The sequence below is a fragment of the Schistocerca piceifrons genome, chromosome 5 (assembly GCF_021461385.2).
Source record: "Schistocerca piceifrons isolate TAMUIC-IGC-003096 chromosome 5, iqSchPice1.1, whole genome shotgun sequence".
In the NCBI taxonomy this organism is placed as follows: Eukaryota; Metazoa; Arthropoda; class Insecta; order Orthoptera; family Acrididae; genus Schistocerca; species Schistocerca piceifrons.
Window position 1 is genome coordinate 52,695,283 of NC_060142.1, and position 144,179 is coordinate 52,839,461.

The window sequence follows — 144,179 nt, forward strand, 5'->3', positions numbered from 1 at the left end:
CTGCGGTTGTTATTGAAGGTTGCTCAAAGCAAATCTTTCACTTGCCAAGCGACATGCGGTGTCGATCGATCGTGCATGAAAGTAGTCATGTGGACACAGTTGTATTCTTACAAAGTTGGAATCTTATGTTGCACAAAGCGTCCTTATAACATGCATATGTCACTGTAAGCTAACAGGCCCGCAGTAAGTCATCTACCCAAAGAAAATGAAGGAGCTTGTGAAACCACACCACAAAGTCACTTAAGCTGAGTACAGTGCATGCTCCTGCACAACATGTGGCGTAGTAGAACTCCGTATGCAGAACTTCGTATGCGACAGTTCTGCGGCACCGCGCAGAGCTAAATGTGTGTCGACCATCCAAAGAATTTTCCCCGGCCGCATGTCATCCTTTACCATGAGTGCCAAAAAACGATGGGTAAAGTCATGGTGCTGTAGCATATCTTGGGGCTTCATTTGGTGCACAATAATCTTCTAGGAGTGCCAGTGCAAAATGCGCCCCGAAATATTTTTAACAGGGCAGAGACAATTCCTGTGACACATTTGGAGCACTGGCTACAGAATCTGAGATGTGTGCCGTACTGTCAGGTATAGCTACAGCACTTCACCAACAGCTGTCATGGGAGTGGGCCTTCATGCTGCATCACCTAATTCACATCGTTCTTCAAATTTCTTGGTCGTATTCTTCAGCCCATTTATTGACATGGGCCCTCTTCGCAGTGCAGTGCTGCTATTGCTGCTGTTCTGATAGACAAAGTTTACCAGCAGTGTACTATCTTTCTTTTCAATACCCATTGCGCTTCGCCAAGAAAACTTCAACCTTCTTAATCATCTACACCAACAGTCACTTCACAAAAGAAATCAACAAACTTCGCCAAGCTATAAACAGCATACTGAGGTCGAAACAGGGGACATTTCGCATTATGACTGCTCACAGTGCCATATTTTCACCTGGTGGCAGAGAGTGGAACTATTTTTCATCACACTCCAAGAGCGAACCGATTAATGAACATACCTATGGTGTTTCAGTGTCCTGCGATGTAGACAGCCCGCACTGTAGCACTTCGAACACCGTAATATGAGAACCAGGTGTTTAGAATAGCTGAAGGCCACTGGTGGTTGCCTCTGAAACGGAAAGTTTACAATCGATGTGTACTACTAATTCTGACTTGCAAGTTTGCAGTTCCTCTGGACTCTTCATACACTTATTAACAGCCATCAAATCATCCTATGTTGCATATCAAAAATCTGAATTTACATGCATGCAAATTAAAGTTATTTTGATACTGTATTACACTGTCATGGAAAGTACACAATCGGATGCTGTGTACCAGCACGTGCATGGCTGGGGGTAGGATGCATGCATATCGTAATTCCGTTCATTTGACGCAGGAGATGAGCGGGAACTTTCGGGCTGTGAGGACGCTAACCGCTCACAATAGCAGGAGGAGAGGGGGACACTGAGAACTGTAGACAGACTCCCGACCCATGGCTGGCGGGTTTCTCTCTTGATGTCGGGTATCAGAGGAGAGAGCGACAGATGCTCGCTATTTTTACAATGGCTGGTGGCAGTTTTCTCGTGAAAGCTTCATGCTTTGGTCAGGAATGCGGCAGCTCAGTACCACGGCTGTGCTATTGTTTGGTTCGTTTCGGAGAAATGGTCGCCGAGCTTCACGGGATAGCCGACAGAGCGGCGCCACATTTAACACCCCAGTTATCATATTCCGTGGGCGCCCGTCGCCACAATGCTTCCCCTGCGAAGTCTCGGCAGAGGCTATTATAGGCTGCTCGACTGTTTCTTCAGCACACGTTTGCTGTCACTATCGGTATTTGGCGGGAAGGAATGGTATTGGCGCCAAGGTTGACAGAGTGCGTTACTGGGAGTCTAGACGAATTTATTGTAAGGTAAACTTTTGTTTATCAGCGGCGACTGGCCGCGCTGTGGCACAAGGGCGGAGGTCTCTCTCTGGGTGTGGCGTGGAAGATAGTTTGTGGAGATGGTTCCTGCCCTCCCCCTGAGTCGATTGCGTACTTTGCCTCCCTTGCTGCAGAGTAATTTCATTCACAGTTTCACTTGTCCAGTCACGGGGAAAAACACTTAGTTTTTTTTTTTTTTTTTCACGCTCGCGGTTCGATCGGTCTCCAAGGCAGTGCAGCCGACCACGAGTAGCAGCCGTCGTCAGCACGTCGCTTTGCGCCTTACTGTCCTTTATATACGCAGCTTCGGCCTGTAGTTGATTTTTCAGCTGTCCAAAATTCGAACTGAGCTTTCTCAGTGGTGGCATCCATAGAACCACTTTGCGTCCTTAGGTGATATCGTGGCACTGTACTCGATTACCCACTTGTTCGTCGATAGTTTACATTTCACCTCTTCTCTTTGCTCCACCTTCTCGTAGTTAAGGACAATAGATCCCATGCTGTGTCGTTTGTACTTGGTTCTTGCCCAGACCTCCGTCAAGTGAGGATTATTTACATGTTTGGTTCACGTTAATATACATGATTTGTGAAAATGCATAATCAATTTTGTATTCCATTTAAAGAAAATAAATGTGATTTTAAATTATTTGAACTGCATTTATGTGTTAGTCACGCTCACCAGAGTCCTTTCCCATCATTATTTTTGAAGGGTAACTTTGATTCATTTATTTAGTGAATAAATTATTTAAGAGTCTAGCCACCCGATGTAGGATTTATATCAGGGCCATTATAAGATATCGTTACACTTCTTGTCCAGATTCAATATAAACCCACTATTGTGTGATTTGCATAACATTCTGCATCCCAGTTTCCATATCAGTTAAGGATCCCACGACAGCAAAGACGTGGCTAGTTTCCAACTTATGGCAGTGAGACAGGGAATTAGAAAGGGGAAAAAATCAGATATCTTCGGTGGTTTAGGATTTTAGATATATTAAATATTAAACCTTTGACCAGTCTAGGATTTATTTTAGCCACTATGTATTAGGTTCACACCAAATCCCCATAAATATCTTTGTAAGGTAAGAGGCCCAAATTCCATCCCTGCACCTAATTTCGACCCCTTCAGAGTTTCCGATTTCCACAGTTGGTAACAAATGTTTTGCTGAGCATACATGCGTGACCTCAGTCCATTGTTTTATTGAGATAGTCACTTGCGTGCAGCACGCTTAGCTTCAGTGTACGAGAGAAAATGGTTCAAATGGCTTTGAGCACTATGGGACTTAACAACTGAGGTCATCAGTCCCCTAGAACTACTTAAACCTAACTAACCTAAGGACATCACACACATCCATGCCCGAGGCAGTATTCGAACCAGCGACCGTAGCGGTCGCGCGGTTTCCAGACTGAAGCGCCTAGAACCGCTCGGCCACTCCTGCCGGCTGTACGAGAGAATTCAGTTTTTTATGCTCAGGTAAGTTAATGCAGCAGTTACATTAACAATCTCTTCCTAACGTCAGCACTGATTTGTGTTCCAAATATTGGGCTGCATTTCAGTCGTGTGTTGTGGTTTGTAGACTGTAATCGTTATAGTCAAAGATATGGCCTGTTTCCAGAATGAGATTTTCACTCTGCAGCGTAGTATGGCCTGTGTTGCAGTAACGGTCATTATAATAAAACTGGGGATTACAAGTTTGTTTGCGTGACCATCCTCTGCAGCTAGCACAGAAATGCTTGCTTTGAAAATAAAAACGCCTTTTCTTGCTGCAAGTTAATTTATTTTTCCTGGACGTGTTTCGCCTTTTTCTTATTCTAAGGCATCTTTAGTGGGTTCTATTGCGATGCAGTTTTGTTATTTTTGGATTATAAAACACTTCGCGTTTTTTTATGTAAATAAGTATTACTTACATTTTGCTGGGATCTGAGTTTCCTCTCATCTGGTCTGGCGGCCACACTATCACATTATTTCCCAAACATAAGCATAATTTTGTATCCCAAACTTTTTCACACTGTTCACCATGTTTCTCCTTTTTTTGTGGTGTACCATTCTTCTTTTGCCACTAGTTATAGTTATTTGTTCGAACACTGTGCTTTTAACAACGTAAATATTGTAACTTCAATATGTGTTTCCTCCTCTTTGGTTTGTTTACCTACATGTTGTCAACCTAATGAAATGTATGTTCAGAACTAACTTCTGTTCATGATGTTTATATCTGTGTGTGTGTGTGTGTGTGTGTGTGTGTGTGTGTCTGTGTGTGTGTCTGTGTGTGACAAAGAGAGATAGAGAGAGAGAGAGAGAAAGCTGAAGAGTTTGTATATGTTTTTTCTTATTCTTTAACAGTGTGTGTGCGGGGGGGGGGGGGGGGGGGGAGGGTGGTTCGAGCTTTTTTTTGTGTGTTTGGGGTTGCTGGTTTGAGTTGTAGAGTGTTGAATGTGAATATAATAGCTATTAGAAAGTGCTTGAAAGTTTTGGTGATCATCTGATTTCACTTTTGATATTATGGACAAGTGAGTGAAAGGGTGTGGGCTAACATTATTATTATGATTATGTTAATCTTCTTTGGGATTGTTATTCCATTATTTTATCTATTAGTGTACTCAATGAATTGTTTGGTATGTGTACGTGATCATTCAACAGGGTTTTCCTTTCTGCTTTGTTTTTCTGTATGTGGTAATTTTCTTGCAGAATTAGTAGATGTTTTTTATTGTTTATTCCAATTATTTTCATGTCTTCTTCTCTAGTGGTTGGTTTGTGGTTATGTTCTCTTAGATGTTCAGCAAATGTGGAGTGGTTTGTCCAATACATTCAGGCTCTCATACGTTCCTCGTATCTGACATCAAATGTTCTACCTGTTTGTCCTATGTGTCTGCCATCACAAGTTTTACAGTGTAGTTGATATATACCTGCTTTGCGGCAATTGTCTCTTTTTCTTTGTCAGTTTTGGGGTGTATTTTTGTATAGAATTGTCTGCTGCATATGCTATTTTTATTGCGGAACCATAACCCCCCCCCCCCCCACACACACACACACATTATTAAAAAGAATAAAAAAATAGAAAAATAAAAAATCGAATTTCGCCGCACTACACTCGTCCCCTCAGACAAAAATAATACCGTCGCAGCGGTATGAGAGCTCGACGGCAGAGAAAATACTGAAATTGTAAGTTTTTTTTTCTATCCATTTCTTTTGTCTCTCGAGAGTGGAAGCTTAATGAAGACGTAAAAAGCTATTTAAAGTGTAGTCATATTGTGGAAGTTGTTATGAAATTCATAGGATGGAAGTAGCAGCGTAAAATAAATCGCATTCAGTGTCAAGATGATTTTTATTTGTATAAATTAGTGATTCCTGGACGATTGCAAGATTTCGGAGCAGACTTTCCACGCAGAAATGAAGTAGGAGATTTTTGAATACCTGGACGCCGCACGAAAGAAGACATGATAATATGGTAAAGGATGAACTCTTATCTACGCCATTTCCCCCTGTCAGTTACATTTTGTTATTCTCTGTTCTCTTTCAATAATTTTTGTAGTGGAAATTGGTATTACTTTTGCTAAGAAACGCCACAAGGACCACCCCAACAACAGCTTTTCCGAATCACGAAGTCCGATAACTTTTCTGTAATACGAAGTCCTATTTCCATTTCATTCTTTCCCTTTTTTCACGGTCATTTACGATTTTAAAACCCCCTTTTTATTCACCATTTCTTCCCACATTTTCTTTTCTTCTCTTTTTCTTTTTTATTAACCACTACACGCGCATGACGGCCTGGATGGTCACCCATCCAAGTGCCGACCACGCCAGACAGCGCTTAACGTCGGTGATCTCACGGGAGCCGACGTATACCTTTCTTTTGGATACTCTCAATTTTCGAACTCAGGCCACTATGAAGACTAGAGGCTCTGTCATGGACTATTAGAGCGATGTCTCCTGCGGGTGACAATTTTTTTTCGTTCAGTGTGCTCCTGGTGATCTGCTGGGCGTGCCGCTTCGCTGGGTACAGCCTTGCTGCGGTGGAGGCGTCCTACCAGGCCGCTAAGTGTGTCACTCGGCTGGGCCTGCGGCGGCTGTCTGCAGCGGCACACAGTAGCTGCCTCGCCGCCCGTATTGATTCCAAGAAGCGTGGGCGGCGGCGGCGGCGGAACCGGCAGCCGCTGCCCAGTCTGCACAGACGTCGCCCTCCTCGGCTTCGCCGCTCGTCGCCTGCCCCACCCCTCACTTTACGGCTTTATTGAGGTCTACTCTCGACCAGGCAGATGTACGTAGCAGTAAACTCGAGGAGCTATCCCATTGTCGAGGACATCCAACCGGTGTGGAATTCGGAACTGGCGTCAGAGGAAACTTTGGTATCAGCGTGGATTTTAGAGCCGTGCATCACGCAGTGGACTGTCTTCCCTCGCGTTTTTAAGAAGCGCCATTATTAGACTTTGCAGCTAATACATGAAATTCCTCCGGAAACGGAATGAGAAACTAAAGGATAAAGCTTGAATATATGGTCCGATTTGCGACTGAATTTAGCAGTTGAATTTTGTGTTACTCAAGACGTATAGACGATGATGAATAATTTTTGGCATTGTCAAAGTAATGCCATCGCTCGCTAGGGATAAGACTCATACTGTTTATATTAACAATTACCACACAGGGGTAAGGGTACTTCAGTTATCGCTGCCGCATTCGTTGACGCTAGTGTATAAAGTTCATCGCTAGCACAGAGACATGACAAGATGAATGGTAAAGAAATACGACATTAAACTTCCTGGCAGATTATAACTGTGTGCCGGACCGAGACTCGAACTCGCGACCTTTGCCTTTAGCGGGCAAGTGGCAGAGCATTGGCCCGCGAAAGGCAAAGGTCCCGAGTTCGAGTCTCGGTCCGGCACACACTTTCAATCTGCTAGGAAGTTTCATATCAGCGCACACTCCGCTGCAGAGTGAGAATCTGGTTCTAAATACAATATTGTTTACAGATACCTGGTTCCAATGGAATGTAACAATCTAGATGAACAAATTGCAATCTGCTTGTGTGTACTTCGAGACTTCTCAATTTCTGCGCTGTACGTAAACGTTTGAATTCCCTACAAGCTTCGTTCTAATTGTAGATTTCTTTGTTACACGAGAGGTAGCAAGGGAAGACATAAGAATGAATAATAGTTTTTTGTTCAGTTTTTCTCATGTGTTCGCAATTTATCCATGTATCAAGGAACTTTCCACTGTGGAACGAATCAAACTCTGAATACGTCTAAATTGTCGAATTTTGACATGGAAGACCTTGAATATTTAGCTCAGAGCCGTAAACCAAGCAACATTTACTCACAGCTGACGAGCATTTTTGCAAAATAAACCAAACATATGGTAACAGTTCACGAAAATAACTGCAAAAGTAAGTAAACTCATTAAAATTTCCACTGTATTTAGGCCTTGCAGCCACAATAAATAACCTCTTTTATTGTGGGTGGTTAGAGTCAGAAGTACAGTGGCGGACACCGCCGATCACGCACATTTTACCAAATAAGTTACAAATTTAAACGTGTAAAATTCTCTGACTACATTCCTTAATATATACTGTCGGAACGAAAATTAGTACACGCTTTTACAGATTTCCAATTCACTTGTTGCAGCAGTTCATATGGAATACCTGAAATGATTGCATTTACAATAATACAAGCGGTTCTGATGTACCAGGTATCGACCCATGCTGAAACACCCATATTAGTACGAGGTGTAGCCACCACGGGTGGCAATGCAGGCGCTGACTCTGGCATGAAATCGATCGTACAGATGGCGAATATTGCCCTGAGATACGTTATTCCACGCCTGCTCGATCTGTTCAAGTGGTTCTGTAAGTTATGTTGACTGACGAAACGCACGAGTCACCTCTCGTCCCCATCACATCCCACAAGTGCCCGAATGAAGACAAGCGTGGAGATCATGCCAGCCAGGGAATCTTCTGCACGTCCTGCAGAGCACGTTGAGTTTCATGGTCAGTGTGTCGGCGAGCATTATACCATTCGAACAACACATCATGTTCCTGTTGCAAGAACAACATTCGGCAAGTACCAAGCACTGGTTATTGTGGTGTCACCGCCAGACACCACACTTGCTAGGTGGTAGCCTTTAAATCGGCCTCGGTCCGTTAGTATACGTCGGACCCGCGTGTCGCCACTGTCAGTGATTGCAGACCGAGCGCCGCCACACGGCAGGTCTAGAGAGACTCCCTAGCACTCGCCCCAGTTGTACAGGCGACTTTGCTAGGAAAGGTTCACTGACAAATATACCTTCAGCTACGTCATTTGCTACGACCTAGCAAGGCGCCATTACCAGTTTATATTGAGATTGTTATTAATGTATCAACAAGGGCGATGTTCCTCAATTACGGATTAAAGTTAAGTATTACATCAACTACGTACTTTATGTGCTACTATAAATTCCCTTAACTGTTCCAGACCTCACGCCAGTCTGCGTGAGCTTAACGCGTGCCTTTCGGCATCCTCGCATAGTGACTTGGCTGTCTTGCCAAGTCACAACAGTTATCTTCCCCTCCATAAACATCAAAGGTGAACGAGAGTTGTAGCTTATCGCACCTATGGCAATAATGCCTGAATGGGATCAGTGTGTCTTCCACGAATGTACTCCACTAGAAAGCGCCCACCAGGTCTGCGTCATACGCACAAACGACCATCACTTCCATGCAGACAGAATCTGCTTTCAAAATGGCTCTGAACACTATGGGACTTAACTTCTGTTGTCATCAGTCCCCTCATCCGCTTTCATCGCTGAAGACTATGGTGCGCCTTTCCATCTTCCAAGTGATCTTCTAACGGCACCAGTCGAACCGTGGACGTCGATGCTTTGGAGTGAGTGGAAGTTGGGATAGAAGTTTGTGTGTCGTAGTCCCCCTGCTTATAACAGGTTCGCAACAGTTCGCGTTGACACGTCTGGTCTCACAAGATCTCTTATCTGTGCTGTGGTAGCTGTACGATCTGCCACTGCTGCCCTTACAATAAGAAGGTCTTTGTGGACGTCTGCGCTGCGTAGATGTCTTGAGAACGTCGTCTACGGGTGTGAGGACGTTCACCTGACTACTGATGGTTCAAATGGCTCTGAGCACTATGGGACTTAACATCTGAGGTCATCAGTCCCCTAGAACTTAGAACTACTTAAACCTAACTAAACTAAGGACATCACACACATCCATGCCCGAGGAAGGATTCGAACCTGCGACCGTAGCGTTCGCGCGGTTCCAGACTGTAGCGTCTAGAACCGCTCGGCCACCCCGACCGGTCCTGACTACTCATATCAGCATCGTTGCACAACTGACCCAGTACGTCCAACTTGTGACCGCCACTCGGAAGGTCACAATTTGCTCTCTTTCAAACTCGCTCAGTTGGCTGTAGGAAGCACGAGTGCGTCTCCGCGGCATGTTGGCCTGCTTGCTTCACACGTTCGCGCACACTGAGCCTTCTGGCTGTGAGCATTCCCTATTAAAGGACAGACACAGATGGTGCACTGGTAACTATGCAACTACGCTATCTGTTGACTGACGACGTTGAAACCATTATCAGTAGTCTACTATTCCCCAGGTGGCACATGTCGTCATCGGATCAAAATCTACGTCTTCCTTCCAGTGTAGGTCTACTAATTCTTTTTCCGGCAGTGTACGTATGCCGAAGCACATCGTACAAACGTATCTAAAGATAGATGTCGTAAAGCTGACAGATAGTAGTGGTAGAGAAATAATATGGCGAACAATGATAACATGAATTTTTTTATCTAGCCACTATAGAACTAAATCTAATCAAGGATACACGTGTTTGACAAATTCAATAAAAATAACTTTAGAAATTATGTGTATTACTTCCGCAGCCTATACAGAGGGTGTGCTTTATGGTGTTGCTAAATTATGAAATTGCTTTTCTTTGCGTTATGTATGACGTCGGGAAACGTCGTTAGGATCTAGGCACATTAGAGAATATCAACAAAGGGATGAACAGCTGGTCGAAATCATAAAGAAAACAGCGAGGGGGAAAGTGTGCAGCCTCATTCTATTAAGAATAATGTGGTCTGTTGTCAAGTACAGTATGATAAAAAATTGAAGGTGGACGTTCTGCAGCAACCGGTGCCCTTTCTTTTCAAATCCTTTCAAGTATCACCGAAAGAGAGGAATTTAGGCATTTATAAAATGATGGTCAAAATTAGGGAACATTTTATTGAAGGACGGGGAGAGGGGGGGGGGGGGGGGGGCAGAGGTATACATGAAGATATAAAGTCAAGATTAAACAACTGCAAGGTGTGTTTGATGTGCAAACCAGTCCAAAACACAGCTGCGAGCTTGTTATCATCCACACCAGTTGTCGCCCTTTTCAGAAGATGTTCATTGATTTTGTGTGCCACTTACCTGGGTCAAAGGTGGGGAACCACTCTATCTGTGTGTTCATCGCCGCCTCTGCAAGTATCACCTGACTTTCCCCTACCAGTGTCTCTGTCCCTCACGTGCAGTGTTTAATATGCAAAATATATTTAATGTTTTTGGCCCAACACAAGAGGCAATTCCGCCTGCTTTTGTCTCAGGATTTCGAAAATTTCTGTATTGTATGGAAATCCAGCACCCCCTATTATTCCAATCCCTCCCACACGGAGTGTACCTTAACAGAAAATTAGGAGGTGTCGTGATCTCCTACCACAGTAAGGATCAGAAGGGATGGGATCGCTCACTTCCTAGGCTAATGATAGCTTTCAATACTCTGAAACACGAAAGTCACATCCACCGGATTCCTCTTGTGGTATATTAATGACATGCTGCTGGAGAAGATCAGATTACTCCGACGCAACTAATTGTACAATGGAGGAAGACAGGGAGGAACATCCAGAGTGCTCATCAGCTGGTTGTTATTGTGTTCTTTTTGTGATTTAGGGGCTCTTAAAGCAGACAGACGAGTGGAAAAACTAGTAGAAGCCGACTTCGGGGAAGATCAGTTTGTATTCCGTACAAATATTGCAACACATGAACACGTGAGGCAATAATGACCCTACGACTTATCTTAGAAAATAGATTTAAAAAAGGCAAACCTACGTTTTTAGCATTTGTAGACTTAGAGAAAGCTTTTGACAATGTTGACTGGAATACTCTCTTTCACATTCTGAAAGTGGCAGGAGTAAAATACAGGGAGCGAAATGCCATTTACAATTTGTACAGAGACTAGATGGCAGTTATAAGTGTCGAGGGGCATCAAAGGGAAGCACTGGTTGGGAAGGGAGTGAGACAGGTTTGTAGCCTATCCCAGATGTTATTCAATCTGTATATTGAGCAAGCAGTAAAGGAAACAAAAGAAAAATTCGAAGTAGGTATTAAAATACATGGAGAAGAAATAAAAACTTTGAGGTTCGCCGATGACATTGTAATTCTGACAGAGACTTGGAAGAGCAGTTGAACGGAATGGACAGTGTCTTGAAAGGAGGGTATAAGATGAATATCAAAAAAGCAAAACGAGGCTAATGGAATGCAGTCAAATTAAATCGGGTGATGCTGAGGGAGTTAGATTAGGAAATGAGACACTTAAAGTAGTAAAGGAGTTTTGCTATTTGGGGAGTAAAATAACTAATGATGGTCGAAGTAGAGAGGATATAAAATGTAGACTGGCAATGGCAACGAAAGCGTTTCTGGAGAACAGAAACTTGTTAACATCGAATATAGATTTAAGTGTCAGGAAGTCGTTTCTCAAAGTATTTGTATCTAGTATAGCCATGTATGGAAGTGAAACATGGACGATAAATGGTTTGGACAAGAAGAGAATAGAAGCTTTGGAAATGTGGTGCTACAGAAGAATGCTGAAGATTAGCTGGGTAGATCACGTAACTAATGAGGAGGTGTTGAATAGAATAGGGGAGAAGAGGAGTTTGTGGCACAACTTGACTAGAAGAAGGGACCGGTTGGTAGGACACGTTCTGAGGCATCAAGGGATCACAAATTTAGCATTGGAGGGCAGCGTGGAGGGTAAAAATCGTAGAGGGAGACCAAGAGATGAATACACTAAGCAGATTCAGAAGGATGTAGGGTGCAGTAGGTACTGGCAGATGAAGGAGCTTGCACAGGATAGATTAGCATGGAGAGCTGCATCAAACCAGTCTCAGGACTGAAGACCACAACAACAACAACAGCGCGCGTTATCAACAACAAACATCATCTCTGAAGTAACTGCATCTCAGGAAAATTGCAAATTTATTTGGTGTACCTCGTCTCTGTACGTCTTGGAGTTAGCGGTATTCCTCCATCCAATAACATTGATTAGAAGCACACTATAAACCCACTCTTCAACAATATCTTTGAAATTTTATTAGCTATCACTTTCGCTTCCACAAGGAAGTATGTAATAACACAGTGAATTCGAGGCACTGAAACACAATTAATTTTTCTTTCTTCTATTTCTCAATTTCTTATGTAATTTACTTATAAATATCTCATTATATACTACAACTTCCTACAAAAGTAACTACCAGAGCCACCTGTTAGTGGTGTGCAGAAATATTTAATTTTTTTTCTATTGTCTCTAAAAGTTGTAATTTTTACTTTATTTATTAATGAGACATTTTCAGTTGTTTTATTAAAGATTTAAATAATATGTAAGTAGTAGCACGTTCAGCTTGAGGTGAGGTGGGTTGCGTCCCTCAGTGACACAAATAACCGTAAAGTAGGTGCAACCACAATGAAGGGGCATCTGTGGAGAGACCACGCAAACATGTGGTTCCTGAAGAGAAGCGGTAGTCTCTCCAGCAGTTGTATGGGCAACAACCGAGATGTATAAACGTCGGCTTCCGCGGCCATTGTCACATTCAATAACCTTTTCCTGGGCTTGTGACCGCATTGTCAATATATAAAACTACCAACGTGTCTGTTGCAAGTGACCTACTTCATTAATATGACTTTCTAACATTAGCCAACGTGTTCTTACTGTCTGGTACTTCGAACAGCTGAAAACAAGAGGTAATTACGGCCGTCATTTTTTCCTGAGGATATGCTACTCTACTCCATAAGCTCAATGAAAATGATATCACGTTTGGTAAATAATTCCACATTTGGACTTCCTTAAGCAGTCTACTCAGGGGAATGTCGTTATCAGATGAAACAAAACTGACATTCTATGGATTGGGGTATGCACTGTAGTATCCATTAACTTCGTAGGTAGCTCAGAGATCATAAAAAGATAAATGGTTAGGTTGAAGGTAGGTACGGTGGTAATTCGTGAAGTGTGTAGGCAGAAAGAACATGGACTGTAGAAAAGGAAGGAAAAAGGAAGCAACTTAGTTTAAGAATCATGGAAGAAGGTCATGTACGTAGAAGAGACCTAAACACATGGGAGCCGCGTGTCACGGATTGCCCGGCCCCTCCCGCCGGAGGTTCGAATCCTCCCTCAGGCATGGGTTTGTGTGTGTTGTTCTAGTATAAGTTAGATTAAATAGTGCGGAAGTCTAGGGACCGATGAACTCAGCAGTTTGTTCCCTTAGGAATTCACACACATTCAAACATTGGAAGGTCTCACATTGGTTATATAATGGTAAGACAGAGATTTTAAAATAAGACTTGTAAAGACATTCACATGGGCAAATGTCGTCTTTGACCGTGATTCATTGATTACGAACACTATTTGAAACTGAAAAAAATAGAAAACAGTAGGAAATTAAGGAGATTGGAGTTAGATAAACTGAAAGAACCAGAAGTTGTAGAGAGATTCAGAGGGAGCATTGGGCTATGTTGGACTGAAACAGGGGAAAGAATACAATATAAAATGAATGAATAAGTTTGAGAGGTGAAATGGTGAAGGCAGCGTACGATCACAAGAGTAAAACCACGAGAATCAGTACAAAAAATTAGATAACACAGGAGACATTAAATTTAAAGATGAAATGAGAAAATGACGCAAACTATAGGTATTATAGACATCTCAAAAAGTAGTATATCTACAGCTACTCGGAGCTACTTTGCTCTTAAATGTGGTACTAAACCTTGTGAAACCGCTAACACCAAGTTCAAGAGCTACTGCGGGTTGCTTGCATGCAGGAAATGTATATGTCACAATCCAAAACGACGATAAGCAACGCCTCCCCTTATCTATCATATGACAAGACGTGCATCCTTTGACTGATGTCATGATTCTCTCTCTCTCCTCTCCGTCCCCCTCGATTTGCCGTTTCCCAATCCAGCCAATCAAAACGTACTATTTTAGTGGCTACTAAAATCAGGCACTATAATTGTGTAAAAATGGCACCATGCTCAAAGATAATACATCCTATCCTGATCTGAATTTATTGGTGCCATCATACACACAAACACGTATATATAAAACACACACACACACAGACATACATATATATTTCGATTGCTGCACTGCACTTTATGTGAAACGCAATGGACCCTGGACCGTCAAATTAAATATTAGTTATAAAGCACAGGTGACTGAAAATAAGTTGCTTAATATACTGGACAGGCAGTTGACATTTCACGTCATACCTAAATGAGACGATGTAGCAAAACTAACTTGACCAAGCTCATTACTGCACAAAACACATGTTGGCTAAAATACTGTGCTAAGCAATCAAGCCCGCAAACAAACTGGCAATTTGAATTTCTGCAAGCTATTTGAACAATGCAGTTACTTCCATTTCTAGGCCTGCACTTGCTGTAAGGCACAGTGGACTCTCATGTAATAAAAAATTTAATAAACATTCCCAAATCTAAATTCTTCTATGATGCTTTTCAAGTGTCACAATGTAAATTCAGTGACTAAACTATCTGCAAAAATCCATCAACAGCACAAAGTTTATGTCATCTTATAAAATTAGCCATCAGCAGCATACAAGATATTTATATAAAGTGTTACAACGGTGTCTCCACATCTAAAATATGTGAAGGCTATAGCATTTCGATCTAAGAATATGTTATTGGTGGTTCGTAAAACTACCTGACATCATCAGACGTTTCTACAAGTTTTTCAGTAATGCTTCACATTAGCGACCACAGTTTTAAGAGGAACTAGATAACGCTTGCTGTTCTACAATAGCAAAATGTAATCTATGTTATTAACTATTCCTTTTTATTTGCATCTGAACTAGGTCTGCTTGAGGTTATGAACAAAACCAACTTTCGAGCAAGGCTACAACTTTTAACAACCAGAATTATGATGCCAAGGTTCTCTAAAGCGTTTGCAGACTGTCTTTCTACGTTTACATCTACATAAATAATCCGCAAGCCACGGTAGGGTGCGTGGCGAAAAGTATCTTTCACGACTACTAGCCATTCAGTCGCAAACACAGCAAGGGAAAAATGACTGGTTATATGCCTCCATATAAACCCTAATTTCTCTTACTGCTGTGCCATAGGTGACATGCACGTTGGCGACAGCAGAATTGTCTGCAGTCAGCTTCAAATGCGGTTCTCTAAATTATCTCAAATGTTTTTCTCGAAAAGAACGTCGTCCTCCCTCCACGGATTCCCATTTGAGTTCCGAAGCATCTTCGTAATCTCGCATGTTGTTCGAACCTACTTGTAACAACTCTAGCAGCAGCCCGTCTCCGATATTTTCCGTTAATCTCAAACACTCGAACAGTACTCAAGAATGGATCACAAAACTGTACTAAACGCTGTCTCCTTTACAGATGACCTACATCTCTAAAATTCTCCCAATAAACCGAAGTAGACCATTCACCTCCCTACTACAATCCTCACGTATTATTTCCATTTCATATTGCTTTGCAATGTTATGCCTAGATATTTAATCGACATGACTGTGTCAAGTAACGTGTTACCGTTGCTGTATTCACATTTTTTTTTTTTATTTAGTTTTTGCCCTCTACAGCTCCCTCTAGTACCATGGAAGTCATTCCCTCATGTCTTAGCAGATGTATGTCCTATCATCCTGTCCCTTCTCCTTATCAGTGTTTTCCACATATTCCTTTCCTCTCCAATTCTGCGTAGAGCCTCCTCATTCCTTACCTTATCAGTCCACCTAATTTTCAACATTCGTCTATAGCACCACATCTCTAATGCTCCGATTCTTTTCTGTTCCGGTTTTCCCACAGTCCATGTTTCACTACCATACAATGCTGTACTCCAGACGTACATCCTCAGAAATTTCTTCCTCAAATTAAGGCCGGTATTTGATATTAGTAGACTTCTCTTGGCCAGAAATGCCTTTTTTGCCATAGCGAGTCTGCTTTTGATGTCCTCCTTGCTCCGTCCGTCATTGGTTATTTTACTGCCTAGGTAGCAGAATTCCTTAACTTTATTGATTTCGTGACCATCAATCCTGATGTTAAGTTTCTCGCTGTTCTTATTTCCACTACTTCTCATTACCTTCGTCTTTCTCCGATTTACTCTCAAACCATACTGTGTACTCATTAGACAGTTCATTCCGTTCAGCAGATCATTTAATTCTTCTTCACTTTCACTCAGGATAGCAATGTCATCAGCGAATCGTATCATTGATATCCTTTCACCTTGTATTTTAATTCCACTCCTGAACCTTTCTTTTATTTCCATCATTGCTTCCTCGATGTACAGATTGAAGAGTAGGGGCGAAAGGCTACAGCCTTGTCTTACATCCTTCTTAATTCACATATTACCGGATTGTTTTTTCTACTCATGTGCATTAACTTACATTTTTCTGCATCTGGAGTTAGTTGCCACTCATCCAGCAACTAGAAATTTGGTCTCAGTCATCTTTGATCCTGCTACAGTCACTCAACGATGACGCATACTCATACATCACAGCATCATCATCATCAAACAGCCGCTTATTGTTCATAATCAGCTACTAAATTATCCCAAATATCTAACCGTAATGCTCCAAATGTAAAAATAAGCAAAAACACAAAACGTAACTACAGACAAACGGACTGACCAAACACCATTAGAGGTGGAAGCAGGTGTTGCGACGAGAAATTTATTCCAAATAACACTTAAACTGCGTATTTTCGGAGTACAGATGGAGAACCTCGTAGTACGAGATTTTTATGTTTCACACAACATGGCCGAGGGCAGGGATGTAACATAGGCAAAGAAAATGGTGTAACGAGACAGAGGTGGAAGATCTGTACCTATAAAATAGAATCTTTGCAACTGAAATAAAACTTTTTACCGTAGAAAGTAACGATTTACAGCACAAACACACACACACACACACACATACGCACTCTCTCTCTCTCTCTCTCTCTCTCTCTCTCTCTCACACACACACACACACACACACACACACACACACACACACACACCGTTTGCTTATCATAGTACACAAATATAATTACACATCTCCGACCAGAAACGAACATTCAAACTTTGCAACAGGTTATATATATATATATATATATATATATATATATATATAGGTATGTAAGATTTCGTGTATAAAACACACAATGCACTATCGTTGTAACTTAGCTGTGTAAAATTTAAAACAGTACACTTGGCTGGCATATTATTGGTGTTACTGATTTAATTTATAGATTAAGCATCACTTGGGAGTGTTCATAGCTCGATTTTTGTACCACACTATGAAAGCACAGTGACCCATCAAAATAAATATTTACACACCTTAATTAGCTCTATTACTTATTAAGACATACATGGCTACTTACTGACACTGCTGATATAAATTACAGGTTCGTTGAAGAGCATAGTTCGATCTTTGTACCACACATTGAGTTAATGTAAATCTATGAAATTGGTTCTATAACACTGCAAAACGCACTTGGGTCCTACTGCTGAAATAACATATAGCTTAAAATGTACCTTTCAGTGAGAATTACCGAAGTAAACAATGCTGTTCCCACATCAAAATTCGTCAAACAGTCGTCTCTAAAACCGACATCAAAGTCACGAACATTATTGTGAGATCATATTAGAGTATTAAGTTCATCTTTCAGGATAAAACGTGTCTCATCTTCCTTGGTAACGCTAAATCATGCTGTCACTCAGTGGAAACTACATTTAACTTGGATGAAACCGCATACTGAATAGTAGATGACAACTGCCATTACCCTAAACATTCTGACTACCATTAGTCCAAATACATTGAAGGTACTACATCTACATCTACATCTACATCTATACTCCGCGAGCCACCTTACGGTGTGTGGCGGAGGGTACTTATTGTACCACTATCTGATCCCCCCTTGCCTGTTCCATTCACGAATTGTGCGTGGGAAGAACGACTGCTTGTAAGTCTCCGTATTTGCTCTAATTTCTCGGATCTTTTCGTTGTGATCATTACGCGAGATATATGTGGGCAGTAGTAATATGTTGCCCATCTCTTCCCGGAATGTGCTCTCTCGTAATTTCGATAATAGACCTCTCCGTATTGCGTAACGCCTTTCTTGAAGTGTCCGCCACTGGAGCTTGTTCAGCATCTCCGTAACGCTCTCGCGCTGACTAAATGTCCCCATGACGAATCGCGCTGCTTTTCGCTGGATCATGTCTATCTCTTCTATTAATCCAACCTAGTAAGGGTCCCATACTGATGAGCAATACTCAAGAATCGGACGAACAAGCGTTTTGTAAGCTACTTCTTTCGTCGATGAGTCACATTTTCTTAGAATTCTTCCTATGAATCTCAACCTGGCGCCTGCTTTTCCCACTATTTGTTTTATGTGATCATTCCACTTCAGATCGCTCCGGATAGTAACTCCTAAGTATTTTACGGTCGTTACCGCTTCCAATGATTTACCACCTATGGCATAATCGTACTGGAATGGATTTCTGCCCCTATGTATGCGCATTATATTACATTTATCTACGTTTAGGGAAAGCTGCCAGCTATCGCACCATGCATTAATCCTCTGCAGGTCCTCCTGGAGTACGTACGAGTCTTCTGATGTTGCTACTTTCTTGTAGACAACCGTGTCATCTGCAAATAGCCTCACGGAGCTACCGATGTTGTCAACTAAGTCATTTATGTATATTGTAAACAATAAAGGTCCTATCACGCTTCCTTGCGGTACTCCCGAAATTACCTCTACATCTGCAGATTTTGAACCGTTAAGAATGACATGTTGTGTTCTTTCTTCTAGGAAATCCTGAATCCAATCACAAACCTGGTCCGATATTCCGTAAGCTCGTATTTTTTTCACTAAACGTAAGTGCGGAACCGTATCAAATGCCTTCCTGAAGTCCAGGAATACGGCATCAATCTGCTCGCCAGTGTCTACGGCACTGTGAATTTCTTGGGCAAATAGGGCGAGCTGAGTTTCACATGATCTCTGTTTGCGGAATCCATGTTGGTTATGATGAAGGAGATTTGTATTATCTAAGAACGTCATAATACGAGAACACAAAACATGTTCCATTATTCTACAACAGATTGACGTAAGCGAAATAGGCCTATAATTATTCGCATCTGATTTATGACCCTTCTTGAAAATGGGAACGACCTGCGCTTTCTTCCAGTCGCTAGGTACTTTACGTTCTTCCAGCGATCTACGATAAATTGCTGATAGAAAGGGGGCAAGTTCTTTAGCATAATCACTGTAGAATCTTAAGGGTATCTCGTCTGGTCCGGATGCTTTTCCGCTACTAAGTGATAGCAGTTGTTTTTCAATTCCGATATCGTTTATTTCAATATTTTCCATTTTGGCGTCCGTGCGACGGCTGAAGTCAGGGACCGTGTTACGATTTTCCGCAGTGAAACAGTTTCGGAACACTGAATTCAGTATTTCTGCCTTTCTTCGGTCGTCCTCTGTTTCGGTGCCATCGTGGTCAACGAGTGACTGAATAGGGGATTTAGATCCGCTTACCGATTTTACATATGACCAAAACTTTTTAGGGTTCTTGTTTAGATTGTTTGCCAATGTTTTATGTTCGAATTCGTTGAATGCTTCTCTCATTGCTCTCTTTACGCTCTTTTTCGCTTCGTTCAGCTTTTCCTTATCAGCTATGATCCGACTACTCTTAAACCTATGATGAAGCTTTCTTTGTTTCCGTAGTACCTTTCGTACATGATTGTTATACCACGGTGGATCTTTCCCCTCGCTTTGGACCTTAGTCGGTACGAACTTATCTAAGGCGTACTGGACGATGTTTCTGAATTTTTTCCATTTTTGTTCCACATCCTCTTCCTCAGAAATGAACGTTTGATGGTGGTCACTCAGATATTCTGCGATTTGTGCCCTATCACTCTTGTTAAGCAAATATATTTTCCTTCCTTTCTTGGCATTTCTTATTACACTTGTAATCATTGATGCAACCACTGACTTATGATCACTGATACCCTCTTCTACATTCACGGAGTCGAAAAGTTCCGGTCTATTTTTTGCTATGAGGTCTAAAACGTTAGCTTCACGAGTTAGTTCTCTAACTATCTGCTCGAAGTAATTCTCGGACAAGGCAGTCAGGATAATGTCACAAGAGTCTCTGTCCCTGGCTCCAGTTCTGATTGTGTGACTATCCCATTCTATACCTGGTAGATTGAAGTCTCCCCCTATTACAATAGTATGATCACGAAACTTCTTCACGACGTTCTGCAGGTTCTCTCTGAGGCGCTCAACTACTACGGTTGCTGATGCAGGTGGTCTATAGAAGCATCCGACTATCATATCTGACCCACCTTTGATACTTAACTTAACCCAGATTATTTCACATTCGCATTCGCTAATAACTTCACTGGATATTATTGAATTCTTTACTGCTATAAATACTCCTCCACCATTGGCGTTTATCCTATCCTTGCGGTATATATTCCATTCTGTGTCTAGGATTTCGTTACTGTTCACTTCCGGTTTTAACCAACTTTCCGTTCCTAATACTATATGCGCACTATTTCCTTCAATAAGAGATACTAATTCAGGAACCTTACCCTGGATACTCCTGCAGTTTACCAATATTACATTAACTTTTCCTGTTTTTGGTCTCTGAGGACGGACGTTCTTTATCAACGATGATAATGTCCTCTCTGGTAAGCCGTCAGGTATTTTATCGTTTCGCCCAAGGGGGGGTCCCTCTAACCTAAAAAACCCCCGTGTGCACGCCACACGTACTCTGCTACCCTAGTAGCTGCTTCCGGTGTGTAGTGCACGCCTGACCTGTCTAGGGGGGCCCTACAGTTCTCCACCCAACCACCCAATAACTATTAGGGGTAATGAGGGTCAGTTGACAAGGTGACTGCCCACATCTCGGTCATGGTGACTACCATTACCGTGAATGCATAATGAAAGTGTATGTGCAATAATGTGACTACTCGACTAGTTCTGAGCAGTATTGATCAGTTTTGATAAGTCACATCATAGTGTTGCAGAAATATGTAACAAATTGTCGTCGAGTGCTACCATTTTCCAGTGTAACTTTTTCTCTTGGTATCTGCTTTCCGATGTAATCGTTTCCCAGTATAATCGTAAACTGCGGCCCAGGTGGGGGATGTTGGTCAGTTGACATGGTAGCTGTCATTATCCTCTATGTGCATTTCAGTCAGCATGAGGAAATATGACTTGCTTCGAGGCTGCATTATCAAACTTACACAGATGTCAGTAAGTTCGATGACTTCATGAACTTAGCGAGTTAAGACATGTTACAGAAAGCCGCTACTTGTTCTTAGAAGCAAAGCGAATAGACAGCAAACTGAGATTTATTGATGCCACAAGTCAAGATTTGTCCCTACAAGCAAAACGGGGTGTCAGTTACCGGGGATATCAGTTATCTGGGGTGTCAGCAACTAGGGGTGGCAGCTATCTGGGGTGGCAGCTTCTGGATATGTCAGTTACTGGAGGTAGCAGCTATTGGCAGTGTCAGCTACTAGGGGTGGCAGCTATTGGGAGAGTCAGATACTAGGAGTTTCAGCTACTGCTAGTTTCAGCTTCTGGTTTCTAAAACTGCATTGTCTCGCAAGAAGCTGACACCGCAAAGACCAGACACCACCAGTATTTGACACCTCCAATAGCTGACCCTACCAGTAACTGTGACCCCTATTAGCTAACACCACAAGAAGTTGACACCCACAGTAGCTGACACCTCTGGTAACTGATACCCCTACTAGCTTCAAATGTGACTGTTTATTCAGAACTTTCATTTTATTCACATTGTAACTTGTTTTCTGTGGATCATGATTATTGTATTTGCTATATTCAAAGCGATTATGCTCTAACCAGTTTCGATCAATCGATACAATCTCCAGTGGGGTTTCACGATTGAGTAGCTGTCTTTCTCTCTCCTCGTCCTTCTCACTGGACGAAAAACGCAGAGAAACGGGTATTCCATTTTTGGTAGGAGTGGTGCAGGTGTTTACCGCGTGTACATCGCTTTTCGGCTGGTGATGTATTTACTCTTTCAGAATTGCGAAGGGTGTCATCTCTCAAAAATATAATACATTGAACCGCCCAAAAAAAACTGATACAGGCATGCGTATTAAAATACAGAGATATGTAAACAGTGTAAAGAGGCAGAATAGGACGCTGCGGTCGGAAAATCTGTATAAGACAAGTGTCTAGCGCAGTTGTTAGATCGGTTACTGCCACTATAAGGCGCGTTATCAGGATTTAAGTAAGTTTGAACGTGGTGTTACAGTTGATGCACGAGCGATGAGATACAGAATCTCCGAGGTAGCGATGAGGTGCTGGTTTTTCCGTATGACCATTTCCAAGTGTAGCGTGAATATCAGGAATCCGGTAAAACATCAAATATCTCCAGCATCGCTGCGGCCGGAAAAAGATCCTGGAAGAACGGCACCAACGACGAATGAAGAGAATCGTTCAACTTGACAGAAGTGCAACCCTTCCGGAAACTGATGCAAATTTCAATGTTGGGCCATCAATAAGTGTCAGCGTGCGAACAATTTAACGAAACATCATCGATATGGGCCTTCAGGGCCGAAGGCCCATTCGTGTCCCTTGACGTCTGCACGACACAAAGCTTTACACCTCACCTAGGTCCGTCAACACCGACATTGTTACCTGGAAACATGTTTGCCTAGTCGGGCGAGCCTTGTTTCAAATTATATTGAATGGATGGACGTTTACGGGTATGGAGACAACATCATGAATCCATGGATCCTGCATGTCAGCAGGGGACTATTCAAGCTGGTGGAGGCTCTGTAATGGTGTGAGGAGTATGAAGTTGGCGTGAAATGGGAATCCTGATATGTCTAGATACGACTGTGACAGGTAACACCTACGTGAGCATCCTGTCTGATCACCTGCATTCATTCACGTCCATTGTGCAGACCACCTTGGGCAATTCCAGCAGGACAATGCGACACCTCACACATCCAAAATTGCTACAGAGTGGCTCCACGAACACTCTTCTGAGTTTAATCACTTCCGATGGCCACCAAACCCCGCGGACTTGAACATTATTGAGCATATCTGGGATACCTTGCAACGTGCTGTTCAGAAGAGATCTCCACCCCCTCGTACTTTTACGGATTTATGCACAGCCCTGCGGCATTCATGGTGTCAGTTCCCTCCAGCTCTACTTCAGACATTAGTTGAGTCCATGCCACGTCGTGCTGCGGCACTTCTGCGTGCTCGCGGGGACTCAACACGATATTAGTCATGTGTACCAGTTTCTTTGTCTCTTCAGTGTATGATGACTGTGTTGTTTTTGACTCAAAATCATTACTTATTTTTATAATAATTTTATTTAAGTTGTAAATATTGAATTTTAGAGATATCGGGGCCAACGGCCTTGCCGCAGTGGTAACACCAGTTCCCGTCAGATCACCGAAGTTAAGCGCTGTCGGGCTGGGTTAGCACTTGGATGGGTGACCATCCGGTCTGCCGAGCGCTGTTGGCAAGCAGGGTGCACTCAGCCCTTGTGAGGCAAACTGAGGAGCTACTTGATTGAGAAGTGCGGCTCCGGTCTCGGAAACTGACATACGCCCGAGAGAGCGGTGTGCTGACCACATGCTCCTCCAGTGACGCCTGTGGGCTGAGGATGACACGGCGACCAGTCGGTACCTTTGGGCCTTCGTGGCCTGTGTGGGAGGAGTTAAGTTTTAGTTCTAGAGATATCGACTTTGCACCACTGTTTTGTTGCACCACTGACTTTGGCTATGTTTCCCCTGTGCCTTTGGCCGTGTTGTGTTCTAGGCAAAGACTTCATACTATGAAGTTTACCTAACGTATTCTGAAAATATGCAATTTAAGTAGGCATCGCAATAAAGATATCATTGAAACACCTTCTTCGCACCATATGATGGTGCGTGGTCAATTCGTTTGTCTGTGGCTGTGTTGTGTGTTCTTACATGTTTTATTGTGGAGCACAATATTAGATATTTGATTTATCTAGTAGCTGATTATTGGAAATGTAGCCTGTAAACGTTGTAGAGCACCCTGACACAATAATTCCAGTTGGTAAATATTGCAGCTTACCTCGGAATTTCATTATGTAAATAACCTTCAGCAGGTCTCGTTCAGATCAAATAAAAATCAGTATTAGCCTATCAATATCAAATATTATATTTTTATATTGTAGAGCACGATGCATTATGTTCTTCTCCCCTAAAACAGTGCTTAGTAAGGTGAATCATTTGTGAAAAACTTGTAAAAACCTCAGGTGATGTCAGATCGCGCTGTGAATCATCAATAACATATTCCCAGATAGAAATACGCATTTAAGATGTGGAGTTACTATTGTAACACTTGACATTTCGTTATGAGATGAGGAAATAACATTGACATAAATATTGTGTTTATGGCTTATTTTTACGCATATTTTAGTCATTGTATTAACATTGTGACAATCAGCAACTGTCTGTTTAGCATGTAATTTTTTAGCCACATTTTTTTTTTTTTAAACTATTTGGCATGAAAATAGCACTGGGGCACTTGACTTGGGAGTTCACAATCATGTTTTATACAGAAATTTTGATGGATGTGTGTATGTGTGTGAGCATCTGCGTGATGGTGCCCATTTATGCAATTCAGTTGAAGATATTTACGAAATTTTTTACGCAGTTCAAGTGACAGTTTCATAATCTTTTGAACAGTACGTCATTTTATGTAATTCAGGTGAAGGTCCTGTAATTTTCCTACGTGGAAATACAGTGTATCATTGAACATGGTGCCACTTTCACATAGTTCAAGTGACTGGCTGCCGCATTTTAATGCCCGCTAAAAAATTACTCTATGATTGGCTGGAGAGAGGGACGTTCTCTAAAGGAGGCATGGCTTGCCATGTGATACGTAAGGGAGTGTGGCTTACTGCGATTTTGAACTGAGACATCATTGTCGCTGTATGTGGGCAACCTGCATTAGCTTCTGCTCTTGCCATCAGTGGTATCACAGGGTTCAGTAACGCACTTAAGTGTTAAGTGGCCACGAACTGTTATAGGTATATTACTAACATGTGCGTGAATGATTAGGGGAAAGATAAATGCCGCTTATAGTAAAATTGGATCAAAGAGAAGCAACTATACAAACATCAAGAAATAATGCAAGCTAGTACTAAGCAATGAACGGAAAGCTGAAAAGTGGAAACTATATACAGAGGTTTGGTACAAGGGAATAAAACTTAAGGACAACATTAGAGAAAGAGAATAGGAAGTTGCTGAAAATGTGGTGAGAGATGCCATACTTCGAGAAGAATTTGATAGAGCACTGAATGACCTAAGAGGAAAAATAGACACTGGAGTAGACGACCTACCCTTTGGATTACTGCGATCCTTAGGAGAGCTGTCCATGACAAAACTACTCAACCTCTTGAGCAATATGTGTGAGACAGGGGAAATACCCCCAGACTTCAAGAAGAATATAACCGTAATAATTCATTTCCAAATATGGCAGATTGTGGCAGATGTGAATACTACCAAAGCATCAGTTTAATTCGTCATGTTTGTACAATTCTCATATGAATTATTTATAGAAGAATGGAAAACCTATTAGAAGCTGACATAGGAGAGGATCGAGTCGGTGAGCAATTTTCCTGTTGCTGATCTTAGAAGATATGTTGCTGAAAGGCAAACTTAGGTTTAGCATTTGTAGATTTAGAGAAAGCTTTTGACAGACTACATTCTTTGTAATTTTGAAAGTAACAGGGATAAAATATAGGAAGCAAAAGGTTGTTTCCGATTTGTACAAAACTTCGATTGCAGATATAAGGGACGAAGGACATGACAGGGAATCAGAAGTTGCGAAAGAAGTGGGAGAGGGCTGTAGCCCATCCCCGGTGTAACAATCTGTATAACGAGCAAGTAGTTAAGAAAAGCAAGGAGAAATTTGGAAAGGGAATTAAAATTCAGGGTGAAGAAATAAAAACTTTGACGTTTGCCAGTGCCATTGTAATTCTGTCAAAGAACGTGGAAGAGCAGTTGAATGGAATGGATGTTCTCTTTAAAAACCTTCATAAGACGTGCGCCAACAGAATTCTAACAAGAGTAATGCAGTGCAATCGAATTAAATCAGGCGCTGTTGAGGGACGTATATTGGAAAATAAGGCACTAAAAGTACTAGATAAGTTTACCTATTTGGGCAACACTACAACTAGAGAGGATATAAAATGAGCCCTACTAATAGCTAAAAAAGCGTTTCTCAGAAAGGGCAATATTTCAATATCGAACATAAACTTAAAATATTAAGTAGTCTTTTGAGAATGTATTTGGCTGGAGTGTAGTACACAAGTGATACTTGGATGATAAACATTTCGGGGAAGAAGAAAACAGAGGGTTTTTGAAATTGGTGCTACTGAGGATCTTGAAGAGTAGAATGTTAGTCTTGTAGAAAAGTGAAGCTTGGATGATAAACATTTCAGGGAGAAGAAAATAGAGGCTTTTGGCAATTGGTGCTACTGAGGATCTTGAAGATTAGAATGGTAGTTCGAATAACTAATGAGGAAGTATTCAATCGAAAGGAAAAAAAGAAAGAAATTTCTGACTTAACTGGTTGATAGGACACATCGAGATGCCTCAAGGAATCTTCGGTTTGGTAGTTCCGCTCTCCGGCCGTGACAGACAATTTATTAACCTCAGCTTTCAGACGTTCAAAGTGCTACTTCTAAGTCAAACAGCTCCTCAATTGCCATTACGAGACTGAGTGCATACAGTCCCAGACCTCCAACAAAGGTATCATCTCTAATAACAACGGGAGTTAATCCCTCCCTCCCATTACTAGTCAAAGACCATACTCCTGAAACACTTTTTTTCGGTTTCTTCGTTTGTGGTGCCTTCTCCATGCGTTTCCAAGAACTTTTTTTCCTCGTTTTTAAAATTTTCTTCTGTCTCTTCTTCCTCTTATTTAAAGGTCTTTTCTTAACCTCAATTCTCGAAATTAATGTTCTTCACCCTTAAAAAGGTAAAAATAAAGAAGTCTCTCCTTCAAGATTAGAAAATACTTCTGTTCCAGAAAAAGACCGCTAGCATTCCAACAGCGTGTTCAGTCCTCCTTCAATTCCAAACAGCATTTCTCGTTAATGCAAACCTAGGAAGACAGTTAAAAACTTCTGGAACCGTTCGACGTACTTTGTGCTGCACCTTCATCGCATAATCCAGTGATGCCGTTGCAGGTAAGACTGATAACCCAGTACATCCGGAGTGGCTGCTGGTATCGAGCAGTGAGTGAAATGTGCCACGTACCAAGCTGCGGCCGAAGTTGAGTTCCGTGCTCGTTCTGGTATTAAAGCGAATTTCTTCCCCGTTCACGGCCATAGTGCATTTTGTTCAGAACCAATGTATCTATGTGAGAGGGTATCCTGCAGATGAGATCAGGTGTTAGATGATGTTGTATTATTTCTTACTGGAACATTCCCATAGGAAATTTTTATGAACATTCCAGCAAACCTTGCTCCAGTCTGTAGCTGAGTAACTCCAGTAAAGTGCTGAAATGTTTATTGGTACGAAAAAGCTGTGGGACGGTGCAGGGGTTTCCCTCCATGTACTCGTATCTTAAAAATGGTTCAAATGGCTCTGAGCACTATGGGACTTAATTTCTGAGGTCATCAGTCCCCTAGAACTTAGAACTACTTAAACCTAACTAACCTAAGTACATCACACACATCCATGCCCGAGGCAGGATTCGAACCTGCGACCGTAGCGGTCGCGTGGTTCCAGACTGAAGCACCTACAACCGCTCGGCCACACCGGCCGGCTCTATGTCTTGCCATAGTGGAATACGACTGCGCATAACGCGGCGAAAGTTCCGTTTCAGGTATGAATATTGGTGGAGACAACTCGTACATCTTACAGGCAGTGAATAAAGTTTCTGGCACAAAATTTCTGGTTCCTGATGACAAAGTGAAAATAATCCTGGGTAAAAAACACTGAATTGCACTAGAGTACTGCACAAACCAAACCACTTTGGAAGCTGGTTGTGGGTGCCGATATAAACCGTAACTTTGTAACGCCGGAAATGCATATCCTCGTATTTCCATCTATTGTACTATAATTTTTTTTCCTTATTTTGTTACCTGAATATATGACGTTTCTGTGTCTTTGTATATTGTAAGTGTTTTACTATTTGTATATATATATATATATATATATATATATATATATATATATATATATATATGTCGATGTATAATTGGTTTGTTGTGTAAAGATTATTTGTATTTTTACGCTGGGTCTGGCCTAGGGAAACTATGCTATCGAACCATTACATCGATAGGTCGTGAGGAGAACCAAAGTGTTTAGGATCTTTGGTAGTGTTAACTCTGCCGCGTGGAGCGCGGACAGAGCAGAGAGAGTCTGGAGGGGGTGGTGCAGTGGAGCAGGTGTGTTGTGTGACGCTCCTGCGAGTTGCCGCGCTTTCGGGGTCGGGCAGCATGTAATTGCGCTCGTCTTGCTATGATCGTTTCTGACACGGTGTCGCGGACGGGAAGCATTAGCTGGCGCACATCAAGAGCCCGTTTCGCTTGGTGACCGTGTCGAGAAGAACGTGCGCCAACATCCAGCTTCTGCAACAGCGACGGCCGACAATGAGTGACTGTCGCCACCTCCTCGATCGACGGCTTCAAACTTTCAATCAGCCAACAAGGAAGACTGGAAGCACGTAAAGTTTTAGAACTGTATGGCAGACCTCAGCTTTTCAAACTTTTAAAATTGTTGCATCACAAAATTACAGCAACTCAGCATGAACCTTTGTTGCTCATTGTCCCAATTGCATTGCCAAGCTGGGTCCCTTCCTTTTCCGAAATGAGCCCAAGTGTCGTTGAAATTCAAATGCCAGCATCATTCGATTTCACTGCTTTAATTTCAAAATTCAGTTAAGGTATTCATAGCTGGCTATAATATTTAGATTGCACAAGCACAAATTAAGAGTGCGAGTTTTGTTACCGTATTTTAGTTACCTGTGACTGCAGCTCAGCTTGGTACGTACTAAATTTTACTATTGTTAATTGTTCAGAATCATTTAATTCAAGTTCAAAGTTAAATCTCTTATTTCTAAATTGCGTAGATTCAAGTAGCTTTTGAAATGATTGTTGAGGTAGTCCAAGACTAGCCGTATTTTACTGAATTTCGATGTGCTTCAGAAAGAAAGCTCACTATTAACTTCAGTCACTAAATTATCTTTCGATTTTCCGGTTTTATTAATTCTTTTGCTAAATTAAGTCAGAGTGTAGCGAAATTTATTACTTCTGACAAACTTTCAGTTTTCACACTACACGTGTCAACCTTCAGTTGCCACGCTTCTAGTGCTAACTATATGTGTAATAACCTTTCTTTTTCAGTTACTATAGTAATTGTCCTTATGACTGGCGACCGTAATTTCCCCCAAATCTCAAATATCTAATTACTGCTAGTTAATTGTTAACGTAACGGCCGCACATTTACTTTCTTTATTATCTTTACCCCTTTTCAAAATTAGTTTCCACCAGTTTCATTAGAATTTTTCCTTTCATTTAGATGTAACCCTTTCCTCCCTCTTTACCGACAGATTAACTTCGGTGACGATTGCTTTTCCCAAATTTCCATTAGGTACACGCAGTTTAATTTTTCACTGTCATTAAGGTCGATAAGTGAGGGGGAGGTTACATGTGGCGACCTGGTGACAGGACAATTTTCAGATTTGAGGTTGTTCTGGACACGAATTTTGCATTGTGCAAATCTCATAACAAAGTACTGGTTACGAAATGGTCGATACGTCAGCTAGAATATTAGTGTGAAGAATCCTAATTAGATTTGAGATTTGGCATTTATATTGAAAATTATTAAAATGAGTGAAGGCAACAATTGCCAAAATTTGTTAGACTTGGATACGGAACAATCGGTCGAACAGTGGGGAACGCGCACCGCGGTACCCATTGTTCAGGGGCAGGCGGCTAGCATGAAAGACGCGACCGCCGAAACGCAACAAAGAGCAGAAATGGAATTCCAAACGTTAGAAAATGTTTCGGAATCGGAAGTGAAAATCAAATCTGAATCCCTTGATGACGAATACGGGGGAACAATTAAAGAGGAAGCCGCTACGGAAGTAAAACCGGTAGTTTCCGGGAATTTAACTGATGTATTGAATGTTTTGATTAACGAAATCAAGAGTCAATCGGCATAAATTAAAGCTCTGTCTGCCAAGCAAGAAGATCAGGCTGCCAAGCAAGAAGCTCAGGCTGCCAAGCAAGAAGCTCAGTCTGAAAAAATTGAACGAAAGCTAGACAATCAGAACAAAGCTATTAATGTTGTTAACAACAATGTTGGAGTTGTTAACACAAAAGTTGATAAAATCAAAGAAGATATTGTTGTGATTAATACCGAAATCGGTAACCTTAAACAGGAAATGATAGGCGTTCAGGCGGAAATTGCGAGCATAAATACTCGTTTTTGTTCCGAAATTAGCAGAATCGAGAAAAGTGTAGGAGAAGCAGTTGCTCCGATCATCGAGAATAAGGTGATGGAACAAATTCAATTAGTGAAAAAAGAGGATCAAAAGAAGGTGGAAACTTTAAAGGCTTTAGTATCCGAAGTAGATACCAAAGTGACTAAGCAGGCTAATACCTGTGAAGAGAAAAAAAAGGGAAGTAGAAACGCTTGCGACAACCACTTGCCAAGTAATTACGAGAGTGTCGGAATTAGAAAAGAAATTTGACGAAAAGCAGAGCTATGTGCCAATCTGTGCACATAGTTCGGAATTGTTGACGAAAGAAGAGCGGTTCGACCCCTTGAAAAAAGGCGGTATACACGCGACGGATTTCATTAAAAATTGTGAAAGATTTTTACCCAGATCATGGACTAATGAGAGAAAAATTAATGCGGTTATTGATGTGTTGGCTGGTGATGCCAAGCGTTGGGGCTTAAACCTCAACATTACCAACCTGACTTTTGACGAGTTTAAAAATTTGTTTCTGGCTGAATACTGGTCAGAGCAAAAACAGCAAAGTGTCTGGCGCGAATTTGTCGTATCGAGGCTTTTCGATGCGAATTCGCGCAGCTCGATGAAGGAGTTTTGTGTAGGCTGGATCCGCAAGTTGGAATATTTGCGTGATCGCCGCACGGAATCCGAAATAGTCTGGGAACTCTACAAGAAGCTTCCAGATGATACAAAACGCTACGTAGGAAGCAATTACAGGACAATCAATGATTTCCTGGAAAGAGTTGAGGACGAGGACTATTGGCGCAATAATCGCGACAGTGGTAGAGGCCGTGGTAACAACAACGGGTACCACAGCAACCACAACAACGATAACTATGGGAATAATGCATACCGCAATCTTGGTAGCAATAACAATAGTGGTTCGGGCCGCAATGACAATCGGTACAATGCAAATAATAACAGGAATGACGGAAACAAGTATCATACTAGCGTGATACGGGCTTCGCAGAATAGTAATAACGCCAGAGGGTGTGATCAGCCGCCTCAGCAGCATCCGGAGAGCGTATCTGCTGGGACGAGACAGGGAAACCATTAGCCGCGCCGGTGAGGGGCCGACCGGGCGTGGAGAAATTTTGGAGGTCCAATAACAGGAGAAAACCCAGGTGTCGTCGTTACGAAAATTCCGTATGGAATATTCAACGGTGGGAGAGTGTGCCAGTGTTAAGAGGAAGGAGTGCGCCCACAAGTAGTAGATCAGCTGTAGACACGGCAGTAGAAAATACATTCACTGTCAGTGAGAACAATTTAAGTAGTGTTCCGGAAAACGATTATAAAGTGGCAGCTGTAACACCCACAGCGGAAATGGAGATTGAGTTTAAGAATGATTCGCAATTGTTGAGAGAAGATAACACGTCCGTCATTGAGCGAGGGGATGCAGAGAGGGATGAGGTGTGGTTAAGGCAGTTCGGTCGCTTATACGACGAACTAAGAGATTATAGGGGCGTGTATGGGAGAAGTGTTTATGGGGAGCCCGTGTAGGATTTTCCGCGTCTCGTCCCGCAGGAAGATAGTGTTTGTGAAATGATAGAAAGTTCTGGCCCTAACCGGCAGACTTTACCAGAAACAGTTGATGTTAATGGGGAGCACGAGCAAGATTCGTCGTGTTTCGTCCCGCAGGAGTTAGATGTTGAAGTAGTAACGGAAAGTTCTGGCCCTAACCGGCAGACCTTACCGAAAGTTGTAGTGGTAGAAGTAGCCGACCCATCCGACGCAAACCTCCAGTTTAAACATTGCGAGAGTATTAAGGAGAAAGAGTACGAAAATTTTAGTGATAGCCGGACACGATTGGTAGAAAAGCACGTAGATTACAGCGTGTATGAGGTTAGAGCTGACGTTATACGGTCAGATGGTAGCAGTGTGGGTTGCGCAGATCCAGAGGAAGTAATTGCAGATACTACTGGGCACATTCCTCCAGGTAGATTGGCAGATGAGGTCAATCTGACCAAAGTGGAATCAACGAAGGTGACAATTAGTGAATTGATAGCAAAGCAACACTCACTAGTTGACGAGTTACAGGTAAAGGTTTTGGTATTGGAGGCAAAGCTACAGACTAAGCCTCAGGACAAACGTGTTGAAATTAAAACTGTATGTGAACAGAAGCTGAAAAGGCCGCCAGATAAGCCGGATTTAGGATCAAAGCCGGATGGTTTTTTCTGGAGTGACCTGGATATAGACGAGGATTTACTGTGGGAAAATAAAGAAACAGACGAGGACAAGTGTAGACAGATAGTAGTGTCTGTTAATATGCACGGCCTACAACTAAACGTCTTGATTGACACCGGTGCAGAATTGAGTGCTGTATCTGGGAAAATATTTGAGTTACTGAAAGACAGACCTGGTATCGTAGTTATGCCAGTAACAGGAGTGAAAATTATCGGTGCTACTGGGAAGGCCAGTAAACCGGTCACAAAACACATTTTTGTCAACTTCGAGATATGTGGGGCACGATTTGAACAAGAGTTTGTCGTCGTGCCAGACTTAACTACGGAAGTAATTGTCGGGTTAGATTGGCTATTAAAGTCCCGTGCAGTGATTAATTGCGAAAGCAAAACTTTGACATGTACGTCACAAGATAAAACAATAGTAGTTCGTTTTGACGAGGCAGGAGATGGTGTGCATAGGCAATACCAGCCTATACACATTTTTAACTGGCCGGATTCCACTGACGTAGGTACGAATTTGAACCGCTGTAACGTGAGGAATCTCGGCATTGAAGGTGAATTGAAAGAGATAATCAAATTCCCTCCACGGATTGACATTAGTATTGGTGTGAAAAGAGATCGTTTGCGAGAAATATTGAAGCTAAAAGCCGATGCTCGCATACGTTGTCATGACGCTAAAGCGCGTTTTGCTAAGTTTGCAATCGGAGACTTAGTACTTGTAAAAGCTCATGAGAAATCGAGCGAGATAGACAATGAAATCTCGAAATTTAAGTTTGTTTATAATGGACCGTATAAAGTCATTGGTATACCTCACACAAATGCTTATTGCTTAGAGTATCCAAGCTCTGGAAAACTATTAGGTATACGGAACATTGTAGACTTGAAATTGTACCAACCTAGGATTGATTAATACCACAGAATGGGTAATTTGTACAGTATGTAAATATAGAGTGTAAGATTTAAGGTTTGCTAGATTGCCATGCTTTTGCCTGACCAAGAGGACATTAAAGAAGTTGTAATTAACAAGTAATTAAATTTTACTAAATGATTTAAGAGAGAGTGATTATCAATCAATCGAAAAATCCAAGCTGGTAGTTTGAGTTTTCAGCTGAGTCACAGTAGATTAAGGAATGTAAATATGATTTTGTAACTAGCTGTAAGATTTCATGAATTGTGTGTTTTACTAGTCATTGCCGATGTACTTAGACGCTGTTTTAAGTTTCAGGCTAGTACATGCGTGTGATGATGGACAGTGTTGAGTTATCCACTGTGGTAGTGTTAATGGACTCCTTGAGATTACTCGGGAGTGAGTTTTTCCGAAAGAATTCAGTGAAACGGACGTTCTGGAGATGCCGTTACACAGGGCGAGTGAGATCAAGCGTGCCGCACAGGCGGGCGCAACAATACTGGCGAGGCGGAGCCGCTGTCGGCTCTTGTGCCGCTGTCGGCATTCTTTGTACTTGCGGGTACGGAAGGCGGAGTTGTTTTTCTTCCCGGACAGCTGATGTGAAAGAATTCTGCTGTCAATGTTTTTTCGATCTGCTGTATATTATTTTCTTGTTTAGCGTTAAGTGGACTCTCATGACGAGAATATTAATTATGAAAAGGTTATATAAAATGTGTATCCTATGTAATTAATTATTAATTTGCGTATTTTGATATACCCGTTTTTTATGACCATGTACTCTGATTAATTTTGTAAATAGTATTCCATTTCTTGATACTGTTAGGAATTTTGACGATTTTAGAATAGCTAAACCATTTTCTATGTTTTCTATGAATTTTAATATGTTGTCAACCTGTTTTCTTTTGTGTAAGATGGCAGAGTGGAATAAGATTAGGAGCGTCTCCACTCAATTATTATGGTCTAAAAATTGATTTATGGTTAATCATCCTATTGCTAAAATTTCTTGGTGTTTTGAGTATATGCATTTCCGCTGTTTTTTTTTTTTGGGACATTTTCTGAGTCTGTTTAGGTTACACGAACATCCTCAGACAATGTGGGGCATGTGTAACGCCGGAAATGCATATCCTCGTATTTCCATCTATTGTACTATAATTTTTTTTCCTTATTTTGTTACATGAATATATGACGTTTCTGTGTCTTTGTATATTGTAATTGTTTTACTGTTTGTATATAAATGCATTTATGTCGATGTATAATTGGTTTGTTGTATAAAGATTATTTGTATTTTTACGCTGGGTCTGGCCTAGGGAAACCATGCTATCGAACCATTACATCGATAGCTCGTGTGGAGAACCAAAGTGTTTAGGATCTTTGATAGTGTTAACTCTGCCGCGTGGAGCGCGGGCAGAGCAGAGAGAGTCTGGCGGGGGTGGTGCAGTGGAGCTGGTGTGTTGTGTGACGCTCCCGCAAGTTGTCACGCTTTCGGGGTTGGGCTGCATGTAATTGCGCTCGACTTGCTACGATAGTTTCTGACACGGTGTCGTGGACGGGAAGCATTAGCTTGCGCACATCAAGGAGCCGTTTCGCCTGGTGACCGTGTCGAGAAGAAGGCGCGCCAACATCCAGCTTCTGCAACAGCGACGGCCGACAATGAGTGACTGTCGCCACCTCCTCGATCGACGGCTTCAAACCTTCAATCAGCCAACAAGGAAGACTGGAAGCACGTAAAGTTTTAGAACTGTATGGCAGACCTTAGCTTTTCAAACTTTTAAAATTGTTGTATCACAAAATTATAGCAACTTAGCATGAACCTTTGTTGCTCATTGTCCCAATTACATTGCCAAGCAGGGTCCCTTCTTTTTCCGAAATGAGCCCGAGTGTCGTTGAAATTCAAACGCCAGCATCATTCGATTTCACTGCTTTAATTTCAAACTTCAGTTAAGGTATTCATAGCTGGCTACAATATTTAGATTGCACAAGCACAAATTAAGAGTGCGAGTTTTGTTACCGTATTTTAGTTACCTGTGACTGCAGCTCAGCTTGGTACGTACTAAATTTTACTATTGTTAATTGTTCAGAATCATTTAATTCAAGTTCAAAGTTAAATCTCTTATTTCTAAATTGCGTAGATTCAAGTAGCTTTTGAAATGATTGTTGAGGTAGTCCAAGACTAACCGTATTTTACTGAATTTCGATGTGCTTCAGAAAGAAAGCTCACTATTAACTTCAGTCACTAAATTAACTTTCGATTTTCCGGTTTTATTAATTCTTTTGCTAAATTAAGTCAGAGTGTAGCGAAATTTATTACTTCTGACAAACTTTCAGTTTTCGCACTACACGTGTCAACCTTCAGTTGCCACGCTTCTAGTGCTAATTATATTTGTAATAACCTTTCTTTTTTCAGTTATTGTAGTAATTGTCCTTAGGACTGGCGACCGTAATTTCCCCCAAATCTCAAATATCTAATTACCGCTAGTTAATTGTTAACGTAACGGCCGCACATTTACTTTCTTTATTAACTTTAACTTTACCCCTTTTCAAAATTAATTTCCACCAGTTTCATTGGCATTTTTCCTTTCATTAAGATGTAACCCTTTCCTCCCTCTTTACCGACAGATTAACTTCGGTGACGATTGCTTTTCCCAAATTTCCATTAGGTACACGCAGTTTAATTTTTCACTGTCATTAAGGTCGATAAGTGAGGGGGAGGTTACAAGTTGAAGGTGTTAGATGACCAGATATCCCAAGCAGGGGCTGCCAGAATTTGTTCCTAACTGAGACGAACTTAGGTAAATCGTAGGTGTTTAAAGAATTAGCCCACCATCCGCAGTGTACCAAAATGCCTCGGACGGTACTCTCATAAGATTAGCCGAATGGGTTGCAGTTTGTTCGTTCAGTTATCGTATAACATATCCTTCTGGTTGGCAGACAAGTATATCCACTGTTGCATATGAAGCGTGACGATTGGGTACCCATGCGATTGCTGCATGACTTTTCCACGGTGGAGGTTCGAGTCCTCCCTCGGGCATGGGTGTGCGTGTTTGTCTTTAGGATAATTTAGGTTAAGTAGTGTGTAAGCTTAGGGACTGATGACCTTAGCAGTTAAGTCCTATAAGATTTCACACACATTTCAACATTTTTTTTTCCACGAGCCTCTCGTGTCATCTGCATACGCCTGCACGCCATATTTATGTGAAGCACTCGAGGGTAGAATGGACGCGTCGCTTATACATCTACATCCACACCATACTGCGCAAGTCACCCAACTGCGTGTACCGATGGCTACGTCTGGTACCACTATCTGATCCCCTTCTACCCAGTTCCACTCACCAATGGCTCGCGGGTTGGATGGTTGGTTGGTCTGGAGAGAAGGGACTGAACTACAGTGTCATCAGTCCCTGACGCGTGGGAGGGAAGGATGATTGTCAGTAAGTCTCTGCATTGGCTGTAGTATCTTGAATTTTCTCGTCGTGGTCATTACGCGAGATGTATGTGGGAGAAATTAATACTGACTCTTCCTGGAAAATGCTCTCTGGAAATTCCGATCGTAAATCTCACCTGACGCCTCTCTTGTAACGTCTGCCATCGGACGTTGTTGAGCATCTTGGTAGCACTCTCGCGTCGCGCCGATTAAACGATCCCGTGACGAAACGCGCAGCTCTTCGTTAGATATTCTCTATCTCTTCTATCAGTCCTGCCTGGTAAGAATCCCATACTGATGAACAATGCCCAAGATGTGGTCGATCAAGCGCCTTATAAATCACTTCTTTCGTGGCTGAGTGACATTTCCTTAAAGTTCTTCCTAAGAATCTCAGTTCAGCATCTGCTTTTCCTACAGTTTGTTTCATGTGGTCATCCCACTTAAGGTCGCTCTAGATAGTTACTTCCAGATATTTTACGGTAGATATTGTTTCCAGCAATTTCTCATGAACAGCGTAGTTGTACAATAGCGGATTTCTTTTCCTACGTATGCGCAATATGTTACATTTATTTACGTTCTGGGTCAACTGTCAGAGCCTGTGCCATTCGTCAGTCTTCTGCAGTTCGTTATGCACAACGATACTGTCTTCTGGCGTTGCTAGTTTCTTATACACAACCGCGATGGCTACGAGCAATCTTAAAGGACATCCGACGATTTCTACTACATCGTTTATATACATTGTAAACAGTAATGGTACTTGGGGCACTCCGTTAAGAACGGCGTGTTGAGTTCTATCTGCAAGGGAGTCATGAATCCAGTCAAAAATCTGGTCCAATACTCGATAAGCTCGTATTTTTTCACTAAACGGCTGTGCGGCACGGTGGTAAATGCGTCCCTGAAGTCAAAGAACGTAACATGAAGTTCATCGTTGTCTACAGCGTTATGAATGTCTGGAAGGAACAGAGCGAGATGGGTTTCGCAAGGTCTCTTTTTGCGGAATCAGTAATGGCTTTTATAAAGGAGATTTTCGTTCCCCAAAAGCGTCTTCAGTATCAAATATGTTCCATATTTCTACAACAGATTAACATCAACAATATAGATTTATAAGTATGTTGCGCCTGTCCTACGACGCTTCTTGAAAACGGAAGTGGTCTTTGTTTATTCCCAGTCGCTAGGTAGCCTTCGTTTCTCCAGCGATCTTCGATGAACTGCTGCTAGAATCGGAACAACTTCTTTCGCATAGTCTTTGTGAAATATTATAGCTACCTCATCTGGCGTGAAGCAGAAGTAATTCAATGGCTAATGCATATAGTGTGCCCGATAGTGGGCATGCCTGCATCAGATGTCGATGAAAGGTTATGACTGATGTGTAGGACGGATTGATCCTAATTCTGGAATTGGTCACAGAGAAGTGGACCTCAGATCTGTAAAAAGCACTGGAATCATTCACAATACAAGTGTGCGACTGGTCACGGTCGTGACCGAAACTTTTTGTGAGCTCTAGACGTGCGAAATATCCATAGAGAAAGCGCGGATCACGCGCGAATCAGGCACACAGCAGGTAGTAGCTCTACGTAATGCTCTGCCAGATAGCTCGCCAATTACTTCTGACGGGACGGCCGGTCTTCTTGTATTCGTATAAAATTACTCACGGCTTACCTAGTTGGATACTGCTACTAATATTAAAAATTTTGCGTGATACTTCAAATGTGAAAAAAAGAATTCGAAAAACCCTTTTTGCAAACCACCACTGAGTCCGAAAACATTGATAATGCGAAACCCAGTGTAAGGTTTTCTCACATGGCGTTCTGAAAGCTATGGATAAAGGCAATCACATCGACACAAATCTTTCGAATTCCGAACAGCATTTGACTCGGCACTACTTATTGACAAAAGTACGAATAGATGAGATATCTAACAACATTTGTGACTGGACTGAGGATTTCTTAGTACGCAAGACGTTGCATGTTAGTTCGCACAGGGCTCATCGACAGATATAGAAGTACCTTCGGGCGTGCGCCAAGGAGGTGTGTTTTTCACGTTGAATATTAATTGCTTAGCAGACAACATTAAAAGAAACCTCAACTTACACAGCAATTTCAATCGTGTGTGTTTTTTCTGTGTGTGGATAAACCACTGTGACACTGGACGAGGATCACAGAACAATGTACATGTGGAAAATATTTAATCTGAGGGGCCGTTGTGCTTTACACCAAGTGTGGTACAATAATCGAACTATGAACATTTGCTAGTGCTGTCTAACCTGGAACTTCATGGCATCAAAATTTTGTGTGTGTGTGTGTGTGTGTGTGTGTGTGTGTGTGTGTGTGTGTGTGTTTCTGTGTATGTGTGTGAATGTGATGATGCCAATTTACAAAATTCACCTGAAAATATTTACGTAATTTTTTACGCAGAAGTGACGCTTACATAAGCTTTTGAATATGACGCCATTTCAAGCAATTCAAATCAAGGTTATGCAATTTTTGGAAATGGAAATACCGTATATCATTGAACATGTTGCCATTTTTACAAAGTCCAAGTGTTTGGCAGCCCCATTTTAATACCCTCTAAAATACTACAATGCTATTGTCTGGAGAGAGGGAGGAGATGAGAGGAGGGGAAGGGAAGGAGGCATGAGGACGTCATTCAAAGGAAGCGTGGCTTATCACGTGACAGATTAGGGGCGCGTGGCTTGCTGTCACCTTGAAGTGAGACGCCACCGCCCCTGCATTAGTTGCTGCTCCGGCATCAGTGACATCGCATGGTTCAGTATCACATTTAAGTGTTGAGTGGCCCAGAGTACTGGCTGTAGATGATGCTGTTATCTATATAGAAGAGGTATATCAAAAAAACCTGCAAAAATATTTATTCATATCTTGTTAAGAATTCTAAGTGACGCAGGGACTGTCATCTTGTTCTGAAAGTTTGAAAATGTAAAACTGTGCACTTAAAAAAAGAAAAGAGTGGTATCCTGTGTCTACAGCATCAATCAATCACAGTTATAGTCGGTAGACTCGTCGATATAACTTTTTTTATGGATGTTGTTGTTGTTGTTGTTGTTGTCTTCAGTCCTGAGATTAGTTTGATGCAGCTCTCCATGCTACTCCTTCCCGTGCAAGCTTCTTCATCTCCCAGTACCTACTGCAACCTACGTCCTTGTGAATCTGTTTAGAGTATTCATCTCTTGGTCTCCCTCTACGATTTTTACACTCCACGCTGCCCTCCAATACTAAATTGGTGATCCCTTGATGCCTCAGAACATGTCCTACCAACCGATCCCTTCTTCTAGTCAAGTTGTGCCACAAACTTCTCTTTTCCCCAATCTTATTCAATACCTCCTCATTAGTTATATGACCTACCCATCTAATCTTCAGCATTCTTCTGTAGCAACACATTTCGAAAGCTTCTATTCTATTCTTGTCCAAACTAGTTATCGTTCATGTTTCACTTCCATACATGGCTACACTCCATACAAATACTTTCAGAAACGACTTACCGACACTTAAATCTATATTCGATATTAACAAATTTCTCTTCTTCAGAAACGCTTTCCTTGCCATTGCCAGTCTACATTTTATATCCTCTCTACTTCGACCATCATTAGTTATTTTGCTCCCCAAATAGCAAAACTCCTTTACTACTTTAAGTGTCTCATTTCCTAATCTAACTCCCTCAGCATCACCCGATTTAATTTGACTGCATTCCATTATCCTCGTTTTGCTTTTTTGATATTCATCTTATACTCTCCATTCAAGACACTGTCCATTCCGTTCAACTGCTCATCCAAGTCCTTTGCTGTCTCTGACAGAATTACAATGTAATCGGCGAACCTCAAAGTTTTTATTTCTTCTCCATGGATTTTAATACCTACTCCGAATTTTTGTTTTGTTTCCTTCACTGCTTGCTCAATATACAGATTGAATAACATCGGGGAGAGGCTACAACCCTGTCTCACTCCCTTCCCAACCACTGCTTCCCTTTCATGTCCCTCGACTCTTATAACTGCCATCTGGTTTCTGTACAAATTGTAAATAGCCTTTCGCTCCCTGTATTTTACCCCTGCCACCTTCAGAACTTGAAAGAGAGTATTCCAGTCAACATTGTCAAAAGCTTTCTCTAAGTCTACATATGCTGGAAAGGTAGGTTTGCCTTTCCTTAATCTAGCTTCTAATATAAGTTGTAGGGTCAGTATTGCCTCACGTGTTCCAATATTTCTACGGAATCCAAACTGATCTTCCCCGAGGTCGGCTTCTACCAGTTTTTCCATTCGTCTGTAAAGAATTCGCGTTAGAATTTTGCATCCGTGACTTATCAAACTGATTGTTCGGTAATTTTCACATCTGTCAGCACCTGCTTTCTTTGGGATTGGAATTATTATATTCTTCTTGAAGTCTGAGGGTATTTCGCCTGTCTCGTACATCTTGCTCACCAGATGGTAGAGTTTTGTCAAGACTGGCTCTCCCAAGGCCGTCAGTAGTTCTAATGGAATGTGGTCAACTCCCGGGGCCTTGTTTCGACTCAGGTCTTTCAGTGCTCTGTCAAACTCTTCACGCAGTATCATATCTCCCATTTCATCTTCATCTACATCCTCTTCCACTTCCATAATATTGTCCTCAAGTATATCGCCCTTGTATAGACCCTCTACATACTCCTTCCATCTTTCTGCTTTCCCTTCTTTGCTTAGAACTGGGTTTCCATCTGAGTTCTCGATATTCATACAAGTGGTTCTCTTTTCTCCAAAGTTCTCTTTAATTTTCCTGTAGGCAGTATCTATCTTACCCCTAGTGAGATAAGCCTCTACAACCTTACATTTGTCCTCTAGCCATCCCTGCTTAGCCATTTTGCACTTCCTATCGATCTCATTTTTGAGACGTTTGTATTTCTTTTTTAGGGATATGATATAGTATAATCATGTAGACTCAAGCGTAGGGAAGGCACATGGCAGACTTCTTTTCATTGGAAGTTTAGGAGAGCCTGCTTACAAATCACTTGTTCCTTCCACTCTAGAATACTGCTCCAAGTATTTGGGCTCATACCAAACAGGACTAACAATGAATGTTAAATGTGCGCATAGAAGGAACGGCACGACTGTTCGCAGCTTTGTTTGACCACGGGAGAGTTACACGGAAATTGAGAAAAATTGCATTTTCTGACGCGTGAAGATGAACACAAATTATCCCGCGAAAGCGTACTTACAACGTTCGAAAACCACTATTAAGCGAAGAATCTGGGGATCCCCTTCATCCCCCTACGTTCGCTGCCGTAGCAAGCGCGATGACATTAGTCGTCTGAAGCATGCACAGAACCATTTTAGCTGCCATTCTTCCCGTGTTTCATAAGCGGTAGGAACAGGAATAGACCCTAACATGAGAAACTGTGCTACGTGCCCTCTGCTACGCACTCCGTATGGGTTTGCAGAGAATGTAGATAACAGATAGCCAATTGACAATTGACAATATTGAAACCAGGAGTGACTTACGTATTCTCAGCATTTCTTGACTACACGTATTACACAATAGTGACTACTGCTGTAGCTGTACATCTTAAAACCAAGACGAAAAAATAAAAACAGAGATCGAAGAAGAGATTGTTGTCTAACAAGGAAAATGTGGGGATTCAGAGCTGACTACTTGATACCGAATGGTTAGGCTGCTCGAATGTCGGGAGTGTATTGGAGAGCTGCAATTCGGTTGCAGCTGTGTGTGTGTGTGTGTGTGTGTGTGTGTGTGTGTGCGTGTCGGCAACTCTAGTGTTACTGGCGGCACCCGAGCCGCCGTAATCTCCACCGTCACCCGAGCTGCCCAGTCCCGGTGCCAATAACGTTGCTTCCCCCAGGAGCCTCGCTCTAAAGTGTTCACAGTTAATAAAACTCTACACTCGTCGCTCTGCGCTCCGCCTTCTGCCTGTCGCAGCGAGACTTTTCTTCTCCGACGTATCACGTGACAACGGACGATTCGAGCGACGTAGTGGACTCTGCTCTACCGTTGAAATATATTGCTCTCGTAGACTGCCTTTCACAGATATATTTATTGCTGTGTTCAGACGTGAGATACAGAAACATCGCGAGACATGCACGGTTGAACATAAACGCAAATCTAGCCAAGCCTGCAGGCTGCGTTGTTGTGTTAGACCATGAACGCCGCCTGTGCAGTGTTCTCCATACGTTGCAAGTGCCCATTGTTGTCAGAGCAGTGTTCAGTGTAGTTATGTCGGTGCCAAGAGAAATACAACGTGGGCAAATTGCGGAGCTCGTTTAGTGGATGCTCCCGTAACCAAAGCAGCTGAACTGTTTAGTGTTTCAAGAGGCACCGCATTGACGATTTATGTCGCCTAAAACGAACATCAACATCAACAAAAGCAAAACGGGGATAATGGAATGTAGTCGAATTATGTTGGGTGATCCTGCGGGAATTAGATTAGGAAATGAGACACTTAAAGTAGTAAAGGAGTTTTGCTATTTGGGGAGCAAAATAACTGATGATGGTCGAAGTAGAGAGGATATAAAATGTAGACTGGCAATGGCAAGGAAAGCGTTTCTTAAGAAGAGAAACTGGTTAATATCGAATATAGATTTAAGTGTCAGGAAGTCGTTTCTGAAAGTATTTGTATGGAATGTAGCCATGTATGGAAGTGAAACATGAACGATAAATAGTTTGGACAAGAAGAGAATAGAAGCTTTCGAAATGTGGTGCTACAGAAGAATGCTGTAGATGGGTAGAGCACATAACTAATGCGGAGGTATTGAACAGAATTGGGGAGAAGAGGAGTTTGTGGCACAACTTAACAAGAAGAAGGGACCGGTTGGTAGGACATGTTCTGAAGCATCAAGGGATCACAAATTTAGCATTGGAGGGCAGCGTGGAGGGTAAAAATCGTAGAGGGAGACCAAGAGATGAATACACTAAGCAGATTCAGAAGGATGTAGGTTGCAGTAAGTACTGGGAGATGAAGAAGCTTGCACAGGATAGAGTTGCATGGAGAGCTGCATCAAACCAGTCTGAGGACTGAAGACCACAACAACAACAACGAAACGAAACGGGAAAAGCATCATCCACTAAGTCACAATGCTAAGGGAAGTGTGTGTCGAGTGATCCGGAAAGGTCATTGAATAGGACTGTGAATAAAATTTGAGGACGACGGCGGCAAAAGTCACTGCAGAACTGAATGTCGCACTCGCAAACTGTGTCAGCACCAAAACTACACGAAGGGTCATCCAGAAGCAGGGAATTACTGGAGGAGCTGAAATTTCACGACTCATCAGTGACGCGAATGCCCGTAACAGGAAAACGTGGTGCCGAAGAGATAAAGTCTGTACAATGGAATATGTCGTTTGGTTGGAAGATTTTGGTTTCATGGTATTTCTAACTTCTAGCCTAGTTTATGCTCCAAGAGTGAAATATGGTAGGGGTTCGGTGATGATTTTAGTAGCTGTATCGTGGTATTCCATGAGGCCTACGGTTACTCTGCAAGGTCACATTACTGCCAAAGATTGTGTGACCATTTCGTCTCAACAAGTCTACCACATGGTAGAATATTCCCCAATGTTGATGCTGTCTTCCAAGATGACAGAGCCTGTGCTGACGCAGCTCATATCGTCCAGGACTGATCTTGTGAGAACGAAGATGAATTCTAACATCTCCCCTGCCACGACAGCCACCAGATCTCAATGTTACTGAGCCTTTGCGGCCTCCTTTGAGGAACCTATCACTACTTTACCGACAGATTGTATAAGATTCGCTTGAAAACCACATAGCACGTGTATTTATCCGTTTCGAGGCAACTGGAAGCTGTTTTGAATGCCAACGGGTTTGCTACACCGTATTAAGCATGTTAATTAGCTTTGTTTTTGATGTTCCACATTTTTCTCCACCTCCGTACCTGAAGCACCAGTATAATGGGCGACGTCATAACTGCATCACTTCTTGTAAGTCAGTATTTTGTTTTAATTTAACGTCTCTCAGCAATGTAACTAACGCGGCAGTAGATTTTACATCAATTTATGAAACTTGAACCACCATGCGGGAATCATCAGGAGTGATAGTTTTTTTATGGTCCATAACCAAATAAAAATAGTTGAAGGTTGTTTCGCTCATCTCCGTAAAGTTGATATCAGTTTCCTTGTTTACTGTTGCGTGTATTTTGAAAGTTTTCGGGCTAAAATTAGATATACGAGCACATCTGTTTAATATTACGTGTTTTATCCTAACTGATTAGCATTTAATGTACGAGCATTTCTCATTAATAATTTATATTGCATGTACATGTTAATGAGTAAGACTCACTAAAGATGTTCAAATCACAAAATCGTAACTCTCAAAAGGATTATTCTTTCACCAAAAGCGCACACCCGGTAACGAATCTGACTGCATAAAGAAATCTTATACTATCTGTTACACTATTTTATACCTAATCACTTCTGAAACTTCCTAGCAGCCCTGTGATATTAGAAGACAATTTGCCACCTGCACGTAATCTTGTGCGTAGTGTGCTTCATCCTGGAACAGAAAGATGAAAGACAACGAGAGGCGGTGGAATACCTTGCAAGTGCAATGAACCAGCTGGTGCTGACCACGTGGTTCCTAAGATATGGCATCTCTTAATCTGAATACTCTCTTTCTGGTCTCTTGCTGAAATAATTTTATCTTCAGACTGAACGGCAGTTTTAACAAAAACGATCGAAGTGGCTGGCATATAAAGAACAAGAGCGTAACGTATCGATTTCGACACAAATTAACAAGTTCAAAGAAAGGGAAAGTATGAACCCATTATTTATACGTATTAGAATTAAACTCGAATTACGTTTAGCAAAATGCACCCATGTTCATCACATCCCGGAACCTCATTAACCACAACTTGGTAAGATATGGTTAGATAGCATGTGGTACGCAAAATCACAAGTTTATACGAAAAAAATTTACTCTTTAAAATGTTATTCTTTCAACGTAACAGATTCCTGTTTATTTGCCAACAGCAGTTCAATTACAAGAGAACATGGCAAGAAACTCCAACAACGTCCTGACGCGCCAATAGACGAAACATTAAACAAACTGAAATAATTACAATAAAATAATGCAGGGCATATTATTTATATGATGAATCAATAATATAACGTGATAACTAATTTGCCATCTGAGGGCCATGTGGGCTTCAAGGAACCACTACACTAATAGAGTCTAGTTTCATGAATCAATTTACACAATGTGACTCTAACAGTTAATCTGACAGTAGATCTAGCGTTGCATGACAAATATAACCGTGCATTGCAGACTGCAGTGGTGGCGTGAGAAGTCCAAGTGGCGTCCTCTACATAAGTGTGTGAGCCAGTGGCTCCTTGCCGTTTCCGTAGGCCAAGATAAATCAATTTTCTTGTGGTCACAGATTCTGCTCAATTCGACCGTCACTTGTCTTAATGACCAGTTATTAAAATCATAACTTTGACTAACACGATAGTCAGAGTACGTGCCAAAAATGAAAAACTTTTTACGATGAATGGAGAGTTCTCCCCCCCCACTCTCTCTCTCTCTCTTTCTCTCTACCCCTCCCTCCCTTCCTCTTTCTCTCTCCCTCCCTCTCTCTCTCTCTCACACACACTCTGTCTCTCTATCTGCGTGTGCCTAATGCACATGCGACATGGTAATGATAATAGATACGAATACCAACATCTATCATAGAAACCCGATTATTCGCTGTTGATGAGCCAGCCTTTCATATCAGTAACCTTTCACATTCCTGCTGGTTGACAGCTATACTCGTCATTTGAGTGTAACTGGTACGTGCTATATTATGAAGGATCTGGCTCATATACTCGTATCTGTGCCTCCCCTTTCTACATCTACTTCTACATCTATACTCCGCAAGCCGAAGGGTATTTTGTGTATCACTGGCAGTGCCTCCCTTTCGTGTTGCAGTAGCGCGTAGTTTTCGGGAAGATCGATTGTTAGTAAGCCTTCGTGTGACCTCCAATCTCATTAATTTTACTTTCATTGTCTTCTCACGTATTGTATGTGTGAGAGGAAGCAATATATTGGTTGAATCTTCGAGTAATGCACACTCTCGGAAGTTTAACAGTAAGCCAAATCGTATTTCAGAACGCGTCTGTTGCAGTTTCTCCCACTGGGGTTGCCTGAGCATCTCTGCACTTTCTAAATGAAACTGTTATAAAAAATGCTGCTATTCTTTGAATTTTTACTATTTCCCGTCGGTTCTCTTTTCCGTTATCCCTTCAGCTACTGTTTTCATGAATTAATATGTGCTCAGTCACTCTACACTTCGATTCTTTAGTTCATTATTAGCTTTTAGCTTGGACTCCTGTTTCATATATTTGGTCAATAGTAGCTGTTTCTTATTATAAAATAAAATTTGCTTTGTGCAAACTACGTAAGTGTGCCTTTCTTGCGCCTCCCTTATTTATTTATCCTACTTCCATGATACCAAAATTAATTCTTCTCTTCAAGAACCTCTTGTCCAAGTTTAACATTTATGTATCTAGCGTATCTACCTTATACGGACGCCATTAGTTTACACTTCGCTTAGATGCATATTAGGTACTCCAATTATTATCCCTGATTCGTCAGTGGTTACCAAAACGACAGGGCATATCTCCGCTATCTCCCGCGCATTCTTTCTTGTTATCTGGATATAGCGCTGCTAAAAACCGTAATGCTTATGTGGTACCAATACGATGGATGTCCGGTTGTCCTGTACATTATGCTTTGCATGCATATCGTGTTCCAAATTTAAGATATTTTACCCAATGAATTGGTCCCAGAGGCACAACGGATTAGTGTGCTCCCTTTGCTGATTTAATTTCTGTGGACCATTTTCTTTCGGGATGCGTACATAAATTCCAACAGTTTCAGAGAGCATGAAGGGACATAAACATCTGTGACAAAAATCTTGGGATACCTCCTAATATCGTGTCGGACCTCCTTTCGCTCGGATAGTACAGCCGCTCGACGTAGCATGGACTCAAGAAGTCGCTGGAAGTCCGCTAATGAAATATTGAGGCATGCTGCCTCTACAGCCGTTCATAATTGCGACAGTGTTGCCGGTCCAGGATTTTGTGCACGAACTGACCTCTCGATTACGTCCCGTAAATGTTCGATGGCATTCATGTCGGCCGATCAGGGTGGCCAAATCATTCGCTCGAATTGTCACAGATGTTCTTCAAACCAATCGCTGACAACTGGGTGGCGCAGTGGTACAACACATTGCGAACCACGAAAATATCATTGTTGCTTAGGAACATTACGTCCATGTTTGGCTGCAGATGGTCTTCAAGTAGTCGAACCAATCATTTCCAGTCAACGATCGGTTCAGTTGGAGCACAGGACCCAGTCCATCCACGTAAACGCAGCCCACGCCGTTTGGAGCCATGAGCAGCTTGTACGATACCTTGCTGACAACTTGGGTCCTGCGCCGTACCCGAACCCTGCCATCAGCTCTTATCAACTGAAATTGGGGCTCATCTGAGCAGATCGCGGTTTACCAGTCGTCTAGGGTCCAAACGATATGGTCTCGAGCCAAGGAGAGCCGCTGTAGGCGGTGTCGTGCTGTTCGCAAAGGCATTCGCATCTGTCGTCTGCTGCCATGGCCTATTAGTCTAGCCGCACTGACCTAACGGATACGTTCGCCGTACGTCCCACACTGATTTCTGGTGTTATTTCACGCAGTGTTGCTTGTCTGTTAGCACTGACCACTCTACGCGAACGCATCTGCTCTCGGTTGTTAAGTGAATGCCGTTGGCCACTGCACTGTGAGAGGTAATGCCTGACATTCGGTATCCTCGGCACACTCTTGACACTGTGGCTTTCGGAATACTGAATTCATTAAACGATTTCCGAAATGGAATGTGCCTAGCTCCAGTTACCATTCCGTGTTCAAAGTCTGTAAATTCCTGTCGTGCAGCCAAAATCACGTCGGAAACCTTTTCACACGAATCACCTGAGTATAAATGAGAGCTCTGCCAATGTACTGCCCTTTTATACGTTTTGTACGCGATCCCATCGCCATCTGTATATGTGCATATCGCCATCTTATGAGTTCCGCCATCTCAGTGTATGCAATACGTACACGATCGATGTGCAGTGCGTTACGCCTTGCTTGCACGTCGTATTCTTAACTGGAGGTATTTCGCCGGATGGACTGGTCGTAGAGGAACCGTTGATTGGCCTTGTCGGTCTGCTGTCTTATCTTTTGTCGACCTTTTTCTTTGGGGATGTATAAAATAAGTTATCTATAGCGATATTCCAGCATCTTCAGAGAAAATGAGATACATATTTTGCGCCGGCCGGCGTGCCCGTGCCGTTCTAGGCGCTTCAGTCTGGAACCGCGTGACCGCTACGGTCGCAGGTTCGAATCCTGCCTCGGGCATGGATGTGTGTGATGTCCTTAGGTTAGTTGGGTTTAAGTAGTTCTAAGTTCTAGGGGACTGATGACCATAGATGTTAAGTCCCATAGCCCTCAGAGCCATTTGAACCATTTGAACATATTTTGCTTGCTTGTGATTCACATCAGCAAGCAGCACTGGGAACACCGATGGATCCTTTCATTCAGCACTATGACTAGTATATCAAGGTACATGGCCACTTACTGTCATCACCATTGAACGTTCCACTTCTTTTGCGCCCACAGTGGATCACAGTACAACAAAATGTGTTTCCGTTTCTTATTAAGCTGGATGGTGTGTTTACTTGGATACGTAATACTGTTTGAAAGTGGTCTGCTGTTGACGACTTGTATGTCATGTATTCGTACGCGAGTAGCTAAGCACCTGCATGACTCAAATACACTCCTGGAAATTGAAATAAGAACACCGTGAATTCATTGTCCCAGGAAGGGGAAACTTTATTGACACATTCCTGGGGTCAGATACATCACATGATCACACTGACAGAACCACAGGCACATAGACACAGGCAACAGAGCATGCACAATGTCGGCACTAGTACAGTGTATATCCACCTTTCGCAGCAATGCAGGCTGCTGTTCTCCCATGGAGACGATCGTAGAGATGCTGGATGTAGTCCTGTGGAACGGCTCGCCATGCCATTTCCACCTGGCGCCTCAGTTGGACCAGCGTTCGTGCTGGACGTGCAGACCGCGTGAGACGACGCTTCATCCAGTCCCAAACATGCTCAATGGGGGACAGATCCGGAGATCTTGCTGGCCAGGATAGTTGACTTACACCTTCTAGAGCACGTTGGGTGGCACGGGATACATGCGGACGTGCTTTGTCCTGTTGGAACAGCAAGTTCCCTTGCCGGTCTAGGAATGGTAGAACGATGGGTTCGATGACGGTTTGGATGTACCGTGCACTATTCAGTGTCCCCTCGACGATCACCAGTGGTGTATGGCCAGTGTAGGAGATCGCTCCCCACACCATGATGCCGGGTGTTGGCCCTGTGTGCCTCGGTCGTATGCAGTCCTGATTGTGGCGCTCACCTGCACGGCGCCAAACACGCATACGACCATCATTGGCACCAAGGCAGAAGCGACTCTCATCGCTGAAGACGACACGTCTCCATTCGTCCCTCCATTCACGCCTGTCGCGACACCACTGGAGGCGGGCTGCACGATGTTGGGGCGTGAGCGGAAGACGGCCTAACGGTGTGCGGGACCGTAGCCCAGCTTCATGGAGACGGTTGCGAATGGTCCTCGCCGATACCCCAGGAGCAACAGTGTCCCTAATTTGCTGGGAAGTGGCGGTGCGGTCCCCTACGGCACTGCGTAGGATCCTACGGCCTTGGCGTGCATCCGTGCGTCGCTGCGGTCCGGTCCCAGGTCGACGGGCACGTGCACCTTCCGCCGACCACTGGCGACAACATCGATGTACTGTGGAGACCTCACGCCCCACGTGTTGAGCAATTCGGCGGTAGGTCCACCCGGCCTCCCGCATGCGCACTATACGCCCTCGCTCAAAGTCCGTCAACTGCACATACGGTTCACGTCCACGCTGTCGCGGCATGCTACCAGTGTTAAAGACTGCGATGGAGCTCCGTATGCCACGGCAAACTGGCTGACACTGACGGCGGCGGTGCACAAATGCTGCGCAGCTAACGCCATTCGACGGCCAACACCGCTGTTCCTGGTGTGTCCGCTGTGCCGTACGTGTGATCATTGCTTGTACAGCCCTCTCGCAGTGTCCGGAGCAAGTATGGTGGGTCTGACACACCGGTGTCAATGTGTTCTTTTTTCCATTTCCAGGAGTGTACATTACAGTCAATATGTCCTTCTGCTAGAATAGCTTTGTCTTTGGATGGGAACTGCAAGGGACATCTCTAGCCAGTTTTTTGAACGCTGAGTCTAGCCATTGCTTTAAACGCTGAGTCTGACCAGCCAATAACATTGCTTGGCGGTAAGATTTGAGTTCACTACGGCAGCATGGACTGCCAGACAAAGACTCTTTGTCATCTTCCGGTGGCTGCCGTGAATGTACTGACTTGTAAAGAATAGAAGCTTTTTCTTGTGATACTGAGATAGGCACATTGAAGCTACGTAGTCCAGGAGCTTGGTGAGATGGTTGCTGGCTCACATTTATTTGCATAATGTCAATGATTTTTAAGGTGTACGTACGTGAGGTATTTTGTAGCTGTATTTCGTGTGAGCAAGCGACTAGAATTCGCGTAGGAATTGATATCTAAGCTCTCTTCCGTCCTCGGAGCGTAGATGTCGCTTATCTCACTACTTTCCCCCCACTCATTAAATAAGTTTACAGAGTTTTATATGAATAACGTGTTGTTTTTCCGTCCTTTGTAATGGCTTGGGTCTGTAACGGCACGTGATTCGTTGAAGGACGTTTGTATGCAATGTTCATGTGATTTTGAAACCACGGAATTGAGGAGTCTAAGGTAACAGTAATGAGTGTGGGCTATAACGAAGTGATTAAATGTGCAGATAGCAACAAGGGTGTTTTAAGTGCAGTAGTATCTGCCCCATTTGGTAATAAAAGGTGTTGCATTGAGGCCGGAGAGCCTGGGATTTTTGTATCGTGCAGAGTGGAGCCAGTTACTACAGGGAATTCACAAGAAGTTGTTAACAGTTGTGTTGCAGATGTTGTGACATAAACGCTGCAGGGACATATATTTCCTCAGAAGCAGAGTGAATGGTGGAAAAGGAAAAGGAGATGAGTTCGTAAAATAGATGATCGAGTTTACAGGGTGAACCCTGTTGAAGAGTATGTGCCAGAGGTTCAGGATCTAGAACGAGCGAAGATAGTGCGTCACAGCCTTGCAGGACAAGCAGGTTATGTGCGCAGCCAGATGTTTACAGTGCAGTCGCAGTCTGATGCAAGCGATGGGTATGAAGTGGGCGAACGGTGCAGCGGGAGCCTGCAGATAAACGTTCTGACTGAGCATCGTGTCAAAGTTAGCCTTCAGCTATAGAGATTTGTTACCAGTGTAGGGCCGTTATGAGGTGTGTCTGTTGTACAAGACAAATCAGTTAAACTGTATTCACATAACATAGTGCCACTAGACACCAGGAAATTCTTTTTGGTGAACAAGAGTACTGGAAAATCAAGCATTTCACAGGAAATTCAGTGTGTAATGAGCACCAACAGTGGGACGAGTAAGGAAGGCCACCTGTCGAAGTATTCTGAACGGTAGTGGGGTATGTGGTTTTTCCGAGATGATAGTTCTGGGCGTATGTTTGCTGGAAAAGCAAAGAGGGACCAGTTGTCGCAAGGAAAAATTTCCGAAAGTTGTTGCAAAACCTAGTATAAAAAAACCACCGGATAGAGAGATGAGATGGGAAACGTAAGAGTTTGATAGAACCAGACAATGTTTTTATGAAGTTGATATGTCAAGAAAATTTATTAAGAAGGAAAGAGTGTCATTTATAGTCTGTGAGTGAGGAATGGAGAGTAAGATGATGATGATGATGATGATGATGATGTTTGGTTTGTGGGGCGCTCAACTGTGCAGTCATCAGCACCCGTACAAAGTCCCAATATTTTCACAGGCCAGTGTTTTTTACCCAGTCAAATCTAGCCACTATCACGAATGATGATGATGATGATGAGACTATGAGGACAACGCAAACAACCAGTCCCCGGCAGAGAAAACCCCCAACCCGGTCAGGAATCGAACTCCGGTCCCCGTGATCTTGAGGTAGAGTAAGAGTTGTGTATGTACAAGCATGACAAGAGGCCTAGCAGGGAAATATGTTTTGTAGTATTTGAGATAATGAGCAGGTAACGAAATCCTTGAGACACTAAGGAGTAAACGGAGGATTGCAAAGTGAAGACAGCCATAGCAAGTGTACGAGCAATAATGTAGTATAAATATCATGGAAAAAATGCAATTGTAGAGTTTAAAGAAGAAGGAAACACTCGTAAAATTTAATGTAGTAAATGAAGAAGGTTTTAAAATTGTCAATCTACACTACTGACCATTAAAATTGCTACACCACGAAGATGGCGTGCTACAGACGCGAAGTGTAGAAGATGCTGTGATATGGAAATGATTAGCTTTTCAGAGCATTCACACAAGGTCGGCACCGGTGGCGACACCTACAACGTGCTGACATGAGGAAAGTTTCCAACCGATTTCTCATACACAAACAGCAGTTGACCGGCGTTGCCTGGTGAAACGTTGTTGTGATGCCTCGTGTAAGGAGGAGAAATGCGTACCATCACGTTTCCCACTTTGATAAATGTCGGATTGTAGCCTATCGCGATTACGGTTTATCGTATCGCGACATTGCTGCTCGCGTTGGTCGAGATCCAATGACTGTTCGCAGAATATGGAACCGGTGGGTTCAGGTGGATAATACGGAACGACGTGCTGGATCCCAATGGCCTCGTATCACTAGCAGTCGAGATGACAGGCATCTTATCCGCATGGCTGTAACGGATCGTGCAGCCACATCTCGATCCCTGAGTTAACAGATGGGGACGTTTGCAAGACAACAACCATCTGCACGAACAGTTCGATGACGTTTGCAGCAGCACGGACTATCAGCTCGGAGACCATGGCTTCGTTTACCCTTGACGCTGCATCACAGACTGGAGCGCCTGCGATGGTGTACTCAACGACGAACCTGGGTGCACGAATGGCAAAACGTCATTCTTTCGGATGAATCCAGGTTCTGTTTACAGCATCATGATGGTCGCATCCGTGTTTGGCGACATCGCGGTGAACGCACATTGAAAGCGTGTATTCGTCATCGCCATACTGGCGTATCACCCGGCGTAATGGTATGGGGTGCCATTGGTTATACGTCTCGGTCACCTCTTCTTCGCATTGACGACACTTTGAACAGTGGACGTTACATTTCAGATGTGTTACGACCCGTGGCTCTACCCTTCATTCGATCCCTGCGAAACCCTACATTTCATCAGGATAATGCACGACCGCATGTTGCAGGTCCTGTACGGGCCTTTCTGGATACAGAAAATGTTCGACTGTTGCCCTGGCCAGAACATTCTCCAGATCTCTCACCAATCGAAAACGTCTGGTCAATGGTGGCCGAGCAACTGGCTCGTTACAATACGCCAGTCACTACTTGTGGTGAACTGTGGTATCGTGTTGAAGCTGCATGGGCAGCTGTACCTGTACAAGCCATCCAAGCTCTGTTTGACTCAATGCTCAGGCGTATCAAGGCCGTTATTACGGCCACAGGTGGTTGTTCTGGGTACTGATTTCTCAGGATCTACGCACACAAATTGCGTGAAAATATAATCATGTGTCAGTTCTAGTATAATATATTTGTGCAATGGATACCCGTTTATCATCTGCATTTCTTCTTGGTGTATCAATTTTAATGGCCCAGAGTGTAGTATAATCTTGGAAGAATTACTTATTTTATAGATTGGTGTTGGAAGTAATGACGATGAAGAACCAGTCCTGAGTAAGATGCGAGAGGCTGGGTCTTCGCCATGAAGGATGACAATGCAGTGCCACTATCTAGTTTTAAGAGGCCCTTGTAGGGATTTGTAAGAAAGCTGTCATGAAGCATTGCGTTAGTTACTGAGTGCTGGTAAGTGCAATGTGGTGACATGCTGGTCATGATATTATATACGCAAAAGATTGCAAGATGGGCTAGCTGTGTTCGGCAAAACCTGCACCACTCAGTGGTAATAGGCAGAGAAGGCAACACGATGTGACCACCGCCACGGCAACACCCATGTTGTGAGCTATGTGATGGAGGGGGCGGTGGGGGACTGCGCAACAGTGCATCAAATGTGCCTCGGTACCGTATAAATATTTGTAAATTTTGAAGCATATTCATTTGGAGTCAAGCAGCAGCACCATAACACCTGGGCCACGTTAGCCAACGAGACGACTGGAGACCACCACTGTGGGCCGTAGGTTCGAGAGAGGGTCTGTCCAGCCGCCTCCTCCACAAGGTCTCTTGGTGCCACAGCCCTGCCGTCGCCAGGGGCAGCGGGCTGTGTCTCAAGCATGGCAGTCCTTCGCTCGCCTCCACAGTGGGACTCGATACACGCCTGAGTCACCAGGTGTGGATACTCTGCAGCAGAAGGCAGTCACAGCAGAAAGGAGAACGCCGTTCAAGTAGGGGCCTTGGCCCGTTGTCAGACAGCTGGCCACTGCTCTGCCTGATATCTGCAACGCAGGGCGACTACGTGTGCAACTCTCCGCCACGTCGTAAGACAGCCACCTGTTAACCATCGCCGGTCTGGGCCGTACTGCCTCACGTTACTAATGACGTAGTGTGCATTTGAAGTCTAATAAAATAGTTATCTCGACCACCAGTGTGTCACAGGGCCCCACCAACCTGTCACTGCACACGCATCCCCGGACTCGACAACTTTAAAGAGTAATGCGTCAACACCGGAAAGATGCATTCAATCAGTTGAAGTTTTTACTGCAATTTATATTGACTTAACTTACGTTAGATATTCTTTTATTATTCTGTTGCGCTATGAGAGAGTTGGTTCACAGCAATATATTCATTCTTAGTAGTCAGATCACACAATCTTTCATTTTTGTATTAATTTTCTACAAAACGGGATTTCTTCTGGGTATTAAACTTGGAGTCATAACTTGCTGTGGGCTGAGAGTTTAAAGTTTAAATGTAGTGAACACTTTCAACTTTTGGGGAAGAGGAAGTGGATCACCGACTAAAAAATATAGTGTTCTATTCAAAAAAGACGCACTGAGGTTTATACCTACAAAGTAACAAGAAAACCAGTCATTCTGATGTTGTTTAATGTTCTCCGTAGTAGACGAACAACATTTTCTTGATAGATTCTTCGTTTTTCAAAATGGTTCAAATGGCTCTGAGCACTATGCGACTTAACTTCTGAGGTCATCAGTCGCCTAGAACTTAGAACTCATTAAACCTAACCAACCTAAGGACATCACACACATCCATGCCCGAGGCAGGATTCGAACCTGCGACCGTAGCGGTCGCTCGGGTCCAGACTGTAGCGCCTAGAACCGCACGGCCACTCCGGCCGGCCTTCATTTTTCTTCTGGACAAAAATTTACTTGGGTTGCTCAAGATAAACGTAACTCTACCTGGTTATATTACATGTTTCAATTTCTGTGTGCTATAATGAACTGTCACAAATCGATTGTTTATTTTATTATCTGTAAGAATAAATTTCCCGTGTGGTGTTGGCTGAAGGCCAAAAATCTCAAGAAAGAGTGGTGGTATAATCTGTTGTCCTAATTCATATGCTTCATGTCAATGTTTATTAGATGATAGAAAAAGTACTGTAAATTGCTCTCCACACCTACTCACTCCTCCTCGCCAAAGCGGACCCCCTGCTCCCTTCGCTCTGCATCACCTATGGTGGGACGAACTGTTAACAGTAGTTCAGGCTTTTGCAGCTGTGTAGACAAATTAGTGTGCTTCATTAGTGCTTCTTAGTTCACTAATACATGGTTTGACAATGGATATTGGCAGGTAAAGCTTTTAACGTACGTGTTTTCTTGATGAGTAAAATGTAAGATTAATGTTTATGATAAAACCATTTCAGCTAGATGTGTGGTTAAAAACTTACTCCGCGAGTAAAATATATTCTCTAGTTGTGTAAACTGGGGTCCCTTCAGTTCCTTGGATCGGATCCCTTACTTTTTCATGTTTAAAGTCTGCCTGTATTAGTACACACCGTTATTCTCTTAAAATTCCCTTGCACATTCTAAAGTAATAATGTAGGAACTTGATCAAAGAAAGTGGACGTCTAAAATGACTAAAGCTATTTATGCAGTTGAGAAAAAGGAGACGGATTGGAATAAGCCCAGTAAACAGATTAATGTTCCACAAACAACGTTTATGAGGTGGTCCAACGTGAAGTAGAGTACGCCTGAGCAAGCGGCAAAAAGATCTTTAGGAAGAGCTGGTTTAGTATTGTCTTGTTAACGAAGCTTCTTTCTTTTGGCTTGCTGGTAATGGCTTGTGAAAAATGAACTTACAGTTGGTAGAGATAAATATTATCCCATTTCAAGCTCGAAGTTGCTGGGGAAAATTGAGTTAGTCTTTTTCTTAAAAGCTATGAAACGAAACTGTAAGAAATGTAGCCTACAGGAACACCAAAGTTCTTGGGTTCAACAAGGAAAACTCAGAGAAATTCTATAAACTTCCCAAAGCTGTTGCATTATACCTACTTTGAAAGTAGGTTATGTTTTCTGTGATCTAATACCTTTTTGTAATTTTGTTCAGTGTTATTTTGATTCTTTTTACAAGGGGTCCGATTTTGGCAGCTATTTTTCAAACTCGCTAATTGTACATGTTTTCAAAATATTACCTTTTTCACAATAAATTTACATTACATTTTCTAAGAGTGAAATGTTAAAGGTGCCTAAATGATTAAGAAAACTCACACTCTTTTAAAACATAATATCTTGGTATTTTCCATTTTTTAAAATAAAGGACGAAATGGGGTCCGGTTTTGGGCACTTTTCTTCATTAATGTTTTACTAATCCATTATGTACAAGGGCTATTCGTAAAGTAAGGTCGGATAGGTCGTGATATGGAGACCATAGTGAAAATCAGAAATGTTTTATTTGCAACAGTTAGGTACAGCTTACAGCTACTTCTCTACATAGCTGATGCTCAGACTGAGACATTTCTCATAGCACTGTACCAACTTTCCAGTACTCTCGTCATAGGAGGGAGCCGCCTGCCCTTTCTGCCAATTCTCTACGGTGATCTGCGGCTTGTTGTCTGTGTCAAAATTTTGTCTTCGTAGCCAGTGGTTCATGTTAGCACAGATGAAAGTCAGAGGGACCCAAGTCCGGGCAGTACCATGGTCGGTCAAACATTTTCCATCGAAAACACTGCAGTAGCGTCGTCATTTCCCCTGCAAACATTTTCCATCGAAAACACTGCAGTAGCATCCTCATTGCCCCTGCAGGGTGGAGCCTAGAACTGTCATGAAGGAGGAAATGCATGACAGTTATGTTGTGTGGGCTGTATGATTTCAGGCGAAATCTCTCACCGGAATTCGTGCCTGACGGGAGACCCTATTTCATAAGCACGCTTACGTGCTAACTGTGCGCTCAGAACTAAAGATAGCGATGCGACGTGATCGACACGCATACTACAGACATTGCCCAACATATCTATGCAAAGCTTTGTAAGGCGTCAGGCAAATCCAACACCTTCCATGAAAACCCTGACATGATAGCAAATCCGGCAGTATGTCACATAGCTCCGAATAAATCCTGACATTAAATTAACCAAAGTAATACAATCAACGAGTGAGCAAATGGAATACCACAGACTAACACAAGAACGCCTATATGAATGTCATACCTTCCAACCGTGAAACAGATGCAGTTCCGAGGGGAGAAACGAGAACAGAAGCCGACAGCAGAGCTGTGTCGGCTAGAAGACCCTACGATAAGGGACGGACACCCACATCGCCAGCCGATCGCCAAGAGCAGCCCCCAGCCCATGTTAAAAAACTGAGCCCTCCAGAAGAACAGTATAGATCTTACAGTAACTCTGAAAGGGCCACACCAGCTGCAAGTTTTAGCGTGAGACTATACGCGTCTCTGTTATGTAGCAAACATTAAAAACATTGGCCCACCACGAAAAATATAACGTTTCTCATTGGATAGACAGAATTTCTGTAGGTGGAACTTAAGGTTAACATTGAGACCCTGATTGGTCAGTTGTAAACACAGCCAGATACCTTTTTCTTAAACCAACTTCGGTAAATTGTAGCAAAGAGAAGTTCGAGGAGTTGCTACCCAGTCGATGAGGTGTGTGGAGCTGCGCCGCCCGCCGCCCCCTGACGCTGACTAACTACCGACAAGGTAATGAACGCACGCGATGCCGCATAAGAGCGCATAAGGCTTCACTCAGAACTGCTGAAATCTCATCTGTTACATCCCCTTTTTACGTAATATTCGTGTCGATCGTCAATTAAACTTCGTGGTATTCACATTTGCTACTGGAAGTTAAAATCTGAAACGCGATGATTTTTCTGTTATATAATTATTGAGAAGCCACATCAGCCACTGTGATTTACGACAAGTTAAATAAGTAATTAAAGATAATTCAGGGTCACTGTAGACCATTTTAATAGTTTTCTCTTTTATGAAACTTAACTTAAACCTAGATTATAGATGTGATATGGCATAGGTCATCCTTCGATCCATTATAGGACTTGGAAACCCATTCAGGAAATATTCGTTCATATTTTTGTTGAATGCAGTTGGTTTTTATCATCCTGTATTAAAATATTTCCTTTTATCAATAGTGCAATTTATAAACAATGTTTTGTGAGTAGAATAAAAATTCCAATGGTAAACTTAACTGCTTTTTCGACGTTATTTTGCCAGCTAACTAAAAACAGGAAAGCCTTGAACCCCTTCCACTAAATTAAGTTAGTATTAAGATTCTTTTACAGGGAGTGCAGTGGAGCTAACGCTGAAATCATGAAGTATTTGATTATATCATCGCTAGTCTCACTGAACTCTTCTGAACTCTACATGTTGTGTGGTCTGGCGTCTCCTTACCAGCAACAGGTCACAGGTTCAAACTAGTCAATTCCCTAACAAACACGCTCAGAGCGTCGTTGCGCGTAAGTAGTAGGGAGACACGACTTAGAACAAACAGACACCACGCAGAATGTTAGAGCTTCACCGGATTTTTCACTATGGTTTTCATTTTGCGACCAATCGGACCTTACTTTCCGATAAGCCCTTGTAGGCTGGCAAAGTGACCTGCTGTCGCTGACGACCTAATGACTCACCCCTTCTTCCGAGAGTTAATAGATTGTTTGCAAGTGATGCAGCACGTCAAGTGCAAAGCAAGCGGCGCCGCCGATAGCGCATCGAGAGGCTCGGGTGCTTTATCTGCGCGCTGATCGCGGAGCAGTTGAGCGGGCTTCACTCTCCCAAGTGAGTCAGCTGGGAAAGACTGCGAACCCTCCGCCACTGTGCGCTGGTGCTGGCTGGCTGGTGGCGGCGCTGGGGCACGCACAAAGGGCTCCGGTGGAGCGAGGGCGGGGAACGGGAAAGAGGGAAGGGTCAAACGCCACAACACCCGCCTCTGCTATATCATACGCATTTTATTCTCTATAGACAACATTCATTATAATAATATACTCGCTATACTCTTACTAGTACACAGCTAATATACAATATCCATATATTTATACAGCACATTCACTTTTTACAACGCTCAAATTTTCGAATACAGAGCAGTTACTGCTTGCATTCATATTCTTTAATTATACACAATACTTTTATGATACATTTATAATAATATTTTAACATATTTCTTTGATATTTATATACTTGTATCGTTAACACTCTTTTTTTTTGCGCCTGCTGTTTCGTGTGCAGGAGTCCACTACTTGACAGTATACATGTAGATGTGTTCAAAACGTGCGATTTATCTGTCCACAAACTGTCCTCAGCGGCTTTCTTCAGTCTCGGCACTATGTCCCAAGCACCGAAAAAGTTGCGGTATTGAATATACCGTCCTGTGATTTTACGGTCTTCTAAGTTAGGATAAATACTTTTTCCCTAAGAAATTTTGTTGTAAAATTGATTGGAAGATATAAACCCCGTTCAGTGCATGTGGCGAGAAAAATGTCACTGCATATAATTCACGTAGCTAGATGTAACAACCAAATTAGTGCATTCTTGTCGTTAGAGAGAAACAGTTACAGGATATCAAATATTCATTTTTTCCCTTACAAGTCGACAATGATCCAGAATCCAGTCACATCATTAGAAAAATGTCATTTAGATTATGCATCTATGCAGGAAATGTCTGTGAAACATTTACGCTCTTTCTAAAAGTTTTCAGTCAGCAATTGTAGTAGAATCCTTTCTGTAACTGCTAAACTTCCAACAGAACGTTGCCATGTAGCTACTTTTCATTTAGTCCACGCAAAGCGAATTTCATACATAAGGCAGTACTGCACAGGTTTTTTTTTTTTTTTTTTTTTTTTGTCAGAGGGCATTCACATGTACTACAACTCTGCCCACAACGTCTTTCTGTTAACATTAGCAATGTCAACATGTTTTCCATAACGCGTAACACCAAGGAGGGGATACTTTATGCGCACCACAAAAAAGTTAAGAAAGAAACATATTTCATTAATTGTTAACTTTTATTAACAGCATTCTTCTAAATCGGTAAGGATGTATAAGTAGGGTGCAGAAACTGAACACATCCTTTAGTGCAACTTGGCAGTCCCACAAAGCATTTTCCGTAACGTGTACACAGAGAGGAGGCGTACTTTATGATCACCACAAAAAAAATTAAAAAGTACAGAATTCGTTAATTTACACTGAGTTTTATTCACGACATACTTTTTTAAAAATATATAGATGCGTAAGAAGGCCCCTGTGTTAGAAAATAAGAGTATGATATTTGTTGCGAAAAGTCTCATTTACTATTAAGATTTAAAGCTTTTGATTACATTTTACTGAAAAAATCAAAACAATTACATAATCTGGTATAAGTAATCATTAAAAAGGCTAAATATTTTTTCAAAAATTTAAAATATAAATTAAATGACTAGATTACAATGTTCTCAAATGTGGGCATAATGGCATAAGCCCCCCCCTCCCCCTTTGATACCAAGTGGGTTAAGTGGTTATCGTGGTAAAAAGAGGGTTTTTTTGGGTAAGATTCAGTTTTTCAGTGTTTATTCATTTCTCTTGAGCGCAGAAATGTTTCAGGACCACTGGTAGAGTCCTGGTTTCACAGAGCGGGCAGGGCCATTAATTTTTTTCATACAGTTATCTTAAGAAAGAACATGTCGTATAAGTTACGTTAAGAGTTTTACTGGTCGACCAATAGAGACTGAAATCTTGTCTTTCAGAAGTCAATCACTAAACACTGACTGTACGCCAGCGACGAGAGTATCTGACATTGTTGCACCGTAATTTTAATATCAAACTGCAAAACAGTGTCTACAGAGTTTTCCAAGGATATACGTCTTCTGTAATTGCAAGAAAAAACTTTATCTGGTTTTGGTCTTTTTTCCTTTACCATGACACTTCCGTTATCCGTCAGGAATTGCTGCCGAAATGCATTTCGTCATCGTTGATGATATTTTACTAGTATGGGGAGGGACATTATAAGGGAAAAACATTTAATTTCATAAATTCACAGCTAAATTATTTTCCTTCAATGCAAATAAAGGATGAAGGAAACCCATATAACAAAACCAAATTTTAAACATTGTGGATTATAATAAAAGCTGATTTCTGATTTTACTATGTAGATTTCTTTGAGGGGGTCTGATGTTTCCCATTTTCACAGCTCAGCATCCTCCCTTGACTAGCGCTAACACCGGATCTGAAAACTTTCGTTGATTTCTTATATTAGGTGCGTCTGTGGAATGAATTATTGTCTCATACATTCGCATTTAGCCGATATTGTGTTCTTACTCGCCTTAGGAGAGACCACTGAAACTTAAAACCAGGCTGTTTAATGGACAACAGTGACAAACATAACGAAGGAAACGGCCTCGAGGTGTCACACGACCTCTTTCGAAAGATGAGCTGAAATGCAGTCGTTCTACAAAACCTACGGTGCAGTGGTGCTACTAGCGCGTGAGATTTCCTCCAATGATACATCTTGCATTTGTTGAAAGAGGACAGACGTTGTTTCGTCCTGTGTCTTCCCTATCTTCAGAGTTCTCTCGAAGGTATCGGTATAACCTCGGTCCCCTAAACAGAATATTTGCACTGAGATAATGCAATATGCCTAAGAATCTCCGTTGCTGCAAATGAGACTCTCCCGAAAATTCAATTGGATTGATACTACTTGATTTTCTGAGTTTTTTAGAGTAGTTAATTGGTGTTATAGATACTCTTTAACTGGCGTTCCCTCCAGTGGTTCTACAAGCTGCCCCAGAGAGAATGGCCGATATTCAGGGGTATGAGAGGAACGGTAATTCGAAGCACAAAAGTCTAGTAAACATGGACACTGAAATGCATGCCTTAAGGCCTACGAGTAGTTCTTCAACTTCGATACTGAGAAATAAACCTATTATGTTGCAAGCTCTTCGCTTTCAATATTTTCGGAGTAGGTAGTTAGGACCAAAACAAGAAGAATATAGGTAGTTAACATGGGCTCTAGAATGCGTAGCTTGAGAACTATGAGCACTTGTTCGGTAGAAGAAATACGTTGCATAGTAGCGAAGATGAAGACGTTCTCATAGGTCTGAAGGCACACACGTACCTATAAAAAGGTTTTACCACTCATTAATTTTTGTGGATTTTCACACAGGAATGGATAAAAGGCAGGTATAACTGGTAAACTTAACAATAAAATAAAAGAAACAGTGCACACCTCCTAAATCAGATTCACAAGAAAAATAGACACATTTGCTCGCATCCCCTTGTAAGTAGGCTGTTTATGCTTTCTTATTGGCAACGATACGTAGCGCTCTGTATGAAAATCACTGGCTGTGCTGTGTGCAGTCTGTGGCTAGTTTGCATTGTTGTCTGCCATTGTAGTGTTGGGCAGCTGGATGTGAACAGCGCGTAGCGTTGCGCAGTTGGATGTGAGCCGCCAGCAGTGGTGGACGTGGGGAGAAAGATGGCCGAGTTTTGAAATTTGTAAGACTGGATGTCGTGAACTGCTATATATATTATTACTATTAAGGTAAATACATTGTTTGTTCTCTATTAAAATCTTTCATTTGCTAACTATGCCTATCAGTAGTTAGTGCCTTCCGTAGTTTGAATCTTTTATTTAGCTGGCAGTAGTGGCGCTTGCTGTATTGCAGTAGTTCGAGTAACGAAGATTTTTGGTGAGGTAAGTGATTTGTGAAACGTATAGGTTAATGTTAGTCAGGGTCATTCTTTTGTAGGGATTTTTGAAAGTCAGATTGCGTTGCGCTAAAAAATATTGTATGTCAGTTTAAGCACAGTCTTGTACAATTTTTCTAAGGGGACGTTTTACCCTTTATAGGAAAATTTGGTACAAATTGCTAACTTTTTTCGTAACAGTGGTATTTAAATATCCTTCGGCACTAACGATGAGCTACAACAGCACCTCATTCACTGCATGAGGGCAAATAGCCAATGTCACAGCAAATCGGGTATTTACAAACTCTAACGTAGCTTGTATGGAACTTCCTGGCAGATTAAAACTGTGTGCCCGACCGAGACTCGAACTCGGGACGTTTGCTCTACCATCTGAGCTACCGATGCACGACTCACGCCCGGTCTCACAGCTTTACTTCTGCCAGTATCTGTAACGTAGCTTTTAAGGTATGAGCTGTGCAGCCCGTGTTTACTGGACTTTTTTCCTTGTTTTGATCCATACGACCACGTCTTAAAATATGGAAAATAAAGATCTCATTAGAGAAGGGATTAGTTGAACAATGTCGAAGATGCAGAAGTGTTCGTAGCTCTTAAGGCGTGCAATTTAAAGCCCATGTTTACTAGATATTTTGCTTCGAATTATCGTTCCTGTTATATCCCAGCATTTGGTCATGCCTCCTTGGGGTACCCTGTATAGCCCCTTCCCGCGCTGGAGCTGGTGTCTGTCCAATAGGTCAACATCTTTTCCAGTCGAGATGGTTCAGGAGGTCGAAATGGTCGACTTGGCGATAGTACTACCGAAACATACACTTGGGTCATCATAGTTTATAAAAATTTGACCTAGCTCTTGCAGTACTGATTCCTCTGAGACAACAGTATAGCACTTAGTATTAAGTAAATTTGAACCCAAATGACATAGAGCCAGAAGCCAAGGAGCGGAACTGAAGGCGTACTAGTGTACAAATTTCTCGTTACTGAAGAAACACTGAGAATGTTTTACCAGATTTGTCGTTTCTTTTTTCTCTGCTTGATCACAACATAAAACGGACTTCGTTTCACAGACCTCTCACTAACGTATGTTGAGGTACCTGGAGGATGTTCGTAACCTCGAAGACTGGGACTGTATCGAAAACAACCTGCAGATGATGTCAGTGAAGTTTAGCATCGAAACGTCACCGGAGAGAAACGTGACTCGGGAGACACTGCTCGCCCCTTTCTGGCAGCCTCATCTGCGGTTCCAGCTCGACTCCGTGCGACGACAGAGCGCTGATCAGTGGTCAAGGTGCGACCAGTGTGGGCTCACTCCGAGTAGGACGTCTTGTCGGAGCCGGAGGCGGAGTTGGGCGACCCGGCGGCGGCCTTGTCGGCGGCGGCGGCGGCGGCTGCGGCGGCGGCAGCTGCAGCCGCCCCCGGGAGCCCGGCGTACATGTCGTGGGGCGGCGCCAGCAGCGGCAGGGGGTAGTCGGGCGGGGGCCGGATGACGGTGGGCAGGTAGCCCGTGCCGGCGTACGGCGCCGCCAGAAAGCGCCGCTGGGGCGTCTGCTGCTGCTGCTGCTGCGGCGGCGGCGGCTGCAGCTGCTGGTGCGGCGGCTGCGGCTGGGGGCTGTAGCGCGGCTGCGGGGGCGGCGCCAGCGGCGAGAAGGCCGACTTGGCCAGCGGCTCGTCCAGCTGGTGCGCCTGCTGCTGCTGGTGCTGCGGCGGCGGCTGCTGGTGGCCGAAGCTGCCGCACGCCAGCACCTCGATGGCCGTGAGCACGTCGCCCTGGCAACACAAACCGGCCACCTGCTCAGTGCTTCAGCTCTGCAGCTGAGCTCTGGTTGCGAGGAGGAACACCTTCAAACCACACCAGACAAACAGTTACAACAAAGTTTCACAGATATCGCTACTACACTACTGGCCATTAAAATTGCTACACCACGAAGATCACGTGCTACACACGCGAAATTTAACCGACAGGAATAATATGCTGTGATATGCAAATGACTATCTTTTCAGAGCATTCACAAAAGGTTGGCACCGATAATGACACCTACAACGTGCTAATATGAAGAAAGTTTCCAACCGATTTCTCGTACACAAACAGCAGTTGACCGGCGTTGCCTGGTGAAACGCTGTTGTGATGCCTTGTGTAAGGAGGAGAAACGCGTACCATCACGTTTCCGACTGTGATCGAGGTCAGATTGTAGCCTATTGCGATTGCGGTTTACCGTATCGCGTCATTGCTGCTCGCGTTGGTCGAGATTCAATTACTGTTAGCAGAATATGGAATCGGTGGGTTCAGGAGGGTAATACGGAACGCCGTGCTGGATCCCAACGGCCTCTTATCACTAGCAGTCGAGATGACAGCCATCTTACCCGCATTGCTGTAACGGATCGTGCAGCCACGTTTCAATCCCTGAGTCAACAGATGGGTACGTTTGCAAGACAACAGCCATCTGCACGAACAGTTCGACGACGTTTGCAGCAGCATGCACTATCAGCTCGGAGACCATGGCTGTGGTTACTCTTGACGCTGCATCACAGACAGACAGGTGCGCCTGCGGTGGTGTACTCAACGACAAACCTAAGTGCACCAATGGCAAAACGTCATTTTTTCGGTGAATCCAGGTTCTGTTTACAGCATCATGATGGTGCCATCCGTGTTTGGCGACATCGCGGTGAACGCACGTTGGAAGCGTGTATTCGTCATCGCCGTACCTCTTGTTCGCATTGACGGCATTTTGAACAGTCGACGTTACATTTCGGACATGTTACGACCCGTGGCTCTACCCATCATTCGATCCCTGCGAAACCCTACATTTCAGCAGGATAATGCACGACCGCAAGTTGTAGGTCCTATACGGACCTTTCTGGATACAGAAAATGTTCCACTGCTGCCCTGGCCAGCACATTCTCCAGATCTCTCAGCAATTGAAAACGTCTGGTGTTTGGTTGCCGAGCAACTTTAACTGGCTCGTCACGGTACGCCAGTCACTACTCTTGATGAACTGTGGTATCGTGTTGAAGCTGCATGGGCAGCTGTACCTGTACACGCCATCCAAGCTCTGTTTGACTCAAAGCCCAGGCGTATCAAGGCCGTTATTACGGCCAGAGGTGGTTGTTCTGGGTACTGATTTCTCAGGATCTATGCACCCACATTGCGTGAAAATGTAATCACATGTCAGTTCTAGTATAATATATTTGTCCAATGAATACCCGTTTATCATTTGCATTTCTTCTTGCTGTTGCAATTTTAATCGCCAGTAGTGTAGTTAATAATTTTGGTGGATGAACAGAACCGAGATATAATTGGTAAACCTAACAAGAAAATCAAAGAAAAACAAGCCACACCACCTAAATCAGATTCAAAACAACAAATATACACATTTGCTCGCATTCTCATCATGGGGAAAATTTTTACAACGAGTTGCTAACTTTTTTCATAACAGTGGTACTCAAATATCCTTCAGCACTAGTAGTAGACTAAAACAGCAGCCGCGCGGTGTAACCTACAACAGCACATCATTCGCTGCAACTAGACAAACAGCCAGGGTCACAGCAAATGAGGTATTTGCAAACATCCACGTGGCAACAAACAGACCTGGAATACCCGTGATTTTTTACACACCTTTAATGAAATTTTAAGAAACCGAAACTGCTGCTCAATTCTCACTCACAACTAGTTAGAATGCCAATGATTACAACGTTATATAATTTGCCAGCAACATTAATTGATCATATGGCACTGATGGCTGGACTCCCCTCCTGAGGAAGTTCCTTAACCGAGTTGCAAGTCTTTTCAGTTGATGCCACACTGAGTGACTTGCGTGCCCGTGATGATGAAATGATGATGAGCTCACCACAACGAATCTCCGATCCGGCCAGGAATCGAACCGACGTCCACTGCATTCGCAGTCAGACGCGCTGACCACTCAACGAAGGAGGCGACATCATTCTATATATTATAAATGATACTGTGGTTCTATAATCATGTAACAATTTCATTTTCATAATCTCTAATATCTGTTATATTTCTGTCTGTGTAACATCTTTAGCCGACCGATGTGGTCGAGGCGCTTCAGTCCGGAACCACGCGGCTGCTACGGTCGCAGGTTCGAATCCTGCCTCGGGCATGGATGTGTGTGATGTCCTTAGGTTAGTTGGGTTTAAGTAGTTCTAAGTCTAGGGGATTGATGACCCCAGATGTTAAGTTCCATAGTGCTTGAAGCCATTTGAACAATTTTTGTAACGTCTTTGAGCTCTTAAATCTAACAATTGAGAGAAAATCAGCCCTCGGTCACTATTTTTAACAAATTAACCTGGTTTCGACACTGCTAGGAGTGTCTTCCTCGGAATTTAAAACAAAGAATGGTCTATATTCTATAACATGGTCACAGAAGTATGACTAAAAGTGTATGATAGAGTATAAGTACGGAAACACTGGCAGTACTTATATGTCATTTATAAAATAATAAATACGCCAAAAGGGCATTAAATCTAAGGTATTTTTCCACAAACACTGTTTTCCCATACAAGCACGTTAGATGTTGTGAGTGAATATGCTCCTAAAGTTATTAACATCTATTGTAACAAAGGCTTAACATGGAAGTATCAATATTTACCATGCTGTATAACAAACAGATAATGTGTAAAAAACTGAGATATTTTTTGTGAAAAATGTGTTGAATGTGTTGTGGAAAAGACGTGGACTCTCCAACTGTATGTAAGCACTGTAATACTTAGCAACACATACCATGTACCAACTTCCAATTGCTTCAGTTGGATCTATTTACTCATCATGACTTATTTGTTTTTTTATTGAAACAGTGATGTCGAACCCTGAGCAATGAAACATGTAATTGAATGCAAACCGCCTGAAGATGGGCACAAGATCGAAACCGGTAGTGGATGAAACAACATTATCTTCTATTGTAATTGGGATATTATTCTGCTCACTAACTTTTATTGATTTACTTATACCTATTTTATGTTAAAAAAATGATTCAAATGGCTCTGAGCACTATGGGACTTAACTGCTGAGGTCATCAATCCCCTAGACTTAGAACTACTTAAATCTAACTAACATAAGGACATCACACACATCCATGCCCGAGGCAGGATTCGAACCTGCGACCGTAGCGGTCGCGCGGTTCCAGACTGAAGCGCCTAGAACCGCTAAGACACACCGGCCGGCCCTATTTTATGTGTTCTGTCTACAAATATATAATGTAAAGTCGCCCGGTGCGGTTTCAGTCTGTATGTTCATTCTTATCTCATGATCTTCTGATGCAGTTTTCAGTAACAGGCAGAGTGATTCACGAGGAAGGGTTGTGAATGTAATTTATAAATGTTTCGTACAAACTGGCTAATCCATGATCAGTTCAAGTCACCTGCTGCTGTGAAAATGACGTCATAGCCTCTAGCTGTGAATGGCAGAACTCTTTGGAATCCTCTATACATCGCTAACGCGTCCCGACTGCGGTGCCAAGCCTGTGCGAGCCACTGCTACCGGAAGGATTGCACGAAAAACCGCCAACATCCTAAGCGGCTTGCGATGCAGGACGTGTCACATATTAAGCTGCTTAGAATGGATTTATCTGTACAGTGTTAATATTTAGGTCGTGTGAAGGGGATGCATTTTCCTCTCAATGATGTGAAATTCGCCAGAAATGACACTTGATGCGAATTAAACGTTAAACTGCAGGTTCTCTTCCCCAGAATGGATAACTGGTGTAGATTAGGGACACACAACTCACTGAAGTAGCGTCCAGTTGATAGGTTAATGAGCCACGCAAAATTACTATTATTGGAATTATACATCTATACATATCTTCCTCTGTATGTGAAGCCACGTTTTCTCTATGTATGTGAAGGCTAATCTTAGGTACTACTGCAGGATATTTCATACAGTTTTCCCTAACAGACTGATTCATTAGGCAGTTTTGTGTGTGTAATTTACTACCACTGCATCAGTCAACTCGCTCAGCCATAGGTTACGTGGTGCTGCTACCTGTGCGAAGCCTGGGCAGGCCGCTAATTATTTACTAAAAAGCATGTTTCGAAGTATAAAACTCACCTTCAGGAAGTATGGCAACACAAAAAAACCTTTACCGAAAATACGCCATGTCTGACGATGCTCCATAGTCGCCTCTCCCGGCTGATCGGAAGAGACGGCCATACCACGACCGAGATTAGAAGGCCATCTCATAAACGTGTTATACATTAAATTTTGATGACATCGTTACTTTTTTACAGATACCAAATCTGTACATTCGAAAGGTCATCTCTTCTAGGGGATCATGGAAAGATGAAGACCTGGAAGATGCTATTAATAAAGTAAACAACAGATTAGGCTTGGTTCTAGATTCAACTAACTGGATAACTAAGACGATTTCTCATTACTTTCCGTATAAAACTAGTTGTGTTCCAACAAATTAATAAAAGTGTTAAAAATTTCAAGAATTGTAAAATGATTTTTATAAATGAGGTTCTGTGTAAGTTGTACTTTACCTGTACTTCCTATCTTTATAAAATATTTTTTACCTCAAGAGATTCAATAAAACGTGTTTAAAGTATTAAAAGTTTTTTTACAATTTTCTCTCTGATTGTAAAGTGTTTAGTCCGAAGGCCATCTATCCCTTACGTGTCTGACCGTCTATCCCTAATATTCCGGTAAGATGGCCAAGCGTTACATATTTCTTAAGAATTTGAACAAGTATGTAATTTTTCATATCTTTGTAAACGAAGTCGACTACTGTTTTTTATGAATTGAAAAGGCAATTTATTGAAAGTTTCAGGCTGAGCTTGTGAATTAGGCTGTGAAACTGGCTTTGAGAATATTATAGCCATCCATACCGTGTTTACCCTATTTCATTTTCAAAAATTACCTAGTTTTTTTTCTTTTTTTTTTTACTGGTCAGATGTTACTTTATGAATATTTCTCGTATTTGACGCCACAGTAAGAACGTTGCCGTACAGGCTGTAGTGGAAAATAATTTTATGATCCCTTAAGATGATCACAGGAGATCTTGCTGCCAAAACTTGAAGCAAAATGTATGTTTCTTGTACATATAGAAAGTTCAAAGATGAGCAGAACGTTTTTTGATATCTAGAGACAAAGGAGAAAGTGTCACGGGCATGATGCAAGATTTGGGGGTGGACATTATTAAAACAAAGGTGTTTCTCGATGCGGCGGGATCTTCTCACGAAATTTCAATCACTAACTTTTTCCTCCGAATACGAGAATATTTTGTTGACACCGGCGTACACAGGGAGAAACTGTCATCATAATAAAATGAATTAAGAGCTCGCACAGAAATACACTCCTGGAAATTGAAATAAGAACACCGTGAATTCATTGTCCCAGGAAGGGGAAACTTTATTGACACATTCCTGGGGTCAGATACATCACATGATCACACTGACAGAACCACAGGCACATAGACACAGGCAACAGAGCATGCACAATGTCGGCACTAGTACAGTGTATATCCACCTTTCGCAGCAATGCAGGCTGCTATTCTCCCATGGAGACGATCGTAGAGATGCTGGATGTAGTCCTGTGGAACGGCTTGCCATGCCATTTCCACCTGGCGCCTCAGTTGGACCAGCGTTCGTGCTGGACGTGCAGACCGCGTGAGACGACGCTTCATCCAGTCCCAAACATGCTCAATGGGGGACAGATCCGGAGATCTTGCTGGCCAGGGTAGTTGACTTACACCTTCTAGAGCACGTTGGGTGGCACGGGATACATGCGGACGTGCATTGTCCTGTTGGAACAGCAAGTTCCCTTGCCGGTCTAGGAATGGTAGAACGATGGGTTCGATGACGGTTTGGATGTACCGTGCACTATTCAGTGTCCCTTCGACGATCACCAGTGGTGTACGGCCAGTGTAGGAGATCGCTCCCCACAACATGATGCCGGGTGTTGGCCCTGTGTGCCTCGGTCGTATGCAGTCCTGATTGTGGCGCTCACCTGCACGGCGCCAAACACGCATACGACCATCATTGGCACCAAGACAGAAGCGACTCTCATCGCTGAAGACGACACGTCTCCATTCGTCCCTCCATTCACGCCTGTCGCGACACCACTGGAGGCGGGCTGCACGATGTTAGGGCGTGAGCGGAAGACGGCCTAACGGTGTGCGGAACCGTAGCCCAGCTTCATGGAGACGGTTGCGAATGGTCCTCGCCGATACCCCAGGAGCAACAGTGTCCCTAATTTGCTGGGAAGTGGCGGTGAGGTCCCCTACGGCACTGCGTAGGATCCTACGGTCTTGGCGTGCATCCGTGCGTCGCTGCGGTCCGGTCCCAGGTCGACGGGCACGTGCACCTTCCGCCGACCACTGGCGACAACATCGATGTACTGTGGAGACCTCACGCCCCACGTGTTGAGCAATTCGGCGGTAGGTCCACCCGGCCTCCCGCATGCGCACTATACGCCCTCGCTCAAAGTCCGTCAACTGCACATACGGTTCACGTCCACGCTGTCGCGGTATGCTACCAGTGTTAAAGACTGCGATGGAGCTCCGTATGCCACGGCAAACTGGCTGACACTGACGGCGGCGGTGCACAAATGCTGCGCAGCTAGCGCCATTCGACGGCCAACACCGCGGTTCCTGGTGTGTCCGCTGTGCCGTGCGTGTGATCATTGCTTGTACAGCCCTCTCGCAGTGTCCGGAGCAAGTATGGTGGGTCTGACACACCGGTGTCCATGTGTTCTTTTTTCCATTTCCAGGAGTGTATATAGGTGTCCTTCTCCGCGCTCTTCGAGAATGGAATAATAGAGAATTATTGTAAAGGTAGTTCGACGAACCCAGGCACTTTAGTGCGATTTGCAGAGTGTCCCTGCAGATGTAGATGTGGCTATTCCGCCTGATATCCTAAAGGAAAATGCAATGCTAGGCAGACTAGAATCAGCATGATACAAGCTAAAACCATGATAAGTTTAAGGTAAGGTTCCTCATTGAAATCACTGATATTTGGTTTGTATGCAGAAGGAGCAATTGGAGAAGTAAAGAAGGGTCATGCACTGATAAACAACTGTTAACTCTGGACGTAACTGTGGTTGCCGAAGGTGAACAGGAATTGACTCGGTTCTCTCATGAAATGGAACGTGAGCTAACTCGAAAACATCCACGAAAAACGACGAGAAAGGTAAGGTAACAGTGTGCGCTGCAAACAGCCAAGCCAAAGGGCTACATGTTAAATTTGGACAAGAGTTGCCATATCTCAAGTTTTCTCGGCGTGATTTGTTAATTAATCTTCGAAAAGAAACTGCAGAAGAGGTCGGCGAATTTTGCTGTCCGGTAAGTAGAATAGAAAAGGAAAAATGATGCAACAAAGCCAAAGTGGCAAGGAGTACACAAAGCGGAAGTGCATTATGTAGAGACGAACGGGCTACTAACATTAAAAAATATAAATCTTACGACAATAAAAAGATTAATTAAAAAGTATTTTTGATGTACAATTCTGCAAGAGTGCGAAGCATTGACAGCTTTGATGTGTGGTGTTACAGGAGACAGTTTAAGAGCAGATGGGTTGATCAACGAAGATGAGTCAGAGAGAAAAAACGTTTAATAAAGAACTAAGTGAGGCGAAGATCTAGAATGGTTGGGCACGTATTACGACACGAGCCGTTGCTGAAGACTGCAGCAGAGGAATATATGAGCATATAAGGCAGGACAAACACTTGATTTAAGAACAGCAAAGGTAGGTTACGTACGTGAACGAGACCTGAAGACACTGGAAGGCTTCAGAGAGGTTATATAATGGTAACACAGAGAGTTCCGAACCAGATTTAGACCTACAAAAAATTTCAAGGGACTTGTATGGAGTCTGACTTGCATTTATTGCTTGTGAACTGCATATTACAAATCAAGACACTTCAGAAAGGTAGGAATTTAAGCACATGTGACGTGGATACATTGAAAGAAACAGAAGTTGCTGAGAATTGCATAGGGAGAATTACGCAACACATACACGAGGTGCACATCGTTCAATTCTTTATCTGTAAGCCTATTCTGTTGTGTATCACTGTCAACATACAACTAACATTGTCAGAAAAACAAACCACAGCAGAACCGCGCAACGGGGACTACTTAGTGCAAGTTTGAGGGCGCGGAGTAAAGTGAGAGTTACTGTTGTCAACATCGAACAAGCTTGTTTCCGAATTAGACAGACAGACCATGCAGTCGACATTTCCGCAGATATTTTCGGTGTAATACGGGTACTAAGATACGTCAAACTAAACGCAAATGCTGTTTAACGACCAACTTGAGACCACAGAAAAAAGTTCAAATGTGTGTGAAATCTTATGGGACTTAACAGATATGCTCATCAGTCCATAAGCTTACACACTACTTAACCTAAATTATCCAAAGGACAAACACACACACCCATGCCCGAGGGAGGACTCGAACCTCCGCCGGGATCAGCCGCACAGTCCATGACTGCAGCGCCCCAGACCGCTCGGCTAATCCCGCGCGGCTGAGACCACAGGTCTCGTATACCAAAATACTCAGAGAATTCCCTTAATACCCTCCGAAATTTTGTGGGTGGAGTCCTGTTCACCGCCTGCAGCAGGATACCACAGCAAACACTCTTCTTCTTCCACCAGTCCCGCACACAAACACTCCCGTTTACAATAGGAGAAAAAACCTAATAAAGCCTTCTTCCAAATTAGACAACACACACACACACACACACACACACACACACACACACACACACACACACACACATACACTACTCACACACACATGACCACTGCTTCTGGCAGTCTGGCCTCGGCAGCCAGAGACAATGGTCATGTGTGTGAGACTTGCGTTTGAGTGTGTGTGTGTGTGTGTGTGTGTGTGTGTGTGTGTGTGTGTGTGTGTGTGTGTGTGCGTGTGTGTGTGTTGTTGTCCTAAACGCAGACTGTGGCATTATCAGCCCTGTCGTCCTATCCACATCTCTTACAGTTTCTCGGAATATAAAACAGGCAGCCGTCGTAAGATGCCATGAGCACGGAGTTCCGCCTAGCGTCGTGAACTTGTCGTAATTCTTTGTGTATTTCTCTAAAGGTGTTTCCTCGTGGACCCAAACGACAAACAGTAGCAGATAAATCAGTGGCTGTCTTAGTGGCGCTGCAGATGGCAGTGCTGGAATACCTTCCGTAAGCTTGTACTTTTTACTGTTCTGTGGAATGGATTTGCATCAAAGATCTTCGGTGTTAGGCCTGAATAGAGTTATCGGCAATTTCATTGGTTTCTGGTGCGTATGTCAGCATACATGATCCTAGTTGTTCACGTTGACCAAAGGAAGATCTCCATATACAGGGCCAAATATCTCACGAAATAAGCATCAAATGAAAAAACTAATAAGAACGAAACTCGTCTAGGTTGAAGGGGGAAACCAGATGGCGATATGGTCGGCCCGCTAGATGGCGCTGCCATAGGTCAAACGGATATCAACTGCGTTTTTAAAAATAGGAACTCCCATTTTCATTACATATTCGTGTAGTACGTAAAGAAATATGAATGGTTTAGTTTAACCACTTGTTTCGCTTTCTGATAGATGGCGCTGTAATAGTCACAAACATATAAGTACGTGGTATTACGTAACATTCCTCAAGTGCGGATGGTATTTGCTTCGTGATACATTACCCGTGTTAAAATGGACCGTTTACCAATTGCGGAAAAGGTCGATATCGTGTTGATGTATGGCTATTGTGATCAAAATGCCCAACGGGCGTGTGCTGTGTATGCTGCTCGGTATCCTGAACGACATGATCCAAGTGTCCAGATCGTTCGCCGGATAGTTACGTTATTTAAGGAAACAGGAAGTGTTCAGCCACATGTGAAACGTCAACCACGACCTGCAACAAATGATGATGCCCAAGTAGGTGTTTTAGCTGCTGTCGCGGCTAATCCGCACATCAGTAGCAGACAAACTGCGAGAGAATCGGGAATCTCAAAAACGTCACGATCAGTGGACCACCCTGTATATACTATGCAAGCCGCCTTCTGCAACTAGGGAATTTTTTTCAACTTGCGACCGGTCGCAAAATTAAAACCGCAGTGGGTATCCGATGAAGCTTTGTACAGAAGTGTTACGCCGTGTCTCAAGTGTGCTCGTCCATCGCGTCACGTCGTTCTTTTCAGTTCTGAGCGCACAGTGAGCTTCAGTCTGGAACCGCGCGACCGCAACGGTCGCAGGTTCGAATCCTGCCTCCGGCATGGATGTGTGTGACGTCCTTAGGTTAGTTAAGTTTAAGTAGGTTTAAGTTCTAGGGGACTGATGACCTCAGAAGTTAAGTCCCATAGTGCTCACAGCCATTTGAACCATTAGGAGACTTTAATTTATTATGGCCCAGAAAATTTGCACGAAGTATTTATAAATTACGTAGGTAAACTTTTTTAAAAAAAAAAGCAGTTGATATCCGTTTGACCTATGGCAGCGTCATCTAGCGGGCCAACCAAATTTCTCCCTTCAAGCTAGAGGAGTTTCGTTCTTTGTAGTTTTTTCGTTTGACGCTTATTTCGTGAGATATTTGGCCCGGTCACGATCAGTGGACAACCCTGTATATTGGCATACCACTATCCAATGACTTTTGTCACCATAGTGTGAGTGCCAGAGAACCTTCCCCCGCCTCTCTGGTCTTGGCAAAAGCCTCTCGTGTGGTGAGTGCTGCCCCGCGGCAAGGCCGTCTATAGGAACTACACTGCTGGCCACCGTAAATGCAACACCAAGAAAGACAAGAGGTAGCACAACAAGATTTATATTGTAGATAACATGTTGACCAAGTATCAAATGATTACGTTTACAGACGTCTGTGACATGTGGTTCCTGCCAGAATCAGTAGCCAGAGTAGCCGCCATTGTTCGAGATCACCGCTGCCACACGTCTCGGCATTGAGTCAAAGAGACGTTGGATGTGTACCTGGGGTACAGCAGCCCAAGCAGCTTCCACACGTTGCCAAAGATCATCTGGTGTGGCAGCTGGAGATGTAATCTGGGTCACTCGTTGAGCAACCATGGACCACATGTTTTCTATCGGCGAAAGATCCGGAGAGCGAGCCGGCCAGGGAAGCAATTCAATCTGTTTATTGACGAAGAACCTTTGGACAATGCGTGCCACGTGTGGTCGCGCATTATCCTGTTGAAATATGGCTGTGGCCGAGCCCTGAAGGTAAGGAAGGACAACTGCCTCCAGCACCTCGGATATGTAGCGCCGGCAATTTAAAGTACCGGCAATGCGTACTAGAGGCGTGCGAGAGTAATATCCAACACCGCCCCATACCATAATACCCGGTGCAAGACCAGTGTGGCGGTGCATAATGCAGCTGTCCAGCATCCTCGCTCCACGGTGTCTCCACACTCGAATCCGACCATCGTGGTGCTGCAGACAGAAGCGTGCCTCGTCAGTAAAGACAACGTCATTCCATTCTGCCGTCCACATCCGTCTGTCATCACACCATTGGCGACGGAGACGTCTGTGGTTCTGCATCAATGGTAGACGAAGCAATGGACGTCTTGCGAACAGACCACTCTGCTGTAAACGGCGTCGAATGGTACACACAGACACTGGATGATGCGTTACAGACGCAATGTGCTGTGCTATGGTTCGGGATGTCACTGAGTGATCCGTCACTGCCATGCGCACAATTTGCCTATCAGCACGTGCAGTGATGCACCGAGGTGAATGCGATCGACCACGTCGGTCCGTCGTACCCTCCTGCATCCAACGGTCACATATCCGCATTACAGTTGTTTGGTTTCGTCCAACACGACTAGCGATTTCTCTGTATGATAATCCACAATCTCGGTAAGCCACTATCCTTCCTCTGTCGAACTCGGATACTTGATCAAAAGATGTTCGCTGTTGTCTACGAGGCATAACTGATCGTCTTGTGAAACAACCACAAGGTAAACACGTGCCGAACGTACACTCGTCGAAATCGCCAAGCCTTAAATGGCGCTATGAGGTGGCGCCACAGGCGCGCGTGATGTGCGTCTGCGCTGAAATTCTAATCAGTTGCATATCTCATCGCTGCAAACCCATGGTGTAAAATTCACTTGAATCGGATGCTTCCTTCAGGGTGTTGCATTTACGGTGGCCAGCAGTGTAGTTTTTCCTGGAGTATAACTCCAGTGCGCTTCCTCTGGGACAATAAAACCGTGGAGACCTGCTCTCCAAGTCCATTTGGTTTCAGATTTTAGATGGGACCCTTCAAACGCAAGTTCGCAATAGGGTTGTTGAATCGTTAGTGTGGAAGACGACGTCATCTTTACTTAACGGGAACCAACTTTGCATTTCTTTGGAATCAGTAGAAATCCGCTTGTGCCTCGAGCGTATGCACGTTTTAACGTCGGCCACTGTCATTAAGAGCTCTTGCTGCTTATTTTTGGTAGCTGTCCACTTGTCAAACTGATGCTGATATGGTAAGAGCTGCCACGCTTATCGCTCTTTGTATTCGAATTTCTTATCTCTCCTGATCAACATTAGTCTTTCCTGTACATATGGTAAGACGTTTCCTATATTTGACTAGTTAGGAATCCCAAGGAGCGGGACAAAACTTATTTCTTCTTCGATCGTTTTCCTCTTGTAGTTTTTAATTCTTGCGAAGGACTGCCTATCTGATGAGTAACCCGGAACTGTGGACTGCTGTTTTTAACTCCGACGCTGGCGTGATATCTTTTATCTTGTGATAGGGAAGCGGTAACAGATAGAACAGCTAATTCTGTGCAATTCTCCTTCTTTTCGACCTGATCTATACAGTGCACACTACATGACGTTCTTAACGAGTTGATGCGGTAAGAAGCAAAAGTTGCGTCAAGTCTCGTTGTACAATGGCTTTTCCGTTATATAAATGACGTTAGCTCTCTGAAGTTGTTTGCTCGAAATGCAGCTGTATCCTTGGAGGTGACACTGTTACAAAGTTGTTGCGAATTCAAGGACCACTTGAGATGATTAGATCTTGGTGCACACAGGCAACTAATTCCCAACATAAATAAATATAATACACTGAAGAGTCAAAGAAACTGGACACCTGCCTAATATCGTGTGGGGTCCCCGCGAGCACGCAGAAGTGCCGCAACACGACATGGCATGGAATCGACTAATGTCCGAAGTAGTGCTGGAGGAAATTGACACCATGAATCCTGCAGGGCTGTCCATAAGTCCGTAAGAGTACGAGGGAGTGGACATCTCTTCTGAACAGCACGTTGCAATGAGTTGACGGGCTCAGGCGAAGCGTAAAGCTTTGTGTCGTGCAGTCATGAAGGGTACACGAGTGGGCCTTTGGCTTCGAAAGCCCATATCCATTATGTTTCGTTCAATGGTTCGCACCCTGACACTTGTTGATAGCCCAGCATTGAAATCTGCAGCGATTTGCGGAAGGGTTGCAGTTCTGTCATGCTGAACGATTCTCTTCAGTCGTCGTTCGTCCCGTTCTTGCAGGATCTTTTTCCGGCAGCAGAATGTCGGAGATTTGATGTTTTACCGGATATTCACGGTACACTCGTGAAATGGTCGCACAGGATAGTCCCCACTTCATCGCTACCTCGGAGATGCTGTGTCCCATCGGTCGTGCGCCGACTGTAACACGACGTTCAAACTCACTTAAATCTTGATAACCTGCAATTGTTGCAGCAATAACAGATCTAACAATTGCGCCAGACACTCGTCTTATATAGCCGTTGTCGACCCTAGCGCCATATTCTGCCTGTTCACAGATCTCTGTATTTGAATACGCATGCTTATACCAGTTTCTTTGGCGCTTCAGTATACGATGTACATAGATAAACGTAAAGATCTGATATCGTTTATCTAACAGGATGGCACTAGTCACTAATATCAGTTACAACCTTCAAAACCTAGGAGTACTCGCGAACTACTATCCAGCCGTGGAGAAGCCATGTGGCAGAGTGGCGAACAACCCTTAGGAAGTATAATTCGCTCATGAGAACGGTCGCCGGCCTGAGTGGCCGAGCGGTTCTAGGCGCTACAGTCTGGAACCGCTCGACCACGGGCATGGATGTGTGTGATGTCCTTAGGTTAGTTAGGTTTAAGTAGTTCTAAGTTCTAGGGAACTGATGACCTCAGATGTTAAGTCCTATAGTGCTCAGAGTCATTTGAACCATTTTTTGCTAGTGTTGCGTTCAACAGATGGCGCCCCATTAGGTGTATAAAAGCATACACATATTCGAATGCAATGTCACGTAAAAATTCCAAATCAATCAGTGGAGAACTTCCAGAGAATTAATATTTTGAACAAACGAAGATTTACATTTTTAATTATACAAAAGATTTCAGTACACCAACGTTCAGACGAACATGCATACGCACATTTGTAATCTCACATGTACACAGTCTTCAAACAACGTAGTACAAATTTGATCATTAGATGACAATTATGTGCAAAATTTTCTGTAAACCGTGCCGTAAAGCTACAAGTATTTGAAGAGTGGCATCGTGGACTCACCAAAAGCATGTATCACGTACGTTTATTCACTGACAAGTAGTTTCAGTCAAGCGACCGCCTTCAAATCACGGATTAACACTATAAAAAGTCAGAGGAAGCTTGCATGGAGTAAAATGCGCAATTTTTTCTGTTGCAGCATCTGTCATATATACGTGTAATCATTACCTCATCCGTTTTTAATTACTGAACAAGTACAGTAAATTAATGGATATTTCCGCGGCTTTCTGTGTTTTTTTTTGTGGTTTTGCAGACATAAAAGTTGATTAAGGATCAAACACTTTCATCAAACTGTATAATGAAGTGGTCGTGCAGGAAGTCCTGGCCAAATGTGTCTTGTGAATCGTGTCAGATGGCATTGGTCCAATCTAAAATAGCTAAGCAGGTCTAAGGCATCCATTCAGTCGCTTGTTGAACAATGTGGTTTGTCAGTTGAAGATAGCAAAACGAAAGCCGAAGTTTTAAATTTCACGTTCAAGAAATCGTTCGCACAGGAGAATAGTACAAACGTAATGTCATGTGTCCATCGGACAGACCACCACAGGGACGAAATAGTAATAAGCATCCCTGGCGTGGAGAAATAACTGAAACATTTGAAACCAAATAAATAACCAGATCAGGATGGAGTACCAGTTCAGTTTTGCAAAGAGTACTGTACGGCGTTGGGCACTTACTTAGCTTGCATTTATCGTGAATCTCTCGTCCGGCGCAAAGTCCCAAGCGACTGGAAGAAAGCGCACGTGACTCTAGTATCTAAGAAGGGTAAAAGCACCGACCAGCAAAATTACAGATCAATATCCGTAACTTCGGTTTACTGCACAATCATTAAACATATTCTCAGTTTGCATATAATAATCTTTCTTGAGACTGGGAATCTGCTGGCCGCGGTGGCCGTGCGGTTCTAGGCGCTCCAGTCCGGAGCCGCGCTTCTGCTACGGTCGCAGGTTCGAATCCTGCCTCGGGCATGGGTGTGTGTGATGTCCTTAGGTTAGTTAGGTTTAAGTAGTTCTAAGTTCTAGAGGATTGATGACCACAGCATTTGAGTCGCATAGTACTCAGAGCCATTTGAACCACTTTGAACTGTGAATCTAATGTCTATGAGCCAGCATGGTTTTAGAAAAGATCAATAACTCAGCTCACCCTTTTCTCGCATGGTATACTGCGAACTATGGATGAAGGGCAACAGGCAGATGGCATATTTCTAGATTTCCGGAAGGCACTTGATACGGTTGTTGACGAAAGTACGAGCATATGGAATAAGCTTGCACATATGTGAGTGGTTCGAGACTTCTGAAGTAATAGAACCCAATATGTTAATCAGGGACAAGGGTATTGTTAGGAATGCCTCAGGGAAGTGCGAAAGCACCGCTGTTGTTCTCTGTATACATAAATGATTTGCGGAATGGGCTGGCAGCAATCTGAGGTTGTTTGCCGCCGATTCTGTGGTGTAGGGTGAGGTGTCGAAGTTGAGTGACTGTAGGAGGATACAAGATATGGTAGAGGAAATTTCTAGTTTGTGTGATGAATGGTAGCTAGCTCTGGATGAAGAAAATGAAAGTTAATGAGGATAAGGAGAAAAAACCCGTAATGTTCGGATACAGCATTTGTAGTGTCCTGCGTGACACGTCTTTGAAATGTATGAATGTAGCGTTGCAAAGCGATATGAGATGGAACGAGCATTTGAGAACTGTGGTACGGAAAGCAAATGGTGGACTTCAGTTTATTGAGAGAATTTTAGGAAAGCGTGGTTCACCTATAGAAGAGACCGCAATTAGGACGCTGGTACGACCTATTCTTGAGTACTGCTCGAGTGTTTGGGATCCGTGCCATGTTGTATTTAAGGAAGACATCGAAGCAGTTCAGAGACGGGTTGATAGATTTGTTACTCGTAGGTTCGAACGGAGATGCTTCGGAAACTCAAATGAGGATCTCTGGAGGAAAGGCGACGTTCTTTTCAAGAAGCACTATTCAGAAAATTTAGATAACAGGCATTTGAAGCTGACTTCCGAACGATTCTACTGCCGCCAACATACAAAGACATCGAAGATTCGAGAAATTAGGTCTCATAAGGAGGCATAAGATATTCGTTCATCCCTCGCTCTGTTTGCGAGTGGACCAGGAAAGGAAATGACTAGTAGTGATACAGGGTGCCCTCCGGCACGCACCGCACGGTAGCTTGCGGAGTATCGAGGTGGATGTAGGCGACGGCGATACCACACAGTGCGGCCACATTAACGGGGCCACCTGTCAGGAGCCTGAATAACCACCTTTTGCAGCGCGGACGTGAAGGACGAGAATCGGTGAGGTTCTGGAGCGTACGGACAGCGATGTCGAGCCATTCCAGCTCCAGTACCGTGGCCAACTGCGCCAGACTTCTCGGTTGAGGATCCATGGCGCTTAGGGCGCTATCGAGGTGATCCAACAGATTCTCGATTGTGTTTAAATCCCGGGCTTTTGGTGGCCACGGAAGTACGGTAAACTTATCTTCATGCTCTTCGAACCAAGTACACTACTGGCCATTAAAATTGCTACTCCAAGAAGAAATGCAGATGATAAACGGGTATTCATTGGACAAATATATTATACTAGAACTGACATGTGATTACATTTTCACGCAATTTGGGTGCATAGATCCTGAGAAATCAGTACCCAGAACAACCACCTCTGGCCGTAATAACGGCCTCGATGCGCCTGGGCATTGAGTCAAACAGAGCTTGCATGGCTTGTACAGGTACAGCTGCCCATGCAGCTTCAACGCGATACCACAGTTCATCAAGAGTAGTGACTGGCGTATTGTGACGAGTCAGTTGCTCGGGCACCATTGACCAGACGTTTTCAATTGGTGAGAGATCTGGAGAATGTGCTGACCAGGGCAGCAGACGAACATTTTCTGTATCCAGAAAGGCCCGTACAGGATCTGCAACATGCGGTCGTGCATTATCCTGCTGAAATGTAGGGTTTCGCAGGGATCGAATGATGGGTAGACCCACGTGTCGTAACAGATCTGAGATGTAACGTCCACTGTTTAGAGTGCCGTCAATGCGAACAAGAGGTGACCGAGACGTGTAACCAATGGCACCCCATACCATCACGCCGGATTATACAAAAGTATAGCGATGACGAATACACGCTTCCAATGTGCTTTCACCGCGATGTCGCCAAACACGGATGGCACCATCATGATGGTGTAAACAGAACCTGGATTCATCCGAAAAAATGATATTTTGCCATTGGTGCACTTAGGTTCGTCGTTGAGTACACCATCGCAGACGCTCCTGTCTGTGATGCACCGTCAAGGGTAACCGCAGCCATGGTCTCCGAGCTGATAGTCCGTGCTGCTGCAAACGTCGCCGAACTGTTCGTGCAGATGGTTGTTGTCTTGCAAACGTCCCCATCTGTTGACTCAGGGATCGAGACGTGGCTGCACGATCCGTCACAGCCACGCGGATAAGACGCCTGTCATCTCGACTGCTAGTGACACGAGGCCGTTGGGATCCAGCACGGCGTTCCGTATTACCGTCCTGAACCCAGCGATTCCATATAATGCTAACAGTCAATGAATCTCGACCAACGCGAGCAGCAATGTCGCGTGACAATAAAACGCAATCGCGATAGGCTACAATCCGACCTTTATCAAAGTCGGAATCGTGATGGTACGCATTTCTCCTCTTTACCCGAGGCATCACAACAACGTTTCACCAGGCAACGTCGGTCAACTGCTGTTTGTATATGACAAATCGGTTGGAAACATTCCTCATGTCTGCACGTTTTAGGTGTCGCCACCGGCGCTAACCTTGTGTGAATGCTCTGAAAATCTAATCACTTGCATATCACAGCATCTTCTTCCTGTCGATTAAATTTCTCGTCTATAGCACGTTATCTTCGTGGTGTAGCAATTTTAATGGCCAGTAGTATATATACACTGCGAGCTGTGTGACACATTGCATTGTTCTGCTGGTAGATGCCATTGTGTCGAGGAAGAACAAACTGCTGTAGGGGTGGATGTGGTCCTCGGGAACAGATGCATACCTGTGTTGATCATTTTTGCTTTCCAGAATGACGAGATCACGCAGGGAATGCCACGAAAACATTCCTCAAACTATAACGCTCCTGCAGGGACCCTTCCGACGATTGTTGCAGAGTCGTGCACGGCAAAGAGCGACTGTCCAATCTAGCATAAATCATGATTCGTCTCAAAAGTCCACCTATCTTTGCTCAATCGCCGATGAAGAACAATCAACACGGTTGCATGAACCCGACGCCTTATGCGGAGGTTCATACGCAGCAACGTTCGCTGTACGGTAATTGACGAGTCATTCTTAGTAGCCCCGCAGTCAGTTGCCCAACAGTAGCACGCACAGAATGAGATTTTCACTCTGCAGCGGAGTGTGCGCTGTTATGTAACTTCCTGGCAGATTAAAACTGGGTGCCGGACCGCGACTCGAACTCGGGACCTTTTCCTTTCGCGGGCAAGTGCTCTACCATCTGAGCTACCCAAGCACGACTCACACCCCATCCTCACAGCTTCACTTCTGCCAGTATCTCGTCTCCTACCTACTTCTTTCAGGAGTGCTAGTTCTGCAAGATTCGCACGAGACCTTCTGTAAAGTTTGGTAGGTAGGAGACGAGATACTGGCAGAAGTAAAGCTGTGAGGACGGGGCGTGAGTCGTGCTTGGGTAGCTCAGATGGTAGAGCACTTGCCCGTGAAAGGAAAAGGTCCAGAGTTCGAGTCTCAGTCCGGCATACAGTTTCAATCTGCCAGGAAGTTTCAGTAGCAAGGAAATTCGCCTGGACACATTTCCGCAGGCGTCGTACACCCCTGTCACCCACGGCCCCTGGTCGATGACACCTGCCTCGGCGCCAGTTTCGGATAGCGCTATTCTGCCATGCGCGGAATACTTTAACAACGGTGGCACGCGAACAGTGCACAAAATTAGACGTTTTGGATAGGCTTACAGCCATAGCCAGAAAGCCAATAATCATGATCTTTTGGACGTCAGACAAATCGTTCCGTTTCGGCATTACCACAGCTACACTGCTTACTGAGTCACCCAGACGCGCTTTGTATATCCTGCTACTGCCGCCACTTGCCGTCTGTGAGTGATTGTTGAACATTCTCGTTGAACTTAGGCGGTGGTCACATTAGTGTAAGTGGACCATGTAGACACTTCCTGGTTAAAAGCATACAGTAGGAAGATTTATGGAGTCAGTACAGCGTGCTACACGTGTCTTCAACGTCAAACCGAAATAGTCACGTGACGATGGTATAACAAACTTGTTCACATTTTTCACTAAGACGGAAACTTAAATTATACAGATACTGCCGTCTTTTCACACATTTACGCATTTATTAATAACAGCTGCTATGCTCACAAATAGTCTTAGGTAAACACCGCGAACGTTCAATACGGTTATTATACTAACAAGAAGAGCTTTGTACGTTGATTGATACTGAGACACAGTTTAATGAAGTAATAAAACCGTAGCCGGTCGGTGTGACCGAGCGGTTCTAGGCGCTACAGTCTGGAACCGCGCGACCGCTACGGTCGCAGGTTCGAATTCTGCTTCGGGCATGGATGTGTGTGATGTCCGTAGGTTAGATAGGTTTAAGTAGTTCTAAGTTGTAGGGGACTGATGACCTCATAAGGTAAGTCCCACAGTGCTCAGAGCCATTTGAACCATTTAATAAAATCGTAGGGCTAATTTATGTATCTGTATCGAGTTATGTTTATATGGCAAGTGCTGGATAAATTCGGTAATGCAGGAGTGTGCTGCCAGTCAGTCCGTTTAATGTGTACATATTTAGTGAATATTCACATGCGGGTAACATTTATTCAGAGTCATATTCTTTGTATTATCCAGTTTTCCACTTTACTGTCTTTACATAAGGCATTAGTTTCCCTAGAAATAAACTAAGATTGTTCCTGAAGATTGAAAGAAGAATATAGTTCCTAAAAATGTTTCAACGTGTGATAAATCGCTAATTTGCTACATGTCATAGATCCAAATTCGAAGATTGTCAGGACGTCTTAATGTTGCCACGCTAGCAGGCCATTTCACAATGCCACCGCTCCGCCGAGAGATTCGGCAGTACGATAAAATTCAGTAATAAGCCTAAGCAATATTGATGGCTGTTCCTTCTTTTCCTGAAAGAGAACAGGAAAAAATAGGGACACCCGAGCTGTGACATAAAGCAACGAAGGGCATTTTCGTTTATCTCGTCAAAGCTTTCAAGCAAGTTCATTCCAGATACTGAATGCAAATTATTAAGAAGTGTATCAATCGCGCGTACTAAGCCCATGATGCTTTTGAAGGGGATGTGTCTGTACTGGCGAAGTAATGACATTCAAAATCTATAGGGTGCTTCTGGTCACCTTACTCGGCTCCATAGTCACACATTGCGTTTGTACGTGTTGGCGACATTAAAAGTTCGCGGTGACACTGTTTGCATTCGCCTTCCACACTGCTAGAAACTTTTAACACTACACGTATTTGCTGAGCGTTTACGATTTATTTATTCCTGATATCAGTGGTGAATTACTGATTTTGCTGCAGATGAAAAGAGAAATACGTGAAACGAGGAAAAGTTTGTGTTGATAGTTACTTTGAAGTATGGAGCTGTTTTAGTTGCATTTTGAGTAAATGTATTAAATTTGTTATTATATGTGCAAGATGTAGAGGATGGCTGAACAAAGTCTTTGGTCATCTGCAGCAAACGTTTGCAAAATAGCGAATTCTATTCTGTTGTTCACACACATAAACGACAACGGAAATCGACAGCTTGAAAAATGTCAATTTTTTATAATGTTGAAACTCAAAAAAGACTGTGTGGTAGTTGAATTTTCGCCTCTTCATACATTTTGATAGGTCACACTTGCATGCTTTATAGTCAGTTTTGTTGTTTTAGACTAGAATATACTTACTGTATGGTTCTCTGTGACACGAGGAAACGGTTTTGCGCTTTATTCAACATCAATTATTTCACTTTTGTTTGAAAGAACGCTGTACCCAACAGAGAAAAAGAACTGTGTGTGTGAAAGTAAATTAGTTAAATATGTGCCAGGAGCAATGTGAAATGAAGATCTGCGAAGTAAATCAAAGCTGGAAAATACCAAATGTATTGGCTGAAATTTCAGCCTGTATCTTAAATGCACTTTCTGCACAATACTGGTACAGAACACTTTATTTGTTTGTTTTTATAACAAAATGGGCCTCCCCAGAAATAGACCGTATATTCCGCTTTCGAAAAAAGTCGATAAGAAGTCAAGAGATTGAAAGTGTATCATGATAATGGAGAGCACAAAACAAACAAAAAAACTAAAGCAAAACACACACACACACACACACACACACACACACACACACACGCTGTGTAACCGTTTTAGTACCAATGCAACCACTCTGGTGGCTTTTATCTTAAGCTTGTTTAATTAACAACATAAAATATGAGTACCTAAGATCCCAGCTAATTCCTTCATATGTGTCGTATCGTCCACTTCCCCTGATGTCGTTACGTTGGTCTACTACTAAGCAGTACTACTACTAAAGGGATAAAATAATTTTACACGGGTAACTTGGCTACAGTATAACAGTGAAGCCTATGAATGTGGCGATAGGCTGAGCCATAGCGTAGTCCGAAGTGCTGGAAGGTAATAATTTCGTCGTGAGTTGGCGAAGCCAATGAATGAGAATGAGAAATGAAGATTTTGGCAGCGCATTGATCTATTATGTATCCTCACGTTTACATTTTCCCCATTTGCAACGGACTTCTCGTTAAAAACACTAAAACTTCAAGGTAAATTCAGGAAACCTATGTTGTACGACGATATCGCACCTAAACTACGAGAAATTCAAGGTGAGTTCCCTATTGAACCTTTACCGACACCTGTATTTTAAGTTCAAGCAAACTGAAAACTACTCTCTCTCTCTCTCTCTCTGCGTGTGTGTGTGTGTTTGTGTGTGTGTGTGTGTGTGTGTGTGTGTGTGTGTGTGTGTGTGTGAGCGCGCATGCGCACGCGCGCAGGAGGATGAAATGAGTATATGTATTTTTATTATTTGCGATACATCTGTCCTTGTGCGACATTTATCCAGTCGTTTGACTTTTCGTTTGTTAGTTATTTTGCAATGTTGTGGGGGTGCATGCACATAAGATGCGCTAAATAAATATATGAAAGTTTATCAGCAAACAAAATTACCTGCTAGCCTGAAAAAAAAATTTAAAAAATAAAATAAATACACCAAAAATAGAGAAGAGAAAATGAAGACTCAGGTGGTATAATCGCTAATGTTCAGAAAATACAGTGTTTTTCAGAATAGTTTCAAAGCCACTGCGGCGTTCTGCAATGTCATAAAGCAAAGCTAAGCTAGAAGAGACTCGACCATTCGATAAAATGCCGTATAAAATCGAAAAATAGCGATGTCTGTCACGGAAAACCCTAAAACCGATACATTTGACTTGTGACAGTTGTGGCAAAGAAACGAAATGATCCCTCATTTTGCTCTTCAAAGCTAAGAGCCCAGTTATTCCAGGTATCAAATTCAAATACCGTAGTTATTTCTACGACACGCGTATACACGATGCCTATGAAGGGAATCTGTCTCTACTAGTAATGTAATGACATTCTAAATCTACAGGGCGCTTTACGGACAAACGCACGCTGTTGCGAGGTCGCGAGACCACATCGGCGTTGTATGTTGACAACGCAAAATCTATGTTGCACATCTGAATGCTCACTCCAGAGATATTTCTATTGTATGCTCACGAACTGTTGTGGATACTCTCTGATAACAAGTGAAGGAAGACCAGGATCGCAGGCGCTGAAATATGAAGTGGTCGTTGCCTTTACGAAGACTTAATAATTTTAAAGTACGGAGTTATCCAGCGCGCGCAGTGAGGACAGCAAATATAATGTCTTGCATATTCGGATAAACTTCAGAAGGAAGCGACTGCGGAATTAAAGTGCAATATGATTACATTGTCCTACGTGGCAATACAAAAACGACATCGTATCTAACGTACTTTATAACGTTGGTAATGAAGTTATCATTACACACGTCTAGCCAAAGACACACATGAAGCACTACCGATGAATGTGATTCAACGTACGAAGTTTGCCCATTCTTCGTCTAATGTCGGAGAAAAACCCATGTCGTGAAAATGTAAGTAAACCAATACTTTAAGCAGTTGAGCTTGTGTGATAAATAGAGTCAAGTGATGGTAGTATTTCTGTCGCTTCGTTAGCATTCATTTGTTGTCATTCGGAAAACAGTAGTTGTGATCAAGCATTGGAAGAAAATAACCGATCGGTAACATATACAATGTAATTTTATTGTTATGAACATAAAGAAGTGCAATTACCTATAGCTAAATGAAATTTAGAACAGATGGAAGGAAGACAGATTAGAATTTAACATCCTATCGACGAGCATGTTATCCTGGGCGGTGCACAATTTAGACGGGGAAGGGAATCGGCCGTGTGCATTCAAAGCAACCATTCCGGCAGACGCCTTAAGCGATTTAGGGAAATCACGGCAAATGTAATTTTATATTAATGGGGATATGCACATTTTGAAGCAGAGGGAGATGCTAGTTGTTCTAGTAGTTTGAACAGCAGCTAGTTATTTGATCATTTGTGAGACAATTATTTTCTTCGATGTATCTGCTTGCATCTTGATGGTTGTACGTATTTCGCAGCAAGCCTTCCTTACTTAAAGATTGACGTATCTGAAATTAGAACTTTTCTGCAAGAAAGTAAAGAATTTCAGTGTCATCTAGGTAATCCACAAATTGATGATTAGTTAATTCTCATCCAGTACCATCAGTAGTTACTGAGCAGTTGCTGATCGTTTTGAGCAGGATACGTTGACCGCCTTATAAAACTCACATTACAGTTCTTTAGGAAATAGATTGCAGAAATCATGAAATGAGGGCCAGCGTAGATTTCAATTATCTGACAATTGGTCGACTTTTTAAAATTGTTCTAAAAGTAACAATGTAATCAGCAGGTTGAGATTTCATTTGTGGGTTGTCTCAGTGGGGGCAATTATTCGCATATAACTAGCAATAACTCACCATCACCATTGTAAAATAATTAACAGTGACACAGCTTCGTCATTATGTCAACGTAATATCTGACATGTTGACGAAGCTATGTTACGGTTAACTATTTTACAATGGTAACAGTGAATCACTTGCTAGTTATTATTATACACTCCTGGAAATGGAAAAAAGAACACATTGACACCGGTGTGTCAGACCCACCATACTTGCTCCGGACACTGCGAGAGGGCTGTACAAGCAATGATCACACGCACGGCACAGCGGACACACCAGGAACCGCGGTGTTGGCCGTCGAATGGCGCTAGCTGCGCAGCATTTGTGCACCGCCGCCGTCAGTGTCAGCCAGTTTGCCGTGGCATACGGAGCTCCATCGCAGTCTTTAACACTGGTAGCATGCCGCGACAGCGTGGACGTGAACCGTATGTGCAGTTGACGGACTTTGAGCGAGGGCGTATAGTGGGCATGCGGGAGGCCGGGTGGACGTACCGCCGAATTGCTCAACACGTGGGGCGTGAGGTCTCCACAGTACATCGATGTTGTCGCCAGTGGTCGGCGGAAGGTGCACGTGCCCGTCGACCTGGGACCGGACCGCAGCGACGCACGGATGCACGCCAAGGCCGTAGGATCCTACGCAGTGCCGTAGGGGACCGCACCGCCACTTCCCAGCAAATTAGGGACACTGTTGCTCCTGGGGTATCGGCGAGGACCATTCGCAACCGTCTCCATGAAGCTGGGCTACGGTCCCGCACACCGTTAGGCCGTCTTCCGCTCACGCCCCAACATCGTGCAGCCCGCCTCCAGTGGTGTCGCGACAGGCGTGAATGGAGGGACGAATGGGGACGTGTCGTCTTCAGCGATGAGAGTCGCTTCTGCCTTGGTGCCAATGATGGTCGTATGCGTGTTTGGCGCCGTGCAGGTGAGCGCCACAATCAGGACTGCATACGACCGAGGCACACAGGGCCAACACCCGGCATCATGGTGTGGGGAGCGATTTCCTACACTGGCCGTACACCACTGGTGATCGTCGAGGGGACACTGAACAGTGCACGGTACATCCAAACCGTCATCGAACCCATCGTTCTACCATTCCTAGACCGACAAGGGAACTTGCTGTTCCAACAGGACAATGCACGTCCGCATGTATCCCGTGCCACCCAACGTGCTCTAGAAGGTGTAAGTCAACTACCCTGGCCAGCAAGATCTCCGGATCTGTCCCCCATTGAGCATGTTTGGGACTGGATGAAGCGTCGTCTCACGCGGTCTGCACGTCCAGCACGAACGCTGGTCCAACTGAGGCGCCAGGTGGGAATGGCATGGCAAGCCGTTCCACAGGACTACATCCAGCATCTCTACGATCGTCTCCATGGGAGAATAGCAGCCTGCATTGCTGCGAAAGGTGGATATACACTGTACTATTGCCGACATTGTGCATGCTCTGTTGCCTGTGTCTATGTGCCTGTGGTTCTGTCAGTGTGATCATGTGATGTATCTGACCCCAGGAATGTGTCAATAAAGTTTCCCCTTCCTGGGACAACGAATTCACGGTGTTCTTATTTCAATTTCCAGGAGTGTATTTTAATAATTGTCTCCACCGAAAGAGCCCACAATAATGATATCACAAACTGTGTGTTACATGGTAACGTTTAGAAGAACTTTTAAACATACGACCTTTTGTCGGATAATTGAATTCTACGTTGCGCCTTATTTCGTGATTTATTTAATCCAATTCCAAAAGAGCTGTAATTTCAGCATACAGTTTTCTGCGTTTTGGAGACAAATAAGAAGTGGAACTACTCTTTCTTACTTTCTTCTCTCTCCTTTTGTCAGTTACTGAGAATAAATAAATGTTTCCTAATGACTTGTATTTTCAGTAATTTAAATGTCATGACAATATCCTTTCATTCAGGAATGCTACTCCAGTGAAGTATGGAGGAGACCTTCTTTGAATTTGGAAAACAACAGAAAGCTATTGACGGAAGTAAAGTTGTTACATCGTTTGCAGAGTCGTGCTTGGGTATCTCAGTTAGTAGGAGCATTGCCCACAAAAGCCATAGCCGTTGCAAGGTTCCATGTACGACTCCAGTTCCGGTATAGAGTTTTAATGAGACAGTGGGTTTCAAAACAGCACAAACTCCGCTGCAAAATGAAAGATTCAATCTGTATACAATTTAACCACTTATAAATGAAACCGAAAGTAATAGAGTCTCTGATATTCCATGAAGGATGTAAATGATGTTTGTTGCAATATTTGCGTACTAACGTGGAAAAAATTTAATATTGATTGAATTGCATGGATACTTCCCTTCCATGCCCATAGACGAATTTATGCCTTCAAAGCAATCATTTAAAATTGTATTTGTCGAATTGCAGTTGGTATTGCTGCAAAATGCTTCGTAATATTCTGGCTATCCCAAGCCGTAGATGGCGTTGACTCATAAACTTAGTACTTTCAGATAAAGAAATACTTATTTTTTTAAATGTAGTCCAATTAAATAAGGCGACGCTGAGAGAATTAGATTAGGAAGTGAACACTAAAAATAGTAGATAAGTTTTGCTATTTGGTAGCAGAATAAATGATGATTGTAGAAGTAGAGAGGATATAAAATGTGGACTGCCAATAGCAAGAAAACACTTCTGAAAATTGTTGACATCGAAATTAAATTTAAAAGTTAGGAAGTCTTTTCTTTTCACCAGGACTTCCCAAAGCTTTTCCGTCGAAGAGTGCATTCCACAGGTAAACTGACGGGTGCTAGTTGATGACTCATCTTCCACAAAACCCAACATCATCATCTTAAATTCAACGATGCGAACAATTCTATTGTTGAACCTTGGCCAAGTATTTGGACTGAGCGACACCATTTTTTCTTACGTTTCTACCCTCGACCATAAATTTTCTCCAATGAGAATGACATCTGTTGTAACATGTTCCGATATACATTCATTCAACTTTCCGGGAACTACAACGTGCTGAGAGGTACAGTAAATGCATATTTGCAAGCTACAGTAAGGACGTATGCTGCATCTTTGACAATATGTCAGTTCTCATCGGAACTGTCTGTACAGTAAATTACATCCATAATGGATTACGTTTCGAGGGCTGCGACTGTCAATTAAATGAAAAAAATTATTCGTCAGTCACGAAAATTCATTTTATCTATCACGCTTTTCGATGGTTGACCATCGTCATCAGGTGTGAGGCGTTCGTACTTGGTTGGTTTTAGTGGAAATCACTGGTGATTTTGGTACAGCAGTACATGTTGTGGCCAGAGGTTATGTTGTGGTTTGCACTGTTGACAATTGAGCGACTTAACCAAAAATCTTATACACATAGATGTAACGTAGTACATGGTTCAAAGCTGTTAACTGTACATACAGAGCAAGTGAAGCAGTGTTTGTGTTGCATTCTTCCGCAGTAAACCGCTATTCCTCCCCTGTTTACATCAGTCACATAATGTTGTTGTTACATAACATACAAATTAATATATGCCATAAATACAGAACCTTTTTCATGCGCTTGTTAAGAGTTTCACAGTTTTCATAGCTATATTTCAGTTTCATTACGATGTTACATAGAAATTCATAGCATTTAGAAGTCGTGCAACATACTAAAATAATTTAAACATTTCTTACTATTATTAGATATACATAAAACATCCTTCATATCACTGAGTCACAGTACACAAGGTCGTACATACGTGCCTTAATTTATCTACTGTCTGCAAAAGTTCTGTAATGTAAACTCGGTGGTTAAAAATTTCTTTGGCGAGAAATGTAACTTCTTTGCTTCATAGCAACAACATTGGGTGATTGATGTAGAGTGGAAAGTAATTACAATTTTCAGCAGAGTACGTGGTACAAACAGTGCTTCACTTGGAATGTAATTACTTTTAATTTCACTTTAAAACTACGTTACATCTATTAGTTCTATGGTTAATTCACTCAATTATCAACAGTGCAAATCACAACATAACGTCTTGGGTGCCTCACATGCTGCTACACAAAATCATCAGTGAATACCACAGAAAGCAACCACGTATATCGGATGAGAGTCAATCAAGGTAGCCTCACTTACAACTAGGAAATTCAGACACTTTTGATTGCAATGATCCTGGCTTCTGAGATATTAATTATTTAACTTTCCCTTGTTCCAATTTCCAGCAACACAGAGAACAATTCCTTGCAGAATTAAGAAAGCTTAGTGTACCATTCCAAACATGCATTACTGGTCTTTTACTAAAGAATGATAAGACAGTTCTTAGATGTCTGATAAGATTTATTTCGGTTAGCGAATTTAAAAACTGACCACAGACATTTAGAAAAGGTGAAATCACTATTTCATAATAATAGTGAAGAAATATTGTTCAGATGTTTTAAAGTAACATATACAGAAAAGGGACCAGCGGTACCGACCGCGCGCCGTGTCATCCTCAATTCCTAAACGTTACCAGCTGTTGATAGAGATGGGCATGTGGTCAGCACACCGCACTCCCGACCGTTGTCGGTTTTCGTGACCGGTGCCGCTACTTATCAATCAAGGTAACTCCTCAATTGGGCTCAAAATCAATTATTCTGTAATTGTTGATGGCTACATAGTGTAAGTGTTGACGGTTAAATAGTGAACTCAAGCTGAATGCCGAATAAAAAAATAGAAAAGCAGTCGTGAAATTTAACCAGTGGTAAACTCCCAAGCCGACATATTAAAGACGACCGTGAATTATTTTTCAAAGTAGGGCCGCCAACAACAAATCGGCAAACAGTTGTTTGTCATGAAACACCAGCAGATCACAAACACTTGCCGCATTAACATTGCTCATTCAAGGCCCCGTACCATCTAGACAATTCATTTGCAACCATTTGTTAATTATTTCATACTACTCATCGTTCTAATAGGGACGTTAGTCAGACCCAGATCGAATCCACGTGGCGGATCTGATACAATGGTCAGCCTGAGAGTGGTTTTAGGTGTATTTCCACGCCCGTTTAGGCAAAGGCTGGGCTGGTCCTCAATCTACGCTTCAAAAAATGCGATACATAAAAACTTAAAATACGATAAGAAACAGAAGTTTACACGACTCACAGACGCACGGTGGCTACACTTCCCTCCATTAGGTTAACATACAGAGCTGAAAACAAAAATAAATTTGCCAAATCTTGAGAACAGCTGACCCTACGCGACGGGGTAGACACTATGAAGAAGAGAGATACTGTTTTGGAGCCCTTATCTTTCGTGTAACATCCACCGTAAAGGTTTGACAGACACTACATTTGTTTCACAGCGAGCAAGCCACTTTCGACTTTTCTCGAGAAGCACGAACAAATCCAATACCTACGACATTCCTCCTGTCCGTCCAAATTAGAGCATTGTTCTGAAGCGTTAAAGACGGTTGGTCTCTATCTCTACAATTATGTGCGTGCGATCGGTATCAGACCCCTTATAAATGTGGTGTATAATTGGCCAAACGGTCAGAACCGTGGAAAAACGGTGCACTGAACAATTGCATACATTTTTAAGACGACCGGTTAGTCAGTTGTCATGAAACACTTCTAGGCGAATGCAAACGTCGTAGATTTTGAGCAAACGACTGTGCTGATCTGGACATCTAACTTCTGGGATTCAAACTAAAAAGAAGTTATGTAAATAAAAATTGCTAATATCTTAATGAGCATGCACCATGGTATTATCTCAACAAGGATTGGAATGACGGCCTACGTCTTCTTAAAGAACCGTGGATATTATGAATAGAAGTCAACGTCTACTCAAATGCTGTCGAAATACTGCAAAAGCCTGTCACAGCGTACCATCCGTTCGGCCGGGAACTTTATGCACGCCTCTGTGCCACATTACATGAATATACGGTGAAATCCATAAGCTTTCACCTAGGTAACAAAATTTTAGAAACCTTTTTTTTATTTTTACGTTTCATTATATTATTGACACTGTAACATCGCCCACTATCTAGGCCGCCGATGGAATGTTAAACCCTTTCCCAAGCAAACATACTGTGTGGGCAGAACGCAAGTGTGAGCTCTGGGTGATAAACCCAAAGTCATCCGATGAAGATCTACTCACCTGCCTTCTTTTTAAGTTTTTTTACTGTTTTTCCTTTATGGTTCAGATGGACCATGTGACGTGAAGCTACTATATCATGGCATGAGTCACTACATTCTTCACAGGATGTTGAGTAAAAAGTTAAAAAAAAACAAAAAAAGAGGTATGTGACAGTGTATTCAAACAGTTATCGCATTACTAGCAAAGGATACTAACAGCCAAGCCTCCAGATGTTAGCCACTCAGATCACAGGAGAAGTGTGACGTGGGCGAATGTACCGTAGGTCTAGCGAGGCTAAGGGGGTGAAGCCTTTGGTCATCGTATCAAAAATCCCTCCTTCAGACCCCACTGACGACAATTTTTTGAACTGTTTACACGTGAAATTGTTGTATGTGAAAAATATATTCCTGACATGTAAAATGTCTTTCCGGAGTTCGTAGCAATGTCATTTTGGCAATCTGCTTTGGCTTCGTTAGTTGAACATATTATTGATGTTATTATTTTGTTTATTATTAATTATTACTACTACTATTACTTTCACACATTTGATGCAATTGTTTCGTTATTTTTCTGTTCTGATTGTATATTCTGTGAAACTGCAAATGTACTCTACAGGTTTACTACTTTCAAAGAAACGAAGCGAAACACATTGTTCCATACATAACGCTTTCATGCATAACACATTAAAAAATTTGTCGTCATTGGGGTTTGAAGCTCTAATGCTGTACGAGCTTCCCCACATAAATGTCATCAAATAGTCACGCACAGTTATGCTGCTGGTGTGTTCTGTAGTTCTAGTGTTACTTTTAATTAACGTTTGGGCCCGTTCTGCTATATGATAGCACATAGTATGAACTAAACCAGAGTTTTACTTGATACTCTATCGACATACAACGTTGGTACTGATATGATTGCCACGAGAAGCGAACTGAAATATAGCACCTTAGTGTTCAATAGCTTAGATCAGAGTGGCTCAGGATGCAGTTAGTGCCCCATTTTCGTATCTGACAGTGATGGATGGTTCAGATGGCTCTGAGCACTATGGGACTTAACATCTATGGTCATCAGTCCCCTAGAACTTAGAACTACCTAAACCTAACTAACCTAAGGACAGCACACAACACCCAGCCGTCACGAGGCAGAGAAAATCCCTGACCCCGCCGGGAATCGAACCCGGGAACCCGGGCGTGGGAAGCGAGAACGCTACCGCACGACCACGAGATGCGGGCTGACAGTGATGGAGTTTACATTAGAATATGTAGTTTCAATATTAATTAATACCAGAGCTGAAGGACTTAAAATCACAGCAGCTATGCGGAGATACGATGTTACAGAAGGATGTTGAAAAGGAATTGGGCGGGTAAAAATTGAGGGCATTCTCCACAGAATCGCCAAGCAAACCAACATTTCTGAATTCGGAATAACTGAAGAAGGGACTGGACATGTGTTAAGACATCAGGGAATACCTTCCACAGTACTAAAGGGAGTCGTAGATGGCAAAATCTGTAGGGGAAGGTAGAGATTACCAAATATAAACCGAGCAGTCGAAGATGTGATACTCTGAGGTAAAGAGATTGCCACGAGAAGCGAACTGAAATATAGCACCTTAGTGTTCAATAGCTTAGATCAGAGTGGCTCAGGATGCAGTTAGTGCCCCGTGGTTGGTCACGTCAGACCAGTCAAAAGGTTCATAACACAGCTAAGAAAGCTAGATAAACTTCATTTTTGGTGTGTTTGTAACTAGACTGTGTAGTGGTTAGTACTGCGGACGGGAAGTCTTTAGATAAATATATTTATTTCACACGTAATTCTATTGAATCTTCCTCAAAGTTAGTGTCCACTTCTTAAAAAGGATTCCCTCTGGAGTTGCTTGAGGATGAAATTTACCTTTCTGACTGCACATCAAAGAGGAAGTGCCTACCGATGTTTCCCTGGCTTGGGAAAGATCGATGCTTCCTTCCAAAATTATGTACTGCCCACCCCAAAGTAACGCCACTGCCATCAGACATGGTGCTGACCGATGGAAAGACACTGTTTGAAAACAGTACCAATTTCATGAATCGTAATTATTTTTGCAAGATTTGAGTGGGAACTTTGTGCTGCTTTCGTGTCCTGTTACGTAGTCAGATCGCTACCAAACGTTGTATGTCGATAGAGTATCAAGTACAACTCTGATTTAGTTCATACTATGTACTGTCGTCTAGCAGAACGGGCCTAAACTTTAATTAATATTGGCAGCATCATTTAATCTCACCTCCAAGTTGAGACGATTCGCATCCCGGCCGGGCAGTTCTCTCTGTAATTGAAGAATGTAAGCTTCACTCAGGCAGTAGAGTAATGTATCTTCTAAGCAGCTCACATTTAACTTAATTGGTTATACATCTTGGAATACTCAGCTATATGTATATTTACATTTGTCTCATTTATCTTGCTTTTGCGATCTGCCCGGCTATAGAGGTCTTATTCATTTTTGCTTTCCGCAGTCTTCCAATTAAACATAAATCTCACCGCGTTTATAGTCATTTTATTTCGGTTTGGTCAGTTTTCACAACTTCCCTTTGTATTATTCAATGCGAACTTTTCACTTGGTTGGATTAAATAAAAGTTTTCTATTCTCGATCAGATTTACATTTTCACATTCGTGGCGTCCCAAAACTTCCCTGTTGTCAGGAAACAGCTAAATAATAAATATAACCAGTTGCATTTCTAGTGAGTCTGCTTCATTTTTTCAAATTTTTATTGTGTGCAGTGGCCAAGCATTAGTTCTGAAGATACAGGAGATGTAGAGGTGGTAATGGGTGTCGAAAATTGATGTGTTTTATAGCAGAAGTTCGTGCGCGACCTACTGAGTCTTATTTCGAACTCTTCCAGGTCTGTTATGTTTGTCACCCATACTGTGTAAAAACTTTTTGCATACTACTCATTTAATTTCGGCAGAAACTAAATCACGTAATTATACGCCGAAATATGTCTTCTTAAGAACACAAGCATGCAATTTTCACAAATGCAAAATGGAAGTGCAAAGGTAAATGAGGCGAGAAAGACCAAAGAATGATGATCGAAAGCATGTGTGAAGAGCAACACGAGGAGCAAGAGGATAGAATTAGAGGAAAAGCAGCAGAAAGCAAAAGAGCAACACCAAGTGGAAGAACAAAAGGAAGAGCAATTAAAGGAGTTAGTTCACTCCCTGTTACTTCACGCACACATTCTGTGACACAATCATACACAGTTTCAGCCTACAGTGAGTGTCTTCAGATACTATCAGTCATGAGTGGCATTTTCTGAACAAAATATTGTTCGCTATACGTCAGAGATAATCTTCTATGATAGGCGGTCTTTTTCTTTTTTTTCTTTTTTTTTTTTTTTCAAGGAAGGAGTTAGTGGAAGTACAAGAGGAGGAATGAGACTGAGTGTGAGGGAATGATAATTACGTGTAGGAAAAATACAGTACGTGAACAGGAGGATATAGAATATGAGCGGGAGAATGTTATTAGAAAGTGCAATAACAAGAGAAAGAAGAGTAATTAATTTTAAAATATATTATACTATTATGTCAAGAAAAATAAGTTAGTAGATAAAGCTCACACAAAGTAGCTTGGCCTATGCACAGAAACACATTCTTGTTCTCAAGCTGAGTGAGTCTGTCCTTTTTTCTTCGAAGCAACGGCAGGCTCAGTTTGCTGTTCCCTCCTAAGAAACAAAAAATTCACTCGCTACACTGCTGGAACGGCGGCATGATCACGCCGGCTGTTGTGCGGTCTTTCTCACGCATGTTACATGAACTGTTTGGTACGAAATGTTGATTTTTACGCATCTTATATCATCATTTGTTAGCTTCAAGGTGAATTGCCTATCGTTTCGTTAATAGTAATAGCTACTGCGATATTTAGAAATTAAATAATCCCATCACGCGAAATTAGAATATATTACAATGAAAAATAGGTGCTGCTATGAGTTTGTTTGGTGTAAGTTATGTCATATATTGCTGCATATCAAATGTTGCAAACATACTGAATCTTTTTTTAACTTGGAAGAATATCTGCATCTATCTAGAACCTCAAGCAAAAAAGTGTAGGTGGAAGGTAGGAGACGAGATACTGGCAGAAGTAAAGCTGTGAGTACCGGGCGTGAGTCGTGCTTCGGTATCTCAGATGGTAGAGCACTTGCCCGCGAAAGGCAAAGGTCCCGAGTTCGAGTCTCGGTCGGGCACACAGCTTTAATCTGCCAGGAAGTTTCAGCACAAGTAATAACCATCACACAGAAAATGTAGTACGAAGGTGAACTAAAGACTGCGTTTCATTGGCAAAACATGTAGAAAATGCAGCAACTCTGCTAAAGAGACTGAATCCACTACGCTTATCTGTCGTCTTCTGGAGTATTGCTGTGCAGTATGGGAGCCTTACCAATTAGGATTGATGGAGAACATTGAAAAAGTTCAGAGAAGAGCAGCTCGTTATTTATCACCACGAAAAAGCGGAGACAGAGTTTCATGGATGTTGTTGTTGTTGTGGTCTTAAGTCCTGAGACTTAGATGCAGCTCTCCATGCTACCCCATCCTGTGCAAGCTTCTTCATCTCCCAGTACTTACTGCAACCTACATCCTGCTGAATCTGCTTAGTGTATTCATCTCTTGGTCTCCCTTTACGATTTTTACCCTCCACGCTGCCCTCCAACACTAAATTGGTGATCCCTTGATGCCTCGGAACATGTCCTACCAACCGATCCCTCCTTCTAGTCAAGTTGTGCCACAAGCTCCTCTTCTCCCCAATTCTATTCAATACCTCCTCATTAGTTATGCGATCTACCCTGCTAATCTTCAGCATTCTTCTGTAGCACCACATTTCGAAAGCTTCTATTCTCTTCATGGATATGATACGTTATTTGGGGTGAAAAATCATTAAAACAAAGGGATTTTTCGGAGCATCGAGATCTTTTGACGAAATTTAAATCGCCAGCTTTCTCCTCCGAATGCGAAAATATTTTATTCACTCCCATCTAGGTTGATGTCAAAATTAAAGCAACAAACGGAAATTTTGCAGGGCTGCGTTTATTCTGCCACGAAACAGTATAAACAAGTGACAGTAAAGTAGAAACAATGTAAAGAATACAAAACGTAAACAACCGCAACATGCATAATGACAGACAAAAACGTTCTTCGTTTTTCCCAACTTCACGGATTTTCACACTCATTCCGACAACTGGTTAATGTGCTCAGTGTGGTATGTGATCACCTCTGGTAGAAACGCAGGCCTGACAACGACAGGTCATGCTGTGAATGATACCATCAATCTCATGTTGAGGCAAAAACGGCCATTCTTCCTGTAGAGCTGTTCGCTGGTATTGGTGAGTGGTTGGTGGATGCTGATGTGACGCAAGCCATCTCCCTAATGCATCCCAGACACGCTCTATGGGATTCAAATGCATGCTAAGCATGCAATATCTTACGTTTCCAGGAAAACATCGACCACCTGTGCTATATGAGGTCGAGCATTATCGTCCATGAGTACGAAGTCTGGGCTCATAGCATCTCGCAACAACCGCACGTGAGGTCCCAAGATCTCGTCACGATACCTGACAGCATTTAAACCTTGACAATTCACCCGAACAGTTTCATGAAGAGGTGTTCTAGTGGTCAACATAATCGTTGTCCACAACATCTCGATATCGGTTTCTTTCGACAATGTTTGGGTCCGGAAATCGTGCTCCACGTTCCCTCCAGAAGATAATCCGTTGAGAATCGCTCTCCAGACCAAATCGGGACTCGTCTGTGGAAAGAACATCGGCCCATTATTCGGCCGTGCAGGTGGTGTGTTGATGGCTCCAATCTAGACGTTCCCTTCTGATAAGATGGCCTCAGCGGTACACATATAGCAGATCTCCAACGATAGAAGCCACTCTGGAGAAGCATTCTTTAGATCGTTTGCCTCGATACAACACGTCTAGTAGATGCTGCGAGGTCAGATGCCAGTTGCCGTGCAGTAGTAAGGCGGTACCGTCGTGCCTTTACAGCCAAGTAACAGTCCTCTCTTTCTGATGTCACACGTGGTCGGCCATCCCTGGTCTTCGGGATACAGTTTCAGTCTCTATAAACTGTCGCCACATGCGAGAAACAACATAATGGTTCACATTAAGCCATCGGACCACATCAGTTTGCGACTGTCCTGCTTCCATTCTTTCTATGGTTCTACACCGCAGAGAGTCTGTTAAGTGGCTTCTCTTTGCCATACTGCACCGTGTGTGGTTGTGTACACAGCGATTGTGGATGTGGGACTACTACGCGGCAAACACTATCCTGTTTAACAGGCGCCCTCACGTCATCGTTTGCGTGGTTGCCCGTTCACCGGAATACCATCTTCCATGCAGGACTCGACCGTACAGGCATCTGTCGGTCGACAGTTTGTATGATTGTATCGTGAATTAGACGTAGGATGGGAAAATAGCGATTTGTTGGTTTAATTTTGGACACCAGTGTATGTAGGAAGAAATGATCATTGTAGTAAGATAAAAGAAATCAGAGGGGTAGGTGATCGTTTTACCAATGTGCTATTTGAGAGAGGAAGGGTTGAGAAATAGTTTGGAAGTGGTTCGATGAACCCAAGCAGAGTATATATTTAAAAAAATATTTGAGGCTTTCATTTGACTCACCCTCGTAGATGCAGATGCACTCATTTCAACTTGCGCGCGCAAACGATACTGTCAGAATGAAATATTCATAACGTCACCCATATCTCGTAAATGGTTCGAGATACTGAAATGCGTTTTTGGAAAATGATAGCAGACAAACAAGAAAGTATTTTTCTGTATTGTTAATATAAGGAACTTTCTTGTCTATCACTGTATATGAATAACAACACATTTTTTTCGTTGAAATAATGGATTTTTTTAACTGATAAATCGTGAATTAGTACGTGTTTTCAACAACGTAAGTGAAGAAGCTACACGTCTATTTCTATACCCAGAGAGAGCCTTCATATGCTATTGACCTTATTTGTCCTCCGTTGATACTTTAATAATACCGGGTGTTTCAAAACGAATGTCGGGGTTTCAAGGATTTGTAGCATTTATTACGTTCAACCTACAACTATAAATCATACACAAAATGAACAAGCAACTCAGACACATTTTCTTGCAGGCGTTCAATGTGAGGACCATTCGTCACATAGCACACATAGAGTCGGTAGGAGAGTTCTCCTCAAGCTTTGATCAGTGTGTCTGAAGTCTGAAGTAATTGTTGGAACAACTGCTTCATCGTGTTTCTTAAGTTGGGCAAAGTCATCTGGTAGCGCAGGCAGATACTCATGATCTTTTCTGAATCCTCAAAGGTAAAAATCGCAGGGGGTCAGACCGGGTGAACGTGGAGTACATGTGAAACAAGCTCTGTCATCTGACCCTTTGCTGTCAGTCCAGAAGTCGGCTAGAATGTCATTTAACCAGTCGCCTTCTGAGTTATGCCAGTGAGGCGGCGCACCATAGTTCTGTGGTTCCGCTTCTTCCAATTGAGGAAAGAGCCATAGTTCTAGAGTATTACAATTGCTTCACCTAAGAAGGAAGGCCCATAAACTTTCCGACAGGATATGGCACAAAAAACACTCAATTTAAAGGAGTCTCGTGTGGATTTGCTGACCCCTAGATACCCACATAATGTGTGTTCACATCTCCACTTAGTTCAAATGTTGATTCTTCACTGAAGACGATACGATCAAGAATAACTTCATTTTGTCATTCAGCTACATTTGACTTGCAAAGCTGGCACGTAAACCGTAGTCTGCAGGCTTTTGAGGTTCTAATAACTGCAAATCGTCAGCGTCTCCTTAAGTCTCCACACAGATGTCACTAGTGGAACTGCTAATATACGACTTGTCTTCGCAACTGGTTTCTTGGGGCTACGTGTGAAAGACACTCTCACTCGTTCAACACGTTTTTCAGTCTCTCTCCCTCGTTCCATGCTCTTCCCTTAGTGTACAGGTATACAAACAAAACTGTTTGAGTTGATCTTTCATTTGATGAATTATTTACGATTGTAAGTTAAATGTAATAAGTGCTAAAAAGCCTTAAACCTCGATATTCATTTTGAAACACTCGGTACACTTTTAGAGATGTCTGTCCCAATCGCAACTTCACTTTCACTTTAATGAAGTGAAGTTGTGTAAGCCTCGCTGTGTTTTGGGAACAGAAACAAATTTCAACATGGCAACAAAAGAAGTGTAGGCGTTACTCAAAACTAGCGACTGAAAGACTTAATAAATGTTGCCAGGTCAGGCGAAAGTAAGTCGCCCCTTCCACTGCAATTTCGGTGCAATCTTGAAATCCAGTACGCTTTAAAAAAAGAAAAAAAGCTCTATTAATACTCTACGGATTTATTTTGCCTTTTGTTTTATTTAATGTTACATCGTTGAGCTTCTGCAAATGTGTTTGATTGAGTAGATAACACAAAATTGTATACTCCTTTCTTTGTAAAAACTTTGATGTCATGATTTGATTCTATGCATTGTAGTTTATGTGTCATTAATTCTTTGTCCCAATTGGAGGGAGACAAAACTTACTGTATATATTTGGAATTTGTTTATACAATTTTTTTAGAAATGTCAATATGTGAAAAGGTTCTGTTTTATTTAAAATGTTTGTTCTCTGTTATGTAAACTGCTGACCTTCACTTAGGGTTCTTAGTTATTTTGTATGTAAAAGGTGTAGTGGTTCAGTTCGGGAACGGAACTGTGTAGCACGCGCAAATTGTGGTTGGCCTAGATAGAAAGGTGGAACCGAGAGTCAATCGGGGACGAGCTACCGAACTGTCAGTTGCTCATGCAAAAGCTGCATATTGTGCTGGTGCCGAGAGAGGCTTTCCGTGTCACTTTTCAATGCCTCGGATGGATGGATAAGGAACTGGAGCTATTCTGGAATTGATGTCTATCATCGTCACCAAGAAATGACAGACTCCGGCAATTCTACCTGCAAATCCACCTACCAACATGCAATTGCCACCACATTGCGCAATCACTGTAATGGAACGCTATAGTAATGTGCAGTGAAGGATCAGCTCATTGGACTGCGCGAGGTGGCGCAGTGGTTAGCACACTGGACTCGCATTCGGGAGGACGACGGTTCAATCCCGCGTCCGGCCATACTGATTTAGGGTTTCCGTGATTTCCCTAAGTCGCACCAGGCAAATGCCGGGATGGTTCCTTTCAAATGGCACGGCCAACTTCCTTCCCCAATCCGATGAGACCGATGACCTCGCTGTTTGGTCTCTTCCCCCAAACAACCCAACCCAACCCCAACACATCAGCTCATTGGATATTTAGTGTACTGAAATACAAGGTAAATTTTAACTGAACTTTTGTACCTACCGTGATTTATCCTCAGTCACATATCCACTTAGTGTCCCTACCACGCTGAAGTGCTTACCGAGTGTCCTTTATTGAAAGAAAGTTAAAGTCAATGTGGCAAGAGAGTGAGCTAAAGTGCGTGATGCTTGCTGAAAATAAATTTTTTATTAAAACTGCTTATTAATATATTGTTGCCAATTTCAAACTTAAAAGTTCTTAAAACTGAGGATGGTAAAGTTTTGCTTAGTAAATGATCACATTGCTGCTTGTAGCAAATCGCAAAAGGTGAGTCAGTTTTTTACAGATATGTCAAGTTGTGTTCTACTGCAGTAAGAGTTGAGAACTGATACCTTGTTTCTTTTGTGTACTGAAAGTGTGTTTAGTATTCTCTGCTACAGTGGTCAAGATTAAGGGCCCCCCTTCACTGAAAGTGGTTCAAATGCACAAAGTTACTTAATTATAGCAAATTTCAATTACTCTTGCTACTCAAGTCAAATTCTGTACAATAAGTTGTAACAGGATTCACAGTTTGCCTATTGTGCTCATGCTACATAACGGTTAATAGAGAGACAGCTATCTATGAAAACAGTAACTCCTTTATTCAAAAGACAGTGAGAAGTAATATGTTAGTGAATTCCATTTAACTTTCATTCTAAATAGAAAATTATTTAGCTGAGAGAGACTTAACCTGTGACCAGTTCATAATTTTGCAATGAACTGCATTTACAATTTGATGACAGCTACGAAAATGTTTGAAAAGTAATACTGAACCTATGTGCAATTTGTGATTCTACAGTGTATATTAATAGTAATGTTATAAAGACCATTCAGTTTGAATAAGCCCTTAAAGTAATAGTGTGTATTGTTATCTGCTATATCTACGCAAATAATTTGTTCTACTCTGTCAACTCCAGATTTAACGTTGACATATGCGGGTGTCAGAGTTCATTGTACTCGCGTGTGGCAAAATATAGGTTGTGTTTGTCCGTTAAAGTTACTCATACCTATTTTCTTGAACAAGTATGTCAATCATTCTCTCGCCTAATTAGGCTGGCGACCGATTTCTTTATTCTTTGAACAGTGTGGATAGGTAAAACATTGTTTGTTACTGTTTGAAAATTTACGCAATTATGACTTTCACTGCCGATAAGCCACATCCATTAGGTACAACACGGTCAACATAACAAAATTCCTCTCAGAGGGCAGCACTCTTCTGTTCCTTTATACCATAATTGCTTTAACAAGAATAATTTCATTATACGAACTGCCTTCAGCTTTGAGGTTATGGTATAGCAGTAGCGGGCGGAAGTGTTACAGGTTGACTTCTAGAATTACTAATCGTACTGGCATAACATGTCAATACGGTGATTTGCAGACTTGCTAACCGTTCTACTAGTCACTAGCCTTCAGCTGTTGAACTGTGCGCCCCATACCGCGCATAGCCGCTCGCAGCGGGATCCCCACCACTGTAGATGTCCCCTACCCCATCACAGCTTCTGCACTGATATAGGGTAAGTCATTTTTTCAGCACGCTACCCGTCAGGGTAACCGAGAGCGTTAACGCGCTGCTTCCTGGACTCGGGCAGGCGCACCGGCCCCGGATCGAATCCGCCCGGCGGATTAATGACGAGGGCCGATGTCCCGGCCAGCCTGGATGTGGTTTTTAGGCGGTTTTCCACATCCCGCTAGGTGAATACCGGGCTGGTCCCCCTGTTTCGCCTCTGTCCCACGGCTTGCAGACATCTGAACACATTCGCAGTATTCCATGGATTACCCTCGACGCAGACAGTTGGGGTACACTAATTCCGTCCCGGGGGTACAGGGTGGCAGCAAAAAAAATGGTTCAAATGGCTCTGAGCACTATGGGACTTAACTTCTGAGGTCATCAGTCCCCTAGAACTTAGAACTACTTCAACCTAACCAACCTAAGGACATCAGACACATCCATGCCCGAGGCAGGATTCGAACCTGCGACCGTAGCAGTCGCACGGTTCCAGACTGTAGCGCCTAGAACCGCTCGGCCCCTCTGGCCCGCGGTGGCAGCAGGAAGGGCATCCAGCCACCCCTTAAAAATTAAAATGCCAAATCCGACTAACGATAGCTGACCCCGCGTAACTGCGGGACGATGCGCAAGCGATAGATAGGTAGATAGATAGAATTTTTTGAGCACTCTAGAAAGCATGTGGACGCCTTACCTTACACCTGTTGAGCAGTGCCTCGACGTCGACGCGTCTGCGGCCGGGGAAGGCCCGGAGGAGCACGTCGACGGGTGAGCGCTGCGGCGGCGGCGGGGGTGGCGGCGGCGTGGGGGCGGGTTGGTGGGGGTGGAAGGGCGACTGGAAGGCGGCCGAGAAGTAGTGCGCGCCCGCGGTGGCCGAGTAGTGCAGGAAGGCGGCGGCGGCGGGCTGCGGGGGCGGCGGCGGTTGCGGGGGCGGCGGCGCGGGCGCCGGGCTGCCCGGCTCGTACTTCTTGGGCAGCGACAGGTTCTCGGGCGCGTCCACGCACGCTGCGGCAGCCAGAGGCGTGAGCGAGCGCGCGCGCCAGGGCCCTGCGGCTGCGGCTGCGGCCGCCCACGGCCAGCACGCTGAGTGGCAACACGCCCACCGTCTCAGGCCCGCACACGCCAACTCACTCTACAGCTACCTTACCGACTACCGTTATTGTGGGCTGAAGCCGTGTGCCGGACCGCTTCTCGAGCTCTAATCCATTCTTCACATTTGTACTGCTCAACCAATTGAGCTATCCTAAAACACATTACAGCAGGTACTTCCAGATCGAGTGCCCTACCACCACCAGCCAGGTCTCTGCGGGCAGGGGAGAGCAGGGGTGGGCAACACCTGATGTACGGACCGTCAGAGAGCCGCGCCACACAGCCTACGCGTTGCTGTAGTATGCCTCAGTGTAGCCTCCGATAAATGGCTGGCGCATGCGCGGAACAGGGCGTAACGGGTGCAGTACGTCTATTGGCGAGTAAGCTACCCAACCTGTTGTGTCTTCCCGCGGCCTGGCTGGCGGGCACCCGTGCCCAATGGGGCACCTTCGGAACAGTCTTTCCTACAGGGAGGTTCCAGGTTTCACCCGTCTCCCTTTGATCCTAGCAACCCTGAAGCTCTTTCCTCTAATAATGTAGTAGTGGCAACAAGAGAATACGCTGGATATTTTTAAACAGTGGAGATAAACAGCAAGTGACAACCCGGAGGAGACAATGCACAAATAAGATCTAATGAACATATCTCTCAAATGTATGCTGCCGTTGCTAGGACCTAGATCTACAAACATACTCTACAAACGACTGTGCAGTGTATGTGTACCTAACGTTGTACAACATGTTGGTTTCTTCCTGTTCAAACTGCATATGGACTGATAGAAGAATGTTTACTTAAATGGCTCTGGAATTAGTCGAATTACATCTTTCCAGGCCCCAAGATAACAATACAGAGGTACGAGATGAATATCTCCAGATTCAGCACTTAATACTGCTTCTTGCAACTTTATAATTACTGTTTTTCGTGATAACTTGTGTCTACGAATTCAGTTTTCGGCATCTCAGTGATGATCTCCCTTGAATCAAACGAACTGGTGACAATTAACGGGCCCATCTTTGTGTGCATTCAGCACCCGCTGTTAGTCGCTTTTTGTACAGAAGAGATTCACAAATGATTTGTAAGCTATCTCTGCTTTGTAGACTGACTGCATTTTCCCAGTATCCTCCCAAATAACGTGTCTGCCACCCACCTGACGCTACGAGATCATTCCACTTGATATCGCTACAAACTGTTAAACCCAGGTATTTGTATGAGTTGACTGATTCCATTTGTGACTCACTGATCTTGAGGTCATAGGATACTACTTTTCTGCGTTTTGTGAACTTCACAAATTTACTTATCTGTACATTTAAAACAAGTTCTTAATGTTTGCAGCACTTTTAAATCTTTTCAAGACATAGTCCAATAGGATGGTGGTCAAGAACCATCAGTTTCAGTTGAGGGTCAATGTGTGGATGGCATTATCGGCGACCAAGTCACACAAGCCATCGTCCTTCCATGACGCCTCAAAGGGAGGCGTATCTGCATTTCTTGGAGGAAAGACTGCATCCCGTGCTGCAAGAAGCTTCATTTATGTTGCTGTTATGTGGCTGCAGCATGATAGTTCTCCACCCCACTTTTGCCTTACCATGCCAAAAATGTTTAATTAGAGACGGACCGGATAAGGTACTCCAGTTATGTGGCTGGGGAAGTCGTTTAAACTTGACCATTTTGTACATCTACCTGCAAGAGTAGAGAAAATCAGTGAGAAAAACTGAATAGGTACTGGACGATGTTTGTTTTACTAACAGTGGGGAAAGATATAGGTACCAGATGTATCACTGGGAAATGCTAAGATTCCAGACATTAAGTTCCCTCGTGGCTCAGCGTAATGTAATTGGCGAACGTGACAAGGTACCTGCCGAATATCTGTACCTTGCTGACATGTAGCTTGGAGAAGATACTGCCATTGTGAGGCTCTAGGGATCTACGCACGAACGGCAGCGAAGACTGGCCGCATTCATTCAGACCCATCAACAGTATCCTTATGGCGTCATTGGCAGCAGAAACTCGTTGTTCCGGTGCCTTTTCATCTCAGGTGGACTCCCAATACACACGCCATTTCACGTGACTGGTCACACAAGTGGAATAGCTTATCATCTGATCTGTCGTCAAAGGTAACATTTTCGAGGCGTTTTGGCACCGTAAGGCAAAAGTGGTGTGAGTACTATCATGTTGAAACCACATAACACTTATCAACATAAAAGAAACTTCTTCCAGTATGGGGGCAGTCTTTTCTCGTAGAAGTTCAGATACGCTTCACCTGTAGGGCGTCATGGAAGTACGATGGCTTGTGTGAGGTAGTAGCCAATAATCCGATCCACACATTGACTCTCAACTGAAACTGATGGTTCTTGATCACCATGCTACTGGATTATAGCTTGAAAAGATTTGAAAGGGGTGTAGACATTTGGGAACTTGCTTTAAATGTACAATTAAGTAAATCTGCGAAGTTCACAGAAGGCAGAAAAGCAGTATCCTATGGCCTCAGCATCAGTTAGTCACAATTGTAACCAGTGGACTTTAAATGTTATCATTGAGGCTCTCGTCTGTTCGTCAACAGTGTGAAAATATACGTTTGTGGTAATTCTTTGAGCAAAGTGTATTTATGGTTTCTCATGTGAAATATATCAAGCACTTGCAGGTTGTTTAGAAGAAGAAGATATTTGGTTGTAGCCGAGATCACATGTCGTCCTGGAAATGCTCGTTATACTATGGTCAAGCGGTTCTGTGAGACACAACCTGTCTGTTAACAGCTCTACAATCACACTGCCAGGAAATCATCCTAACTGCGCAGTCTCCAGTTATCGCCTACATCAGCATCTGCGCAGGCTCTGCAGGGCTGACGTCTAGACTGTTCCGGTTGAAAGGTCAGTTGGGTGAGCACTTGTCAGAGATCCGAGATGATGTTACGGTCCGGCACACTGTTTTAACCCGTCAACATTGTTCAGCTAATCAACACTCCAATGGTGAGTGAGATATTTGATTCTGAAAATTTATTTATCAGTTTAATTACTATTTATGTTTATCAAACAAGCTACCACGATGAGTTTCGGCATATGCTAACAATATCAGGATACGCTCTGTTTGAAGACTGCTGCGTTATAATGCTCGCCGTTCAGTGGTCGCATATGCAACTAAATGTGGGTCACGTCCATTCTGCCGTGCACACTGGTGTGAAATACAGATGTCTAGAAACGCAGGGGAAGGAGGGGTGTTTCTTTTCTTATCAAGCTGCCAGGTCCAGAATTCATCACTATAACTGTATGAATAAAATGTTCGGGCGGATTCCGAAACTAATACAGTTGCTCTGTATGTACAACAAAAGTATTGAGGTCCCTCAGCATTGCGAAATAAATCAGTTAAATGTGACTTCACAACGTAGCCTGGTTCCTAGCAACATGCCTTTGTTTCTGGCTGCCGTGATACTTTCTGTTGCAGCACGCTTGAGTTGTTAGGGTAGTGTTCATAGATTTGTTTCCAGAATGTATCTAACAAACATTAACCACAATAGATGGATTTTTTTAATACGTTTCGCCTGCGATTTCATTTAATGGATGTTATAATTTTCGAAATATTAATTACAGTGTCTTACACAAAAATACGGGGGTAGGGAAGGAAGGGGTAAGAGTACTAAAATTTAGATGCAATTTTCGTCCACAGATTCTCATTAAAATTATCAGTCAATAAATTATAAACGCTTCAGTGACTAACTGTATCGCTGGAATTGTGCTACTCAGAAAGTGGCACGCAGTTTCCAACCCCATGACTATGTAATAATACAGTAACAAATAAACACCAGGAATCGTTAACATTACAGTGGAAACAGCACATGGCCTCTCTGGTTCTGAATGGCTTACAGCAGAACCGAGTATGCCCAGATAGCTGAGACATCGTAGTGGCCGTCGCTGTTAAGAAGAACTCTAAAATTCCGGTTTGTAATCAATATATAGTTACAATAACCATAATCGTCGTTTGTTCGTGTATACTACTATAACTCCGAAACCGGTCCCTGCAGCCCCTTACGGGTTATACAAGAAATTATAAGTGCAGACATTGTGATCATTGGTATCGTACTATGTGCCCATTTCAGTGTGCTAGTTGTTTTTTTCTCTGCGTCTGCCTTCTCGCAAATAGGTCATATAATTGACTATATTATGTTTTCTAGACGGCCGCTAACTGCACCAGTAAGTGGACTACGCCTGTCGGTATAGGCTAACCAGTTTGCACCCACGCGTCCAAACTTAAACAGCTGACCTGCTGCTCAGAGGAAAATGAGCACTAACGGCTTGCTCTTGCCACATGTTCTTCGAAGTACTAACCAACCTAAAAAGATACTACTCCTAAAACCTGTAATTATTAGTCTTCAAATGAAGTAAATACTGATGTAATGTCGCTCAGTACACTGTCCTAAGTTCCCAATGAAAATATTTACACTTATAACCCTGATACCCTGTAAAGTACGGTAGCCCTTCACCCCTCAGTCATGAAGAAGGTTTCAGGCTGCAACTGCAGACTTGGATTCGAAGATATGGGTGTCAAAAGCAGTGCACCAATGGACCTCTTATAGGAAGTCAGTGATGCTGCAGGGAATCGAGAACCGAAGTGGCTGAGTTCGGCCAGGACGTTCCTTCTAGAACGTTCTAGAATGTTTTAGAATGTTCCAGAATCACCCAGAATGTTGTAGAATGTTACCTAACGTTCCGGAATATTCTCGAGTGTTCCATTATCCTACTGTGTGGGGATACGTACCATCTCGGAAAGGTAAATATAGGCGATGGCGAGAGGCATGCGTCAGTATACTTTTGGAAATCGATTAAAGTGGATTGAGGAAAAGTGATAGTGATAGAAAGTTAAATAAATTTAGGTGAAAGTGAATTGGTGAAGATAGTGAGCAGTGTATTAAGTGGAATTTTAGTGTGTTAAGTAATATTAACATTTAAGAGGATGCCGGAATCTAAATGAGGACATCTTTGCCAGTGGTGAGTTGAGAAGAAGGCAACAGAAAAAAAAAAACTAAGAAATGATACAGATGAGGAACGAGAAGTACGTTTAGCTTGACAACGGAAGAGAAAGAATGGACTTAGAACTTAATAGATATACAACGAGGTGAAAGTAGAGAAAATGATCAAGTGAGGCACTCAGCAAGCAGCCACAGAGAGACTGCTAAAAGAAACAAGCTTACGAAATGATCTAAGCAGAGCTACAGTTGAATACTTAAGTCAATTTAAGAGCACTTCAGAGTATTTTTCAGAATTCTAGAGCCTGACATACTAACATTTTTAAGCTTTTTTTAATGTTCATTTGTACAATGTTCTGGGTGGTTTTCTAGTGATCCGAAATGTTCTCAGAAAATAAATGAAAATAAAAACGAAGCGAAACGGATCTTTATCAGCTACGTGGACATAAGAATAGTTTTTTTTACTATGTCTGCACCTCACTGAATTTGCTGTTGCTAAGGACTAAAACTAGCATTTTGTTCTCTTATTGAAAGAATCAATCACATACTTCAGTCGCGAACCGAGTTGTTAAGGCTCTACATAAAGTCACACATTTTTACTTTTTCAGTGCAGTACATTGTTTAACGCCAGTCATCTGCCATTCGTTATATGAACTGGTATTCTTCTAAATCAGTTCCCAGAATGGCATTTGAAGAAATATGTTACTAGTGTGCAAGCTAATCATCGTGGGGGAGTAATTCGGAGAGAGAATGGACAATTTCGATGTATACCTTCCACAGAATTTCGTAGAGAAGGGCGTAGAAAAGTTTTTTTGGGAGAATGTCATGGGAGAAATAATAGAGAAGACCAGACTGTCACGATCGATTAATCACTTTCAGGAAGACCACCGAACTTTCCACGAAGATCATTTGAAACCTGTAGTCCATCTCAGCTAGTGGCACAGTTAGCATCAGTGATGTGCTGTGGCTAATCAACCATCGCGTGGGTTTTTCATTCCATGTGCAAGACTGAAAAGTCCGATTTCTGGTACCGCATCGTTTAACTAGATTCCATAATAATCTGTGGTTGGTTATTTCCTATTTGATCACCGTGTGATAGCACAAGAAGAAGGTGGTTAATAGCGACGACGAACTAACTCTTACGTAATTGTTAAAGTAAGATAATAACAATGAATGAGGCAGTCATAATATAAAGCAAGTCATCCATCTACTTTTTCTTATTCCTGGCCTTTGTCCATATCTTCACGGGATCGGCTGGATAATCTTTCGGTTTTGGCAATGTTAGTGGTAAAGAGTCTTCCATCTTCTCCCCCTCCCCACCTCCATGTCACCTTCTGAACGCAATTTTATGTACCTGAATTGTCTGCGTCTAGTGTTATCACATGTTCCCATGTGAAAGAATGCTAACGTTTTCCAAATGTTCGCGAATACTGCAACAAGTGGGAAGTGGTTACCAGCCTGGTTTTCACTTAGTCGGATGTGGAAAAACGCCTAAAAACCACATCCAGGCTGGCCAGCACACCTGTCCTCATCGTTAAGCCGCCGGAAGGATTCGATCCGATGCCGGCGCTCCTCACTGAATCCCGAAAGTTGTGTGATAACGACTGCGGCTATCCTGGCTGGACAAAAAGCAGTTCATCCATATAAGAAGATAATACGCATTTGATGAGCTTTTGGTGATGAAACCTTTTTCACCGCCAGAATTCTAACCGATTCCCCTCTAGCCAAGCGCCATCGCACAAGTGTGCGTTAGTAACCACGGCTTTGGATGAGAGTTATATTGCTAAGATGATCCTTTGAGAAAAAAAGTGTTTCGAAATTGACTAGACGATTTGTCAACTTCTAATCAAAAGATTTGTTCAGCTGTGGAATCGTTAATTACCTTCAGAGCTGGGAAAATTCCTAGAGTATTGGAGAAGACAATACAACTAGTATATCTCCTTGTGCTATTTATGTTAAACGAAAAAAAGAACCTACATCCAAGAAGCACTACGAACTTTTTAATTAACAAACTACGGCGATCGGCAACTATTAAAATCACACTTTTTTCAAATATGGATAAAAGAATAGAGTAGCGTAGCTCTAACAATGGACACAGTGTTGCAACAGATATTAAAAAGCAGTCCCTGATAAAGTTATCACTCAAGCAACTTCATCGTGGCAGTACGTTAGCTAATTAAAATACATCACTCCAAAACTAATACATATTGCTTCAAGAACTATAAAGTAAGATGCATGTATTTTCATTGTTATGACGTAAACAATGAAATTACATAATGCAACTGCCTGTGCAGGTGTCAGGTCAGCTTCACGAAAATCTGAAAATGTAAAATTATTAGAGAAGTCACTATTAGCAACAACAGTATGGAAATAGAATCATGTGTTATTTTACCAAGCTAATGAATTACAATAGTATAACGCTAAAATATTTTAGGGATAAGTTGACAGTTTCGCTGTATTTTGATCACGTGCAATAAGGAAAACGTTTTTGAAAGAAATGACAGACTGTCATTAATATTCTTTTTATTTTTCACTTTTTTCCCAACACAATCGTATAAGAAATTCGCAATACCGTAACGGCTTCCTTGCTGGTCAGAACCAGTTATGGCACAATGAAATCCTCATGTGACTGTCGTGAAAAATGTAAGAAATACGTTATTAGTAGCTCTTCGTATCTATAATTTATAAAACTTTCATCCTTAGTGTATTTTGTTAAAGTTGACACATATTACGTAGGTAGAAAATGAAAACTTCGGTTCAGTATATTAACTTGATTATTTCTCTTAATTGTTTAAGACGAATAATGTGATACTTGAACCACGATTCACGTTTTCGGAAGAAAATGCTTTATTTGCTAATGTAATAGTGAAATTGCATGCGATGGGCACATGAGTGAGAGAATTTTTGATGTTTACAATAGCAGCCAGAGGTCATTCGTCGTTACATTATCTCAGGGGATGCCATTCGTTCCTGCTACTCATAGTGTTAGCGCAGTAGTGGGTATATTAGCTTCAATTTTAGCGTTGTTCGTCATGCGAATATTGCATAACAAAAAAAATAGGGGGCGAAATACATTTCTAAAATTTTTCATCCTTCTCGGAGTGTTTTTTAACCAAGATTCTAACTTTCCAATAACCTTCTATATCATCTACACGTTTGCACTCCAGTCATCTATGATTAATTGCAATATGCGTTTTTTTACACTTCTGAAGACACGGTCAGTGTTTACTGCTAATATCTATTATCTAAATTTAAAAAAATAGAAAACTAATTACATATTTAAGGAAACTAGACTATTAACCGAAGGGCAATGACGCTGACCTGAACTCCACTACAGGTTTCATTCATTGCGCTTCGTATAAGTCTACAGTATATAAAGAACTAGCAATAAACATACAATGATTACAGTCTATTTTTGGAGTACAGGAGAGTGAATTAAAAGGAGGTTCCCAAAAAAGAAATTACCACCTGTACAATACAACCTCATGTCTGGTTCTTATACTCGTGTTTTCATGAAGACGTCTATCATGAAATATTTATGAGTCTCATCAACTAAGGGTTTTCTTCTTTAGTGATGGTATTAGTCCATAAAATCACGCTCGTGAAAGACACCTCCTGAATCAGTTTAATGTATCCTAGATAAATTTTTCACTTAATAGGAAAATATTTTGAAGCACTCATTGTAACTACTTGAGAAAATTGCATACAAAGTTGAAAGTTGACTGTGATTTGTGCTAACAGCCACCTGCACTTGCGGGAGATCGGAATGCACAACAAGAAATAAATTTGTAGTTCGATGAAGGAAAGCACAACGGAGTAAGTAAGCACACTGATCCTACACCTCGATGTGTACTGGCATTCCACTGTTCTTCTCCTACGAAAGTTTGAAACCTTTAGCTGAATTTATCTTTGGCATTATGTCAAAATGCGCTGCTAAAACAATTAGGATATCAAACGAGATATTACAGAATACTTTGAGATGAATTTTTAATCCAGTCTGAAAAATTGCGTAGACATTCTGTAAACGCCTGTGAATATCTGCAATGCTCTGGGTTTCCACCAAAAGAGGCTCGGAGAAAGGTCTATGCTTGGAACACACCTATACAGGGTGTTACAAAAAGGTACGGCCAAACTTTCAGGAAACATTCCTCACACACAAAGAAAGAAGATATGTTATGTGGACATTTGTCCGGAAACGCTTACTTTCCATGTTAGAGCTCATTTTATTACTTCTCTTCAAATCCCATTAATCATAGAATGGAAACACACAGCAACAGAACGTACCAGCGTGACTTCAAACACTTTGTTACAGTAAATGTTCAAAATGTCCTCCGTTAGCGAGGATACATGTATCCACCCTCCGTCGCATGGAATCCCTGATGCGCTGATGCAGCCCTGGAGAATGGCGTATTGTATCACAGCCGTCCACAATACGAGCATGAAGAGTCTCTACATTTGGTACCGGGGTTGCGTAGACAAGAGTTTCAAATGCCCCCATAAATGAAAGCCAAGAGGGTTGAGGTCAGGAGAGAGTGGAGGCCATGGAATTGGTCCGCCTCTACCAATCCATCGGTCACCGAATCTGTTGTTGAGAAGCGTACGAACACTTCGACTGAAATGTGCAGGAGCTCCATCGTGCATGAACCACAAGTTGTGTCGTACTTGTAAAGGCACATGTTCTAGCAGCACAGGTAGAGTATCCTGTATGAAATCATGATAACGTGCTCCAATGAGTGTAGGTGGAAGAACAAACTAAAATGAGCTCTGACATGGAAATTCAGCGTTTCCGGACACATGTCCACATAACATCTTTTCTGCATTTGTGTGTGAGGAATGTTTCCGGGATTTTTTCTCTGCCTCGTGATGACTGGGTGTTGTGTGATGTCCTTAGGTTAGTTAGGTTTAAGTAGTTCTAAGTTCTAGGGGACTGATGACCATAGATGTTAAGTCCCATAGTGCTCAGAGCCATTTTTGAATGTTTCCGGAAAATTTGGCCGTACCTTTTTGTAACACCCTGTATAGGAAGCGTCATTTTGAAGATTGATAACAGCGGTGCCATTTACCAGCAATTACTGGAAATATGTGAGATGAGGAGCGAATCATGATGTCGCAAATAAAGTTGCAATCCTTTTAGCCGAAATTGAATGCCCCTCGTAGCAGGTACGAAGAGGAACTGGACTGGACATGTGCTGAGAAAGCACAACGGAATTTTTGAAAACTGTTTTAGAGGGTTGTGAGCAAGGGAAGAGAGGAAAAGGATAGAAGAGAACTCAGAAATTGGACGATCTGCTTAATGCGTGCGAACGCAACAGTCTGAAGAAAGAAGCGATGGACCACAAAATGTGGTGACAAGAAGGTCCTGTTCATAGAGTAGACAACTGATGATGATGATGATGATGATGATGATGAGTACCGTGTACACCTGGAGATTAGAAATATAATAGGTATTTACCGCTATGCTTATTCGACTACGGTTGTCCGTGGACAGGGACTACTCCATGCACATACAACTAGCATGCACTACCTGGTACGCTACGGGAGGGTCGTAGGGTCGGCACCCCGTGGCTCACCTGAGAGCGGCGGTTCCGGCGTGGAGCTGGCGGAGGCGGAGCGAGCAGGGCTGCCCGAGCTGGGGGCGGGCGACGCGGAGGCCGACCTGCTGCCGCCCCCGGCCCCGCCTCCACCCCCGGCGCCGGCGTCGCACGCCTCCTCCTCGGCCTCCGCCTCGGCGTCGGCGCCGCTGCTGCCCCCGCCGCCGCCTCTCTCTTCCGCCACGTCCGACGCGCTGTCGTCGTCCACGGAAATGCGGGCGCGTTTAGACCCTGCAACCAGCAACCGAGTACGGCACAGTTTAGTCTCACGTACGTATGGTCGTAACTATTACAAACTGTAAACGTTTGATTGGATATACAGCGTGTCCATAGTTAAAGTTCCGAGAAAGAGAACCACTCCTCAGAATGACGTCGAATTTGAGCAGTATACACTACTGGCTATTAAAATTGCTACACCACGAAGATGATGTGCTACACACGCGAAATTTAACCGACAGGAAGAAGATGCTGTGATATGAAAATGATTAGCTTTTCAGAGCATTCAGACAAGGTTGGCGCCGGTGGCGACACCTACAACGTGCTGACATGAGGGAAGTTTCCAACCGATTTCTCATACACAAACAGCAATTGACCGGAGTTGCCTTGTGAAACGTTGTTCTGTTGCCTCGTCTAACGCGGAGAAATGCGTACCATCACGTTTCTGACTTTGATAAAGGACGGATTGTAGCCTATCGCGATTGCGGTTTATCGTATCGCAACATTGCTGCTCGCGTTTGTCGAGATCCAATGAGTGTTAGCAGAATATGGAATCGGTGGGTTCAAGAGGGTAATACGGAACGCCGTGCTCGATCCCAACGGCCTCGTATCACTAGCAGTCGAGATGACAGGCATCTTATCCGCATGGCTGTAACGGATCGTGCAGCCACGTCTCGATCCCTGAGTCAACAGATGGGGACGTTTGCAAGACAACAACCATCTACACGAACAGTTCGACGACGTTTGCAGCAGCATGGACTATCAGTTCTTAGACCATGACTGCGGTTACCCTTGACGCTGCATCACAGACAGGAGCGCCTGCGATGGTGTACTCAACAACGAACCTTTTTACAGCAACATGATGGTCGCATCCGTGTTTGGCGACATCGCGGTGAACGGACATTGGAAGCGTGTATTCATCATCGTCATACTGGCGTATCACCCGGCGTGATGGTATGGGTGCCATCGCTTACACGTTTCGGTCACCTCTTGTTGGCACTGACGACATTTTCAACAGTGGACGTTACATTTCAGATGTGTTACGACCCGTGGCTCTACCTTTCATTCGATCCCTGCGAAACCCTACATTTCAGTGGGATAATGCACGACCGCATGTTGCAGGTCCTGTACGGGCCTTTCTGGATACAGAAAATGTTCGACTATTGCCCTGGCCATCACATTCTCCAGATCTCTCACCAACTGAAAACGTCTAGTCAATGGTGGCCGAGCAACTGGCTCGTCACAATACGCCAGTCACTACTCTTGATGAACTATGGTATCGTGTTGAAACTGCATGGGCAGCTGTACCTGTACACGCCATCCAAGCTCTGTTTGACTCAATGCCCAGCGGTATCCATGCCGTTGTTACGGCCAGAGGTGGTTGTTATGATTTCTCAGGATCTATGCACCCAAATTGCGTGAAAATGTAATCACATGTGAGTTCTAGTATATATATTTGACCAATGAATACCCGTTTATCATCTGCATCTCTTCTTGGTGTAGCAATTTTAATGGCCAGTAGTGTACATATGAAAGATGATGTCTATTAATATTTCTCGCTATTCGCATAGCAGCGGCTCTGGCGACGCAACTATAAGGATCCACCTTTAAGGCGACAAAGATGCTGCTATCAACACCTCACTGAGTTTACACTAGTTCGTCTAATAAAGCTACGAGTAGCTGGATACTCTTTATGCGACTGCAGGAAGCTAGGGCAGGTATATAGGCACAGTATATGATAGGTGACAGCGATGGACACGGGAAGATATGGTCGTAAAAAAACCGGGCTCCGGCCGGCCACGTGGGACTAAGACTGAGATGACCGTCGTGTTCGGCGACTACCTCTGCCGCGTTGTACGGCGAATCCAGCAGAAATTTGAGCAGCAGTTGGTTCCAGAGGAACACAACCAACTGTTACAAATCGGTTACTTGCAGGACAGCTCCGAGCCAGAAGTCCTGTAGCGTGCATTCCGCTGGCCCCAAACAATCAGCAATTGTGACTTCAGCGACGTCAAGCGAGAGCCCATTGGAAGAAGGTTGGAGGTCTGTTGTGTTTTCTGATAAAAGCTGATTCTGCCTGGGTGGTAATGAGGCCGTGTGCTGGTTGAAGGAGGGCCTGTAACCAGTCTGGACCTACACCAGATGGCCTGTGTGCGATTTCATATGACATCAGGATCACTTTCATGGTTATTCCACGAACCCTACTTGCAAGTGTAGTCTCCAGTCTGGTGATTCGACCTGTTGTGCTGCCATCTATAAACAGGGGGTGTTTTGCAACAGGATACCGCTCGCCCACATACCGCTGTTGTAACCCAACGTGCTCTAAAGGGTGTCAACGTGTTGTCTTGGCCTGCTCGATTAACAGATCGGACAACTCCAGCGTCACTCACAACCAGCATTAACAACCGTCTCTGTATTGACAGGGCACGGCAACGGGCATGGAATTCCATCCCACAAACTGAGATCCGGCACCTGTGCAACACGATGCATACTTGCATTCAACATTCTGGCGTTTACACTGGTTATTGATGTACCACCAGTTCACATTTGCAATGCATTACCTCGCGGTTCCATTAACCTGTGATCTTGCGATGTTAATCATTTACTTGTTAGAAATATTACCTAGACAAACGTATTCCAGAAATTTCGTTACCCTACGTAATTATTTTTCGGTGCTGCTATTTTTTCCGTCAGTGTATTGTACAGCACTTAAATATGTAGAACACGTAATATTTATAAACGCTGCGCAAAACACAACCTGACAACAACAAAAACAGTAGAAAATGTCAGAAACTGCGGTATGTTGATGATTTTCACTTATGGACCGTCTGACAGCAACTGAATAAAACACAATTTTAGTGCCACACGCGTTTCGCCTTTATTTTCTGCAAGGCATCATCAGTGGCCTGTAATATGTACATATGTTAGCTATTTTATTTACATTTTTGTCACTGTGCCTATAGGTTATAAACAGTTCTGGTGGTTGGTATTTCCTATTAAGTAGTAATGTTTTGAACTGTACTTACAGGTTGCGTAGACAGTTTCTTACATATTACGCTCCTGTTGCATTTTTGGTCTTGTTCTTCTTCCTATGAGCGCCAATTTGCTGTTTTTTCCGCATTCCACAGCACTATGCACTGAACGCTTTTTTTAATGCAATGTTTTGGTTTCTGTTGCCGACTGTCAAATGTTTTTGCCAAAGATCGAATATTACTGCCAAACTTATGAGTGTAACTATCGAAGTATCTGTGGTCTGTTCGTGTATGCATTTGTGTGTGCGCTTGTGTGTGTGTGTGTGTGTGTGTGTGTGTGTGTGTGTGTGTGAGTGTTTTTTGGTGTCATATTATTTTATTTTATTTTATTGTATTTAATTATTTATTTTTGTTTATGTCCTGTGTATGTGTGTGTGTGTTCTGGTGTGATATATATATTTTATTATTTTTTTTTTGTGCTGTGTATGTATGTCTGTCTGTATTTTGGTGTTATGCAATTTTTTTTTTTTTTTTTTTTTTTTTTTTTTTTTTTTTTTTTTTTTGGAGGAGGGGGTCTGTGTATGTGTGTGTGTGTGTGTGTGTGTGTGTATTTTGGTGTTATATACTTTTTTATGTTATCATTTCCTTTATTAAGTGTAGTAAGGAGCTTGTGCTGATGTGTGTTTGTTCATTTATCACATGTTTGTTTTCTGCTATGGCTTTCTGGATGTGGAAGTTTCCTTGCATTTGTATAAGATGTTTGTCATGGTTGCTTATTCTCATTATTTTCATTTCTTGTTCCATGTTTGTAGGATGATGGTTGTAGTGTTTTAAATGCTCTGCAAATGTGGAATGGTTTGTTTCATACTTCCAACATCTGATATGTTCTTTGTATCTTGTTTCAAAATTCCTGCATGTCATGCCTATGTATACTGCATCACAACTTTGACATTCAAGTTTATATATTCCTGATTGTTGGAATTTGTCCCTCTTGGTAGCTGGCTGGCTTAGGTGTGATTGAAGGGTTTGCCCAGGCTTATATGCTATTTTGAAGCCCTGTCTCTTTAGGATGTTTGCAACTCTGTGTGTTAGTTTATGTGTGTAGGTCATGGTGTACCATCTGGTTCTTTTCTGTGTGGTGTTGTCATTGTGTGTGTTTGTTGAGTGTGTTTGTAAGTTTTCAGCTTGTGAGTTCTTTTGTATTGTGGAAATGTTGTGTTTGTTTTTTATTTGTGTTTTTATTTTTTGATTGAGCCTGTGTACCACATGTGTGTCATACCCGTTGTTCCTAGCTATTTGTATGATCGTGTTCATTTCTTGTTCATAGTTTCTCTTACTGAGTGGAATTCTGTTCAATCTATGTAACATGTGTCTTAGTGCTGCAAATTTCTGGCTTTGGGGGTGGTTGGATGTGGAATGTATTATTGTGTCCGTGGCTGTTGGTTTTCTAAAGATGTTAAATGTATGTTTTCCATTTTCTTTTTTAATTGTGATGTCAAGAAAATTTATTTGATTTTCTTTTTCTTTTTCAAGTGTGAATTTTATGTTCTTATGAGCTTTGTTTATTTCTGAATGGAGTTCATCTATTTTTTCACTTGGCTCGTCTACCAAACAAATAATGTCATCCACGTATCTGTACCAATATATGATTTTGAAACTTTCATTTGTGGTTATCTTATCAAATATCTGATTTTCAAGGTGACTGATGAAAATGTTTGCTAGTGTTCCTGATATTGGGGATCCCATGGGCAGTCCATCAGTTTGTAGATAATATTCTTCCTCAAACTGAAAGTAGTTTTGTTCAGTTGTCAGTCTGAGCATATCTGTTATTTCTTTTATTGCGTCTGTGGTGAGGTTGCTGTGGGATGAGAGATTTTGTTCTATGATTTCTATTGTTTCTGTGATAGGGATGGAGGTATACATATTTTCTATATCGAATGAAATCAGTGATGCTGTGTGTGGTACCTGTATGTTCTGTATATTTTCTATTAGGTTTCCTGTGTTTATCACTGTTCTGTTGTTTTCTACTTTATAGTGTTTTGTAACTAACTTTTGGAGGTGTTTGGCTATGCGGTATGTTGGGGCTTTCTTGAAGTTGATAACAGGTCTCATTGGCATTCCGTCTTTATGTACTTTCGGTTGACTGCGGAGTGTTGGTGCTTGTGGGTTTTTCTGTGTTAAGTAGTATTTCTGTTTGTCTGTGAGTGTGTGTTCAATGTTTTTCAGTGTTCGTTTCACATTTGCCTGGAATCGTGTAGTTGGATCTGACTTCAGTTTTTGTATTGCGTTGGTGTTTATGTATTCCTTGGTTTTTGTGATGTATTGCTCTTTATCCATGAGTACTGTTACATTTCCCTTGTCTGCTCTTGTTATTAATACGTTGTTGTTTGTTAACTTTTGTTTTAACCTTTTCATAGTAGCTGCTTCTGTTTGGTTGTTCTTATTGTGTGTCTGCTGTGTTTGTTTTATTATGCCTTTTATTTCTTCTTTTACTAGTTCTCTTGTCAGTCCTATGTTTATTTCACAATTATTTTGTTGTTCTTCACGTGTAAGGATGTGTTCGGTTTCTACTATGAGATTTTCTATGTATTGATTGTTCACCTTGCTATTGGTGCAGTGTTTCAAACCTTTTTCCAAGAGCATTTTTTCGTTTTCGTGTAGTTCTGTCTCTGTTAGGTTAACTAAGCGTGGATGGAATGAGTGTTGGTGTTCATGTGGTTTCACATTTAAAATGTAAATGTATTTTTGCGTCTTTTTTACTGTTAGTTTCATTATCTTGTGTTTATGTTTGTTTTGTAAATGTTTCATTGCTATGTATGTGTTGTGCTCAGTTTTTTCTACTAGTGCCATGAAAACTGCGGCGTTTCCTACGTTTTTTGCCGATTCTAGATGAGTTTCATAGAGCATCATGTTTAGGTGCTGTTTTTTCGAATAGAGCATCTTAATTTCATGTAGTAACCAATATCGTTCTGCAAATGATTTCGACTTTTGTGCCACTGTAGAACTGTTTTTAACCTTTACATTAATGTAGCTTGGAATTAAATCGTTCTTTTTGCATGTTCTGTTGAATTTTATATGCTGTATCGTCTTATGGAGTCTCAGATGTATTTTCTTGAACCTGTTGTACACGTTGACAGGGAATGCTTGACATAGCTGTATTAACATCTTCAATTTTTTTTGGTCCTGTCCTCCTCAGTTGCGCGTAATACTACGGTATGTTGATGATTTTCACTTATGGACCGTCTGACAGCAACTGAATAAAACACAATTTTAGTGCCATACGCGTTTCGCCTTTATTTTCTGCAAGGCATCATCAGTGGCCTGTAATATGTACATATGTTAGCTATTTTATTTACATTTTTGTCACTGTGCCTATAGGTTATAAACAGTTCTGGTGGTTGGTATTTCCTATTAAGTAGTAATGTTTTGAACTGTACTTACAGGTTGCGTAGACAGTTTCTTACATATTACGCTCCTGTTGCATTTTTTGTCTTGTTCTTCTTCCTATGAGCGCCAATTTGCTGTTTTTTCCGCATTCCACAGCACTATGCACTGAACGCTTTTTTTAATGCAATGTTTTGGTTTCTGTTGCCGACTGTCAAATGTTTTTGCCAAAGATCGAATATTACTGCCAAACTTATGAGTGTAACTATCGAAGTATCTGTGGTCTGTTCGTGTATGCATTTGTGTGTGCGCTTGTGTGTGTGTGTGTGTGTGTGTGTGTGTGTGTGTGTGTGTGTTTACAGCACTGTACGCCGCCTACAGTAGAGGAAGAGTTTGGGGTCGATGACAGTCTGTATGAGCACAACACTGCAGGCGCATCCGTGTGTGGTCAACAACATCCCTGAAGTGGGCTACTCTGACCATAGCCTCAACCTGAACCCAGTGGAACACCTTCGGAATGAGTTAGGATGTCTATTTCGCTGCAGATCTCACCGTCCAACATTATAAACTCCTCTACTTTCGGCTCTAGAGGAAGAATGGACAGCCGTTCCGCCACAGATATTCAGACACCTCATTGAAAATGTGACCAACAGAGTTCAAGCCAGCAAAGAGACGAAGGATGGACAGGCACTATATAAGTATATGGGCCAACGGCCTTGCCGTTGTAGTGCTATCGGTTTCCGTCAGATCACCCAAGTTAAACGCTGTCGGGCTTGGCTAGCACTTGGGTGGGTGACCATCCGGGTCTGCCGAGGGCTGTGGCAAGCGGGCTGCAATCATCCCTTGTGAGGCCACTTGAGGATCTACTTGACTGACAAGCAGAGTCTCCAGACACGAAAACCGAGAACGGCCGGGAGAGCGGTGTGCTGACCACATGCCAATCCATATATGCATCCAGCGCAGCCTATCGGCTGCTGATGACCTGGCGGCCGGTCGGTACCACTGGGCCTTCCGAGGCCTGTTCTGACGAAGTTTTTAATAGGTGTACATCCGTACACTTTTGACGCGATACTGTTTCCTTTGTCTGTTTAATTAGTTAATGATCTATGTAGAATATGTAGAACGATGTTGAGGTAATAGTTATATAGAGATGAAAGCATATGCAGAAAACAGGGAAGGATCGAGTAGTGCAAAAAATCACTCGAATGACTGCTGACATAATATGAAAGAGGAGAACGAATTTACGAAACCGTCGTCGTTTGCAGACTTTTAGAGTTTTGGAACAGACGCGTGAGTACAGAAGGGATTGGTTGTGTGGCTAGCGCCCTGGGCAATATTCACGCGCTCGCCGGCTGCAGTAATGGCCCTGGCACTGCGCCTTTGCCTCCCCCTGACGCGTTATGACTGATACTCCCAGGAATGCCGCAATAAGGGCGCAGGCGCGGCGCCGCATAACAGTAGCGGATAGCGCGCCGCCCACGCGATATTGAGAGAGCGCGCCGCCGCCCTAATATACTGTTCCACCCGCCACCCACACGCCCACACCGCGGGGGTGTCGTCGGCGCCAGACCCCGCGCATTCCCGCTGTCCGCAGGCTGCCACCGCACGTTCACGTCACTGCACGTGTGCGTGCGTGCGTGTGTGTGTGTGTGTGTGTGTGTGTGTGTGTGTGTGTGTCTGGTGAAAAAGGTGAACGAGAGAAAATACAGCCAGCCCTATATTCTGAGATGTTACACGAACAGACACGCGATACTCAACAGGGTGTCCTATTTACCTTTTGCAAAATCTAAATACGAGAGCAATTTTTTTTCTTTCAATGTCCGATCAGTCCCGAAGTGGAAACCGCAGTGAAAATAAAAAATGTTTTATTTGTGCGATTTACCTACACCTTCCATCTACTTCTCTACTTATGAGATACACCGAAATAAATATCGAGTGAAAAAATAAACACGGCCAGGAACAGAACACGGACCAGTAGTTTGGTAGTATAATGCCTTGACTACTTTCTCAAGCAACGCTTTTTTTACTTACACTAGGTCTTTAAGGGATCAGGGTTGCGAGTGGTCGTTACTCGAGGCCTGGTCACAATGTCTTCTCCCTCTTGTTTCTGAGGGTGAGGTGTAAGGGATCAAACGTATTTCTTTGGGGTGGGGGGGGGGATTTTCAGGTGTAAAACACAACATAAACAACCCAAATATGGCATTCAACACAGGCGAAGATAAAATGATTTCCAACGCCGTCTAAATTTAACGAATACACTAACAAAAAATAAAAAAATAACGGGACGTTACAACAGCCCGGTTGGTGTGTATTCAGGTATCCAGGTAGGACCTCTCGATTGCCGACCTCGCTCTGCTAGACACGTTGAAATACACAAGGTTATGTTGTAAGATAGACATGTCATTTTAATTCTTGTATCTTTTCAATGTACATGCCAGAGAGAAAACAAATTACGTTATTGTTGTGGGGACTGGTCCGTGAATACCAGGGGAAACCCTAAAAAATTGTCAGTTTTCTAAACAGTGTAACTCAAAGAAAATGGTTTATAAGCCTATATGATGCTTACCATCTATTAAGAATGTATGTACCCCAGCTTTAGCTCTCACACTTCTTTTAATTGTATTTTTTGTTGCAAAGCCAAATAAAGCATGTTAATTATTTATGTATATCATAGGTACACATTACTTAAGATACAGACAAAGTAGAAGGTTTATTTTTTCGCGTAAGTTCTTTACACTATTATCTTTAAAGCAGACTACTGAAAATATGGTGCTGTCATAAATTGTGGAACAAAAAATTTTTTGTATGGTTATCAAAAATTTTGGAAATGAATTCAGGGTTTTCTTCAAAAAAGCATTTTATTTTCAGAGTTGTCACAAGAGTAGTCTGCTTTCTAGTAGAGCATGTTTTAAGACAGTATACATAATTTCAGCTCTCTGCCTTTAATAGTTTTTAGCCAAAGTGTACCAGAACATGAAATAATTTAAATTTTGGCAAATTCAGGTAAAGTTAAAACTCGCTTTCTCTATTAAACTTGCAAGGCACCAATGCATCCCAGGTCCATATTCATCTTGTTTCCTGTGTTATTCTTCCTCCGTTCTCTTTTCCCACTTCTTCTTATTCTTGTTTCTTTGGTGGCTTCCATCACTGATTTTTCTGCTTTGAAGAGTCTCCTTCAGTCAATGGCTATTAGATCTCTACGAAAATTTAGTCCATCAGGTCCATATCATTAAGCCTTGACTATGCACCGTCATTGAAACATAGAACAGCATCTAGGACACCTATTTTCCAAGTATTTAGTGCTACAAGAACAGTTTTGGTATCCGTTCCCATCTACAATTGTTGAAACTTTGAGTTGGATTTCGAGTCCTACCATGTAAACATTTCTCTAACAATCTTGTGTCGCTAAGATCCCTATGTATAGGTTTTATTACTTCCATTCTAGCATGTTTATTGTTGTAGGCCTCACCTTGAGTAACACCCCTCTCGTAGCCACACCATGAATCACTTCCAGGTGGGCAGAGTACATGACATAGGTTGTCATTTGTGGAGGATTTGTGAAAGAAGGTAGCCCATATTGCCTTTTTCATTCGATCAAGGTAATTTTTATTTTGTCTTATGGCTTGTCTGTAATAATACTGCAACCTGTCTATTTCTTCATAGTAAGCCGACCACGTCCACTAATGCACTTACCATCAGCTAATTTCTTTCCCTCCAATTTTCTCATCAAGTTCATCAGTCTTGCACCTAACCTTCTCTGGACGTGTCCAACACATTGCATTTTTTTTTCAATTTTTGTATTTGCATAAGTTTTGGATTCACAAACTTTTTGGTACCCTTTTAAGTCTCCATCTCCTATGTAAGATGTACGCATCACACCATATTTCTCCACATACCTGCGAAATATCTTCATAGAAGCTTCAGATTCCATCTCTCCACTATAACCACTAAAATTAATCAAACTTTTATGATTTTTCAGTTCATTAGTAGAACCATGACAGTACTTGGTAATACATTGCACATCAATTACTTTACCATTGTCCAAGGAGGTAGCTATCAGTACACCATTTAGGGCTGCAGACATACATATATTCTTGTCATTGATGTCTACACTTTCCTGAACAGCATTTTTCGTACTGTCATTTTCTACTTCTTTTAAAGTCTGCAGAATAATTTTATTGCACCTGTCAAACCTTGTAGGTGGAGGGAAGTCCATAAGAGCACATAAAATTTCTGCACTTCTGTACCCTTTGTCAGTACAACTCAGAGCATAAGCAAGTTTAATATTGGTGTTATACACTCTCTGTTTAGTTACACCACAAGTATAACCACATTCGCTTAAATCATAAAAACTACAAATAATTCTTAATTATGATACACAACCTTTTCTAGCACGTATCTCCTCAACTACCTTCACACCACTATTGCCACATCCCTTACACTGGGAAGCTTTATTTATTGGTTCAGATAGAGCAGAGAGTTTAACACTAAGTTTAACAATAACACAACCTGAATGAATAATAGGCATCTCTATATTATCAGCATTAAAATTGTCAAGTTCATTGTCCAAATGTTTCTTTTAGCTTCGAAGCACTTGGAGTAGCTGAAGCTGATTCAAGTGTTGCATCAAGTTAATTTCAGTATTATCAGAGTTAATCCAATTGGTGAACCGATTTCCGTAAAATTTACGTTGTTTAGCACTGAACTTCTTAATTCTTCCCATTGTTTTCAAGTGGAATAAGAAACTCACGCACGGACCACTGGCGGCCGAACCGAACAATAACCCTGGGGTTCGGCGTGGGGCGACGGTGGGGTGGGTGGACTGCTGTGGCCTCTTGTGGGGTTGTGAACCGTTGAGTGCTACGGCGGGACGAAGCCTCTCCGTCGTTTCTGGGTCCCCCGTTTAAACACACAATACATTAAGACAGGAGTAATAAAATTTTACATAGTTGTTCATATGGATTGCATACATAGTGATGTTAATAACCGAGTTATCCGTCTATAAAAAAAGGCAAGGAAAAATTGCATCATGGTTTTACAATAATGAATTACAGAAGTAGCAGACAAGTAAATCATGTGAAACAATCTACTAATAGGCATGATATAAAACCATTATTATATGTGTTCACAGCGACTTACAGAAAATTCTAAACCTATTGGGATAAATATGTGTGTATAAAATCCGTAAACATACACAAAAGTATATGGGGTGAGGTAGAAAGAGACACATAATGATAGTTATCACACACAAGAAACAGACACATGAGGATATTGGTCACACACACACAGATAAGGAGAACACAAATATGTAATTAGAAAAAAAAAACATGGATTTGGGAGTAACCAAGGTTTACATCAAAGAATACTGTATGTCGATAAGGTTCGGCTTGTTTTTAGTTACAAGATCTAAGACATTTTCAATGCGTGTGGCCTGCCGAACTAGCTGATAAAGACCATTTTCAGAAAACGTGTTCAAAAGTACTTCACACGACTGTCTGTCTGTACCCCCTGCAATGAATTCATAGACATCCCAGTCTATAATCGGTAGGTTACAGTCGCCTCCAACTAGTATTGCATGATCTGGGTATTTACGTGCTGCTGATCGCAGTTTTTTCTTGAATGTCTCTACAACTGTCACACCAGGATCGGATGGCCGGCAAAAACATCCAACAATTAATTTGGTTTCACCAAGACCTGTTACACGCGACCAAATAACTTCACTGTCAAATTCATCTTCCACCTCAATAGAGACAATATTTTTGTCAACTGCAATGAGAACTGTCCCTCCTATGGTCTCTAATCTGTATTTCCGATATGCGTTCCATGACTCGCTAAATATCTCAAAGCTTTCCAGTTTGGATTTCACCCAGACCTCGGTCCCGAGAATAATTTGAACGCGACAACTATCCCGGAGGGCAGTAAATTCGGGAACATTGGTAGGAATACATCGACAATTTACTGACAAAATTTTGACGTCGAAGTCTCTTTACTCTGAGCGCGGTCTGACTTCCTTTGCTGCGTATCGGCTGGCGAGTGTTCATCAGATTTTTTTTGTCATCGGTCTTGTGACTGTTTTGACGCGGCCCGTCTCGATTCCTCTCCTGTGCACACTTCTTCATTTCAGAGTATCACTCGCAACCTACGTCTTCAATTATTTACTGGATGTATTCCAGTTCTGCAGTTTTTGCCCTCTACAGTTCGCTCTAGTACCATGGAAGTCATTCCCTGATGTCTTAACTGATGGCCTATCATCCTGTCCCTTCTCCTTATCAGTGTTTTCCTCATATTCCTTTTCTCTTCGATTCTGCGCAGAACCTCCTCATTCCTTGCCTTATCAGTCCTCCTAATTTTCAACATTCGTCTACAACACCACATCTCAAATGCTTCGATTCTCTTCTGTTCAAAAATGGTTCAAATGGCTCTGAGCACTATGGGACTCAACTGCTGAGGTCATTAGTCCCCTAGAACTTAGAACTAGTTAAACCTAACTAACCTAAGGACATCACAAACATCCACGCCCGAGGCAGGATTCGAACCTGCGACCGTAGCGGTCTTGCGGTTCCAGACTGCAGCGCCTTTAACCGCACGGCCACTTCGGCCGGCGATTCTCTTCTGTTCCGGCGCCGGCCGGTGTGACCGAGCAGTTCTAAACGCTTCAGTCTGGAACCGCGCGACCGCTACGGTCGCAGGTTCGAATCCTGCCTCGGTCATGGATATGTGTGATGTCCCTAGGTTAGTTAGCTTTAAGTAGTTCTAAGTTCTAGGGGACTGATGACCTCAGATGTTAAGTCCCATAGTGCTCAGAGCCATTTTTCTGTTCCTGTCGAGCACATACGTGACTTCATCAGACGACAACTCCAGCGTCATCGACAAACAGCATTAAGCGTCCCTGTATTGACCGATCAAGTGCAACAGGCATAGGACTTCATCTCACAAACTGACATCTGGCACCGGTGCGACGCAATACATGCGCGTTTGTATTCAATATTCTGGCGGTTACACCGATTATTAATGTACCAGCATTGCACATTTTCAATGGTTTATCTCACGCTTACATTAACCTGTGATTTTGCAGTTTTAATCACTTACATATGTTACCTACTCAAACGTATTCCCGAAATTTCATTACTCTAATTATTTTTTGGTGTTGCGATTTTTTGCCGTAAGTTTTTATCATTATGTCATTATAGCAACTGACTATTTAATTGGAGAATTATGGATAGAGTTTGAGTTGTTATTGGTGTTGTTGTTGTTGTTATCCTCAGTCCGAAGGCTGATTTGGTGCAGCTCACCACCCAAGTCCATCCTGCGCAAGTCTCCATCTCTGCCTTGACTACTGCAACCTACATGCTGCTTACTATGTTCAAGCCTTCGTCTCCCACTAAAATTTTTACGACGCACACTTCCCTCCATTGCCAAACTGAGAAATCCTTGATGACTGGATGTTTCGTCTCAACCGATTCCTTCTTTCATTCAAATTTTGCCGTAATGTTTTTCTCGCCAATACGGTTCAGTACCTCTCATCTACCAAACTTGTCTTTCACTTTCTTCTAGAGCACCGTTCTCTTCTCGTTCCTCCGAGCTAGGTGGCGCAGTGGTTAGCACACTGGACTCGCATTCGGGAGGACGACGGTTCAATCCCGCGTCCGGCCATCCTGATTTAGGTTTTCCGTGATTTCCCTAAATCGCTCCAGGCAAATGCCGGGATGGTTCCTTTCAAAGGGCACGGCCGACTTCCTTCCCCATCCGCCCCTAATCCGATGAGACCGATGACCTCGCTGTCTGGTCTCGTCCCCCAAAAACCAACCAACCAACCAATCTTCTCGTTTCTGTTTATTGTTCACGTTTCGCTGCCGTAAAGAGTTGCCCTCAAGCCAAATATCTTCTGAAAGGACATCCTCATACTTAACTCGATATTAGATATTAACAAATTTTCTTTCCAGAAATAATTTTCTTGCAATTGTCAATGTGCATGTTATGTTCTCTCTACTTCCACTATCGTCAATTATTTTGACCAAAACTCAGCTGCTTCGTATAGTGTCTCATTTCCTAACCTAACTCCTTCTGCATTGTATGATTTAATTCGACTACATTCCATTACTCTCCATATTAAATCCTCTTGTCAAGTCACTATCCATTCCGTTGAACTGCTCTTCGAAGTTATTATTTTGAGAAAATTTTCACGATCTCTGGAAGGAGTGTGGATGAGACTTTGATAACGTAAAATTTTTAGTTAACTGCTTTTTCAACGCACTGGTTATTTTCTTTCCTGGGCTACTTCAACTTATTTCCTCCAGAGCGTTTACACAGAGGATACGACAGCAAGGTACAAACACACCGTATTTCGGCACAATCAGTGGCAGGCTGGAATTGAGAGGAAGAGGCAGTTCACGGGAGGACTTAATTAAAGATAAGCCCTGCTCGCTGCGAGATGTCGGCAAAGCCAGCCAGATTAATAAAGAAACAGGGGCGCGTTACGTGCGCCAGTGGGATATCGAACTCTGCACCAGAGTCAGCTTTCAAAGTGAATTCCGTTCGCATTGCACCAAAACACATCCACACGCATATTACATTCGTCACTTACAGAAGGCTTCTGACCCCGGTGTTCCATCAAAGAGATACCTGCCCCTTCCCAAACGGAAGCTCACAATAGCGCTTAGTGTAGCTCATTAAATCACACGCCCTCCGCCTCAATATATCGATGGTCGTGTCCCGCAATTGTTCCGAGAATTATCGGCCAGGAATCTCTGCAACTGCCGCCCCACTGGATATCAGAAATGGCGTCGCATAGAAGTTGGGTAGTTGATGTAACGTCAAATGAGGCGAAATCATCGTAAAGGTTGGAAAGTAAAGGGAATCAGTAAGTAGAATTTGTCCGCCGGAGCAGTGTTCACCATTAATAGTAATAATACTGTATTGCCATATTGAGTCACCGAACATTACAATGATTACGTCACACAGTAACTGCCAGGTTATGCAAAGTATTTAGCGAAACTGTCATTTACGGTAATTAATGGTTATGTAAATCGTTTTAGCAAAACACACAAGACTGACTCTTAATAAAGGAAGCTGAGGGCATTCGATTTTAATGTGTGCAAGATTAAGCGAATGTGATCACATCTGAACAAAAAAATGTAGGTGAGAAGAGAGCAAAAAAATGTGGGTGCGAAATAGAGCATACTACATTAGATTTTTATGAAAAAACTGTCAGTGGCCTATTTAGAAGTGAATTCACACGTAGTACTCCGCGAATAAATGTCGGCGAAACACTTCGTCGGGAGGACTTCTGTCGAACAAAGTATCAATCATCTTCCGATTGTTACTAGATGTTTAGGGCGTGACAAATTTCAGTTATAACAACACCAAAAAATACGTATATTCCTCTCTCTCCCGCGCTTAGCACGTTCAGGACGGCGTGCACAACCAGTGGCTCACGCTAGATCCTCCCTTCAGGTCGGGCGTACTCGGTGGCTCAAGATCGATTCTACCAATCTTGCTACCAGCGGTACACTACCTATGAGCAAGGTGCAACCAACAGCTGTGAATGTGAAACTTCCTGGCAGATTAAAACTGTGTGCCGGGCCGAGACTCGAACTCTGGACCTTTGCCTTTCGCGGGCAAGTGCTCTACCAACTGAGCTACCCAAGCACGACTCACGCCCCGTCCTCACAGCTTTACTTCTGCCAGTACCTCGTCTCCTGCCTTCCAAACTTAACAGAAACTCTCCTGCGAACCTTGCAGAACTAGCACTCCTGAAAGAAAGGATATTGCGGAGACATGGCTTAGCCAAAGCCTGGGGGATGTTTCCAGAATGAGATTTTCACTCTGCAGCGGAGTGTGCGCTGATATGAAACTTCCTGGCAGATTAAAACTGTGTGCCGGACCAAGTAGAGCACTTGTCCGCGAAAGGTAAAGGTCCCGAGCTCGAGTCTCGGTCCGGCACACAGTTTTAATGTGCCAGGAAGTTTCATATCAGCGCACACTCCGCTGCAGAGTGAACATCTCATTCTGGAGCTGTGAATGTAATTTTCAGTGACCCCTTTCTGAACACATAAGACATCACAAAAATGTCCATATATTAAAATCGTAGCCTAAGGCGTTTGAATACGACCCCCGGCGTGAACGTGTTAACCAGGGCAATGCCTCAACTCTCATAATACCTGACCACGTTTTACTGGATGTTATTTACCCGGCAGCACCGTCACGTTTATCTTCGAGAAACAGAGGAGGGATGTGGCAAAAGCGTACTCTTTAGGGGGGCGCTGTAACACGCCACACGTCTACGCATGAATACCCTGCAGAGCAAAATAATTAAGCAGAGACCAGCACTTTTCTTTGACGAAACTCCGCTTCCACTATTACTGTGGCGTTTATTCACAGTGCAAAATATATGCATCGGTGTTTAGACTGAATAAAAGATTTGGAAAATTTAATCGCGATGCTTCATGAAAAATTGTAAAGTAATATACATCGAGCGTACTGATAACTGGACGAGTGGAAACTGAGATCAAGAATTGCAGTTGAAAAACAAGCTCCCCAAAAAAACCTTGTTATGCAGCAAACTGGCGTTGGCGTTAAGGAGAAGGTTGGTCAAAAGCTTCTCTTGGAATGTCTTCCTAGGAATGTTTTCCTGTATAGCTTTGATAGGTGGACGGTGAAGAAAAAAGAAAGAAACAAAATTAAAGCATTCCAGGTGTGGGTTTCGAGGAGAATGGAAAAATAAAAAGGTGTATAATCAGGAGAGCAGTGATATACTTGAAAAGCTGGTTAAGAAAAGGAAAGCAGACTGTGTGGGACACATAACGCAGAAAGAGGAATTCTAACGACAGCTGTCGAAGGTACGCTGGAAAGAAAGCAGATAACAGGAGAAGAAAAATTAAAATGCAGTATGAAATGAAAAAAGGAAGTTAGTAGACTACGAAGCAGTTGGTCTGGAAAAGGATGAGAATGAGACAAGAATGGCGTCAGGAACCGGCCAATAGGCATCTTATGATGATGATGCCTTTTTTGAAACTATGATGACTCTTTCGCAAATGATATCCCGTTTTTTGGCATATTTTAAAACTATTGGCATTCTCGGATCGCTAGACAACAAATGGCTCTGAGCACTATAGGACTTAACATCTGAGGTCATCAGTCCCCTAGAACTTAGAACTACTTAAACCTAACTAACGTAAGGACATCACACACATCCACGCCCCAGCCAGGATTCGAACCTGCGACTGTAGCAGTCGCGCGGTTCCTGACTGATGCGCCTAGAACCGCTCGGCCACAGCGGCCGGCCCCTGCGTCATCCACAAACAGCATTAACTGTGTATTGACCGACCAAGCGCAACAGGCATCGAACTATAACCCAAAACCTGACATCCGGTACTTCAACAACACAATGCGTACACGTTGCACGCTAGTATTCAGCATTCTGGCTGTTACACCAGTTATTAATGTAACAGCATTTCATATTCGCAGTGGCTTATCTCGCGCTTATGTTAATCTGTGATCTTGCAATGTTAATCACTTAAATATGTTACCTAGTCAAATGTATTCCAGAAATTTGCCGGCCGGTGTGGCCGTGCGGTTCTAGGCGCGTCAGTCTGGAGCCGCGTGACCGCTACGGTCGCAGGTTCGAATCCTGCCTCGGGCATGGATGTGTGTGATGTCCTTAGGTTAGTTAGGTTTAAGTAGTTCTAAGTTCTAGGGGACTGATGACCACAGATGTTGAGTCCCATAGTGCTCAGAGCCATTTGAACCATTCTAGAAATTTCATTATTCTATATCTATTATTTTTTGATGTTACGATTTTTTCCCGTCATAGTGGGTAGGGAGTGTCTGCTATCACAAAGTTTCATGGTCGCAGGTAGATTTTTTCGAGGTGACAAACTTGACGACTCCCATTCGTGAAATAATGAATCGCCTGTGAGTGCAGACAAAAGAGCTCGCCGCGTGACAGGTGGGCAGCTGGCTTCGCGCGGCCGCCGGTCAGAGTGGCGCTCGGTCAAGGAGGACCGGGCGGAGGCGGAGGCGGCGGCGAGGGGGAGGAGGCAGAGCGCAACTCGAGGTCCGCCCCCGGCCGTGTATCCATTGTCCGCGGCGGGCCATTAAAAGACACAGCGCGCATGCGCGAACAATGCGGCGCGGTGTAAATCAGGCGAGCGTCAGGCGCACCGCGCCGCCTCGCGCTGTAATTAATTCGCCAGTTTATCACGCCGCCACAAAGCCGCGCCGCCCCGCCCCGCAACTGGGAACTGTTTTATGCCGGCGCGGCGTGGGCGGCTCGCGGCGGCGCGCTCGCAATTGTGCCCGCGCCCCGATTTATGCGTGTGTGTGCGTGCGTGTGCGTGTGCGCGCAGAGCAGCGCGCTGCACAGGCGCGCCGCGCTCCAGACGCCGGCGCCGACGCCGACGCCGACGCCGTCGCCGTCGCCTGTGAGGTCATTACGAGCCCGACGCGCCCCCGTCCAGTGTTGCCATTATTAGCGCCGTGTTGATCCCGGCCACTTGCAATTACGGCTGTACAAGAAACCACTTTCCTTTCCTTTTTGTGTCCAGAGAGCAGAGTTTTTCATTCCAATCTTGGGCTACGTCCAATGCCTCCTTGTTTCCCCGGCACAATTTATCGAGGGTGCATTTTCTGGAACAGTCAGATGAGTCAGGTGAGGTCAGGAGATGTTTCATATCCTGATACTCGCCACAGTAAAGGAGACCGCTTATAAAACACTAATACGACCTATTCTTGAGTACTGCTCGAGCGTATGGGATCCCTATCAGGGCAGATTGAGGGAGGACATGGAAGCAATTCAGAGGCGCGCTGCTAGATTTGTTACTGGTAGGTTTGATCATCACGCGAGTGTTACGGAAATGCTTCAGGAAGTCGGGTGGGAGTGTCTAGAGCAGGGCCTCCCAACCTTTTCAGCTGGCGGAACCCTTCTTCAGTCGAAAATCCATGGCGGATCCCTAGTCACTCAAGAGCACAGTAACTGTAAATTATTTCAGAGTGAAACCCATGGGAACTGAAAACTTCTTAATACAACAAGTTCCCAATGACCAATGACCCCCCTCCCCCCCCCCCCCTCGCCGGCCCTGAAGTATCAATAGTCTTTGGTTTAGAGATGAATGAAAACAACTTGAAATTAACGATCCAATTTGAATTCCCACTGTGTCCAGACACTTACTAGTGGATTTACTCCCTTTGTTCAACGCACTATAGCCTGATTAATATTACTTGGTAATTGACATTTCACACGTTGGAGCTGCCTTCCTCCAAGACCAATCGACGCCACGCCCACACTGTTCTCTGTTGACAAGCTACCGCCTGTGGTCTGTTCACTTGCACTGTTTGGCAACTGTTGTGTAAGGAGCAGGCATATTTCGTAACAGTCGTGTGTGTGTGTGTGTGTGTGTGTGTGTGTGTGTGTGTGTGTGTGTGGTTTTTCGTGAAATCTGAAGAAAATGTTCAAATGTATGTAAAGTCTATGGGACTTAACTGCTGAGGTCATCAAGCCCTAGTCTCACACACTATTAACCTAAGTTTAACTTCCGCTAAGGACTACAGACACAAACACACACACACACACACACACACACACACACACACACACACACACACACATGCCCGAGGGAGGACTCGAACCTCCGACAGCGGGAGCCGCACCAATGCTTTGGCTTGTGTTGCTGACTGTCAAATATTATTGCCAAACATCGAGTGTTATTGCCAACTTTCGAGTGCTATACACATGATTTTCAAAGAAAAAAAATGAATTTGATTTTCACATTTTTATTCATTAATTTTACTCATTATTTTACAGGATCTCGTGAAAGGTGGCCGCGGACCCCCTAGAAAGAGCCGGCGGACCCCTAAGGGGTACGCGGACCACACGTTGGGAAGCCCTGATGTACTGGACAGGAGGCGTTTCTTTTTGTGAATCGCTACTGAGGAAATTTAGAGAACCAGCATTTGAGGCTGACTAAAAATGGCTCTGAGCGCTATGCGACTTAACTTCTGAGGTCATCAGTCGCCTAGAACTTAGCACTAATTAAACCTAACTAACCTAAGGACATCACACACACCCATGCCCGAGGCAGGATTCGAACCTGCGACCGTGGCGGTTGCTCGGCTCCAGACTGTAGCGCCTAGAACCGCACGACCACTACGGCCGGCTGAGGCTGACTGCAGTACAGTTTTACTGCCGCCAACTTACATTTCGCGGAAAGACCGCAAAGATAAGATAAGAGACATTAGGGCTCGTACAGAAGCATATAGGCAGTCATTTTTCCATCGATCTGTTTGGGGGTGGAACAGGGAGAGAAGATGCTAGTTGTGGTACGAGATACCCTCCGCCACGCGCCGTATGGTGGATTGCGGAGTATGTAGATGTAGATGTACATGTGGTCACCTCTTATACAGCCTCAAAAAATAAATAAGTAAAAGGGCGACCTCCATTTTGATCCAATGACGGGTAAGCCACCTGCGGATAGTAGATATACTGATAATGGTTTCGGCAACGTCCGCCAACAGATAAAGTAATGCCATAGTTACCAGAGCGCCATCAAGGTCTACCCTTTTTTTTACATAGGAAATGCTCACAGCCGGAAGGCTCATTGTGGTGCAGACGTGTAAAGCAAGCAAGCAACCATGCCACAGACACACATTCGGAAGTTCTGGACTTTCGAGTAGCGTGATGGTCCTTTCGGAGAGCCGGCCGGGGTGGCCGAGCGGTTCTAGGCGCTTCAGTCTGGCACCGCGCGACCGCTACGGTCGCAGGTTCGAATCCTGCCTCGGGCATGGATGTGTGTTATGTCCTTAGGTTAGTTAGGTTTAAGTAGTTCTAAGTTCCAGGGGACTAATGACCTTAGAAGTTAAGTCCCATAGTGCTCAGAGCCATTTGAGCCATTTGAACCTTTCGGAGACTTGTCACACAAGGTGGACGTGCTACGTCAGTTGTGTAACGATATCGGTATCAGTGGTCACATGAACATCCTCGCACCTGTAAACGACATTCTTGACGTCAACGCAGTCCAGACGTCCGAAGGGATCGTCGTATTGTAGGAGCACCAGTGGCAGATCGTACAGCTACCACAGCACAGATAAGAGGGCCTGTGAGCGCTGACGTGTCAACACGAACTGTTGCGAACCTGTTTTTAGGAGTGGGACCACGTGTACGCACACCTCTAGCCCGTCTTTCATTCAGGCTACAGCATCGACGTATACCCCTCGACTGGTGCCGTCAGAGGTTCACTTGAAACATGGAATACCGCGCCGTGAAAGCAGCGATGAAAGCAGAGTTTGCCTGCACGCAAGTGATGGTCGTATGCGTGGATAACGTAGACCTGGTGAGCAGAATCGTGTTAGACCCGTTCTTTTGCCGTTCTTGCAACAGGAAGGTGATGTGTACAGGATAACACTCGCTCACACGCTGCCTGTGAAGCTCAACGTCCTCTGCCAGACGTGTAGCAACTTCCCTGAGCAACAAAATCTCGAGATTTGCCTCCAGTCGAACACGTGTGGAATATAATAGGACGAGAAGTGACTTATGCGTCTCGTCAACCAACAAATGGTTCAAATGGCCCTGAGCACTATGGGACTTAACTTCTGAGGCCATCAGTCTCCTAGAACTTAGAACTACTTAAACCTAACTAACCTAAGGACAACACACACATCCATGCCCGAGACAGGATTCGAACCTACAACCGTAGCAGTCGCGCCGTTCCAAAATGTAGCGCCTAGAACCGCTAGGCCACCCCGGCCGGGAAACCAACAAATCTTACAGAAGTACTTGAACATGTCGAGCAGGAGTGGCGTAAAGTATCTTAGGAGAGTATTCGCTATCTGTACGATGGAATACCAGAGTCAGCGCCTCCAATGCCGCCCGTGGAGGCTACATCACGTATTCATATGGGTGTTTCAGCAAAGGTCGACACCTGGTATCTCAGGACACCTCCTGCTATTGGTACATAAATGTAATCATTTCATGTTCTCCACATGAACTGTTGCAACAATAAATCTCGACTGAACTGGAAACCTCTAAAAGTTTGTACAAATTTTTGTTGGCATGTTCATTAATAATGCCCCACTTGATCAGTTTTGCTCCCACACGTGCTAAAACCACTCTCATGCCATTTAGGCTCTTCCAAATCTTCCATATCAAGTTCCGCCCTCTGGGTATCTCCTGTAGTAGGGGCAGGAGGCAAGGTAATTGGTTCAAATGGCTCTGAGCACTATGAGACTTAACAGTTGAGGTCATCACTCCGCTAGACTTAGAACTACTTAAACTTAACTAAACGAAGGACATCACCCACGTCCATGCCCAAGGCAGGATTCTAACCTGCGACCGTAGCAGTAGCGTGGTTCCAGACTGAAGCGCCTAGAACCGCTCGGCCACCCCGGCCGGCCCAATTTTTGTATTACTTTCTTGTTCGGTTTCAGGAAACCAAACGAGGAACACGTTTCGCGTCACCGTCTCTGGCGGGCTCTATGAATTCGAGTGCGGAACAACCTGATTGGCTAACTTCAATGTTAATTAATTCCGAAAGGGGCAATGCATATAACTTTTTTTCTTAACTATTATTTCTCAACACAGTCTACCCTGCTACACTATTACAACCTTTACAGGTTGATCTTGACCACCCTGTATAGGTAATAGTGTAGTAGAGTCAACATCAGATCACTGTAAAAGCAAAAATAAACTAGAGAGTTACAACTTAACGTGTCGACTAAGCTAATTATCTTAATTTGAAGTCCGATTTCTGGTCAAGATTCATACTTTGGGCTGCGTAGAGTATTATAAAGGTGGCGACTACGAAGAGATGCTTCATAATATGAAATGCAGGCTACATTATGGATAGAATTAGGGGTTATGTAGCAGGTTCATCATCGAAATAAGTTGAGAAGAACGTGTTACGCCTAGTGTAAGGAGGCATGTCTGTAGCAGCAGGTGTCGGAAATCGGCTGCGACGGGATTGTGGTCTATAGAGAACAGGTTTGTTGTCCCGTGATATTACTGCTCAAGGCGGTCGGTATCCGACGAGTGTCATGCAGATATAGCATCGATGGGAACAGGAGGGCCGTAAGCACCGCCTTGTAAGATCTTTAAGGGTCCACACGAGTAGCGCTCGATAGGACAGAACATTGTTCACTCGGCAGTGCAAGATCGTACTGTCACGTCACGCACCTTGTGTCAGGAGATGGGCCTGTGTCAAACAATAAAAGTATCCACGCTGGCAGTACGACGACGCCTGGAGCAGCAAAGACTGTGAGCAGGCCGACCATTGTTGCGGCTTCCCTTGGCCACCGCAGCAGGGAGAGTGGTGCGCCCAACGAGACCACTGGACGTGGGAGTTGTGTCACGTCATCTTTCAGACGAGTTTCGTTTCAACAAGATAACGCAAGACCGCACATCGCCCTTGTTGATGTGATCTATCTCTATACATATGATGGAAGACTACTGTCCTAGCAAACACTTTCTTGCACCCACTGACCATGATCATGCCACAACTCGCCACCACTACGATTGATGAACGCAGCCGGCCGCGGTGGCCGTGCGGTTCTGGCGCTGCAGTCCGGAACCGCGGGGCTGCTACGGTCGCAGGTTCGAATCCTGCCTCGGGCATGGGTGTGTGTGATGTCCTTAGGTTAGTTAGGTTTAAGTAGTTCCAAGTTCTAGGGGACTTATGACCTAAGATGTTGAGTCCCATAGTGCTCAGAGCCATTTGAACCATTTGATGAACGCAGGTATAGAGTTGAAGCAGCATGGAATGGCACATCGGTGTTTGCCATCCAACCTCAGTTCCAGCCATCGCCCAGCCAGGTTCGAGCCTTTGTTGCGACCAGAAGATGCTAAATTTCGCACCATATGTACCGTCAAATCAGATGCAAATGTAATTACGAGGGACCTTCAATAATGAACGCAACATTTTTTTTCTCGGTCTGTTTTGTTGAAAAAAAATGTGGAATTTATTGTGGGGCTCGTGGAATATTTCCGCTTCAGTCCCCATACTTTCATGAAGTTTCGATACGTGGCGGCGCTATACGAAGCCTCCAAAATGGCGTTTGTAACGGAGCAGAGAGCTGTCGTTGGATTTCTTTTGGCGGGAAACCAGAGCATTGCATTGTTGGTGCTTTGAGAGTGTTTATGGAGAACAAGCAGTGAACAAAAGCACGGTGAGTCGTTGGGTCAACAAGGTAAAAATCTGTCCGCACAGCTGTGACTC

General features: G+C 43.1%; 1 protein-coding gene and 1 pseudogene across 1 annotated transcript; one reads left to right on the forward strand and one right to left on the reverse strand.

Moving 5' to 3' along the window:
- Positions 1-23,557: 23,557 nt before the first annotated feature.
- LOC124799406 lies at positions 23,558-23,675 on the forward strand (annotated as a pseudogene).
- A 42,012-nt stretch (positions 23,676-65,687) lies between these two features.
- On the reverse strand, positions 65,688-110,763 carry LOC124798727 (protein transport protein SEC31-like). Its single transcript, XM_047262254.1, has 4 exons — positions 110,729-110,763; positions 108,696-108,852; positions 108,464-108,568; positions 65,688-66,149 (listed from the first exon to the last, which is right to left on the reverse strand). Exons 1-4 carry the CDS (start codon positions 110,761-110,763, stop codon positions 65,688-65,690), a joined length of 759 nt encoding a protein of 252 aa, XP_047118210.1.
- Between the last annotated feature and the right edge of the window lie 33,416 nt (positions 110,764-144,179).

What these genes read in the sequence shown, in the direction of transcription:
- LOC124798727 (XM_047262254.1), bottom strand. Translation starts at nt 110,763, where the DNA reads ATGGCAGTATCTTCTCCAAGCTACATGTCAGCAAG. An exon ending in CCAAGCTACATGTCAGCAAG is followed by an intron (nt 108,853 to 110,728) that starts GTACAGATATTC and finishes GTTGCCACTCAG; the next exon opens with CGTGCTGGCCGTGGGCGGCC. An exon ending in GCGCCCGCGCCGCCGCCCCC is followed by an intron (nt 108,569 to 108,695) that starts GCAACCGCCGCC and finishes GCCCCCACGCCG; the next exon opens with CCGCCACCCCCGCCGCCGCC.